This window comes from Centroberyx affinis, unplaced genomic scaffold (genome assembly GCF_046629955.1).
Source record: "Centroberyx affinis isolate AG114_WGS23_722 - 3 ecotype Tasmania unplaced genomic scaffold, CSIRO-AGI_Caff_v1 ptg001373l_1, whole genome shotgun sequence".
Classification (NCBI taxonomy): Eukaryota; Metazoa; Chordata; class Actinopteri; order Beryciformes; family Berycidae; genus Centroberyx; species Centroberyx affinis.
In genome coordinates this window covers 45694-189872 of record NW_027279859.1, presented here as the reverse complement: position 1 = coordinate 189872, position 144179 = coordinate 45694, and the positions used below count along the sequence as shown (strand labels likewise).

The following is a 144179-nucleotide window of genomic DNA, read 5'->3' as shown; positions in this document are numbered from 1 at the left end:
CTCCTAGCTATCTTGCAGCTGTTTATGATAACAAAACCATTGTGTACCACATTGTTCTTTACTCATTATATGTGATTCAAGTGATGAAATGTTCCAGTAATGAAACTGGAGTGCATGTGTTGGATATTTGCCTATCTGCAGATGGGAGGGGGGTTCATCAGAAGAGACAGGGAGAGAGACTGTATGTCCTTTAAGGTGATGGTAATGATGATTCGATTGTGGTGTCTCTGATCTGCAGAGGACAGCAGTCCTCCCATCTGTCCTGACTCCAAAGGCGTCTCTGTAGACGGACCAGCTACTCAAAATTCCTTGTGGGCATCCTCCTGGAAAATGGCACAAAGGTTTACTAAACATCATTGTGGCTGTGGCACCAATTATTGTTAATATACATCAAATAGCCTCAGCCGAGTCCAAGAAACAGACTGATCACTCCAATGATGGCAACTGTCAGTCTACTCCCCGATGAAGAGAGCTGTTGAAATAATTAGTCCATGCCCTGTGAATAAAACAATAATACAACAGCCGAGACGACATCCAAAATATGCACATCGCCTCAGATGACCTGAAAACCTGCCACGGACGGACCGCGGAACAAGGCCACATCTTCAAACGCAGCCGGAGTCACCAGCCACAGATGAATACAGGCTTTGTTTCAGCGTAGTATGCATATGTTGGGATAACATCAGGGCAGAGGACCAGCGACCCAAAATACAACAATTGTTGGGACATCTTTTGTTTGACCTCGTGTCCATACGGGAGAGGAGTTTTGATCTATACACTGCTATGAAGCTGTTGTGCTTCCATGTCCCTCTCTATTAATCATGATAATGCCACTATACGTTTAAACGTCCTTGTTAGAGACTTACAAAGTACCTTGAACACCGTGTTCAAATCAGTGAGAGCAGTAAGTAGAAATCCACGTCACTATCACAACAAATGTCCTTGAAAAGAGTTTGAAAGAAATACTAAATCAGGTTTAAATAATATAACGTATCTATCAACATAAATTATTTTTTATGTGTTTGTGCTTTTATTATTTTCAAAGCCTGGAAGACAAAGTCAGATAAAAGTCCATATAATAATGATCACTATCACAGGTGAGCTTCTATTCAGCATATAAAATAGTGTCTTTGAGAGAAGATTTGAGTTGTCAGCAGTCTGCCCAGTGGTTAATAGTGTTTCAACTATAGTGTACATAGGTCAAAGCTTAGAGCTGGAAGGATCATATTAATGGAGAGCTTGGTGATGGTGGTGATCAGTTGAAATTCCTGTCTTTTCAGGTTTTTGAAAAAATGAAAGCTTCAAACAATTTTTGCAGAAATAGTACAGGCTTTTACTATATCTGCACCCAAAGGGCAGCAGGGTGGCGCGGTGAGTAGGGAGACCTCCTATCAACCGGGTTCATGTCTCGTGTCGGTAAGCATCCACGCTGCTGAAGCGTCCTTGACCAAGTCACTAAATCCCTAGCAGCTCCAGGGGTGCTGTGCTATAGCTGACCTTGACCTCTGACCTCTGGGTAGAGAGGAGGAAGCAAAAAGGTAATTTCCCCATGGGGATCAATAAAGTATCACATTATTATTAATAAAAAGACAATCCACAGACAATAATGAAGCCCAAGGCAATGGCTGTATGCTAAGCCTGTAATATGTGAGTATATGTAGAGAGTGTGCTCAATTTCAGTTGGATATAAAACAAATTTCAAACAAATCGCTCATTAATTTAGTTTTTTTTAATAGAGACCATTTACATAGGATTGATCCCATTGGATGGTCGACTGAATGGTCATCCAGGAGAAAAGGTGATTATTTTTCAGAACTGGGACAATTATGTGTGATTATCACCATCAACATTTGCTACTGTTCATCACAATTTCAGCCCTTAACTCATTCTTGGCAAAATGCACAATCACATATGCATGGTGTATGTATTTCTTTGTTTACTTTGAGTAAGTTAAATGAACCGGACCCTAAAAAATAAGCACAATTTTCCATGAGATGTTGATTTCCATGTCCAGTAAGTATTTCATTCTGCTGAAACGTATGGTAGAAAGTGTGACACCATAGATCAGACATGAACATGTTGAGTACCTAGAATAGTCAGAGAAGACCACAAACAAAGCCAGCAGCTACCTAGAAGTTTTTGCTGTACTCATACAATAATAATATGTAATAAAAGAACATAAATGTTAATTTTGGCGAATGATCTCTTTCTGTGTGAAAATACTCAAACTACTGTTGAGAAAATGAATCAACTGAGTAAAACTAGCCAGCAAACAACTCAGTTAAGTCAAGGAATTAGGGAAACCTGAGTTTACTGACTCAAATTTGTCTGGACATGAGTGGATGCAGACCCCAATTTCTATCAACTTCATTGTATTGGGTGCAGCTGATTTCTTAGAAAGCAAGAGCAAAATGAAATTGTAGGAAAAGAAAAACCTTTTCCCCTCTAAATCGATACCTTCAAAACTTTGGGCATTGGTCATTTCTGTGGGGCCAGTGGGCTTTATTTGTGAAAACAACATTAAAAGAAGCTGTGGATCTCTAAATACTTTTGAATTAAAACAATGCACAAAAAAATGTCAACTCAAAACCAACTTCATGCCACTCTCAATTTCACTACATATGAGTGCCGCATAAAACATTAAACTGAGAATGGTGTATTTAATAAATAAATAAACATTAACAGCTGTACTTCAACTGTTGTCTGCTGTATCAAGTGCCCAGGCAATCAACTAGAAAAAGATCCTATGTTTTGTTACCAGCAGTGGAGTCATCCTTTATATGTTTTAGGTTCAGGTTTGGGCCTTTAAATCTCCAAAGATGTTTTGTATTTTGCTTCATTGTGCCTCTGCCTGCCTCATGATACTGAAATGAAACCCTCAGCGTCTGCATGCCTGTTCTACTGCATATAGGAACCCACTTGTGAGTTGTGTGTGAGTGGTGTGCCTATTAAACTGGTCACTGCGTGTTCCATGAGACATTCCCGAGTGTGGAACAGCAGAGAGGAAAGCTGGGATTCACAGCATGCCCATGGGTGTGAAGTCATGAGCAGTTCAAAAGGACACTGGGCGCAAAGAACCAGTATGTGTTTCACAACCAGCTAAAGCAGTGTCAACACGGTGACATGTTAGATTAAGAGAGAATCACAGTGAAATCAAAAGGTTTCACGACATTCTTTAAGATGCCCATAGACACCTGTAACAATACAGTGATGCTTTCTCACATACAGTACCTTGCCTGAATCACACTTCTATCTCTATCTTATTGCTCTTATAGTGTGTGTGTGTGTGTGTGTGTGTGTGTGTGTGTGTGTGTGTGTTTGTGTTTGTGTGTGTGGGTGTGTGTGTGTTTATGTGTGTGTGTGTGTGTGTGCCAGAGAGAGAGAGCCGGAGTGATGATCTTTTTCTCAACCTCTTTATCACACATCCACAAGGCCTATACATTAGAGCAATATTAATACAGCAATGTGTTTCTGTAAAGCAAAGGGCTTCCTTTTAAAACTGTCACCCTAAAAAAAACAAATAGCTCATCAGTGATAAAGGTGACAAGCGTGAGGCTAAGTGTGAACGGAGAGTCTTCACGCGAGCGTAGTGGACCAAGGGGACGGGGCCTGAGCTGGGCAGGCGGCGGCTGATCCATGGGGGGAAATGGTGATGATGAGAACAGACACGAGCCACATGAGGCACCCTGACAAAGCAGGAGTCCCCTGCGGTATGTCCAGGAGTCTGCTAATGTGTATGTGCCCATCTACACACACATTCACACACACACACACACACACACACACACACACACTCACAAGTAATAAATTACCGTAGACGCACATGCATTTGTGTACACATACTCACACACACAATTTCAACTTTATTACACTGACCTTGTAAAAATGGTAGATTAAAACCTAAAACCTTAAAACCTAAGACATTTTGTCCTTCTCCACGAATGGCACCAAATCACACAAAGATTTTTCTATTTGATACGTTATGATAGCGCCCCCTCTAGTGGTGTTATGTTGTATAGTAGTTGTTTAAGATCTGAAGGCCTTCATTACAACTGTAAATTGCCAAATAGACTAGAATGTTTAGAAAAAGACAATTGCTAAATGGTCATAATCCATCAAATCACAATAACATTGTATTCTATTTATGCATTTTGTCAGCAATATGGCAGCTGTATGGCTAGACAATAGTACAGTGAAGTTGATTTGATAAGCCAGACCCAAAATTAAACTGTGAGGGAAGTTTTTTACAAAATTCATTTTGGCAGCAAAAAACATCCCAAATTTGGTTAGGCACCTTTTGTGGAACCATGCTGGTTATTCCACGCATGCAGTGGACACCAGAAGTCATTCCCAGTTTGCCTCACAAACACACCACTGGTCCCCCTCCACCACGAGGGTGCCTTTAAAACGATATGCCCTCTGGGGTGTTCTTTTATGCGCTGTAGTTGCACCATTGACTATTGTATAATTCCCTTCAAATCAGTTTGATCCCCGCCCCCCTTCACCCCACCCCTCCCCCCCTGACTTAACAACCAGAAAAAGGTCACATTTCTGAGAAGTGACTTCCATGCATGTTCCATGCTGGGTCGTCACTTTCAATTTCCTAAGACCTTTCATGTCACACACCCATCAACCCACAAAACTGCATTGCCATGTGCACCGTTTTAACTTTCCATGGTGTTGATATGATTCATAGAATATAATATTGTACTATAATATAATATATTGTAAGCATTTTTTTTTTACTTTGACAGTTATACAATTTCATTACATTTAGATATTTGATAGTACAGAAAATACCACCCAATTTTGCAATGTGTTATCTTTGAGTTGAATTGAGTTGAATGCTGAAAGTCAGTGAAGTGACTCATTCACGAATCTTAACATTCACAGTGAAAATGCACCTTTCTTTTTCCAGTGAAGATGTGGAGAACATGCAGCAGCAGCAGTGATCGGCCCCTCCGTTCCATTTCATCCTGTTTTCATGCAGTACTTAACATTGAGAGACCCTCAGGACACCCAGTGAGAGTTCAACAAACAACTGTCGTTTTCTTTTTCAGCACACTGCTCAGATGGTACGAGATGTTTAACTCTGTGCACCAAATTAATGGAGCATGAAATGCAGGCCTGAACTGCAGCGGGCTACTAACCTGCAGCTGACGCAGTCTCCATGAGGCTCATATCGTGACCTAAGTGAGCTGTATCATAACCACATTTGACTGGTGACGATTAGTGACCTTTTGCTTGTCCAGCGGCCATCCATTTGAATTATGCCAACCCAGAAAGCTTTGGTGGGAGAGCGAGTTGAGATCTTCTACTGTAGACAGTGTGCCTCTACTGTACTTCTACTGTTGGCCTGACCACTTAACTGTACTGCTAGTCTTATACTACTTTGACATGATAAAGCAGAGCTCTAGAACATACACTGTATCAAACTTGTATATTGTATCTTGTATATTGATAATCCATGAGATTCTTGTTTGTCTTGATTTTGGCATTGGTGACATTCACTCTCTACTTTTGGCTCAGACAGGGTCACTCATCATTGTCCCCTTCCTTCTGTTTTCAATCTTTGGAAGGCGATGTCGATGTTCATCGCACTTTTAATAATAATAATAACCTTTATTTGTATAGCACCTTTCATACACAACATGCAGCTCAAAGTGCTATACATCAATAGAAGGCAGATAAAAGACAGATAAAAAGATAAAATTAATATAATAGAACAAGCAAAATGCATTGCATTAAAAGAATCAAATTAAGTAAAATAGACAGATATTTGTACCCCCTTAAAGGAAACACAGAATCAAGCGCCATTACTTCTTGGTATCGAGTAGTCACTCTCACACTGGTGACACTCAACCAGTATACGATTAAGTGTGCCTTACCTCTTCAAAGATAATCACAACTTAAAAGACTTTATGCCGGCCTGGTGACACTGTTAACCAGTATACAATTAAGTGTGCCTTACCTCTTCAAAGATAATCACAACTTAAAAGACCTTTTGTCAGCCTCACCAGACAAAAATATGTACAGCGCTATAGCTTTTCGGAGAGTGAACTCCCTCAATTCTTCCTTTCAAAAAGAAATCAATTTAGATGAGATCATGAAGGATTCTTAGAGGGAGCATAGATTCTTTCTGGTGGTCTTACCCCGCCGCATAGGCAGGCCCCAAAGCCCTTATAGGACTTGTCAAATGTTCCTTTAGAACAATACACAGATCAGCTTAGCAATTACAATTATAAACTTCAAGCAATCCTTCAATTCTCAATATAGGTTTGTGGATCCCATCAGAGCGGAGAAACTACTCACCAGAGTTCCTCTCAACACCTGTTGGGATCCTGTTTGTGACACCAATTGATGAATAATTTTGTAATAAAGACAAGTTTGCCGTCCGTAAACAGTTAAAATGAAGGCTATTTAAAAGCTAAGCTGAAAAGATAAGTTTTTAACAGTCGTTTGAAAATGCTTACAGAGCTGTTCTGGTCACCTTGTTTATGGGAATTAAAACTTATATCAGAATCTAAGATAACACCCAGGCTTGTTACTTCTGATTTAATCGAGGAATTCAGGTTTCCAAGTCTTGTGGAGAGTTCTCTTTTGGCTTTGGGGCCAACCAAAAGTATTTCTGTCTTATCTTCATTCAGTTTTAAGAAATTTGTGTTCATCCAATCATTGATAGCCAATAGACAACTAGTGAGGGAGCTTAAGGCATCTGCATGATTTGGCTCTACAGAACTGTATAGTTGTGTATCATCAGCATAGCTATGGAAATTGACATTATGTTCTCTGATAAAATCACCTAATAGAAGCATGTATAGTGAGAAAAGCAGGGGACCAAGACAGCTTCCTTGTTCAACACCAGAAGTTAGATCATGTTTCTCTGATACATGATCTCCAAGACAGATGAAAAATTTCCTCCCTGTAATGTAAACCAGTTTAGGATACATTCAGAGAGACCAACCCAGTTCTTGAGACGATCTATGAGAATATTGTGGTCGATGGTGTCGAATGCTGACACCAGCAGTTTCTGTGCTGTGGTTGGCTCTGAAACCTGACTGAAACTTCTCCAGAATGTTGTTTTCATTTAAAAAGTTGTTAATTTGGTTAGAAACCACCTTTTCACAGAGATGCTAACAGAGACAATTGTGTAGATAATCCAGCTAGGAATTGCTTTTACCACCAGGTGTAGACATTTCCAATCTTTTGATTGTATTGATCCATTCAGTTGACATGTTTACAGTATTAACAGACTCTAAATGTAAAGGGATTCATAGAAAATATGATAAATCCCCCAAAATAATTTGAGAATGTTGGAAATTGAGTCACCAGTGTTCACTAAAGTGAAGCTGCCCCACCTCTCTGTGCTGAAGCAGAATACATAGTTCTTCGTTTTTAACACCAATGCTAATTCTCAGAAAGTAACAGCAGTGTTTCTTTCTTTCGTTTTTTTTTGTGCATCTTAACTTTTTGCATGTTTTTAATCTTTGGTGGTTGGTGGTTGAAATATATACATGTGTCTGTGTTCATGCTGTTACTGATTCATCCACACATCACAGGGCTGTGACATTTTTTTCCAGCACCAGCAACACTTCAGCAACACTTCCTCTTAATCTTACATCAGCTCCACCTCAGGCCTGCCTACCTTCACCTCGGATGTGCACTGCCTTGTGAAACCAGAGGCAGACAAATATACAACCTCAGACTGTATCACTTGTTCATCTAACCTTTCTTTTCTGCTACCAGTCCAACTGCACCCACTGCAAGCCTGTTTCATTAAACTGTAGCTACCCCAGTTTCTATGTGTGTGTGTGTGTGCGTGTGTGCGTGCATGTGCGGGCGTGCAGCAGTTGTAAGCAGTTGTGCAGCAGTTGTAATAATCACCAAGAAAGATGAAATATGAAAAGTTGTCAAATATGGTTCAGAATTAGTCAGAAAGAGCGATTGTTTTAGTTCTATATCTATTTAGTTAAGATAGGCTACTATAAACTAAAAGCAATGCAGTGTATCATTCTCAAATCTTGATAGCATATAGAAAAATGAGATGATCAGCATGTAACTTGGTTGATTCTATGTGTTGCTTTCTACGTGTTTATTATATTTGTTCCAGGTACATTTAACCACAAAGATAGGGCCTCAACCAAAAAAGAGAGGATTCACTCTGAGTTGCTCTACTTGTTCGTACACGAACAAATACACAGACTAGTCCAGATGCTGTCCAGTCTCACAGCTCCTAGCTAGGTGTGCAGCACCAACTGTTGAAGTTACTACAGTCCTGGAATAATCAGGATAACCACATCATTCACCAATGTATTTTCAAGGAGAAGAGATCCATTCTACTATATTGCTATGCTCCAGTAGGTTAGCTGTCAGCATCACAGTAGACTGTTAGCCAAAACATTTGTTAGCATTGCCCAGACTTCAGAAATACCAACACTAGACGAGCGATGTTATGAGGTGAGAGAGCGCTGTTTCATTAGCATTAGCATTAGCATTGGGCAAACGTAATACATTCCATACCTGTTACCCGTTAGCTCAATCTAGTTGTAACTAAAATATTAGCCAGCAAAAAATATTTTTTCGTACACATAAATTAGCCCCTGCAGTTGCAAAGCTATCTACCTAACACTGGGCGAGCGAGTATGAGGTGAGAAAGCAGCGTTTGACTACTGATAGGTTCCTGATGATAACATCTTGTGTGCAGGCAAACCTTTAGTGAAAAGCTAGAGATACTTAAAAAAGGACGTCCAACACCCGAAAACCTGGATCTTATCCAAACTTCAAAGGGGTTTGTTCGGCATTTTAGCAACTGGGAACGTTAAGGAAAAGGAACTCCTTTTGGATTTGAACGCAAAGAACCAACTTTATGACGGAAGATGGATTTTGTCTTAAAGTGAATGGTGCTGGTGAGTTAAATATATTTTTTACTGCTGGTTTTATGACATTGTTGCATCAAACATTTAACTGAATGCTTATGGACAGACGTGCTCAAATTGGTTGAATATTGTTTGGCTTTGTAATGGTGTTCATGTTTGGTAGTTGTACTTTGGATTGTGGCCAAATGGTATACAATGGTAAAGGCAAAGGTGTGATAGTGTGGCAGATTTTACATGCAACTGTGGCAGAGGCGGCCTTAAGCATCTGGGGGCCCGTTTCAAGAGCTAATGTGCGAAAAAAAAAAAAAAAAACATAAAAGAGAAAAGAGAAAAAAAAGCGAGGATTCAAGTTGGTTTGCATCAATAATGGTATATTTTCGGACTTCAACTTAAATGCGTTATGTGCACTTTCAGCATCATGGACAGCTCAACATAGCAACGCAGTTGTCATTTTCACGCCCAGCGCCCACGTTGTTTAAATAGCAAATGTACTTGCGCCCATCAAATGAGGTGTGGTCAGGCGCATTGTTGGCGCATTGCTATCTTGAGGCAGCGGAAAGCGATTGTGCCATTGACCAACAAAAACCTGGTCTAAAGTCTGGCGCAATATTTTCCTGCTATTTAAAGGGCGCATTATTCAGATAGTAAGATGCGTCTCTCTCTCTCTCTCTCTCACTCACACACACACACACACACACACACACAACGTTACCATGCAAAATAGTAAAGGCCTTTTCAGAATTCTAAAAAACGAGTATTGTACCAAAATACATTTTTTTCAATTTTCTCCCTGCAACATACCCGCAAATTACACCAGTATGACGATGACGGGCTACAGGGCGCTGGTAGACAGATGTGAAGTCTCTCCCTCTCCTTCTCCTCCTTTCTTCCACTGACCAACTCAGCGCAATCAAAACTCCATGTAAAGAAATTTCACACATATGATTGCATACTGTACCTTTAGAACAACAGTGTGATGAGACAGAGCTTCTGGACATGAAACATGAGATATTCTGTCTGTGGATAAACTGAAAGATTAATTGCGCAATATTGTGCTTATGTATTTCCATGGGACATCCGTGCGTAAAGCACGTCCCCAAAAGGATTTAATGGACAGAGCTCATTATATATCTACAAATATTTCACATTTAGCAAATGTTATCCATACTGGATTATTATTTCCTATGATTTAACACTATATAACACTGTAAGTTAGGCTGTAGGAAACGTGAGCTAAGCACTGCGTAATGGCGCAGTCCAAGGATTCCACGCAGTAAATTCACGATGATTGAAAGAGCCTGCCATGTTTTTTTTTAAATATCTTATAGTTCGTTATTGTTTTATCATTTAATTGCTCAGTTCTTTGTTCCGTTTTGGCAATGTGCCTGTAATATTTAATATACTTAAGTAATCGCGACGCCTCCGTTTCCCCATATATATTGTATTTTAGAAATTCTGAATTTCTAAAATCTATTATATATCTAGTATATTTTGTATTTTAGAAATTCTGAATTTCTAAAATACAATATATAGGGGGAAACGGGGGCGTAGCCATTACTTCAATATATTAAATATATTGGGCTTCGCGCTCTTTCAGCACCGTGGACAGCTCACGTCAGGCCTGGAGAGCTTGTTATTCATGCACTGTTGGCCTGGTAGGATTATTTAACCCTAAATAATTGCTTATAGAGATTCTCTTAATTATGTGTATTTGCTTTAGTTTGAGAATTTACTAGTTCGTATTAGTTGACACCGTTAGTAATGTTCATAGTGAAAGAAATGACCCGCCTACCGTTTTGCTGTGAATATTGAACTGCTAACTGGTTCTAGCTGCAATTAAAACTGTTAGCTTTGAAACGGTGTCCAGTGCGTTATCTTTGACTGAAGTAACCACAGCTCGCCACAATATATATACATATATATAAAAAGTGGGTGAATTATTTAATGCTTGCATGTCAGTTGGGGGCCCTTTGGGAGGGTGGGGCCCGTTTCAGTTGAAACGGGTGAAACATAGCTAAGGCCGCCACTGGGTAGAGGTCTGCTACCCGACCCGGGTAGAGCTTGGTTTTTAAAGAAATAATTCGGGCTCAGGTCAGGCTCTGTTGTGTTTTTTCATGTGTGGAAAAAAAGCAAAAAATGTTATGTTCCTCACTTTCTCCTGAATTCGGGTCGGCCTAGATTCGGGTTGGGCCTGAACGTCATGGGCTCTGGCTTTATTTCCAGGCCCTCTAAACTGTGCAGACCTCTAAACTGTGTTGATAGCCTATGTGGTTGTACCCATCGTCTATGGTAGGTTTTTTGTTCGTGATTTTGAAGAGATTATTTTGTGGGAGGTACCGAGTGAAGGTCCAGGTCCAGAAAGTACGGTTCGCCACTGCGTGGGAAAAATAACTCACCTCCTGTCACAAGTTTATTCCAGTTCCATTATTCAGTTTGTGTTGTGGCAGTTTCACATCACCTCTTCTGTCTTCTTTCTGCAGAGGGGGTACAGCTGGTGAGTCTCTTTGTTACGATGTGAAACACTACCACTAGGGACTCAAGGGGTCGCCAAAGTCATCAAGTTTCTTAACTTGATTCTAGCAACTTTTAATAAAACAAGTACAGATTCTGTACAGACCCATGGCGCATGTGTTCAATTCAATTCAATGCACTGAAGCATTACGACTCGGTTATCGGTTAAATAATTCCACTAACATCACTTAAATACCACAGGTAATAACGTTACCTAACATTAAAGTTTATAGGGCAACGGAAGACATGGATGTATGTAAATTAATGGCAGAGAGTGGGGCTCAGTGTGGGAGCAACGCTCGGCTATCGCGACACATTTATCGGTTAAATTATCTATTCCACCAACATCACATACCACAGGTAACAACGTTACCTAGCGTTAAGGTTTGCAGGACAGCAGAAGATGTGGATGTCTGTAAATTGACGGCGAAGAGTGTGGCTCTGTATGGAATTCAATATGGCATTATCAGTGTATTGGACTCAATGTGGCATTTAGCCCATAGACTAGAGGCCATCTCACGAAGCGACATCTCACAAAATGATATCTCACTAAGCGTTACCTGACTGACTGACTGACTGCCTGACTGCCTGACATGAATTCGCCTCATGATGCCATCGGGTGCGCTGTGGGAAAAATAAAGTAATAAAATAATAATATTAAATAACCTTTGTTACAAAATTCTGGAGGAAATGCTGTAAAACAGTGCATCAAAGTCTTCATCATTACAGTTATGGTAGTGTGACAGACATCTGATGTCAATAGTGGGGGTGGGATTTGACACACTTCAAACTTTGCAGAGGTGTTTCAAGTACTCCAGCTTAATTTACAATCAACAGTCAACCAGACATAACAGACACAGAGCATACACAGTGAAACATCTTGGTTTCACTCTATCTCATGTGAGTACTACCAATATATTATGATCTTTATTTCTAGTATGCCTCAGTGATGTCTTATTCAGTTGCTTATATACACCTGTTTCCTGCCTCTAATGACTCATTTACAGCATGATCATTTTCTTAAATGACAGGTGGGATGGCTGTTGATAACATCACTCTGGACCCAGCTGATTTCCATAGCTCTGCCAACCAGAGCAGCTGCGATGTGTTTGTCTACCAAAGTGCTGCGGTGGTCCTCTTCCCTATTTTCTACTCTCTGGTTTTCCTTATCAGCGTATGCGGCAACAGCTTGGTTCTCTATGTGATCTGCAAGAGGAAGCAAAAGTTCAACTCCACCTCCATCTACCTGGTCAACCTGGCACTGTCCGATACCCTGTTCACTCTGGCGCTGCCAGCCAGGATTACCTACTATATCCGCCGGTTTGATTGGCCTTTTGGTGACCTGCTCTGCAGACTGACCACGTTTCTCTTCTTTGCAAACACCTATGCAGGTAATGTCATGATGTCTGCTGTGGAAAGCCATCATGCCTCAGGGTGTATTTGGCTGTGTATGTCTCTACCTTTGGCTGTTTGCTGGTCTCTCCGGCTAGACAGTGTTTTTGTTTGAAACTGTTTCTTTGTCTTTCTGCATGCTTGCCGTTCTATATGTGCTACCCTGGCTAAGCATGTATTACACTGCATGTCCATTCATGCATACATCACATGCCATCTCTATTATCAGGTATAGCCTTCATGACCTGCATCAGTTTGGACCGTTACCTGGCCATGGTGCATCCACACCGGCTGCAGTGTTTGCGGAGTGTGAGGGTGGTGCGGAGGGTCTGCTACCTGGTCTGGGCCCTGGTGTCCCTGCAGATAGCCCCTCTCCTGTCCCGCAGCATGCTTCACGAGCACCAGGAAAGACGAACCTGCATGGAGTACTTCAACTTCGAGGGCTCCCACTCCACGCCTTATCTCCTGCTTCTGGCCTGTGCCACCTCCTTCTGCTGTCCCCTCATGGTCATCCTAGGCTGCTATGCTAAGATCAACCTGAAGCTGCGAGCTGCAGCCAAGAAGAATTCTCTGACCGGCCGATCAAGGAGGAGTCACAGGGTCAACACCATCATCCTCCTCATCCTCCTCACCTTTATCGTTTGTTTCAGCCCCTACCATCTCAATGTCATACAGTTCATGGCCAAGAAGATACACCACCAGCCAAGCTGTCAGGAATTGAGGGCTTTTAAGGTGTCATTACAGGTAGGAGCTGTGGTTGTAATTAAAAAAAAATATTCCAATGCAATTCCCTGTTCATAATCCCTCATAATCCAGAGTCTTCTTCCTGCAGGTTACAGTCTCACTGATGAATTTCAACTGCTGCTTGGATCCAGTCATCTACTTCTTTGCCATTAAGACCTACAAGCAGAGAGTGCTGAGTCTGTTTAGGGACTATCTGTATGCCTCTGGTGCCTCCTCCAAAATGACCACTGAGAACAGCAGCAGCAACACCTGAGTGACACCACAGCCGAAGTTTTACTCTTGAAAACTCAACTCAAAACTCAAATATGGCTTTTGTTGTATTCTAGTGTAGATGCTTGCTTTGGAGATTAATTTTAAAGCCCTCACTTAATATGTGGTGAGCATTTAGCATGTAAATATAGACGCCCCTGTAAATGTAGGAAAGGTCAGATTTGCTCATGTGCAGCCCACAGATATGCAGTACATAAAACAATGGATTTTGATTTGTGTGTGAGAAATTCTCATCTTCAAATGTTACAGTTATGTTTCATCATATATAGTTTGATATTGTTCCATTTCTCCTATATCATGTTTTTGACATTTTATTAGACATACTGTGTCTCTGATATGATTTTATGTCTGTTGTGTGTCCTGCATTAATGGGTTGATACAAAATCATCAATATAAAGTTTGGCTAATCAATGTCTATGTAATTATGGAAAGCTGTTGGTAGTCTTGTGTGTTTGTGTGTATGCGTAGATAAGTAACCGTATTCTGGCAGGGAATGTTTTTTTCCAACTCTGTATTTGTGAAACTTTTGTGGTCATTAAATGAGGTACAATAATGAGTTGGTTCACTTTCATTCTGTGGAGAAATAAATATGTGGACCAAGTCAAGTGGAAACAATTAGAAACTAGCAAAGCGTGTAATTGAATGTCATTAGTTTCTTCTTGGGCACTCTGTAAATTCCTCTCTCATCTCCCCCTTTACACCTCTGATGAGCCACAGACACAAAGTGCTTAAAAGTCAAACATAATGTTTTGAGATCAAGAATGGCTCCACAAATCTCAACATACAGAATGCGACAATTGTGTGCATCCCAGATTATTAAGAACTCATCATGTCATTCGCTGATGCAGCTGGCGGACACATGTCAATCAAACTTCAGTGTTAGTACTGGAATGGATGCCAAAACCACTGTAATCTGTGCTTTCTCACAATCAAAAAACATTTCACATATTCAAGAAAATGTGAGAAGGCAGATGAACTTCAGCTATGATAAAAAAAAAAATCAAACAAACCTGAATACGTTGTGCATCTCTTTTCTTTCATACACACATCTCAATCGAGTGTGGGAGTAGATGAACACCATCACCACTTCCTCACCCACCTTTCCCGCTCCCCCTCACAGGCCCCATTCCTGCTCAGTCCCACATCGTGTGGTGGGGCTGCTGTGTGTCTTACAAGTTGAAGCAGGTGCAGGGTGTTTATAGTGCACTCTGTGTATTTCACAGCCCCATCTCTAAATTTAACCTTGAACATTTCCTGAGTTTGTGGAAACAGTACCCTATGTAATGTGTATAACTGTGTTGCAGCGACATGTGAAATTGGTTTTAAGGAAATATATCTTTTCCGTGTTTGTCATTATTATGTGACATGAGAGAGTGGTGGCCGGATTAATACAATATCTAATTCACATCCATATCATCTCTTCAAACTTGCCTCTTGACGGAACAGACAGACAGCGATGGTACAATGTCTTTTTGCAAGTCAGTAAGCAAAGGTTCCAGTGAAAACAAAACAGGAACTCAAATCAGTAAATAAATAAATAAGCTGTGGCTTTCATAAGGGAGTGGCGCTGCAAACTTCTGAAGGACAAGATGGTAGAGGAAGGTCCATTTAAAGGGTCCATGTCAGCAAGTCACCTGACCAGAACAATGCAATGTTTTACACAACAATGAAAAAATGATACAGAATACACAAACAAGTAAACACAATACACCATGGTGGCAGAACACCATAAAAACAAGGAGGTCCCCAGTAAGTCAGTCAGTGACTCAACAGATAATATGCATTAGGTGGCAAAAATGTCACTACCAGTTTAAAAAGAATTATAGAAAAGGAGAAAAGTCCAACTCCTTGTTTAATCCTGGATAGCTAGCTGCTGTAAATTTGGATCCAATGACTTTCACACCGATCCTAAAGATAGGTGGAATGTGATCATTGCCCACGGCTCGAAGGATTGAGGGATTGCTATAATGCATCAATTTGAAATGTCTAGCCATTGGATAATCTTCATTTCCCATCCTACTTTTGCTCTGCCAACCTGTGTTGAAGGCTCCGCTTGGTGTGACCGATGTTCAAAACTATACACAGGACACAGAAAACACGAGTGGTTTTAAAAGTTAATTTGATGTTTGATGGGGAATTCGTTTTTGGAGGTGGTAAACAGTAAACGGCCGCCCCCTTAAACTGCTTTGCACAGTGGTTACACGCACTGACCACAACTGAAAGAGGCCTTAGGTTTAGTTTAATTTAGTGTTTTGTGATGCAGGGAGATAGAGCTGTGAAGTAATTGTCACTGAGAGTGGAGCACGTTAGTTCTCATGAGCCTCTCAGCTTTATTTTATAACACAATATAGATTATCTGAGGTTTCTTGCGGTGTTATTGTTTTAAAAAGAGCCTTCCATTCAAGTTGTTGGGACATCAATTTTGTAAAACTTCCCTTTTGCCCCCATTAGATGATTTTATTTTTAAAAAAATCATCTTTACTTGCTTTTAAAGCATAGTCCTATTCTCATTTACATGGATAAAGTCCAGCATAAGATGGAGTGTAGCAGCCTGGCACATCCTTTGACTTGTTTAAAGATTTTGTCTTGAAAAATAAACACACTATTGTTTAAGTCCAGCTGTCCAATTAGAGAAACAATGAACTCACAAGGTGGCAAGTCTGTTGCTGGCTGAGAGTCTAGATAATGGCGCATGACAGCCAACCCTTGTTTATGTTCAGTAGTAGAATAGAGAGATTCTGCATTCACAGTGGCCATGAGAGATGCTATGTCAATACTTTTTACCCTCTGAATCTTAAAACATCTGTATTGTCTTGGATGTAAGCGAGCAGTGAAGGCAAAAATGGCCTTATATTAGATAATCAATATACTGAAAGAGGTTCAGTGAGACTGTCATTGCCACTTACAGGTCTGCTGGGAGGATTTTGAGAGAAATCATAGTCTGTGCTCAGCCCATTATCTCTTGTTGTAAGGATTTCTTTTCATTCTGTGTTAAGAGATCCTGTAGGTTGAAAATTTGTTCAAATTTATTGTTATCCAATTGTCTTATATATTGTATATTTTCTATCTGCTGCTTTTGGATTTACTGGATACTGTATGTAAAGCACTTTGTAAACATTGTTTTTAGAAAAGTGCTATACAAATAAAGTTATTATTATTGTTACTATTATTATTATTATTATTATTATTATTATTATTTATCTGCTTTTTTTTTATTAATTCCAAGCCACTAGGGCTCCGAGGGTATCCTTCTCTTTTCTGGAAACGTTGTGTCCATTTCTCCCTCACCTGTCAAGTAAATTGCCATTATCAATATCAATATACTATATGCAGGCATGTAGACGTGTGAAGAACCCTATGTACAGAAAAAGATGTGCAAGACACAGGTAAATGGAACACTTTACTGATGTAATATCTACAGATATTATCTACATGGCAATGGAATTACGACAAGGAGTATGGAATGTGTTTGCGGCAAGGTGTGTAAGAACCCACGTGGCCTGAAGATCCACCAGGCCAAGATGAAATGCATGCAAACGGTGCAAGTGTCACAGCGCTCAGGAACTACCCCTGGTGAGACGCAGGAGGAGCCAGGCCCGCAGTCACCCCACAGTGCCCGGAACCTCCAGGTGACGCAAGCCCCAGACCCACGCAGAGCAACAGAACATTGTCGGGTCAAGTGGCCCCAACCTAACAAGAAGAAGGAGTGACACCAATTCCATCTTGGAAGCAACGGCCAAGGGTGAAGCTGATCAACGCCTCCAGACAATGACCACCATCATCATCAGCCTAGCAGCTGAGAGGTTCGGGCTGGAGGAGAAGAGAACAGCGAAACTCCCCTACACCATGAACAACAGAGCGAGTAAGATCTACCAGCTCAGGCAGGAGCTGAAGAGCTTGAGGTGGCGGTTCAAGGAGGCGAGGGAGGAGGAGAGGGGACCTCTCACAGAGCTGCGCAGAGGGACAAGATGGGAGCAAGCGGTGGAGCGCAAAGTCTCATGGGCCGAGCTTTGGAAAGCCGAGCCCCATCGAATAAAATAACGAATCCAGGTGGTCTATGACATTCTACCAAGCCCATCCAACTTGATTTGCTAGGGGAAGGTGGAGTCACCAGCTTGCCTTCTGTGCCTGAAGAGAGGGAAGGTTTCTTGCTCTGTCAGAAATCCACTAGCAGCTCTTTTGTGTTACTGATGTTGAGCTGCAGATGGTTCTCCTTGCACCACCTGACAAAGCCTTCCACTAGACTCCTGTAGTCCTCCTCCTTGCCCCCGATGATGCATCCCCTAATAGAGGAATCATCAGAGAACCTCTGGAGATGGCATGACTCAGAGTTGAATCTGATCATAGCTTCTGGTCAGCTGTCACTGTTGTAAACTCATCGGATTTGCACACTAGCTAACATATCAAGTTGAAGCTAGCTTTAGCAGTGGCTAGTAGTTGTATCTTAACATCAACATTGGTTGCTTTGTTAATTAGCCTGTTTGCCAGTTTGCTTAGGTTAACTGAGCTGGTATTGCTCTTTTTCTTGCCCAGTTGTAGTCACTATTTGCACACAGCTAGATTTGTGCACTGCAAAGCCTGTGTTGTATTGTTTTCTGCTCATTTGTTGCCCTACAGTTGAAATTAACCTTCCTCTATACGCCATCTTGTTCTCCATACAATTTGCTGTTTTTCTCCCTGATGGATGGCCGAGTGGCATGATGGATGATGCTGTGGTTGTTGTTAATATTTTTTGCGTGAAAAATAACTCCTTTTCACTGAAAGCAACAACCCCAATCCAAAGAGCACTTACAACAAATGCTTCCACACACAGGAAACCAAGAGAAGCACTCTCTATCCTCTTTTCTTTGAACTACAGTATGCAAAGGTTCTCATCAACACAAAATGATGAAATAATTGTTCATGGGACCGCTTGAAAACTGTCTGGGTGACAGTCTGAAAACACAGTTCCTGGAGAATTGGGGGACGGTGTGAGGTCGAAGACTCCCATCTCAACCACATTTTGTAGTTTCATTTGGTTATGACTATCTCTGTGACTCATATATCTAAAAAAAGAAAATGGCCAATAATTTTCAGGATTTTTAGATTAAATGTGTAGACTTCCTAAACCTGTAATTGCAGCCAATTCATGTACATTTCATTGCTTTAGATCAGTAGTATAGAGACAGTTAATGAGATGGGTAAGGCGATACTTCTCAAACCATTGGCATGCACTGCAGTTCACAGTGCATCTGTGTCAGTTGGGCTGATATTATAGCTGGGTATACACGCTATGCACAGTAAATGAGGTGAGTGTGTTCTTTATTCCTACACTATACTCTTGTCTGCACCTTTGTTTTGAATGTATTTGGAGGGGAATTGCCCCTGACAGAACAGTAAAGACGCTACTGCCATCCTGTGTCTTGCTGAAGTCACAGCATAAGTGCCAGTGTAGGTTACTGTGTAAAATTATCAAGAACAAGTTCAAACCCTTTAACTCTATTGCTCCACTATCCTTTCCCTCGATGAACTGAATGAACTGAACCCCAAAAGCTGCAGTACTCTTCTCTAACCAGTAGAGAGAACTGTTAATCTGATAAGAGGTGCCTGGCTTTATGTACATTAGTGAATTGATATGTTACTGTACATGTTATGTAAAGAGAAAAGTAATATGATAATTACCAATGTGGTATTTTAAATAAGCCTAGCATTCCACCCTTTAATGTTATTGGATAAGATTCATAGTCCCAGTTAGCAAAGATATATAGTTTGATACCCAGCCAAATATTTGTTTTTTCAAACATTGTTTTTTCACAAATTGTCATCGTACTACTAGGCTAATAAATAATGAGTGCAGCACTGCCACTGCTATAGCTACAGCCAGGTGCCATGGATCCACAGCATAGGCTTGTTGCAGTTGCATCAGCTCTGAGAGAGCTACATTACACAAGCTAGATTTGGTCAGAATTTTGAAGAAATGTGTTGCTGTATTAGTTTTCATACAAAGTAAAAAGCAAAGTATGAACAGTAAATATTGGAAAACAGGCTATATGGTATGACTTTTCTTAGAAGCACTCAAGTGGTAGGATCCGTTATTAAAGGTGGGGAAAGATGTCTGTAGCCTAAATGTTTGTTTTTGTGTTGAGCAACATCAGCTTCATGTGCTTTGTTTCCATAAATAATATGCCATTGTAATTCTCAGAATCCATAGTTCAATAATCTTCTAAAACAGCCTTTATACAGAGATCTTAGAATGACCTTTACATTCAAATCTATAAAATCATCTGATAAAAAATGTCACCAGTCGACAGTTTGCGTGAATGCTGTTACTCAACCTAATTTGTTTTTGAAGAAGTAAGCAGGAAAAGCGACAGAGGGAAGTTTCCTGTGTAACTGTTGCAATCTTATCTTAACCACGTGTGGCACAACCAAGGCTCTCATCATTACACCAGTGACACTTTATCCATGAACATGCATTATATGCATTATATATACAGTATATTTTGGGAAGTGTAAGCACTACCTACATGGTGCATACTGTAGCAATTAAACAGCATGCCTATAGCATTGTATTAATGTACAGGTTAATACTTCTTTAGAAATCATGTGAGAGGTAGATGATTATAATGCTGTCGTATAAAAAGCAGTGCCATTTAAATCATTTTCATGGCTTTAAGAACTACATGTTGATATTAGTCACAAAGGTCTGGCAGCAGGGTGGCATACTGATTAGGCCAGTAAGTATAGTTGTTGTAAAATCACAGACATGTGAATGAACCTAGAAGTGGATTATGGTCTAATACTAGACTACTACCATATGGACACTTTTGAACTGGTCACTGTTATGTTCTGCCACCTCCTGTGTAAACTCCTTACAATGTATAAATTCAAGTATCCAAAGCACAATAGCCTTACACCTTCTTCACTATACACTTATTAAACTGTATTTCAACAGATACTGCTCAAGAGGATTTCCTTTTTGAAGTTTCTCCCTCACAACTTCCTATATTGTGTGCAGGATGTGCAGATCACTGATTAGTGCCAAATGCTCTGAGAGATCAGCCTATAGCAGCACTCAGTACCCCCCATGACACATCTTATGGTCATGACCCTAACACGTGGTTTAATACGGTTATTTTATACTAGGTCAATATGTTTTCATCGAATGCTTGTTTTGTTATGACCCTGATTGTTACTTTGGAGAACGTTACGCACTCAGACAACTTTTGATGAGCAGGATATGCTTTCTTACCTGCACTTATTTACATCTTTATTTTGAAATTAGACTACAATATCCGCAAGTACAGAATTTTAAGATATTGTACATGACTATTGTTCAGTATTTAACCCTACTGTGTCCTATGAATAGCCTTGGCAAAAATGCCTGTTGTCAGTCAGCACTGGGTGTGATCTGGTGTCTGAGGCCCAGTGAGTCAGACCCACAAGGCCAGGGCATGAGGAAGTTAAACTGCTTCCCCTGCCTCAAAACTGTGTTTGTTTTGAAAGAAGCAGCCCCCTTGGCCGCTCGTTTCCCACCCTAACCACAGGAGACGAACATTAGGGAAGATTTTATTGCGTGCCATGAACGGAAAACAACAGTCATGAAGGCTGAAATTCATTTTTACTGTCCTTCACTGAGACAATGACATCTCTGAAGGTTTGAGGCATGTTTGCATGCATTACTTAACTGCATATAAGAGTTTACATAAGCCTCTTTTGAGTTAATACAAGACAAACCAACATTATGAAATTATGCTTCAGGTTGCGGTCTGTGAAAAAATACAGTGTGACTTTGATTTAGAGATAATTCTATTCTATTCAGCTCCATTGAACTATCAGCACATAGCTTAACACTCTTCATATCATTTTCTTTGTAATCAATAGGTTGATGGCTGGAACAAGATGTGAGGTGAATGTTTACACGTGCAGTAGAATCGTGATGATTTAATGAAAATGCACCTACAGCATGGCATGACAGGAACTACTGATGGGTGTTCCTTACATATCCTGTAGCAGAAATGTTTTAGTATTTTGCATGTTGAAGTGGGCGGGAGTGATTCCAAGGTGTGAAAACCACATGACTACAGAGAGTTATGGCTCTTTCAGTACAACACAAAGAAGTATATGACAGGATAAATTTGACATTTTCATTAAGCAATCACAATTTCAACAACATGTTGTTTTTTTTTAACTTATTGGAACAAAATATTTTCTGGCTAAGTCTGAGTGTGATCAATGAGAATGAACGTTCTCTAACATAACACCAGATAGTGGGATTAGTCACATTGTGAACAGTGTCAACATTTTTTTTTAGTTTTTTTTTAATTTAAGGCAACACTCAAGCAGGCTTGACTTCATTAATGTTATATTTCTGTATTTTAAAACTGCTTCTGCTCTTTCACACCTTTGCATTTCAGTCTCTATTTCCTCCCCAGTGTGTTGTTGCTCCTTCACCTTAAACTAGGCTATGCATCTGTTTACTGGGCCAATTTGTAGCTATTTGACATTTATACATGCTTTCACCTCAGAGTGTGGTTGATGATTTGGGGAGGATGCATTTGATGATACTTGTTATTACTACTGATGAATACTGTCATGGTACTACTAGGCTAATAAATAATCTGTGCAGCACTCCCACTGCTGTAGTTGCTGCCAATTATCTTTGATCCACAGTATAGGCTCGTTGCAGCCACATCAGCTCTGAGAGAGCTACATTACACAAGCTAGATTTTGTAAGAATCTTGAAGAAATGTGTTGCTTACTGTATTAGTTTTCATACAAAGTAAAAACCAAAGTATGAACAGCAAATATTGGAAAACAGGTTATATAATATGACTTGTTGGTTCTCCAAACTTTTCTCAGAAGCACTCCAGTGGTAGGACCTGTTATTAAAGATGGGGAGAAGAAGAAGAACATAATCAGATCAGATAGCCTTCTAAAGAAATAAGAGCAAGTGCCTGAAGTAAAATGGTAGCTTTACGTGGGGCTTTCCTGTCTGAGAGTCATTCTCAGTTCAAAACATCAAAACAAGTAGTAGGTACTTCTATAGCAATGGGGAACTTCCTCATTTATAGTCTCTCATTTGTACATTGTGCAGGTAAACATTTGGATAATACTGAAGTAAAGACTTGACACTGAAGTTGACTAAGAGATTGAAAGAGAGCATTGTTGTGCAAGTATTATACTCACCATGAAAAAAATAACAATTTTGAGACTCTGGATTGTGCCTTCTACACAGCTGAAGCCACATCCTCCCCTGGGTACATGCACATGGCACAACACGTTGTTCTGAAATTTTGATTTTTTTTACTTTCATGTACCGCAATACCGCATACTAATCACAAGGGAGGATTATGGGCAAAATTAAATATTACATACATGTTATCTCCACACTATAACAGTAAAGTAAATAAATAAGTACATTTTGTATCACATTTTTTGAGTGCAGTCACTATGACATGTGGGTAATCATACAATCATGCAATTTGATGTAACCTTTGAGGGGAATATTTCAAAATCCTGTATTGAGAGATAGAACCTGTGAGAGAGAGAGAGAGAGAGAGAGAGAGAGAGAGAGAGAGAGAGAAAGAGAGAGATAGAGCCTGAGAGAGAGAGAGAGAGAGATATCACTACAACAGGATATTTTGTCACTATGGTTACTGGCAGCCACAGAACTAGACTTCTGTGTGTCACACTACTCTCAGTTAGGCCAGCATGGTCTTAGTGCCGCCAGGACAGATTCAGTATTAGAGACAAACCCCACAGAAGAAGTGGCATGCTGCCAGGATCGATGCAACTTCAGTCAGTCTGACGATTAAACTACCTCTTCTGTTTGGTAAGTTCCCGCTCCTAACCATGATTTTAATTCATCTTTTAATTGTTCCTGATGACATAGATGAGAAGAGGCCTGGAAAATGAATGGATGAAAGGTAAAATACACTGTCTCTAATAGGAGGTGCTCCTATTAGAGACAGTGTATTTTACCTTTCACCCATTCATTTTCCAAGCTAGACTGGTGCAGTCTAGCTGAATTTGAACTCTCATGATATTATATATATTATATGTGGTACATATGTGCGTCTTGACTCATAACAACAACAGCAGTATCACGAGTTTGGAGATAAGATAGAAGCTAAGATAAAATAATGGATTTTATCTGCAGTGTGTCGAAACAATAATTTTTTCCAAAATGATATATGCTCCGTTTGAAAAAAAAAAACCTGAAAAAAAAACTTACTCTTACAAAAAGATAGATAGAACAAAAATGAAATAAGCCAATAGAATGACACTTTTTAAAAGTGCTTGATTGACAAATGATCACACTTTTGCAGAGTGGATCCTTTATATTTTAGAGGTAATGAATGATGGATTTTAGGTAATTGTTTAGTTTTTTTTCTTCCAAAATGTAAATCAAGTGTTTTGGAAAAGAAGGTGGCATTTTACTATGGATCCGACCAATCAGAGGCGCAACACTCTGTCACAGTTAGATGCAAATATATTTCACAACTTCTTGGAAAGGGGTTTTTCCCCTGCGAAATTTTACCATATGTAAAGTATTCTTGACATTAAATACAGATTAATCTCAGATTAATCTAATTCTATATATATGGAAAAGTTGTTTTTATGAGACAGGCGTAAGAAAGATGGTGTTACTGAATTCCCCATCAAGAGTCCTTCACTTGTGTTAATGGGCCAGGAAATATATTTCTTCACTGCCCCATGTGCTCTAGCAGATAGCTGCAGTTAGAGTGGGTCATGATTTTGGCTCAGACAATATGACTTTCCCACTGGCGGCCATTCTATGGCAGAGCACCCTGGGGAAGCTGACTTCCTCGTATACAACGGTGTCTCTCAACACCATGTTTTCTGTGGTGTGAGAGTGAGCGCCACAGCTGTATTCACAATCACAGTAAAGCCCTGGAATTGTTCACAGACTTCCGTCATGTCACTTTTAGCTACAAACAAGGGCATGGACGAACAGCTATGTCCTGTGAGTCAAAAAGGTTATTGGCTGTAAATGGAGCAGGAGTTTGTAAATGGAGCACAGATACCTCTCCTGACTGGATCAGTGCTCAGCTTACCTTTCTTCTCTTTTCTTTCACGCTCACATGCAAATAGTTGTCAAATATCACTCACAGTAATTTACATTTTGGTATCTTCACATAATAAACTGTATCATATATCAAAACTGCAGACTGAAAAGAGCTATGAGAAATGTGAGTATTTGACCTGTGTTGATCACAGAAATGATTAGTGAATCACTCCATCGGTCAGATCTCAAAGAGTCTCAGGTCTGACTTGTGTGTATCAGGTACACACACTCCTTTCTCGTCTTGAATTTACCAAGAAATGTGAAAATATGGTTGTGCAAAGACTTTGCTAGTGATTGTGGCAAGGGTGAATGTGGAGTTTGCTCTCTGCTCATTGGGGACATTTAGCCACAAGATGGCACTACACACCACACACCAACTTCTGTTATCACACTCTGTAGAGAGCTATTCCTGTGCTGTAGGACAAGTGTCATCTCTGTCTAATTATGAAACTAATGAAAAAAGGCAGTTGAGATTTCACCCTAGTTGCTCCCTGTTTATCCTTTGAAACAGACAAACTATTTTGAGTTAAAAGGGGAAAGTGAAACCAAATTGTGGTCACATGTCCCAACATGTCTCATTGGCAAGAGCCATTTCATCATTTCATTAGCATGGTGAAAGCAGCAAAAAAATATGTTAATTACTACCCACATATACAGTACCATTGCTGTCATTACAAACAGATGTTCGTGTATTATTTCTTAGAATGAAACTAAAATTTGAATTTGACCTTTTTAAAACGTCCTCAACAGTGTATACTACGTATATACTGGTATACCAGTGTATACCAGTGTATGACCATGGTAAAAATAAGTAACATATTAATAGCGCAACAGAATTTGTCAGAGTATCATGCTGCTTGTTAGGAAGCACCCCCTCAACATTACATTACGTGCTGTCTGGAGAGGAGTAATGAAAAACAACTGGTTTTACTTCCTTTTTTAAAGAAATGTCTTGTATTAGATAGCCAACAGATGTGTTTTGCTATGCAGAAAACCTGTACAGCAAACCAGTTTCATTTCAACACAGAAATAGGCAATGTATCATTATTGCTTTAGTAGTAGAAACAGAGATAGTGGAAATGTTGTCTTACCGTTTCCAGTAATACCAAAAACCTGATTCAAATTTTCTCTATTAGCCTTCCTCCACCTAAGAAAAGAAAAGAAAAGAAAAGAAAAGAAAAGAAAACCCCCAAGCTCAACCAAAACATTAACAAAACTGATTTCAGTCAGGAACACTTTAGTCACAGATGAAACCATTAATTGCAACTAATGGTAATACAGTTATATTTGGCGGATATGGCCCTGCTCGAGCAGCTCCCTGCTTACCCGGCAAGCATGCTGAAGGTATAGCAGGGGCGCCATGCAAATCCCCCCATGGGAGTGGACAGAGCAGAGCCAGAGCAGCAATACTCAGTAGTGTTGACATTTAAGAGCCACCGTGGCTCGATTGCATAGACTATAACAGGTGGAGGCTGGGGAGGTGGAGGTAAAGCTTTACCAAGCAGCAGAGTGTGCAGCAGTTGTGAAGCAGGAATCAGTGTAGGAGGAGGCCATTTAAATAGACCGCCTTGTTATGAGAATGGAGTATGATTGGTGTGTGTGGTGATCAGCTGGTAGATGACTAGCAACGCGTGACGTCCGTGCCCTGCCTGAACTAACGCGATGCTTCATTTGTCTGTTTTGCAGTTACTGGCTCCCTAAACATCAAGATGGGCTCCACCACTGTGTCTGCAGACATTACCCACATAGCCAGCACCAATGAGTCGGCCATGGTCACCTGTGACACCCTATATGCCCACCGGAAGTATGCCAGGGTCCTCATGCCTCTTTTCTATTCCGTGGTATTCGTTGTGGGGCTGCTGGGTAACGCCCTGGCCCTCCACGTCATCCGTCCCAACCTGAAGAAGATAAACTCCACCACCTTGTACTCTCTCAACCTGGTCGTCTCGGACATCCTCTTCACTCTCTCCCTGCCTCTGAGGGTGGTGTACTACGCCCTGGGTTTCCACTGGCCCCTGGGCGAGGCCCTGTGTAAGGTCTCGGGCTTCGTCTTCTACATCAACACCTACGCAGGGGTCAATTTCATGACCTGCCTCAGCATAGACCGCTTCATCGCCGTGGTCCTGCCCCTGCGCTTCGCCCGCTTCCGGAAGGTCAGCAACGTCCGCTACATCTGTGTCGGCGTGTGGCTGCTGGTCCTCGCCCAGACCCTCCCCCTCCTTGGCATGCCTATGACCCACCTGGAGCCAGACAGCTACACCACCTGCATGGAATACCCCAACTTTGAGAAGGTGGACAACATTGCCTTCATACTGATTGGCGCCGTCATCCTGGGTTATGGAATCCCTGTGGTCACCATCCTGGTGTGCTACTCCGTCCTGTGCTCCAAACTCCGCCTCACCGCCAAGACCAACCATCTGACAGAGAAGTCCGGCCGGAGCCGCAAGGCCATCGGGGTGATCTGCTGCGTGTCCCTGGTGTTCGTCATCTGTTACAGCCCCTATCACATCGACCTCCTGCAGTACATGATCCGCAAGCTGGTGTCCGACCCCGACTGCGCCGACCTCACCGCCTTCCAGGTGTCGTTGCACTTCACCGTGTGTCTGATGAACCTCAACTCCTGCTTGGATCCCTTCATCTACTTCTTTGCCTGTAAGGGCTACAAGAGGAAAGTTCTGAAGCTGCTGAAGAGGCAGGTGAGCGTGTCGTTCTCCAGCGCAGTGAGGACGTCGCCCGAGGGCTCCTCCAGGGACGTCATCGACAGCAACAAGATCCAGCTCAACAGTTCCAGGTACAACCAGTGAGAGACTGTCATGGAGGAGATCACACAGAGTTGGATACACTTTGCAGGAAGAGGAGGCACCGAGGGTTACACAGGACGAGAGAGACTGTGGGCCTACTGCAATCAGGACCAATGAAACTGTGGATCAAACTGATTAGTTGAGACATTGAAATGGAGATACTCAGGTCATCCTGGATCAGCTACTCAACATCTGTGGGAATAGGAATGCAGCTGTAATAGACCAGATCAGCTGGTAAAAGAAAAGACATCAGAGGAATGGCTGAGAATTTCATAGAGAAGGAAAACCCAGCACCTCCTGTTTCCACATTCTCTCATTGGTAATAGTGACAGAATTACTCAGGAATGAAGGTAATATTGCAGCAAAGCAAAAAAGCAAAGAATACTGTTTGATAAAGCATGCTGGCAATATCTGTAAATAGTAGCGTAACATAAGAACATGTTAATTCAAATGGAGAGAACATTGTGTCTCTTAAAATATTGTTGTTTCTTGTTAAAAAATGAATTTCCACTTTTGTCAATGAGGTTAATTGACTTTCCTTTATTTGTAAATGAAAAAGTATATGTATGATGTATGTTTGAGTACCTATAGAAAACAATTAAAACTTCCTCATTTGCTGATGTGATTTTTTGGGTGTGGTTGAGCTCTCACATCAGGCACACTTTACCGCCTAAACCTCTTAAAAAAAAAAAAAAAGTATGCTGTAGTGATTATTTTCAGCCTCCAGAGGACAGTGTAACACTGCAAGAGTAAAAATGTGGTAAAGGAAGTCAAACGGGCATTTCACAGGCAATCACATAATCCTCTAAATATTCATGGAAGTAACTAAATAAAAATAAAAAAAAACAGTTTGATCCATTAACCTTAAATCGCACAGAGTACTTCTCTCTTTCAGATACACTGTGGAAATTGCAGAGTTTACATAAACTGGAGAAAGGGAAATGCAGTGAGAGGCAATCTGCGGAGACACACCTAAGTGTTATGATGATGCATTAGAAACTATATATAAAAATTCCCTTATATTGGGTATTTTACAGGAGTTGATTAATATAGACCAGAGATTCATTATGGGAGGGAAGCCTCACAGAAGCAACCGCATGATGGGTATCAAAGAGAAGAAAACATCACACAGACTGTTGTCATAACAACATATTGCCATGAACACAAAGTGCCATCTGGTAAGAGATTTTTTAAGACACATCGAGAGGACGAGCAGATAGATAATTATTTCTCAGGAATAAGAATTAGACTGAATAAGCAGCTCTTCCATGCAAACGCTGTGCCAATAACACACAGAGAGCCGGAGAGCGAGAGGGATGACGGCAATTTAGTGACCCTGGAAAGAAGCTCCTCAACCATAGTGCCATAAACAAAAGTGCACCTGAGCTAACCAAGTGAGAAACCTGGCTCATCAAAAACAAAATAATGTGACAAATAGTTGTAACCTTTGTGGAGATCAAATGGGCTGTGGAGAGCAGTCACATGGCACAGGGAGGGGAAATGTCGTAAGGCGTGGGAAAGTGTGACAGAGTTTCTATCTCAGAAGATCTATGATAGTAATGGAAAATATTAGTTAGGAGAGCAGGGGAAGAAGTTTTGATTCATAAAAGATGGTCTTTGTGCCAAATGGCGGTAATGCACACCCACACCCACCTACCCACACACACACACAACCACACCCACACACCCAGACACCCACATACACACACACACACACACGCATATACATGCATTAATCTGTATTCAATCCGGGTCCGGCTTGACCTTGAGCGTTTCACCTGAGGTATGCGCTTTGCATCCATTAAGTCGACGTGGTGTAAAACCATCGCACAGCATCAGCGTGAAGTGTCTATTACCACCGTCTTATTTCCTGTTTATATGGCAACTGCCTCAACATCCTGTTTTTAATTACTTCTCTCCGGCAGCAGATGCTTCTCACAGCAACCTGCTGTGGATTACTCCCCTGAGAACTAATGTGCTGTGACAGACCCCACTTTTCCAATCAATAACTCGCCCTAAATCTGCCATCTCTCTGCCTGCCAAACACACTCCCACTTCTAATGGCACATCATTTTCTTTAAGGGGGTGTAATTGCAGAACGCGGAAAGCTGTAGCCCTTTGTGTTCCGACTGTAGATACTGTATTGGTACTGTACCAGAAACTACAGCGTGTGTGTGTGTGTGACACAGGAAGTGATGGGGGCTTTACTCTCCGCTCTGTGTCACCACCGTTTCCATCAGTATCACCCTCCGAAATAGACAAAGTATTCACTTCCCTCTTTTGGCTGTTAGAGTACTCGCAGAAATGGCCGTGCTGCTTCACAAGCCTGTTGGTGAGGGCTTGTTGTCAAGATGCTGATGCCTAGGAAATGCTGAAAAAATACCTGTGGTAAGTGCAGTCATTAATTGTACAGACGATGCTATCTGATCCGTTTGACTTTTGAGATGAAAAACAAGAGTGGAGGTTTGGGACTTACTGTACATGCTGCTTCACATCACTTCATTTGCTTCATGCTGTAGCTTGGCAATAATTGTGTTCAGTAATTGGTTTGTTCCTTTACATGGCCAAAATTCACAATATACAGTACAGTAATTGGTGGTTTATATCATTTATCAAAGGAAAAAGTAAATAGTTTAAAGCACTTCAAATGCATCGTAGTCACATGATTTCTTATCAAGACACTCAAAAGTTTCTCATTGATAATAATTTCACTTCCATTTTTCTACCCTAGACACAGATTTTACTTGCTTCTCCAAAATGTTCTTCAGATGCCAGATTTATATAAATGTATGTATATATATATATATATATATATATATATATATATATACAGTTTGTATATAGTTTGTATGTGTGCTTGTTTGTTTATGTAACATAAGGTTATAGAATAACACATTTAGACAGATATGCTGTCTTTGACTTCCCCTGGCTCTCACACTGCAGCTGCACAGCTGTTTTAAAAATAAGTATTCAAATGATCTAGCAGCAGGTTCTGCAAACTGTGAAATACAGATACACATTTAGAAACAGCCTCTGGCCATTTTAACCTCAGTACTTCTTCTGGGAACCTGTTTGTTTCATACAAATTTTCTCTTTTTCTCAAACAAAGAAACTTTCATTTGGCTGGCACTGCGCCTTGGCTGAGAGGAAAATACCGGCATTAGGGAGTTTTATTATCTCTATAATTACTGTGATATTTCCAACTCATGTGGCCCATTGAGCCATGTATCTGCACATAATGAGAGGTATGTAATAAAGTTGCATTACCTTCTTCTGCTCATAAGATTGTTTGAAACTCAATCAAATCTGCCACACAGATACTTCAAGGCAACACAAATCAATGTGCAAATCTTTTAGTACTGAGAATTAGCTTCCTTGTTTCGTTTTTTGCGATATGTTTGGTATCTGGCAGTAAGTTCCCAGAAAACCAGCATTTACACAATCTAGTTTGTCTTAGATAGGTGGACTCTATTTATTTCACACAGATTGTTTATTAAAAGGACGCCACAGATGGCACAAACACCTCCTGCGTTTTTTCCTGTTATAACCTACTGAGCAGCACGTGACCTTTCAAGATATGTGAATTAAAATTGACTAAATTAACCTCATCTCAAATTATAACAAATGGCCTACAGATAGTGAAAAGGTATGATTAAGGAAAAGAAAAAACAAGAACAATGTTTTCCCCTGATTTATGGCAATTTTAAACATTTTGCTCTCTTTGCTGAATTAAAGCTGCAGTATGGAGCTGGATCTGAATACTTCCAACATGTCGGTAGTCCAATCCAGTGCAGTGCAGCTGGAGCAGGTTCCGGTGGAGTACCGCATGGTGGGCCTGATCTTCTACTGCTTCATCTTCATCATAGGAGTCACAGTCAATCTCACCGCCTTATGGGTGTTTGCCCTCACCACCAAGAAGAGGAACTCCGTCACGGTCTACATGATCAACGTGGCGGTGGTGGACCTTATCTTCATCCTGCTGCTCCCCTTCAGGATGGTCTACAACCAGCAGGACTACTGGCCCTTCGGTGACCTGTTCTGTCGGATCAGCGCGGCCCTCACCATCTTCTACCCCTGCATGGCTCTGTGGCTGTTCGCTCTGATCAGCGCCGACCGCTACGTGGCCATCGTCCAGCCGAAGCACGGCAAGGAGCTGAAGAACATCCCCAAGGCCGTGGTGGCAAGCTTGGGGGTGTGGGTCATGACCCTGGGCAGCACTGTGCCCCTGCTCTTCAACCAGGACGACCCCGACCGCGCCTCCAACTTCACCACCTGCGTCAAGACGCGCGACATCATCCACTTGCGCCACGACAACCCCGTCCACTTTGTGCGGCTTGTCTTCTTCTTCCTGGTGCCCATATTCATCATGATCGGCTGCTACGTCGTCATCGTAGACAATCTGATCCACGGCCGCACCTCTAAACTCAAGCCTAAAGTGAAGCAGAAGTCCATCCGGATTATCATCACGCTCATCATCCAGGTGTTGGTGTGTTTTGTGCCCTTCCATGTGTGTTTGGCGGTCCTTTTGCTGAAGGGGGGTGAAGAAGGGGACTACAACACATGGGGAGCCTTCACCACATTCCTGATGAACATGAGCACAGTGTTAGATATTATTCTGTACTACATCGTCTCCAAGCAGTTCCAGGACAGGGTGATCAGTGTGATTCTGTATAGGAACTATCTGCGAAGTGTAAGGAGAAAGAGCCGACACACACACACAGGCAGCATACGATCAATGAGCAACTTGACCAGCGCAATGATATGAACTATTCCATGTCAAAAAGGACACTGATGTCCCACATGCTGTATGTATGTACAATGTACTTGTGCACATTTTGGCATAGTGCAACACTGAATACATTGCATTGTCTAAGCGTTCATTATCAAATGGATCAAAAACTGTAATTAATTTCCAAGATGTGAATTCACACTCACAGTATGGGAGTATTGTTGTTGTGGCATAAACATCTGCGTTCTGAGCTGATTGACTCACCCATGAGACTTGAGATGATTTCAACGCATCTTTGCTCTGGCAGACAAAGCACCAGCATCTCTGGCTCAGGTGTAACATGTGAAGGCTAAAATAAGCCTCCTAGAAGAATCTTAGTGGTTGTTTTGATACTATGCATACATCTAGAAACTTTGCTCAACCTCTTGTCTCTTGTCTAGCATGACCTATAAAAACCCTGACAGCATCCGGAACAAGAAACCAACCGGAAATTATTGTGGGGTCTTTAAGGTCACACTGTGTTTTTTTGGTTTTTGCACTATATGTTGCCTCTAACTTCAGACCACAGTATCACAATTAAGTAAATCTAACCACCATTGCTGTATTATGTCATGTTTATGAATACAAAGTTAACTATTGTATTTGTCGATCTATCTTGGTGATCTTATCTCGCTGTCAAGTCCGTCCACCGTAGTGACAAGTTTAAACCCGACCAGAAGGAGGTGCATTGATACAGGAAATGAGAACCACAATCTTTGTGAAAGCTGTTGTTTATTTCATGGCCAGGTGATGGCAGCATGTCACAGAAAACACAGCCGGATTCCATCTACCTGGCAGAGCAAGAGAAAGATTTTTCTGAGGTGTCTTCTCCAGATTTAGAGTGGATACTGTCTCTGTTTTTACTGTGTGCTGTAGAGTAGTTTTTTTTACTTTTTTGTACCTTTCATTCACTTTCTTTATGTCTTACAAGCTGTGCAACTTTACAATGACTCGTGAAAAATTCTAGCTGTTATCCAATGAAATAAACATGATCCCACCTTCTCGCACAGAGGTTGTAACTACAGTGATGGCAGCGTCATCAGACAGGAATAAGAATATAATGTGTTTATGGCGCAAATGCAAATAGTATTGATTAGATGTTAAATGATTCAGTCACTTGGAGTGCTTTTACAGTAACATCCTCAAGAGATGTCAGAGTGGCTATTCACCTAGATTTAAAGCAACCTTAAGAGAAAACCTTTTCTGCACTGCACTGCAATGCTTTCATATCAGGTCTTTCGTTGCACCAACATTTTCAAAGCTGGAGCGCCGGAGCAAAATTACCACGAGGCTGCAAAACCCTGCAGTTTCTCCTCAGTTTATTCCTGAGATGGAAGAAGACAAGTGACAAGTTGTGAGTTAATGTGACTATATATAAAATACGTGTTTGAATATGATGGTCCAGATAGGTGTCCTGCCCAAAACACCACCCAAGCGAAAGGTCGCTTTGTGGTTGCCGACTGCTAAAATGAAGGGGGTTGTGTGAGCGAGTGAGTGTGTCCTAACTGGCTTAGACAGTGAGTCAGTGTTTGCTGAGTGACTGTGTAGTGTCTCATACAATTAGACGGTCAAGGCGTTGTGTAGTGTGACCATACGTATCATGACCATTCCCTGAACTGGTCTGGTATGGCCCATGACTCCACACACACAATTAAATATACTGTAAAGCATAAAAGAGATACATTCTGAATACCCTCTTAAAATCACATCTGTTTTTCTGTCTCTTGATGAGCATGAATCCAGCTGAAAATAAGCAGTGGTACAATAGTAAAAGGATAAACATGAGTGCATTTGGTGGTTGGTTGGTGTGTATGCACAGGTAAAGACTGTAGGATGTAGGGCGGATAATAAGAGGAGGCAGCAGACACTCGTCTCGTGGAATTCTGGGTACTGCAGTTCATCACATGATGATAGGTTTATTGGCCGCTGGACTACAAGAGGATTTATAACCGCGAGGTCAAAGGTCAAATGAAACATCAGAGGTTCGTCTATCTGTCCCACCTGTTAGACATCAAAGAACAACCGAGCACGCTGCACACAGCAACTGGCATTTAAAACAATTAAGTTTCCTGTCAAGTCCCTGTGATGAATTATCCGGAAGCTTTACCCGCTGTAATTCTAAATCTTCACAACAAGTGCCTTTGTTGTAGAGAAATTAATGAAAACAAGATTGTCTTTCATAGGAGCTGATCTAACAGCGCGACAGCCAGCTGCTCTTCTTTGGGAATAAAAACAGTCAGCATTAAACAAAGCTCAGAGAAAATACTTTTTTTTTTTTTTTCTACCGCTCGTGTGGAAAACAAATCAGGCGGCAAGCGCAGTGGCCATCTGTTTTGTTATTTGATATGTGTGAATACATGTTGTAATGACTTTGTTTGTGAATCACTCTGCGCGGCAGAACACACGAGAGCTCTCGAAGTGCTGGAGTGTTCAAAGCTAATCATATAATTGGACACAATAGTCGATGACAAATGGAGACGCTCGGAGCCAGCCAGCTGGGGAAGTGAATATGTAATCATTGTAAAATCATATCATTTTTGCATATTTGAAGACAGCTTAATAGAGTTTGCGTGTCAGCACACTATCAAATGATGATCAGACACAGTGTTGCTGTATTTGTTTTCCAAATCGTGCTTTGTTGAGCCATTTGTCTTCCAAGATTCAAAGTGTTCCTTGAGAGTTTAAGTCTTACCTGTTTGTATACGTGCCATACTGTCATGAAGGTTAAAGAGGACTTGGGACAAATGCCTCCTCTAGATATTAAAAAGGAATATGGTACAGTAGGTGGTGTTGCAGTAAACAGCCTACAAAACCATACAGTATCATCTGAAACCACAAGGCTATGGAGGATAATCACATAGCTTAAGCCACAGTTATGTTGTTATCTGAGCAAATTGGGCACATACAATGGATATATTGTACAATAACCTTAAAAACATACAACCAAAGCAGTTTTTTGCCACCCAGGCATGTTGTTCTGTTGTGAGCAACAGTGGAAACACAACATTGCAGTTTGGTTTAAAGGACGGTTCCCTACACTTTTACTATACCATTAGTCTTCATATTGTTCCCATTAGAGCACATAAGGACATGAAAGAGATCCTATAGTAATTTTATATATATATGCTGTGTGTAGTCCAGCCTCGCCTGGGCCTCCCTATCTACAGTGCAGCATTAGCAGCAAGCAGCTGCCTGCATTTACATCATTTAGTGTTTCTCTCAGGGCGCTTTAATACACAGAACCTCTCCCCTGGTAAACTTTACAATAGGATGTTGAAGGATACTTCTGGACCGCCATAGGAAATGAGAGGCACATGTGTGTGTATCTAGTGGTGCAACAGTGGGTCCCCCCTGTGATGCTCAGTTTAAGGGCCGTGCAACCAGACTAATAGATTCCTTTTGTGGACTGAACTCAGTTAAGTACATGAGCTATTGTTCTTATCTGTGGTGGTTGTACTGTACATTGTGCCGGCCGCACCCCTTACAATAATGTCTTATGTCCAGTAGAAACTGTGTGAGGTATTCCACAGCGCGCTTCTAACATGTTTACCCAGGGTAGCTTTGTAGTAGAGAGGTAATCTTTTTTTCCTTTGGCAATAGAAATGCACTGCTTTGTCTTTTGTCTCCATTAAAAGGAGATAATCTACTGCAAGAGTTCCAAACGCTACCAAACTGACTCCAATTGACCCTGCAGTTAGCAGAGAACAGGAGAGGGAGAGGAAATGTATGGCCTTGATTACAGCTGTGTGTCTATTTTAGCAGATTGTTCTGTTGCTGATTCACACACACAGCCAGTCACAGCACCATTAGCACGTATAAATAATGTAAGGCCCTCTTTTTTTTTTTCCAACTCTCTACTCAGCTAAGTGCCTGGAAACCTTGGTCTCCTCTTGTCAGGTTCTCCATAGATTAGTATAAGATTTATTTTAAGTCGGTAAAGCGGCGTGTTCTTGACAGCGTTCTCAAGTGTTGGGCTCGGCGCATTTGGGAATGTTTTTAATTGTATCATGTGAAGTGGAATGGGGGCTCCGGTGGGGACTGTGTCAGGTTGTGTTAATATTTAATCCGCTCTCACTTCAGTTTCCTCATGATCCATGGTATCGTAACAGCAGAACGAGAGGGCTGCATTACAGGACGGCTAAAGAGACACGGGCAGAGACACCGTAGATCCCCAACTCCGCCTCGCTCAGGACGTCGTGTTGTGAAAGACACCGTTAAAGGAATCATATTGTTTCCACTCATGTCTCCGCTGAGGCTCGGGCCATAGGACAGTACCATGAGGGATATTATTGCGGCGGATACTAATGCACTCGTTTCACCTGATGTGCATCTAAAGAGAGCTGATTGACGAGTTGAACATAAGAGCCAGGTAGAGAGAGAGGAGGAGGAGGAGGAGGAGTGGAGGAGCTGTGTGTGCCTGGGAAAAGGGAGGGAAGAGGGAGAGAGAGAGGGAAGGAAAGAAAGAGAGAGAGAGAGAGAGAAGGGGAGTGGAGGGAGAGAGAGAGAGAGGCCTTTCACTTCCTCTGTGTGCACATCACGTCTCCTCTCCCTGAGCTCAATTACAGGATTGATACTCAGAGAGGAAACTTCATCATGTCGTACAGATGTCTTCACTGGGAGAAAGAGAGAGACGACGCATGTTGTCATTTAACTTGACATGGGCTGCATTCATTCAAAACAAACAAAATGAGAACCAGTCGGACTATAGATTTCATTATATGCTAATAATAAATATGCAGCACTGGTAAGGAATTGGAATTGTTGCGAGGAAGGCGTCCGCCGACACATACTTACTGATGGAAGAATTACCTGGAGGGGGTCCTGCCTATTGGATGTCGATAGAGAATTTAGCAATTCTGATGAGTGAATTAATATGAAATAACAATAGAACCTGTAAACAATGATTCTCTCTCAGTCAGCCACTCAGCTCCATCATTGTAAACATCTTTTTACAACCTAAATAGCCCTATAAAGTGCTTTAGGCATCATTGGGCACAGCCGTCATTAGTCAATGCCTGTGTGTAAATCTGAATAAAACCACTCTGTTCATGATGCTGTGCAGACACAGGCCCATATCTTTTTTACACTGTTTCATTTCAAACGTGACACAACCAGAGAACACACTCCACAACAATAGCCATGTTTTGCTTTAATTTGATTAGGTTTTGTCTCAACAAATGCCAAGTCCTGTTTGCCTCAAGAACATATCTCTTAATCACGTTCCATCCAGGCTGTGTCTTTCATCTAAATCTCACAGCCGTGGCTCACGCCCAACTTTATTTCGCTGAAAGGTAGAAGAAAAAAAAGCACAGACACACACACACACACACACAATTACACACATACACACACGCATACACGCACAAGGGGGAATACAATGACAAAAGCCCAGCTCTCATCTCTGTCACATAAAGTGATGTTTTGTGTTTAGCTGTGTGCGATAGAGGTGTGCGCGTGTGTGCGCGTGTGTGTGCGCGTGTGTGTGTCTGTGCGTGTGTGTGTCTGCAGGGCTCAGATCCATGTTGTTTGGTTTGCTTCTCCATTAAGAGAGCTGTAAAGGAGAGGGAACAGATGGCTGCTGGCCCGCTCTGTCCTGCATCCTCTCACAACTGCCACACTTCCTGTGCGTCCATTAATCTTCTCCCACTATTCCTGCAGCACAACTTTATTAAAACAACTCAGGAGAGAGCGAACAACAAGCCCGCGCAGCTGTCAGCAGCGAAAGACAGAACCATTCGTCCACAGAAGAACGGCCTCGGATTTCTCGACGCATCTGTAAAACAGCTCGAGTAGGATTCGGTCGGCTTTGAAGCGGGCTCTATAAAGCGCGAGCCGTAGTCGGGACACAATAAGTGCTCATTAGAAAGCAGCTGGAACTGATGTTGCTGCGGTGTTCATAGGCCCGGTTTGTCAAACTTACACATGTGAGGCTCGAGCTCCCTGCCCGGGACCGACTACTGTTCCCCCCCCTGCTCTGAGGGCATGGGAAATGTTCTGTTATGGTAATGTTTGGACAGAGTGGCGGCCCTGATTACTGCACAGAGGCCCCCATAAACTGAAAATCTACAAGTGCGCTTTCTCCCCGACAAACCACTGAGAACGCGCCTCTGAACTTCCCTCCGCTGACCTTAATAGCTAATGCATAGCTAATTAGACACGTGGGATTATACGTGTTTGATCAGATCAAAAATTATTAAAATGCTGCTCTTTGCCATTGGAATAATTAGCGGAGACCTGCCAGATAAGAGGGAAATTAGAAAGAGGCAACTGATCTTTTTTTTTTTTGGGCGCAGAATACCGTGTGTGTGGAGTTAAAGAATCTGCCCTCCTGACTGACACTATAATCACACCAGGCCGAAATTTGTTGTCCTGGTTGATTGTTCTAGAAGGAGGAAACGCATTACTGTGTAGGAGGCCACCGCAAATTTACGTGTAGCGCGCTGCCATGACAAATATTCCCGGAACGCAGCTCTATTTGGCCGTGCGCTGTGTGTCCGTAGCAGTCAGCGGCTAAATTGAAAAATCAATTCCAATTTAAATTATTGGAATAAAGAACTCCAGGAGCCGGAGATAAAAAGACCTTCTTCTCCTAGATCCCCTTTAATTGGAAAGTCATTTCTTCAGGGTATTCTAATGGTTCTGAGGGAAGATTGCAAAATAAAGTTGATGAGCTGAGGGGGGGAGGTTAATAGTGTGTGTGTGTTTTCTCTGTGTGAGTGTGTGTGTGTTTGACTGACCCTGTGTGTTTTCTTTGCTCTGCCACGCAGTATTCAGTCCTCCCTCCCTCATGACAGAGGCACCAAATGAAGACTAATCCTGTGGGCTCACACACAGTCACACACACACACACACACACTCCCTCATGCCTGTGGTCACTGGTCTCATCCATCTGCTATCTGGGGGAGCGTCGGGGCTCTTGGGTCAAACTAAATTAACTATCCCTCACTCACACTTGTAAAAATGTAATTGTAAATGTAATATAACTAACGCTGGTGATCTGGATACTCCGGCTGTGAGCAATTTTATAAAGAGAGCACTTATGATGAATTCTCTCCAAAATCACTAACACTGTATGATACATCGTGGCCAAAATTGAATGTGTTCAAAATGAAGAAAACTGGCTAAAAACGACAGAACAACAGATGTAATTGTAAGCATAATGTAAGCTGGTGATATAAAGCTGTATAAATAATTTTATTCAGGTGAAATCATTATACATCAATCTATAAATGATCGCTCACCCATGTTATCCATGGACTGTGTATGTGCAAACCCCCTTTTCACCTCTATCACTCCTACTGTGTAACCATTATCACCTCAGTATAGCACATGCAGTATAGGCCTTTAAATGGCATGTCACCCGCATCAGAGAACACCACTTCCAGCATCTGCCAACCTAACAAAAAAAAAAACACACCACCAAACAGCTGATCCTGTGTTCTACAGTATCTACAAGGCATTATGCTTCATACAATCTTGTGTAAATCAATCTAACTTGTTTTTGCCCCCTTCCATTCCAATACTTTCGCGGAGACCTTTCCGAGTTCCCCTGCTGACATTAAAGAAGCATTGTGCGGAGACATTTCCATCCAAGAAACTTGTTGACATAGTTATCAGACATCAAAGAGCCTTGTGTCATTTTGAAAAGGCCTTATGAGAGTAATGGAGATGTTAAAGGGCGTGTTGGCCCCAAATATCACAAAAGGATAAGAGGATATGAACACGCTTTGACTGAAAGACTGAAAGGAGGGAGAGCATGATAAAAAAAAAAAAAAACCCAACTCTGAAACGCATTCTCTAGAGAGAGAGAGGAGCGCTCGGCTCCATTTCCGCCTAAGAAGCGCAGAGTTAAAAGGTGGCCCCTGTACAAATGAAACTCAATTTCACGCCACATTATCCCTCCCTGTTCTCTTTCCTGGCTTTCATTTTCATTAAGACCAGAGACAATCATAAATTAATAATTACTGCCGAATGTCTAAGCGCAGGCCGCACTCCTATAGCCCTCCCCTCGCCTCTGTGGTCCTCCATGTTCACGCTTGCAAAATGTTAATTTAGGTAATGTGGCCTGGCCCTTGTCAGATAAAACTGTTTTGTAGTTTCACTAATACATAATGGTCTATCTGATTAGGTGACATTAGTCCTATCTTTCAGCCGATCAGTCTGCACCTTCCTAATGCCTCTCCACAGACTCGGGGCAGCACCAAGTTATCAAGAGACATGCAATATTACTGCTTTCACTAAATGCCCATCTCCTGATCATGATCAAGGAATTAGCTCAGCTGAGGTTAACAATGCAGTTGACACTACAATGTGGTATAAATAGAAGTCCATTTCTATCTTGTGAAACTTTTCTTTTTTTTTACTTTTCAAGTTTCAAGGGTAAAGAAAATCCGCCTGACCACTTATCTTCAAATAGCCAAGCAAGCACAAAACAACAACATATTGGGCGATGTGAACTTAGGCAAAAGAACAGCAAGATAGAGACAGGATCATGTGGAATAATCCCTGGGTGATGCATGTCTCCATCTCAAGCCAAGCAAATACACCACACAACCTCACATATATAGACACAGCCGCTGCTTTGAATATGCAATCAACGTTGTGCTTCCCCACACTACAGTTCAGTACAGTGCAGCACAACACCGCTAATGCACATTTGGTATTTAAAGTCTTTGTGCCTCATGGTCATATTTGTACTGAATTGAATTTATTACAAAATGTGCAGTGATATGAAACATGTAGCTCCGGGGCCTCTTCTCTCAGCTGCCAGTGCAGAAAAAGGCATCAGATAGAGAAATAAACAGAATATCTGAGTAATAGCTGTGAACAACCCACATCTCACAAACTCGTTGAAAGTGAGTGGAGTGAATCTTTCGCTGCAGCAAAGGGGAGCGATTGAGTCATTAAACGGATAAAGTGGACGTGATGTCAGAGTTTCTCTCACTCCGGATTTAGCTCAAGAGAAGTGGAGTCCGAGTCTGAACTCAATGAGAAGTATCGTTGCATGATTGACTGCCCATTGTGTGTCATATTGTTCTTTCAAGGTTGATTGAAACTTTAACCTCATTTTTAATAAAAAAGAAGAAAAGCTTGAAATATTTCAGGCCTTGAATTTTTACAATGCGGCAATGAATTATGCAGCAATCAGTCAATTATTCATCTGTGGCTGTGTTACGGCCATGCTTTAAAAAGCATGCAAAATGGGAATGGGCCGAGCAATGCTGTGTCAACACATTTCACTCAGAATTGCTTACTAGAGAAATTTGTCTCTCAATGTCGATTCCATATTTTTTCTTCTACGTTTTAAGGGCCTGTACCTGTTACCAATGGGCCTGATGTGATCCCTGTGGATCACTAGTGCAGCTTTAGAGCAAAACAAATATAGTCACTCAGCAGCAGTCAGTGCCAATAATCATTACAAACACACAAGAGGAAAGGAAGAAATCTGTATGAAAAATCACCAGTATTCAAGACAGGGAAGTGCCACAACAATGGAGAATGTTACATTTACAAAGCAGAACAGATAATTTGAAGAATGTAACATTAACAGAACATATTCATATGAACAAAACCCTCAAAGCCGGCGTGTTAAAGGGAATATTAAGATGCACGATTCTATGTACAATTGGTTAAAGGAGTTCAAAAAGAATACAGAGTTCATTTCATGGCGGAGTATTTTGAATTAGTGTCGTACACTTGCACTTGAAATTACACATGAAATAATTTATTTACAGTGAGCTTGGTCGGACCCTCATTTACACAAATTTTATGTAGGATTAGCCTGTGCATAAAAAACACTCACACATGCAAGCATGGGTACATACACACTCGCACCCTCACTCACCGAAAAGAAAGGAATTACTTACACAAGATATTCTCATCATTTGATTACTCTTACATTTTCTTTACTGCTATACAAAGTGAAGAACAATATGCTCATTAATCTTTCTACAGTACAGAATACCTGCATGTTTTTATGCCATACATAATACATAGAAATGGGTAAAAGACTTCACCTCACTGGGCTGAGTGTAAAGGTCTTCGCTCAGAAAGAAACAGGTCAGTTTCTAATATGGCAGAAACACAACAATGACTCGTAAAAGAAATAGCTGCCCCAAATCTTGTCTGCATTTGTTTCAGGTCATCTTGAACTCTTACGTTTCTCTCTCTCAGTGGTGATGACACAGGCCTAAAATCACACCCGCTTACATGTTAGTGGCCTTTCCAATCTCCATCCGCATCTGGAATGTTAAATCAATCTAATGTGTGACTTCTAACACTCTCTATCAGAAAAAAATTCAATGTTGTTAACAGAAGTGCTGCACAGCAGTTTGTCCAAGACCTCTGGCAACATAGTTAACTCACATTGTTTATCATCAACATGTTAACTTTATTTGAATTTTGAAGTACAATGAAGAGATGATTTGAGAAGCTATATAAGTTATCAGTGACAAGTCGACAACAGACCCAGACACGCCATTGAGAACAAAAAGAACAAACACATGGTGAACATGGGACACTCTTCCTCTCCTGATGACACGTTAAGTCTAAACCGCCTTGCTGTTCAGAGACTGTGACATCAGCTCACGTCTAGAGAATATACTTATACACTGCGCTTTAGCACCTAAATTGGAAAAGTATTGTCTGCAGGGAAAGTAACAAGCAAATGATTACTTATGATGAGATTTTTTTTTTTTTCATCAGGATAGCATGAAACACACATTCTAAAATAAAAAAAAAATCTCTCTGTATGTTGAACAGGGATTTGAGCAATGTAATTAAATGGCATTTAGTTTTGAAAAGTTGTGTCATGACTGATTGTTTCTGTTCCTCAAGCCGACACGCCATCATTAATAGACTGGATTAAAAAAAAGCCTTGAGAGGCGTCGATTTGGAGCGTGTCTCAGGACAAACAAAATGTACAGTAAAATCAAAGGAATACTACCTCTGTTACAAAGATTACAGTACTATTGACAGCAAAAATCTTCATTTGAAAGTGAAATGTTTGATAATTATGTTTTCAAAATCATTTGGGCTTGAGTGAGTCAACCCTAGTATTTGTTCAGCACAATATAGGATTTATTAAATATCATAATTCCAGGACAAACATTTACATGCCTGCATGCTTTCTCACCAAAATGGCAGCTATTTGAAAGAATGATGGCTCAGAAATAGAACAAAACAAAACTGTAAGTTTATATAAATGGTGGTATTGTTTGCCTAATAGCTCTACTGCATACACAATACCTCTTAACTTTATATACACATACCTTATCAATCCACTCGGCTTTTGATAGTGAGTTCTCCTATCATTATCATCAGATCTTGTATATACAACAATGGTAAAAAGGAAACTTGATTGTATTGTCATCTAATTTAGAAAACATTAAAATCAAACATCAGTCTTCTCTTTCGATCAACACATGGATAGATTCACATTTTTTCCACAAGGTTCGTCTCCAGGTGTCATTTTTATCTTCTCAAAATTCAATTTGAAATACAAAACAAAACTTCAGAGTCGAATTGTTTTCGAAGCTTTCTCGCTGGTTGAGATACAGTATAAAAATCTTCAGTGCTGTGAATTTATGAGTTATTACCAACAGTGTACCATTGGTACATTTTACTGTGCTCAATATATTTTTTTTATCCTTCAGTTTAGCCAACCCATTATGTCAAAACTTGCTTTATCAAACTATTTTTTGTTGGCCTCAATGAGAAAAAGACTTCTTATTCTACAATCAGACACAACCTGACTCCAGCATTTGGCTGAACACAGCACTTCCATTGAATTCCTACAAGCAGCTTGACTTCTTTCGACTACTAAATCACCCTGGTTAAGGGCTCTTGAGAATCTTCATGGGTTTTTCGTTTTTTTAATTTTTCTTATTTTTATTTCCTCCAGCTCTCCTTGTGGCCTTATCAGTACATCACTGTGGTTTTCAGGAACAGTCTTCCATCTGCAACAGAGGACACACAGGAGCCAAGGATTAGCCAACAGCCAACATCCTGCTGACGCAGATGCATTACTCCGGATGTGATTGTTGATGAAATGTAGCTTTCAAGAGCCTCAAAATATTGCCCTCTAGTCTTTTATTTTTTTAGCAGCATTACTATGGAATTATAAACCAATATAAGGATATCATAAGATAAAGAAATAACGTGAGCAATAATGACAGCAAGCACGATAAAGTCTGATGTGCTGTGATTTGGGGTAATAATCTCAGTTTATTACTTGCAACAATGCTAGATGTTATCTTGTGTAAACTATGTAATTTAGTGGGGACATGCTGTGGTGTCCAGTGGAGAGAAAATAAGGATGTCTTTGTATTTAAGATCACATATAGCAGTTAGTTCATACAAATATGATTACAACGCTGCATGCATATTTCACTAGCAACAAAACACAAATTGTAAAAGGAACTGTGATAGCCGCACTCCAGGCATCAGGATTGCATGTCACATGTGTTTAAGACGTCTCTCCTGATACGCTTGTTTGAACATAATATTGCACTCATGATGTAAAGCGCTCTATAAGTGACATTTCCTGCATGGAAATAGTGTTTATTGAAAACGGCAGACATTCCTCCGCGATGCTATCTCCAGACACCTTCAACCTAACGAGCTTTGTCCATTTTCAAAGAACACTCTTGTCTGAGTGTTCGCCTGAGCGAGCAGCGCTGCTCCGACGCTGAGCTGGTAAAAGCATCTGTTAGGCACAGCTCAGGAGCATGTTTGACGTTTATTACCCTCACATTTCCTCCGCCAGAGAATGCTACATTGCTGCCTTTAAGAAGCATACCTCTCTATGGCAGCGGGCCTAAATAATTCACTGTTAAAGGGAAATGCACACTCAAAAGACAAAGCAGCGGCACATTTAGGGGGGCAAGGTGTTGATGGCGGCCGGACATGACACGACGTCACCGCAGAGGAGCGGCAGAGGAGAGGAGACACCACTCCTTAGAATTCTATAGAGACGTGTGCGATACACCTAGTTACACCTACTACCTATGTCTTACAGTACGTTCACACTTTAACAATCAGCATCTAGGTCTGAGAAGGGACTGCATGTTTATTTTCTATATTTAAAAAGACATTGTTTGCTTTGTTTTTTTCTTTTTTACCCCTCAACATTTGAACTAATTTTCAAATCTCTGATTCCCAATGTGCTCATTACTTTATCAGTGTTTTATCAATTAGTCCAGTGATTCATCCTGAACTCCTTTCTAGCCTGTGGTTTACGTATTGTCGTGCAGGGAGAGTGGAGACAACAAAGGCGTTGTTGTGCGTGTGTGTGTGTGTGTGTGTGTGTGTTGGGGATGAGGGTGAGGGGGTGGGTGTGTGTGTGTGTGTGTGTGTGTGTGTGTGTGGGTGGGGGGGGTACAAACACACAGGCTAATTACCCAGCACTGCCGTAGGTCTCAAAGGCATTGCACTCTGGCCGCCTCTATTCAAGCAACACCACCGAGTTATGTGTAAAAGTCATTACAGCATGAATGCGGCGCTAAGAATAAAATAAAAACCCGAGGAGGGGGCTGGAGAGCGCAAAGAGTGTGGGGTGGGATGCACAACTTGATACACACATCCCGGCCTGTCATAACGAGAACAGATGAAACATCACAAGCTCACCTCACTGTCTGCCTGTTTGTTTGTTTGGCTGCCTGACCGGCCTCACAGTCGGAGCTGTTTATGGGGATGTTAATGAAAACGAAGGCGATTCGATTGTTTGACAGATGATGACATTTAATAAGTTGTGAAGAGGATGTTAGATATCGCCGCATTGTACTTGGAGGAGATAAAATTATCACGAATGACAGGGAATCAGCAGCGGAGAGGCTCGATAAGCAAATCTCACTAATTCAAATCCGCTACCCGGAGAATCCGCGTGCAATATTACCGCAAATGTTGTAACATCTGCTTTACATACTCGAATAAGAAAAATCGGTGACGTCTTGACACGTTGTTTTATGAAAGAATGTCTCATTAAAATATGTTAAAACTTCAGTATTTTTATATTCAAATCAAGATGAAAAGTTCATTAAAGAGAATAAATATTTCATTAGATGCTAAATAAAACAAAGGGAATTTTTGGCTTCTCTCAGCATAAAATTCCTTTGAAAGATTAATTAATACATGTAAATTATGCAAATTATGCCCATGCAAATATTTTATGAAGACAATTAAGGGATCCATTAATTACAGTCTTTTTTGCTTCAGTGACATTCATTCATTTAATTTTAATTTCACTTTAACTGTTTTGATGTTTAATCTTGCAACAAAGAACTTTATCTCTGTGCACAGGGTCGTGTAAACTTGCCGAACACATCGAGTGGGAAGCGGGCGGGAACCAGAGAAGATACTGGGGAAGATATTCATATGTGCACCGTTGCCAGGCAGTACTGGCGAGGTACAGTCCCAGTAGCTTGCCTGCCTGTGAAAACAGCCACGCTCCCTCTTGGACCCGATTCAAAACACTGTAAAAGCAATTAATAAACACAGACTGTGTTAATATCGCAGAATTAGAGAAGTGTGACAAAAGACAAATAGAAATAATTAGTTCTCTAAAATTATGCCCTCATTAATTTTTTTTCCTTCTCTCCATTCCCCTCCCTGAGTTTGGAGTTGCGAATATAACACACATTTCTCTCGGCTTTCATGCGAGTGATAGGCTTGTTTTTTCCCCCTTTGCTTGTGTAATTTATCAACATCATTTTTTGCCATTTGAGGTTAATTATACAGCGAGGCTTGCAGAGTAGAGCAGAGGAGACATGGGTGGCAGACAAATGCTTCTCTAATTGAACAAAAACACAGAGTGTAGCCTGTTATTCAGTTTCCCCCTTCATGCCACTCTTCAGGGCAACGATCAGTGTTATTGAGAGACCGCAGAAATGATATGCTCCATGGCCACATCATACGTTCCCTACCAGAGATTAGTTAACAAAAGCCTCCGTTTGGTTTCTCATGTAAGCAAATCAAAGGAAGTTCAATTCTCTTCTGTCCTCGCCCGCATATACATGCACACGAAGCAATATATCCAGTCACAGCGAGGAAAAAAAAGTTTAAGACATTCAATTTGATACAATTATTACTACAAAGAGCCGAGTCTCTCCATATTACTGTAAAATGTTAGAAATTAGAGTGGCTAAATATACTAATTTGGTATGAAATAGGGGGCTATAATTGCACTCTATCTGCAAGTTATCTTTGTATTTAAATGATGACATATGGATTTCCTTTTTTTGGACATCAAACCCTTTCAGACCCTCCAGTGACTGAATGACATTTAATTAAGGAGGAGTCATCATTTCTTTTAGTACAATTTGCCCAATTCTTTCTTTTTGCCCTTTAACAAAATATCAGTTCAAGTAGACTAATCAAACATTAAAGAGTTAAAGGGACCTAACTTATTACTGCATACAAAGATGAATATTTTCCACTTTTCATAGCAAATTACATGGAGTATTTTCCAGGATAAATTGGGACCTCTCTCGCTGATAAGGACGCTTCTGAGTAGACGCAGCAGAGGCATATTAAAGGAAGACGTTCTAGCAATAATGAGGATATTCAACCTCTGCAAGGTGTCTTGTATCTGGGTAAACACAGATAGCAGGCAGTCTACAGAGGTTATCACTCCGACGCCCCTCCCCAAACACATACTGCACCCCCAAGGCTAACAAACAAACAAACCATTAAAAATGTACAAGGCTTATTCATAAAATGGATTGATTTGCTCCTTTTATTACTATCAAAGGGGGGATTCCACAGCTTTTTGTGGTTTTATGACTCATTAATGCTTCTTGAGCTGTAAACAAACTATTTCCCTCAGTCTTTCTCTGCGACCTTCGAGCTTAGCCGTTTCACTCTTTCACCTACAGTATACTAAAGCATATAGAGGTATTTCCGAAAAGATAAATTTGAATCCAAAAAGCAACACTGCCATTAAAACTCGACTAAAAGAACAATATTATGTCTGCAGAAAACCAATGATCTTGACCTAGTGCTGTGGCCCAGATGGTGAGCTGTATGCCTGAACAGCAGGCACAGAAACACTAATGTTCATAAACTGTAGCAGTGTGTGTGTGTGTGTGTGTGTGTGTGTGTGTGTGTGTGTGTGTGCGTGTGTGAGAGAGAGAGAGAGAGAGAGAGAGAGAGAGAGAGAGAGAGAGAGAGAGGGAGAGAGAAGGAGAGCCAGAGTGAGAGTGAGAGCCAGAGAAAGAGAGAGAGATTTATTGTCTCATCTGAGCCCCTGTACCTTGTATTGTCCTTTCAGCATCTGTTCTTCCACTGCTGCGGTCACTCTCCATCTCAGGGGTCAGAGAGTCTGGGAGAAGAGAGGGATCACCGCCGTTAAACATCCCTGACATCCACCTATCACAATGCCAGCTTCACAGCATCGTTCATTCAAAACAAGAGACAACGCCTTGGCGCTGCGTCTCGGTCACACCTAACCGAACGTGCGTGCTGGACAAATCCTGCTGCTTTAGGCTTATGATGGAAAAGTCTTGTACTCCACTATACTGTGGACGTAATATTTTCATGTCCTGCTGTGTGTGTGCTATGTACAGAGTGAGTGACCTGATTGGACACAATGTGAATGGGAAGCCAATTTGCATTTTAACAGTTGCAGTCCAAATAAAATATCCACAATTTGAACAAAACGACACCTAGCAAATGATGGCTGGCATGAAAGTAAAGCACATTACGCGATACTGATAAAGTCACAATGAAAACACATTTTGAGAGCATCAATGTGATGTATTTCCTGTTGAAACAGGATATTGAGGCAGGACATAATGTGGGAAGGGATCATTCAAAAGTGTAAACCAATGGGATATCAGTTAGGGAGAGAAAGGTTTTATTTGATGGGAGGGGCAGAGGGGCGGTGTTCAAAAATCTGTGATGGTTTTATTGGTCGGAAATTTTATGTCGCCTCCTAGTACATGATGAAGTCACCACTGAAGATTTTTCTGTTTTCCAATAAGTAAAAGTAATGGAATTTTGATATAAAAATACAAGAACATTTTTGTTTGTTATTTTTTGGCATAAATTGGCATGTGTATGGTATGGTAGTCTGAATGAGCTAAAAAGGCAAAAATGTCATTTTTCATTTCAGTGCGACTTTAAAGTAGGGAGTCATCTCAAAATCATTGCTTACAAAATTACTGTGTTTTGGAAAATAGAGTCATCTGTGTCTTAAAAATATTGCCTCCAGGTAACATTTTTTTTTTTTTCATCCAAAACGGATATCTAGCATTTTGGAATGAAACCCTTCAATTCTATTTGTCGAGATATTTTCCATTCTGCTCTTTTCTCATTCGTCTCACGGGACACCACGCTTAATGTCATAAAGAGCTGCTAGCTAAATGTAACAGTGGCCGGGCTCTGCGCCACGGTGTGTGAAGGGGTTTTTACTGTCGAGTGGCTGACCGTTGAGCGAGCGCATGCTGTCGGAGGGCGAGGGCTGCTTGAGAGTCTGCTCAGCCTGCTCTCTCCTCTTGGACTCGTACTCCAGAGCTTCCTGGAGTTTCCTCTTGGCCTTCTTCTCTTTCTTCAGACGCTTCTGGATGATTGCTGAGCAGAGAGGAGATGGGAAAAGACCACAGTGAGGGTACAGTGACAGCAAATGAGCTCATGGGTAATCCATTGGCAGCCTTATTCTGGACTGGGTTTTGGCGTTTGCTGTGGCAGCCATCAAAATCTGACAGCAAAAGGCAATAATAATCAAAGAAGCAGGATTTATTTCTAGCATACTGGCATAGAAAACGGGACTTCAGTGAAACTTAAATATTGGTTAACAAAGAACTTTATTTAAAAAACTGAGCAAATACTGACTGCGATTTAGCAAACTGCTAGAGGGAGTTAAAGCAAATTGAAAAATTTAGTAGGATATTTTTCATTCATTTCTCTCATTAAACATAAACGACGCATTAAACATATGCAGCTGATGCATAGAACATGAGACTGCTAAGATGATTTCATCTCACATTTGTTTGCAGTGACTCCAAGTCATATATTTTGAGATCCGAATGTGTATTTGTAATTATCTTATCTGACTCAAGAGCAGGGAAACAGGCGTATGTCAGTGTTTCAATAAGAGCTGCAAAATGTGACTTGATGTTTGAGATCTTTTTTTGCACTTACATTCACATACTATCATGTCAGGCCTGTAACGTCTAAGCCCACATGCATGTACGCAACATTCATGCACGCTCACATGCACACACACGGCCACACACGGCCACACACACACATACACACACACAGAGGATCCAGAGGCAGGCAGTCGTCAGGCAGTACCTCTGTTCTTCTGCTCCACGGCGAGCTGCTTCTCCAGAGTCTCCCTGAGCTCTCTCTCTCTGAACAGCTCCATCTTCAGCTCTGTCTTCTCCAGCTGCACCTGCTTCTCCTGAGCCCGCGCGTTGTCAATCGCCACTTTCAGCAGGCCCTGCACACACACACACATACACACACACACACACAGCAAAAGGGAAGGAGGGGAGGAAGGGAAAGAGAGAGATGTGAGCTATTTAAGAGCTTCAAGATGAAGTGACAGCAAGCCACACTGAAAGTATGTCACAGCAGTTCTTTGTGCTGCCCACAGGACTGAAGCATAACACTGGGCCAAAACCTGACTAGTGCTACAGTACATGATTCCTTTCAGGCATACTGTATTACCGGCTTGCTGCTGCTCCTTTTTATCTGTCTGTTGCCAATTGTAAAGATGTCTATAACTTTAAGTGAGAAACCCGGTTGCAAAGATCCCACAAGATTCAGTAATACATATACCTGTCAGACTGGTAAAACCTGTGTTAATAATCAATTTAATAATGAATAATGATAGCTGGTGTGTGAGTGCTGAGTTTTGTCTGACCCCTTTTGGTCACAGCTGTGAAATACAAGCGCAGATAGCAAGTCAACGCTACAGTATCAGAGCTTCTCAGCCTGCGAGAGCTGCATGAGAAAATGTAAGAGAGCAGAAGAAAACACTTTGAACTTTCACACTGTGGGTTAAGTTGAAGTTCACCATCGTGGACCAAAGCTCCAGTTCACTGAGTAGAGGGTGAAAGGTTTCTATGGATAATGTCAGCGTCTTTACTTTACACACTGAGCCCTCTCTTTTCATTTTTATACTTCTTTTATACTTCTTCACCCTCTTACACATGCTTTCCTGTAACTCGGGGGATGACAATTGCTACTGGATTGGTATAAATACATCAGACTTTGGATTTGTATATGTGGCGCATTTGCAAGCTCCTCACATGGCGCAGCTTGAATGAATAATATGAATGACAAGTATCTCATCATGTATCAATCACATTACTGACATTCCAAATATACTCCTGACAGTCGTGAATTGAAAAATAGTGCCTTCTCAAATAGAGGCTGTACAGTACCCCGACCATTTTCATAACAATTATTCCCCATCCACACGCAATTATATCAAATGCAGTGGGCTATATCTTACTAATTGTTGATTCTCGTGACCCCAATTTATACTAAGTTGCTTTATCTTAATTTTCTGCTTGGTTTCATTTTGTTGATTTGTATATAAATATTCAGCGCGGAGATCATTATCAAAGATGACTTAGTGGAGTGTTGGGAGCTCGAGACGGGTTTACTTGTGGCTTTCTAATTACCGCACAGAGCCAAAGGAGAAGCAGGACTCTGATGCCAATGGTACAAGTGCAATGAGAAGGGCAGCGCTGTATACACATCATTACACTCAGACAGAAGGCAAATACATTCATCTTTCTGACTGAGGGTGTTTGCACTGAAGCCTAAATGGCACTCTGAGGAGAGGAGTATTGTTAAGGTCTGCAGATTTAGAGAGCGAGTACGTCTGCGGTCCTAATGTGCATTTTAAGTGTATTGGGAGGAGAACATGGATGAGGTCAAATTTCTTCTTTTTTTTTTGGTGTGGGGGGACTGTGTTCTTATGGTTTGTGCAAAGTCTCCATGATGATGACGATTAACTTTACCTATATATGTTAGCATGGAGAGCCTCTAACTATGGAGAAAACTGGTGAAACCTACACCTTTATGGCAGTATAGAGATCCTCTATTGGTGGAACCCACTTGTGTGTTAGTAAGGAAAAAGGGTTTCTATTGGTAGAGCCTGCCTGTGTGTTTTGAAGGAGAGTCAAAATTCTCGTCAGTGGAATCTACCTGTATGTTGGTGAGGAGAGTCTCTATTGACGACAGGCCGTCTGGGAACAGGAAGGGCGAGGGGAAGCCAGGGGGCAGACCCTGTCCAGCCAATGACAACCTTTCATAACTGTCTCTCGCCGTCGGGGTGCACATTGGATTATCCTCTGGAAAAAACAAATAAAATGGGAATTGATTAATCATTCATACACACCTCAGAGGAAAACAAAAGCACAGACACAGTGTACCACTGGTAAACAAGTTCACATATTTCTACTGTTCATTGATAGGAATAGTCGAAAGACTAGTTTTTGGCAATGCTGACAAGCCCTGACCCTGACTCTAATTGACCAGTAGCCATGACTGGATCAGTATTGATTTCTAGCAGCCAATCCCTGCTCTCCGCTGCTCTCAGAAATATACTGGTCTGGCCCCTTGGAGATTCCTTTGTATTGTTGCTCTCAAGGCCTGAGCGAGGGGTTAAACAATATCAAGCAGGACATAAATCCAGCTTTTCCCATTTAAGAGATGTCATGTGGACTCCAAAATCAGAAGCAGGCCCGCGGTTCGACCCCAGAGGCTCGAGCTTCCTTTGTGTATGCACGCACGGGTGCCTGTCAAACCTAAGATGACATCATCCTCCATTCATCACCAGCGGAGGGGCAGGGCCCTGCCATCTGCTGTCCAGCCTCTCCACCAGGCCTCAGAGGAGGGAAGAGGAGCAGAGGAGGGAGGGAGAGAAAGTAGGAGACACAGGCAAACAGACAGATAGACAGACACAGATTCAGTCTGGTCAAACGATTACAGAGAGTCAGACAGTGTCGCTTGCCCCCTTAGATCTGAGACAAGCTTTCATCCAATGAGCTCTCAGCCAGGCACCAATTTGTAAAAGCTACCATCTTGCACAGAGACAGTTTATTAATCACATCCAGTAGAAACGGTCTCCACAGGATGTTTGCACCATCAGCTGTTTAATTGTTAATTTAATTTAAAAAAATAAAGTTTTATTTGTAGTGTGGAGCCCTGGCTGTGTTGTGCACAGCCCCCTCTCTGCTCTCATCCAGTATTCATATGTGTTTATGTGGCAGGCTGAAGCTTGTACAAACAGCGAGTGGAGCTGAACAGCCCTGCCTCTCCCTCCCATCAATATTCACCAACGCCAGCCAAGTGGTGGGAACAGCTGGTCTTACATTAATTAGTTTAAAGTATTTATTTCACCCATCCTCAGAGCAGATTGAGCAAAAACATTGGAGATTATTTCAAGCATCTGCAATGCCCTGGAAACATCTACTCGCCAAAAGTCGAGTGCTAGGATTCACAGTTTAGGTTTGTAATTTGGAGTGTGTGTGTGTGTGTGTGTGTGTGTTTTTCTTTCCGAGAAGGAAAGATGGTGAAATATGCACCGCTGGTCCGTGGAGAGAGTAAACAACCTTTCTCCTTTTTCAGATGGAGTTCACTCCTGTTGATTAATTAGAATGGATGGTTGCCTAATGGATTAAAATTTGTTTATAATTTGACTTCATAAAAATAATGAATTGCCTACTTTTAAGAAGCCACTCCTGTGGTAATTTGTTTTGTTTGGTGCATTCCCGTCTGCATTTTGAGGTGGGCGTCTGGGTGAGGAAATAAAAAGTGCTCTCGTCGTGCAGCGGTACAGTATGAGACTCCCATTTTATCTCAATAAAATAACTAATCAAAGATCAAAAGCATTACAGTTGGCTCCAACTCATGCTGATATAGATGTATTGCATGTATTATATGCATGCATTACCCACCTCCAATAAAATCACCATAACAACTACAGACGTTAGTAGACCTCGGGGAAAGGTCTGCTGTTGTAGCTTTGTAATTGATTTGTACTGTAGGCACTTTGTCCCTTATTTAGCGTTGGCATTAATCATAAATCATTGCTTTAACAAACTCCGGCTTCCCACTCAGCAGGCCTCCCCTACAACACAATGTTGGATCACACAGAATATTTGATGGCTTTGTTGCAGGGGAAACAACCTGTCATGCTCTGGGAAAAGCAAACAGCGTGTTTTGTTCGACAGACTCCAACTACCGTACAGCACCCCTTGTCAGATAACATTTCCACCAGGAGCTATGCATAAATACCGGCACTTTCAAAAAAGAAATGGGGGTCTAATAACTGGCTAATTCAATCAATATAATCAAAACTGGCTTAATGAAACTCAAATGTTAATTCCTGAGAACACGATCTAGATCTGTGGTTTCCATGCTTCTAATGTTGCTCCCCCCCCACCAGCCCCGCCTCTCTTTCCCCGCGCCTGGCTGCAAATGCTGGCATGTGTTTGCATGTTTATTTCTCACCATCGCTCCAGAATCATTGACTTCAACTTAATTACAGCGACAGGCGTTGGAGTGATGGGGGCCGGTGGAATGGAGTACTCTGTTTCCAGGTGATATTTCTCCACTAGCAAAGCTGCCAACAGCAGCTGTGACAGCCTCTTGTGCTTACCGTACGGTAAAGGCACAGTTAAGGCCCCAACTATGAAATACTGTGTGGAAAAACACTCGCAGGTCACCCCTGTCACAAATAACATTTCATGCACAACTGTTTCGGCGGATAATAGGAGCCACAAATAAAAATGGGACGCTGTAAATACAATGCATTCTGAATGAAATGCCATAATTTAAAACAACGCCCCCCTCCTTTCTCCGTCCTCCTCCTCCACCCTGCTCTCAATAGCTGCAGAGGGAGTCCTTGACAGTGTGCTAGCAATGATGAATCACCTATCCAGTTAATTTTCTCACTCCTCATGTGTTGTGCTGCTAAAACAGGGGCCCAGGAATTGACTTGACAAACTATGAATGTAAAAAATATCACTTGGAGGGATCTGGGCTTATCTCCAATTTACATGTTATTAGATTTGTGTTGCAAGCGGCACTTGGACCTAGCAATGCTGAGGCAAAAAAGATGGGGCACATGATAACCGGAGATAAAACATGTCTAAAACCCACTTGAAAGCCTTTGAAATATTTGATGGAGAGTCACAGGGAGCGGAGAGAAGCAGAGGAAACTGGCCTGATTTAAAATGTGACAGACATGCATTGCAATCTGTGGTAAATCTAGAGGAAACCTTGGGAAATTTAGCTGCAATCTCTGGATAAATAGCTGTAATTGACCTTGGGAGTTGAAAATGTGCCATATGTTTCTGGTTCCTGTGTTTGAAACTGGGTCCCCCAGGACATTTCAGCTGAGTCCTCACATGAAGGCTGTGTGAGAGGGAGGAGAAGAAGATACAGAAAGGCAGAGAGGGAGAGAGGGGGAGAGAGAGGGAGAGAGGGGGGGAGAGAGAGAGTGAGCGAGAGAGAGAGAGAGAGAGAGGGAGAGAGAGAGAGAGAGAGAGAGAGAGAGAGAGAGAGAGAGACGGAGAGAGGGGGAGAGAGAGAGAGAGAGAGAGAGAGAGAGAGGATGCCAGAAATGAGAGATAGATGGTTGAAGACAGAAGATGGATGGATAGATAGGTAAGAGAGAGTCTGAGGAAGAAGAGGCAGGAATAGAATGGGTTCGCAAGAAAAGAGTGACAGAGAGGAAGAGAGAGAGCGAGAGACAGAGACAGAGAGAGAGAAAGCAGAGCTACATTTGGCTGGCCAGTCAGTGTGATATATTGACAGGTGAAGCCTTTGTCCTTGCAAACCTGTGTTCCTCCCAGCAGGAGAACTGAATGCTAAACCTGGAGGTTGTCAGCACAGCCGACACAAAGCAAGGTACCGCTTTTCACTGCACAATTACATTTGATTTGACCTGCCAGTGCTGCGGAAAAAGCAGCCTCCTTCAAATGGAGTAGTTATGACCTCTCGGACAGCCATTAGCAGCCAACACAGCATTATTCCACCTGCACTTAAAGCATTGGATTTGGAAAATCTTGTCAAGGGAAATATCTGTCTTCTGCTACAAATGCACTGATGCAGAGCTGGGCAAAAAAAGTAGTTGAATGCAATTTGAGCACTTAAAAAAACATGAGCATAGCTTATCTTGCAAATGATGTCTGCACTTTGAAGACTCTTTAAGCTTACGGCAAAATAAATCCAGCACACCTTACATTTATAATATTTATAGCGTATATTATGGGCTTTTTTCCAATAAATGTATTCAAAGTACCTGGATAGAATACACTCATTTTTTGTTATACAGTAGAATACACAATCCAGCCATTGGAAGGTTAGATTGTATTGCGAGCACAGAATGATGTCACTTTCCATAAAGTAGGTTTGGGGATACAGAACATACTGTGAAAATGTGTGTGATGATCCATACAAGAGAGATTCCTTTAGAATGACTATCACTTGCATATGCTGTGCATATGGGCAGGTTGGTGTGTCTGTAATGTATACACTATGACAAAAAGGAAAAAACACAAACACACACACACAGAGACACACACACGCACGCAGGCCTACAAAAACACACAAACACACACACTCATTACACACACGCACAGTACACACACTAATGTGCCCTCATCACATTTAAGCTAATTTCCTTTTCATCACGGAGAGAGGAAAATGAGTGTTTGCCCCATCCCTGCTGGGGGACAAAGTCAAGAGCCCCGGTCGGTTTGGGCTAGATTAACAGGTAACATTTGGCTCCCACTCTCTTATCACAGCATGAAAATCAAACCGCGTGTTTTCCTCTATCGCTCTCTCTTTCTCCCCTCCCTAATGTTCCCTTCACTTAGAGATGAAATCGCTTGCTGCACAAACCCATTTGGAGAGAGGAGAGAAGGTGAGCGGGATAATCAGGCTGGCCACTGGGCCGTGTTTCCTAAATGCTCTCCAAAACATTACTGTGCACAGGCATAAAATTAGCGCCGGGACCTTAAAACGTTGACATTTAGCATGACTTTTTGGAAAGTGACACCCTCATATTTTCTTGTAGGATATCATTAAATTTCAACTGCCCTATGGCTGTGCATTTCCATTAATAACCAATTCAGTGTGTCACTTCTCTCCCTCTCGCTCACTCTCTCTCTTGCCACCTTTCTGAAGTAATGAGTCCGTTGCTTTGCCTTAATAAATTGAATCGTATTCTCAAGGCCATATGAAGATAGAGCCACAGATGGACAGGCTGCATGGAGGAAATAACCATAAATCCTTTACTGTCAGAGAGGCGGTCTGAGGTGACAAAAGAAGACAATCGCGATACTCAATTGAGATCACACTGAGATTACAAAAGATACAGTGTAAGGTTGATGCTCCCTGTTAAAGCTGTCTTTTCATGGCACAGCCTATATATACACTCCCTGATAAAGAGTCATTTTTTACTGCTCCCGTTGCTGAGAAAATACCCGCAAATGATAAAATTTTAGAATCTAATCATGCATGAAGATTAGAATACTGACAGATGATCGTCCACAGCATTCTGCAATATATATTCTGCAGCAGAGGAAATAATGAGCTACAATTTGTGGTTTTGCAGTATGAATTACAATAATATAGTGCAAACAATTCTAAATGGATTTTATCATTTGTTTAACTGTTGACTGAAAGAGGAGAGAGAGAGAGAGAGAGAGAGAGAGAGAAACAGAAACAGTGAGAGCAGGAGGCAAGGGAGCAGAATCCGTGTTGACTTCCATTCAGGAGGAAGATATCTTGTCTTTTTATGCGGCCCATGTCATATTTATTGCATAAAGGTCAGGGTGTTCATTTGTTCAAAGTCAGCGTTTTCCCTCTCTCCTCTCCTCCATGTAATAAATGCAGGGGCTATGTCATTATCGGACCTCTGAGGATTACAGGCTTGGCTGACTGTGATGACTGCATAAAAGCATACAGGACTTTTGTTTCTGCCAGCGCACACCTTCAAATGAGCTCTTAAAGTGAACACTAGTGGAGACAAAATGGCGTTTTTGTAGAGAGACGATCACTTACGGCGGTCGAACGGGAACGGGGGCAAGGTGATTGAAAGGTTAGAGATCACAACACTAAATCCATGGCCTTAGTTTTTAGACCAACCAGAAGGGTAAGGTTCATTTTGAAGGGAAGAAAGCGAAAATTGTGGCTCAGGAAAGATAATGATTGTCAGTCATGGCTCGAAGAGACCTCCGTAGTTCACCAATTGACTATGAGACCAAACTGTCAAGAAGATAATACTTGGAGAAGGACATTATAGTGAGGCACTTTGAGGGTGTTTAGATTGTCTTTGCATATTGACCTCCATTGACCAGGTCCATATATTGACCTGACAGAAGAATCCCAGAGATTAAATTGGCCTCAAATATTGATTGGGTATTTTGCCTGAATCATTCAACTTTCAGAAGGGGATCATTTGTACTGTATATCCCTGACCCACTAATCATCAAGCCATTTATTTCTCACTCATTGTTTAGTTCTCCTTTGTTTGGCAGTTATTAATTCATTAGAACAACTTCTCATGCAGCTTAACTCAGATAGTGACTGGGGAGTCCTGTTTCCACCCGATAGCAATGTGCATTCCAGTAAAATGTGCCACCGAATGTGCACCCTACATCACATACACATGCCAATTACATATTGATAATTAAGCATTCAAACAAACAAACAGAGAGGAAATCCCCCGTAATCACCAGGTTTTAATGGAACAAGTATTAGCTTGGTGTGGTTGGCCCGATAGCCTGCTGCTAGATCAGAGCTGCGCTGGGTTTGGGAGGGGGACAGCGAGACACATTGGTGTCATTGCCTGGCATTGCAATCCTACGGGGAGAAGCTCTGCCGTTCTGTTGCTGCTGAACGACCGTCGACGTTGGCTGGCGCTAATCCAGGCTGGATATACTGAGCTGCTTTTAAATGAAGATGAAAGAACAAAAGAGGAAATGGGAAATGTAAACTTTAAAAGGCCTGGCTTAGGAGCACTTGCTCCGTGGCTGCCTGCTGTACAAGCTCAAAAATGGATGCAAATCCATTAGCAGTCCCAGTTTCACAGTTATAAAAATACTTAAGGGGTTTTAATAGGAGCGACGTGTTAAACGTGTGGAAATCTGTTTTGATAACATTATTCATAACATTGGCTTTGCGCTGTGTGAATTAATAACACTTCATTTACAGACGGAAGAAAGCTGGCATGGTATTTCCAGTTAAAGAGATTAATTTTTAAACACCTAATTGACAGGCTGGGGTTAGGCAGGATAAGCAACAGACTATAAGGCTGCTGCTGCAAAGTCAAGGTGACTGGAATACTCAGAGAAAGGCTTTCAAAAAGCAGAATAGAGAGCAGAGAGGGAGGGAGTGAAGAGAATTAGTCCTCAAGCACTTTTCCCTCCGCCCCCTATTCTTCCTCTCTTTATTAGGAATGATTTACTTTCTCAGTGAAAGGATATAAAAGCTCAAGTATAGGAGCGTAATTATCGTAGAGTGAAAATTTAAAGGTTTGACTCACAATGTCCTCAAGTCAGCTAGCAGACTGCCAGATGATAAGAGGGACTGTGTTCAACACTCGGCCTCCAATTGGTTGTGTTTTATGGGCTTTGCCAAGGAAGAGCACACAAATAGCACTCGGCACTGCAAGTCTGTAAACATGATGGACTGTGGCAAACTGCTAGGGCTGGTGTTTACCTTGGCAGAGCCTGGCCCTGGCATGTTGGTAGCATCACTTAATTACTGTTTACATGTAAATATTAAATTATACAAACAACCCCACAGAATGTCTCTAAAAATACAGAAATACATATTCAGGGTCAACCTTATCTGACTGCAACAGTTGCCACCGCTAAGATATGTATTGTTTTGAATCACAAATTTTCTGCATTGTACATAATCTTCATAATTGTTTAATGCTGTTGTCCAAGGGCATTCGGGTAAATATGTTCCCATAATCTGCATAATAGCAGATGCTCAGATATGTAAAATGCACCCTGTGTTGTCAGAAAGGAAGAAGAAAAAAAAAAAAAGGTTATTATTCAAAACGGTTTTATTGAGAATAAGCACTGTGATCATCAATGTATCCAGTCAAGACCAATAGATGATAGCTTTGATTATACATGTTTTCCTGGCAGTCCAGAATAGCATACATAGTAGAGCACTGGTGCCTACTGTGCATCTCTGGTATGGCTGAGTAAAGCACTTGTTCGTTTGCAGTGAAGGGTAACATGAAACAGGCCTCAGCCTTCTGATGGACAGGGAGATTTCACCTTCGCCAGTGAATGATAATGCATTATTAAATTTGCCTCTCTGCTCACTAGATACACTTAGCTGACCACAGCATATTTATCTCCCCATCCGAGGCTCACGTCTTGGCAGGAGAAAGCATTCTGTCACTTTTGAGGCATTTCAAAGATTAAAAAGAACCTCTCTCTTTTCAACGTCCCTAAAAGCATCCCCCCTTTTCAGTGAAATGTGATTAGCGGGAGATGGTGTCACGCAATGGAACATTCATGAGGGGGAGAACAAATATCCAAATGAACTCCCATGTCCTGGAGGAATAGCCCCTCTCTGCACCATCAGCAATCTCTCTCACATGGGCTGGGGAAATTTGATTGATCCTCTATTGAATTATTTTTTTGCACTCTTTCATTTCAACAGGACGCACTGACAAGTTGTTTGATCATAAAGCATTATTGTCTGCCAAGTCACATTTCAGGGTTGTGATGGCTAATGATCTTGCCTCCTGACTTAGGGAAAGTCAGGTAGTCAGCATGTGTTTGAAGCTTGCAACGCCAAGGACATCGGGAGGACTGCACAAAACTCTATGCATTAAAGTCAGAAAGATGAAGAGAAGGAGCTTACACTGAACATATCTAACTTTTAATGATACTGTACAGGGATACCCATCAATGTCAAATGTGAAATATTTACACCACCAAAGTAGCACGAAACTGAGGCTGAAACTTCTGTCCGACCAAAAGTCGCCTAACCTCCTTTTATCATTACAAATGCATATGCAAAGACACAAGAGAAAGACTACAAAGGCTGGAAATTCCTTTTTTTTTTGCCTTTTTATCTTTTTCAAAATATATCTCTCCTCTCTACATGAGGCTGTCAGCCACCACAGGTCCGTGCCCTCAGCAGCTGTATGATAATCGACTGTGATACCGTTACCTGCTACACTTCATCATTCAGAAACTGTAAACTAGGACTGCAGTCAGTGCACAGTACACCGGCCCTGAGGACATCGACTGGACATCTAGGGCAGCATCCTGACTGAGCATCCCACAAAGAGAAGGCGTGGCGAATCAGCTTTCTCCACAGCGGGCACATAAGAGTACTCAACGCATCAACGATTGCTCACTCGACAGCAGGTACGGAAGGATGCACCTCTAGGTGACATAATACACCAGAAGCACCCATTTGTGCTAGGAAGGACATTATGAGTGCATCTCCTGTTGTGTCAACAAGGATATATAACGTTTACCAGGGAAGTGCCAATATCGCATTACCAGTGAATCACCCACCCCCTTTTAAAATATGGTTTACAGAATCAGTTTACATACTGTATTGGCCTCTGTCAGGCTTTTTACCCCCAGTGTAAAAGAGATGTGGCATGTATAACTGCAGCGGGATGACTGAGATAAAGTGGTGAAATGTGCTGTTGGCAAAATGTTTGTCTGAGTATTTAATCTGCCACATGGTATTTACAGAAACTCTTACACTTCGATGTACATACATATGGCTTGTGTTTAAAACACCTTTTCCCCGAGGAAATAAAATGATGTCAAGTGTTTGATGTCCAAAGTGAGTTTACAGCCAAAGGCTTCCGTACCTTTCAAATTTCCCCTTGTTTGTCAGCTATCTGCTGTTTCATGAGACAGAGGCTTGTCGAAAGCGATCGCCACAGACTATCTGTTTGAAGCAATTCAATTAGTCACATGTGAGATAACAGTTAGCTTTCTACTAGCCTTTTTTCTCAAACATCATCTAATCTCCTGTTTTTTTTAATTTTTTTATTTTTCTGGCAAAATTTGGACAAAAAATAATCAAGTTCAAACAACAGCCCAAAAACTACCATCTGGTTGCTCTGCACTGGGTGACACAACTTTGGAAACCGTCTTTTTTAAACGACAACAAACAGTCTTTGTCCTTCATCAACAGAGATGACATGAAAAAGATGAGAAGTGTTCATAGGATATGAGTGATGTGACATTATAGTGGCTGTCTCTGAGGTGTTCGGCTATTTAAATAGCCTCGATATGAGCCGGGGCACTGCATCCTTCCTCTGTGCCCACTGTGCTCCCCTCTCAAAGTGCATTGCATGAGATTAATTTAATGCTCTGCCAGGATCATAAAGATCAAACAAGTGGAGAGATATCATTAAACCATTGGAATGTTATCTCATTTGTCTAAACAAACTGATGCGATGAACAAGCCTAATTAAAAAGCTCGCCATAAACAAAGCTTCGGATCGTGGGGCCTCTCCCCTCTTTAACAATGGAACACATTTATTTTATTAATCTAATGCATCATGTATCATATCATTACAGTTCAATATATCTATCATTAATTTTATTCCCTTCACTTAAGGCTTTTATTGGAATTACTTTGGTTATTAGTTGGTTCTAATGTATTGGTTACCTCTGGATCTGGCTGCTACAATCTCTCTTATCTCGCTGCATAAACCTGTGCGTGTTATTCAAATTGCCTCATTTATTATGATAGCTTCCTCATGTAAATTGTGCTGACTGCTCGCCCTTGCACAGTCCTCATTAGACTAATGAAAACCTTCAAACGAAAAAACTAAACAACCTGCCAAATAAAGGTCTGGGGTTATTATGAAAATTACAACTGTGGGAGCCGGGAGAAGCTCTCTTCATTAATTCATGCTCAGCAAATTGGTAACTAATTTAGTTGCACTCCTCTGCATTAATGGGTTATTTTATAAAAATGTTTTCCACAGCCCGAGACCTCTGGTGCACACACTGGAGAGCCCAGAATCCTAATCAAGTCCAGTGACATATCAGGAATTGACAATCTCAACAATAACACAGTGTGTGTTGCGTGTGGATGTGTGCAGGTCAAATAGCCAGAATTGGTGTGAATTGCCGGGTCATTTATCCTCCAGTATTCTACAGAAATTACAGTCTATTTGTGTTCCTAATCCTAATATGGAGGGAGGACTGCAGTTTAGAATTTATGTGGACCAGATATTAGCTACTAAGGAAACATTCAGTTGGCTTAGTATGTAGTAATGCCTTCTTTCCCTGATTGTGTTGCTCTGTGTTTGCTTCTCTCTCTCTTTTTCACACACACACACACACACAACACACACACACACACACACACACACACACACACACACACACACACACACACACACACACACACACACACACGCACACGCACACACACACGCACACTTTGTGACCCATAAATTCAGCTCATGATCCTGCTAATTATTACTATTCACTGCTTCACACCCTGTGAGTGAAGGTCTAACACTGATCTTCACGTCGGGCTAGTCAATAGGGAACACACAGCCCAATGATTTCCATAGTGGTTTTAATATCATTATCAACCTCACCCCACCCTAGATCACCCAGCACAGCCCAGCCCAGCCCACCCCCCTCTCTGCTCAAAACCAACAGAGAATACTAAAATCTATTATTTGCTTAATTTTGTATTTAATCCACAGCGCTTAGTAGACAGATTTCCATCTGTCTCTTTCTTTTTTTCCTTTTTTTTTACATGCACAGCAAAAGGATAATAAAATAATACCAATAAATAATAAGGGATTACAAAAAACATTTGCTGTAGGTGGTCTTTTTGAGGCTGAGCATCTTCAATTTATTTCTCTATACGTTCTTTGTTAATGAGGATGATGTTTAACAAATGACACATGACAGCATCATGTAAAATATTGGCTTTGATTAAAATTGTGTGCTATGGTGACATGTAATCATAGCATGTATACTGTAAGATGCTGTAACGCAGTACAACCTTGCTTGTGTGAAGTTCTGAAGAATGGCGGTAGCTGGGACTGGTGAAATGTTAGAGTAACTGAAACACATACAAGAGCAGAATAATTGGCAGTTAACATGTCTGTAATAGGACGTGCAGAGAAGGAAATTGAAACGACTGCCGACAATTAACAAAATTAACATTACATCGCTGCATATTTTGCTCATTATGTGTTTTTGGAATAGCGGCCAGTTCGGAGGTCTTAAGTTTTGGGTAGGTTACTGTTGTGCTCTAAACTATATCATACGTTCTCTAAAATGAAAGCTGACTGACCTTTGTCAGCGTGCATCCTCTTTACTTCGTGGCTCATGTCGTGGGCCAGGTCTCCCTCTTTGGGCCCAGGCAGGATGCTGGGGGACAGGCCTAGCAGGGCCTGGTTCATGGACAGGCCGTTGTGGTGTGCCGCTAGAGAGGGGAGAGCAAACAGGTGTGACAGGAGGGTTAGTAAGAACCTATTTTTACCCTGGAGTTGGAAACAACAACAGTCTGTCTGTAAAGCACATTTGGCACATTAGCTGCGTTGCTTTGTTTCCTTGCAGAATCAAGTGCACAGTTAACCGGTCTGACTCATGGCGTGGTGAGGTAATGTGGAGACGTACGTATCCTGTCTGAGGAGCTTTCTGTGCGGGCCGGGGAGCTGGACACACTGCTGCTGCGGTGGGATGATGGGTGGCTGCCTGGCCTCCTGTGGTCCTCTAAGGAGGGAGCAGGGGAGGGACTGTCCGGGATACGTTCCTGCAACCCCAACAGCGACAAAAACACACACTCAAAGTAAGTATCCAATATGCATATGAGACATTGCACAAATCAAACACAAATCTGAATATATGAGTCATTCTAGAAACTAGGAATACACAAGCCAAATTTAAAATTGACCTTGATTTATTTAGAATTGATTTTTAGTGTTTGGGAGTATTAGTGCTCCTGTCTATATTGGAGTTTACCTTTATAACAGAGGTGACCATTCTGGAGGGCAGACTCTGGCCCTGTGCTGCGGCGGCCATGTTTGCAATGGTGCTGAGATGGTTCATCTGGCTCATCGCCATGGTGACAGAGGCAGGGGGCAGGCTGACTGGGATCAGGGGGTGGGGCATCATCATGAAGGGGAGTTCCAGGCCTAAGACACAGGAAGAGGTCGTTGGTTACTCAATGATGCATATTATGAGTTAGACATTCACAGGGGAAACTTCTGCAGCTCTGGGTAGAAGATGAAAACCTGCTGCTGTTAATCCACCAATCAGTAATTCCCACCTCTGAGATGCCCTTTAAAATTGGTGTCCAATAACACTAAGGCATTACAGTGCCATCCATTAGAAAAAATTGGAATAATTTTAAGTAATTGCTTCTCAGGGTCTCTCCCCATGTTAACATAATATACATAAATGTTTTACAACATACGTTAATAATAGATACAACTGCAATAATAATAAAGAAAATGGGGATGATAACTGTATACACAGTCATTCAAAGACCAAAGTTTACACAGCAATAAAGATGCATTAATTATTCTATGAGGAATAAAAAGGGCACATTATGGAAATTGTCTCAATATTTACATATAAAAAATATCTCTGTAAAAATAAAGGCAATCTTAAAAGCCATTACCCAAATGACTAGTTAAATGTGCTAATGACAAACAAGTACCGTCAGACTACAGTATGGCAATGACTTTAGGCTAATTATAGCAGCCTATATTCTAGACCAGAGAGAGAGAGAGAGAGACAGGGAGAGAGAGAGAGAGAGAGAGAGAGAGAGAGAGAGAGAGAGAGAGAGAGAGAGAGAGAGAGAGAGAGATAGAGAGAGAGAGAGAGAGACAGAAAGAGAGACGGAGAGAGTAAAAACAGTAAAGTGACTTTCAGCTCTTACAATAATGGGACTTTTTTTTTTCCTCTCTTTTATATGCACACAAATTATTCCATTACAACATCAGAGATATCTTACAAATGTTTTAAATTATTCAATTGCTGCCTGGCAATAGACGTCTAATTGGGAAAATTGAAGGCATTAGTGGTCCAAAAATGTAAAGAATGTCTAATAAAGATACCATAGGGGGTTACTAGTTAGGCAAACTGTAGCACTGCACTGTGCCTCTGAATGGCTTAATGAAAACAAGCCAACTTTCAAAGGACATGAGCGCACACAGAAGGTCAAAGCTAGGTGTCTGTACCCCCCCAACCACGGCACCCCCCCTCCCTCCCCCCCTGCTCTATGGGGACTTTGAACTGGCAGGATCAAAAGTGACTGGGAACAGTTTGGTCTCATTCCTTCGCCACTCAGATGCTTTTCCTCAACTGCTTTAAAGAAAACCTCATAGACACTATTGGATCTGATTGAGCCTCTCTGTTGATTTTTCATTCCTTTTTTCTCCTTTTCTTGGCAGCCTGGTTCAAGGTAAAAAGCTGCGTGAAAGAAAGAGGGAAAAAAAAATACAGCACTACAGAAAGCTGATCCACAAAACAACTCCACTCTTCTTTTCTAACAAAACATCAGTAGCCAAAGGGCAAGGAGATCTGCATGGCGAAGCCTCTAAAGAGAAGGACACTGGTTGAAAATGAAAGGACATGAGAAGTACTCCTCTCTGTCATTCCTCCCCTTCCAAAAGAAGCATTGATTTCCATAAGAAAGATGGCATGCAGTTTCTCAGTGGCGAGTATTCCCAAACAATATAAAGCAGGGGAGATTAAAGAAAGGCGGAAGCCAGGCAGCACCTTGTATCAGCGCCTCTCCTGGAGCTCAGACTGAATCAATTACCACTCAGCAGGCTAAGCTCAATTAAAAAATGCCACAGAGGGCCCGATTGTGGGGGCACTTACTGTAGGACAACATGGAGAGGTCTAGGCTACCTACGTATCTACCTTTCAAAGTAACTCAAGGGCCAGAGTGAACAGACTTATCCTGCCTTTGAGGTAGATACATCCAGTCACGCAAACAAAGCTACACACATACGAACGCACGGACGCACACCTAAATTTTCAGGAAATCGATAAACTGAGATAACTTTGCTTTTGTCAATCAAATTCCTCTACTTATGAATCCTGGTGGTGAATGTGTGTGTTGTGGCTCTATGATACATGTGGCACCGCAGCTCGATACATCTCCACCTGATAGACTGACTGGCTGGTGGGGAAACACTGGACCTCTGTTCACTCTATGGGGTATTAGTCTCGCTCTCAGTGTCTGTCCGGCCCCTTTCATGTCCCCCTATCCTAAAGCGCTGTTTCTCCCATAAAGGCCCATTCAGGCCACTGTAGGGGAATGTGCCATAGGCCAACGAGGGTCCACCAAATCCCTTTATTTGAAGCTGAAAGGCACCAGGTGGAGGGAGATCGTTTTTATTCAAGGCGTCTGGCGTTTTTGCAAGATGTTGTTAAGTGTTCTTCATTTCATTCGTATGCGGTTTCTTCCCATTCGCGAGCTTTATTCTTGTAAAATAAATGGCTCACAAGCAACTGCGGATAAACAAAAAATGTCCAGAACAATTTTCAACTTGGTGATCTTTATCAGATAATTAGATCATCTCCTCCTCGGCAATTTGTGTTTGTCAATATGCAATGTCTTTCATGTCTATCTATTACAAAAACAGAATCAAAACACATTAGTCAAACTTACTCATTAATCATTTAGATATTGTGTAGATATTCCAGTGGGCACACCTCTAGAAACATATTTGTCAGTTTCTGTTTATCTCCGATACAGAAGTTCAGACCTGATGAGAGTTGAATTCCCATGAGCCCCCTCTCTCCTGAAGGGCATAAACAATGCATTTGGAGTAATTTACCTGGAGTAAGCCTGAGGGACCCGCAAAGGTGAACTCCTATTTACCATCATTAAAACTACAAATCACTTAATACCAATATAAACAGCTCAGCTATTATGTTGTGTGGTGCTTGGGAGTTCATGCATGGATAAGCAAAGATCTGAATCATGGAGGATGAATTGAATGAATTAAAACAGCCCTTGGTAACAACATGATTAAAAAGCTGTTACATCAGACACTACTGGAAAACCACACGGCTGCCGGTGGACTTAAAAGAATCACACCGAAAAAAAGATTGAATGATGACTGCTTTAAAATGATTAAAAACGGAGCAGTAATTCATTTTGATGACAAAAATGATAACCTGCAGTGATCTGTGCTGCTGTTAATCTTCATCTAAACAGCACCCCAGCCTTTCTGGCCATCTAACCCTACAGAGGAAAATAGGAAAAAAGAAACTAAGCCATTGTCATTGAGAATGGTGCGGAGGTAGCAGCCAGCCCCTTCCCCTTAACTCTGTTGTGGACAGATTTCCCCTGACAAAAATTAAACTAGCTCCTACTTGGCACTTTATTATCTCTTCAACTGAATGATTTATTGTTTGTGGAGCGAAAGAACCAAAGAGAGGGGGAAGATTACATTTCCAGCCAAAGCTCAGGCCTGATCTCGTTTTTTACTCCCTCTGTCCAGGAAAAAAGCTCCCGACAAACAATAATGTCAGCTGTAATTGATCGGAGGTCGCCGGCTGGGCCTGCAGTAAAAGCGCACTATTTAAGCGACAATCGGCCCTGCGCTCTTCAGACGCTGGCTAATGAAGCTGTCTGTCTGGGCTATTTACCTTCTCTTAAATGGAAGGGGAGAGATGTACTGTAAGAGACAGGGCTGGAGAGGATCTGCCTCTCGCTCCCGTGAAATAGGACCTGCACATGCCTCAGGAATGTATAATTGGTTGGCGCAGCCAAAGCTGGGGATCCGGTGCTAATTAAATGACTTGTTTAAAGCCTATCTGTCTTTGTTTGGGAGGCTCTGGGCTTTAGAACAATGCATGGTAAATGCTGTTGTCAAACAAACATTCCTGGTTATCCTTTGATTTGAATTGAACAAGACAAAGGGCTGATTTGCCCAGCGCTAAGCCTTTGGTTTTCATGGCGTGGAGATATTTTTTTTCTCTTCTGATCTGTCAAATTGAACAGGACCATTCCAGTCGAGCAGCTAAATGGACTGACTCACTGTACAATGCATGTGCTGTCCGTTGCTGCAAAACAATCTCGGTTTTCCTCCTAATTGCGCTTGTAAAATGCCCCCATGTCGTGTATGTATTTCTCCAACAAAGGTGAGACGGCGGTGCACACACATGGCAAGTCTTTGTTGTGGTCGTATCAAGGATTTGCACACCAATCCCAAAAGGAAATGAACGGCTCATGAAAAAGTGTCTGTCATGCGGCGAGACATTTAGAGGTCTCTCCGTGGCATTAATCAACCATTCATCTTTACTATAACTGCTAATCTCCTCAGAAATCAACAAGCCTACCATGTGAGATGGAAGGAGCATTATAGTCATTAGATCAAACATAAGACTCAGCCTCCATAAACATGTTGTCTGGCATAGTGGTGCCACTTTACACAACACACACACACGCGTAGTATGCACGGACACGCACCCACTCCCGCATCTGCACACGCACACGCACACACACAGACACAGACAGACACACACACACACACACACACACACACAGATGGCGGGTTCAGTCAAGGCTGGTGAGTCCTGTTTCTCATTAAAAGGGGGGAGAGAGGAAGGTAGTGGGCTTTGATGTAGCCACCCACAACCCCTCAGTGTCATTGAGTGAAACTTTGAAGCCTTTTGTGTTTACACAGTTAATGTTGATAATAAAGCAAACATCTTGCCTTTGTTAAATACCTGCCGCACACTCACGTATGCACATACACACAAGCAAACACGCAAAAGGACACATGAAGCACATAAAAAAAGAATACATCTCACACTAAAAAGGCGAGGTAAAAATTAAAACATGTGGATACACACTGAGACGACGACGCAGTATAGATAATTGTGTATAGGTACAAGCGCACATGGAGCCAACGAGACACAGAAACACATGCAAACAATATGCTTAACATTCCCAAAGCCACAGCGATCGGATACATTAGGAGCTAATTCACATCAACAAACAAAATGTGTGTGTTTAGCATGCCGCGATGCAGAGATACACATACACACACTTTCCAATGATTCAGGTGTGCAAAGATTACTTGCCAAGATGCCTAATGTAATGTAATGTAAGAGAAATCATGATAAGAAAACATTTCTGGTTTGATGAGGTAACATAATTGCTTTCCTACCCAAACCACTGGAGTGTAACATGTGGTAGAAATTATCAAGGAGACAGACAGAGGTGTTTGTCCTTTAAGTATATAAAATCTAAGGCAGGCAACTTTATAGGATAATTTAAATCCGCAGCTCTAATGGCACGCATTCCTTATGAAAATTGAAAGATCAATCATCTCTGTGACAGATACATTGTGAAAAAAGTTCATCCTATCTTTGAGGAGAAAATGCTAAACACCCCCTCCCCCCCAACCCCCCAACCCCCCACCCTCCATTTCCCGTTTTAGCTGTCTATTTGTCTCTTTGCTGAAAATGTTAACGAACAGGGCAATAATCAAGCCATATGCTTGCATGTGGCAAATCTCATTACAGTAAATGACCTTTACCAACCAATGCCAACATCCTTGTGCTTGATAACACAGAGCGTATAGAGCGGGGATACAATGGTGGGTTTAGCTAACGCAATCATCCACATGGCTGGGGGTGGCCAGGACAGCCAGGCCTTCAGGACACATTAGCAAACAGCGTTCGCGTCTCTAATCTGGGTCGGAACCGGGCTCACTTTACATTTGTCGCACATCACTCTCGATAAATACACAACGTGCACACGCACGCACGCACACATCAGATCACTAACAATAAACTGCGGCACAGAAAGTGCTGTGGGCAGAAGAGGAGAGCAGAAGGAGAGGAGAGACATTACTAGCAGCTGTTACTACTGCGGGTGCAATATATTCAAGCCCAATCAATAAAGCTCCTACAGGCAGTGACACCCAAGCAGACAGAGGAATCATTTTCATCTGATACTTAGCAAAGGCTCCCCTTTTAAAAAGATTGCTTTCAGTCAATGACAACCAGTTGTCATTTGACTAAGGCTCCTGAAATGAAATATATTGACGAGCGTTATCAATCACGGCCCACTCTGCCGTCATATCACTTTGGCGGGGGGATCGGCTTGCATGTGGTCATCAGATCATCCGTTTTAATTACAAAATTAGCATCACTACCTCCTGTGCTCCCTCTTCCTCCATTACAATCACATCATGAGAGAAAATCAGTAATGCAGTGTATAGTTTACAGTCGCAATGCTAATGATTTCAATGTGAAGTGTGTGATGTATTTGACTGTAACTTGTGTTTTTTACATCGCTGCAGTCTAGAAAGTCTACTGTATGTATTTTGCAGTATGTTATGTTTGTGTACCGAGAGGAAATAGTCTAAAAAATGTGTTATATATCAGTTATTTTGTTGGCATGAGTAATTTCTTTATGGAATTCTAAACACACTAAAAAGAAATACCTTCCTCTGTTTGTTCACACTCTGAAGGACATGCTGAGATTGTGAAATTCTTTAACATTGTTTGAACTTGCTCTCTCTTTATCTTGGTCCCAGAGGAGAGGCTGTGCGATGGTGAAGATGTCTGGGCTCAGTATGGCTTGATAGCTCTATTTGGATGAGGGTTCCCATATCATAATTGAGTAGAAACACCTTTTGGACCGGGCAACAAACAGAGTGCTTTTGTGGAACAGAACCAACTATTTCTACCACACAAATGCTTTCAATTCTCCACCTGATTGCTACATAGAATGGGACATTTTTACAGCGTAATCACAGTAAAAGAGATTGTCATTTTGTTGTCATCATTGTATTGTCATTACGTTATTATGTACACAGTAATATTATTACTCCATGCTAATGTGTCCTCTTAGACATAATCATAGTGAAACGAGAGCACACGATAACGCCACTACTAATGCGGCACCATCTTAGCCGTGCATGTGAAAACTGCTTCACATTCAATGCAATTACAGGACGTACATATTTCACATTACTCGAACCTGCGAAAGCTCATCATCACTGAAAGGTTGAATGTCATTTATTACACCTATCACATTTACACCAAGTGACATTGTCTTTTCAAATTGTGTTGATCTCTTCACTTTCAAAGGTCAGCCCCTTCCCTGGCTAAATTCAACCTGACAGAGAATAGTGAGGAGGGGACAGCCGAACGCATGCATCACCCCCACATCAAAGCGCTCCAAATTAATCTATCCAATTAATGAAGAATGAGGCCTAATGTTGATGAGGGATGACAACTCGACTGGTCAGTTGTTTTTTATAGCTCTGCTCCTGCTATTGTGAACTAACCACAAGAGACAGTCAAACAAATATTTGCATGACACGAGGTTTGTCTAGCGTGCCGCCTCTCTCTCCCTCTCTCTCCCTCTCTCTCCCTCTCTCTCTCTCTCTCTCTAACGCCACAACTCTGCTGCCACTCAAAGATGATAGAACTTGATATGGATCATTACGGAAATAATGTTTAATCAATTCCCCTTGTTATTGTAATCTATTTCTGCAGTTGTCTGCATTTGTGTATTTTGTAGCTACACCAGCGCGCCTCACATTTTCCCAATCATGCATATTCAAATATTACGCTGATGCTTAACAGCCGACGCAACCGGAATTAGAACGAGGACATTAGACTTCATTAAAAAGAGAAATGATTATCAAGTTTATCTTTTGAAATGTCTATTAAAATGTGTGTGTCGTTCTTCACTTATCTGTCACCTGGCTCCCATGAGCCTGGCAGACTAATAGAGAGATGGTGAGGGCCAAAGCCCAGGAGAGAGACAGAGACCCATCAAGCTCTTCGCTCAGGCTGGAAGGCTGTCTGTCTGCCTCTGTCTGCTCTGCCACTCTCCGTCTAGCTCAGTGTGTCTGGCTCACTTACCGCCATTACTCCCCCTCTTCCCACCGCAAATAGCTTACCGAGACCTTCCTCTACCCAAAACAGCCACGGTATCAGGATAGAGAAAAGCAAAACAAACTACATTGTAATCGCATAAATCGGATCAGATAAGAATCTGTCGCATCGAAAGAGCTGCTATGATATGCTGGTAGAATGAATATTATTCAGCCTATGGCTACAATCTCGTTTCTCTCTGGAGCCTCCGCTGACAAAGGCTCCCACAAGAGAGCAAGAGAAGAAGATGGATGAAGTTGCCCCTAGACACTCATATCAGGTCAGTATGTGCTTTATCCCCTAATGGTTAAGGTTAGGATTGAGGAGGGGGTGATACTAGATCTGAGCCTGAGGGCCATTGTTCTGACTAGAGTCGCAGGAAGTAGCCACCATCCTCCATCATGGCCCACATTTAGCCACGCTAGGCCACCAGCACTAGTGCAGCTAGCAGGTTGGAGCGTGCAGCTAGCTAGTTGGATGTGTCCTTCCACCCAGAGAGCTTTATTATTAGAAAGGACATAAACAGACTAATTAAATCGCAGCAGTGGAGCTGGGCTGACAGCTGGCGCAGAGAGTGTGACCAAACAGATCCCTATCAAAGAGCAGGAGCACTGTCTCTATATGTGTTTGTGTGTGCTTGTGTGCATGCCTGTGTGTGTGTGTGTGTGTGTGTGCCTGTGTGTGTGTCTGCGAGACGTGCATGGCTGTATTTCCAGTATACATGCGTGACTGGCTGTTACGTTCATTCATTTACGATTGTTTTGTTTGTCATGTAATTGATGACTACTTCATCACTTTATTTCTCTGTAATTTCATTCATACACCCTGTAATCTTAATGTCTTAGTTATCGGTCTAGTGCAGAGCACATTGACTCACTGATATGATCCAAAATGGTACAAATGCTATCCAGCAGAGCTGTAAACACTCCAGTAATTAGTGCATGGTCTCCAGGCTGACTCCACTCAGCTCTACAGCATGGCCAAGCGTGGACCCCATATAGAGAGGAGCCTAGTTATGCATTGATCTCAGAAAATTAAGGCTAACTGCCCCAGATTGCAGTGTCTTGATGTACCTTCTGGATGGGCAATGTACTCTGCTTGTATTGTTTGTAGAGTAAACAGGACGATTTGGACTTGCTGTGCTTTAAAATGAATACATCTTGCATAATTAATGAAGCCTTTAAAGCATTGTTATCTGTGTGACCGCAAACGTAAAACCACTGATGATGAGAAAATATGGTTTTAACAAGTCAATAATGGTGAGTGCAACACGAACAGCTTAATCAATGAGGCTGCAACGTTTGCAAACAAGGACTTGAATTATAACGCCGATAATTGATCTCTTCCATTTTTTTTCTCTCTCTCCTTCATGTGATGTCATTGTTTATTGATTGCTTCCTGCCAGTGAGGGATGATGGGAAGTTTCCAGAGTTTGTTTTTGCTATGACTTTTGTCCCCCCCCTTCCATTCCCCTCCACCTTTCCCTCCTTTCTTTCTCCTCCTCCTTTCTCCTTCCATTTGAAATTTGCAAGCTGTAGCACCAGCTTAACCAAAAAGGATTAAGTCCCATACCCAACTGAGAACACAGATAATGCTCAGTAATTGGTAAAAAATGAAGATGAATGGGACAGCTAGATAAGGACCAATTAGCTGCTGGGAGTGTACAGCTGTGGTCTCCTCACAGAGCGCTCTCAGGGGCCAAGGCCCCCTCTTTCTCTCTCGCTCTCTCACGCAAGCATGCACACACGCACGCACACACACACACACACACACACACACACACAAGCGAGCAAACATACACACATGGAGGGGGGCCCGCAGAAATTAGCCCGATGACCCCGGGAAGAGAGAATGATGCTTCCTCATCATCTCACCCAGAACCTTCTTCTCTCAACTCTCAGTCAGGCAACACTCCAGGTAGCTGTCAGCACCCGTCCAGCTACAGTCTAGCATGTGTCTCTGTGCTCCCCATAGGGTGCAGGCAGCCTGGACCGGAGCCACGGATGTGAGACAGAGGGCTTGTGGGGTTTCAACTAGTTTGCTGGTTCTGAGGGTTTGGGATATATTCAAAACGAACAGCCCAAAGTTAGCGGGTGCTAATGTGTCTTCTCTTTTTGCTATCGTGAAGTGTTGTCCGTCGGCAAGTTGTTTGGTCGGTATATCGTGGCATCATCTGGCTGATGACAGTGGAATTCCCATATCTAATTACAGACAGGATTTCAGCTCCATTAGAGTTGTGCGGTGAGGAGTCAGATGAGTGGCAGGGCAGCACCCAGTGGCCAAAGAGAGACAGAGGGTGAAAGGGAGAGAAAAGGAGAGGCAAAGAGAAAGAGAGATGAGAAGAAAGACAAGGGTGAAGACTTTATTCTTTCTCTTTCCCACCTCCTTGCTGAAAGTCTACAACACTTACTTTTTCCCCCTCTTTCCACCACTGAAAAAAGCAATTCCTTCTCTTGAAATTGGCAGGTGTTTGTTAGTGGGCAGCTGACAATATTTTCTCTCCCAGTAATGAAGGTTGTGGCTGGGGTCACTGCATTGGGAGGGAATGGCGGGCTGTTTATCCCCCTCAAGGCCCAGCGCCACACGTGTTTTGCTTGGTCTGTGATCTGTAATTGTGGCATTTCCTGAGAGGCACAGGAACAATCCACATTGTGCACTGAGTGGGCTCCCTCTGCCCAACTAAAGAGTGTGAGGGAAAATCAAAGAAAGAGAAGCCACGGGAGACAGAAGGGGTTCTGTCTCCCTTTACATTTTTATCTGTCGCTCTATCTCCATTTCTCTCTCGATTTCTCTCGCGCTATCTCTGTGTCTTTCTCTGTCTCTCTCTTTCTCTATCTCTCACACACTCCCACACACATATCTATCTTCATTTCCCTCCCTCTCTCACTCAGGATGTTTGGTTATTTTGGCTGAGAGTTGAACTGGCTGTTTTTCCTTATAATTAATAACATTGATGCAAACAGGAAGGTCTAATTGTGATGAATATTTAATGCGAGGGAGAAACATTAGCCTGTTCAATTTACATCAACACAAAGACAGCGACGGGCAATCCAGCTCTACAAACAGAACAGAGTGTCCTTCACTGGCTGGCTCTGCTGTGCTCTGCTTTAAGCTGTTCACAATACAAGATCTGCTTCAGACCAACACTGAAATGAAGCACCTGTATTAGAGAATCTTTTCAATGGTTTCACATAGTAGCTATTTCTGATTCTATTTGCATGCTCTTAGCATTATTGTGAGAAGCATGCTCATTATCATATCAATTCTTATCTTGGTTGCTAACATTATCTGTGCAAGTAAACATGTTTCCATTAGTGTGTGTCTTATTTTAAGCCGGATATGATTATAAAACTCCAGTGCATGTGTCCATTTCCTCAGAGCAGCTGTGTTCTGGGTCTCTTAAAAACAGCATGAAGTCATTCCCCAGTCAGCCCTCCACAGCATTGTGAACAACAGTGGGTCCAGTCCCAACAAGGCTGCAGCCAAATGCAGTCCTCCTCCTGCCCACTCTTTGCTATATCAGTCAAGTGATTTACAAGTTTGGATTCCTGAGGGATAACAGACTGGAGAGCTGGACATATTAGGCATTCAAACACCAAAATAGTGGGTGAAAGCAGGCCAGGGTAAGCCACTTTTGTAATGTGAAATAATTCTGCAATCACGTTTTGGTTTAAGTCACTTCATATTTTTGCGAAATTACAAAATGCTTTTATTAAAAATAAATATGTGAGTGGAAGCCCGGGGCTAGATGAAGGAGACAGCACGTTGCTAGCTGTGTTTCATGGCCCTGCGGTGCAGAGCGGGCCATATTTCTCCAGCGTATTATCAGGATGACTCCTGCTGGCCACCCTGTCACAGGAGAGTGCTTGATATAAACAAGAGATTGCTGCGACACCCAGTAATCAATATTAGGATGGCTTCAGTACCAAACATCATTTGTCTCTGCGACCATTCCTTTGACCAAACGAAGCATTAATTCAAATCATAAATCTGAGCTGATTTAAATCCGGGGAGAGTGAGGGAGAGAGAGAGGCCCCTGTCTGCCTGCCTGCCCCTAATGATTTATTTTCTACATTTCTGCGAGCGAGAGATTTGTCCATACTCACTGACAGGTCACCTTCAAACGCCAGTGGCAGACTGTTCATCACCATGCAGACGAGCATCTCATCGCTGCGAGTAAATATTAAAGGAAAAGAATCCAATTGATTGTGGATGGGGCCGAGAGGCGTCACCGCCATATATTTCACTCAGAGAGCTAATGCTGTGGCCCATGCACCCACACCTAGAGCTGCTCCCACTTGCCAGAATTATGAATCTACCGGGAGCCTGTGTGGCTGGCTGTGGGCTCAAGGTTACAATTTAAATTGTAAAAAGATAAAACAGTTTCTTATTAGCTCCATTGCCATAGCCTTGCTGTTGGTATTCACATTTATCTTTATTTCCGTGACCTTGTAGACTCGTATTCTCTTCTTTTTTTTTACACCCCATTCTCTTGGAGTGATGACCTCACACTTTATGCATTTTGCATTGTTAAATCTGCTTAGAAACGCATCCTGTTTTCATCTCGTACACTGTAAGCTCCGCGGTGTCAAGTATAACTGTTGAAATGTATTCAGAAGTCAAGCCATTTAGTACAGTAAGTGAATCAAAAACACCATTTAGCAACCAAAGCTACAGGGATTACATTTGCTTTATAATTTGGAATGGGCTCATGAATCCACACTACATTATCATTCTCCACAACACGCTAAGTGGCTCTGTGTGATATTATGAAAATCCTTCTGCATTTTAGGGCTAATAATTAATTGAAATGGCACATAGTGAAAAACCAATGCTCTCACAGCAATTCAATTAATCCCTGTTAAAAGCAGATAGCTTTGGGAAACTGTGTTCGCAGTTTCACTTAGCTATTAAGAACGCGTTTTTTTGTTCTTTTAACACAAAAGGGTAACACTTCTGGAAAGAGAACAAGACTTACCTTAACATGTTTTTACAGTGTAGTTACACATAAAGGGAGAACAATATTTTACCACTGTATGAACAGTAGAGGGATAGTAGAATAGCAGAGATAGTGTCTAACTAAAAAGCAATAAAACAAATTAGAGCTGCAACGATTAATCGATTAATCGATTAGTTGTCAACTATTAAATTAATCGCCAACTATTTTGATAATCGATTAATCGATTTGAGTAATTTTTTAAGAAAAATAAGTCAAAATTCTCTGATTCCAGCTTCTTAAATGTGAATATTTTCTGGTTTCTTTACTCCTCTATGACAGTAAACTGAATATCTTTGAGTTGTGGACAAAACAAGACATTTGAGGACGTCATCTTGGGCTTTGGGAATCACTGATCGACATTTTTCACCATTTTCTGACATTTTATAGACCAAACAACTAATCGATTAATCGAGAAAATAATCGACAGATTAATCGACAATGAAAATAATCGTTAGTTGCAACCCTAAAACAACTAAAAAACATAAAATGATGCTGGATGCTGGGCAATCACGACACGCAAATGGTGACATGATTGCCCAGCACAGCATCCTCTGCATACAGCTTGTCTTTGGTTTAAAACAAGCTGTATGCAGAGGATGTATGCGTGTGTGCACACGCTTAAGCAGGCGCGTAAAATCGTTTGTGGCATGCGTGCGTGTTCATGTGATTGCGAGTGTGCGTGTTCGTCTGTGGGTGTGTGTGTGTGTGTGTGTGAAGGGCATCCTCACCGACGCTGGAGCTGAGGTCTCCATTCTCTCCGTCGACCCCATGCTGGTTGGCGTTGCCGTGGTAGCTGCTCATCACCTCCAGCTTGATCTTCTTGACCTTCATGGCCTCGGCGATGGCGGCGTTGGCAGCTGCTGCCGCCGCTGCTGTCAGGCCTGGAGAGAGGAGGCAGAGGAGACAGAGCGCTTACACACCTCTACATGTCTGCCGGGGCTCAGCCACCGCGCCCGCAAAACCTTTAAGAAACCTGCACCGGCAGAAAAAAAAACACACTTTTGAAATAATAAAACAATGAATAATTCTATACACTATGGGGAATAAGCGGCGGTGAGATCACGTCTTGGTTTTTCATCTTCTGACGGGGGATATCTTCGCAGCAGGTTATCATGCTGATGGGATGGATCCCTGTGCGTGTGGCAGTGTATGATTTTTATGAATGTCTCACTGATTCCAGCGCTTCTCACCACTGTAGTGATGTATTTGTGCCTTGATGGGAACAGATGGAGTCAAGATAATAGTGCATGATGCAAGCATTTTGCGTCTAAAACTCAACGTATGTGTGTGTGTGTGTGTGTGTGTGTATGAGAGGTAAAGTGATAGTGTGTGTGTGTGTGTGGGGAGGGATGGTGGAAAGAGAGCGAGTGGGCGAGAAATTCAGAAAGAAAACAAGAGACAGGTACAAAGTGCGCACAAATAAAGTCTGAGAATTGGGTCTTAAGAATCTTCTTACTGAGGCGATTTCAATGATACCTTTTAATGTATTCATCAGATCTAACCCCTCTGTCACACATACTGAATAATGACTAACATTGGTATTCAAATTCTTTATAGCTACACAGCGCCTCATAATAACTGGGCTCTTCTAAGTGTCATTGCCTTGCAAGGCCAGTCAGCAGGCTGAATAGAAAACCATAAACAATGCACCAAGGATTCAATGTTTATTATTCTATTTTTTATTTAATACTTCTAAATCTCTGAATGCTTTCAATACTTAGAGGGTCGTGTGTGAAAATTAACTAAACAAAATGTTCCATAAAAAATAAAAATAAAGCAGTGTCCTCCATTCAATATCATCTCTAATACATTCTCTAAGAGATACTTAAAACACAGTGTACTGAGGCCCTTGGGGTAGGAAGTTAATGGGGCAAGGTGCAAAAATGGTTCCTGAAAGTTCATAAAATGGCAATGAAGTTGGGCATATGGGTGCAAAAAAAAAAAAAATCCCCTGGAAAAACAAGGATAGATTTTCACATTAAAGTGAGTTTGTCTGCTTTTGAGACACGGACTGTTTTTGAGATATAGTAGAAACAAGTGTTTTCAAGAAACTGCCCATAAAACCTGAAAAATAGCCCTCAAAATCAATTCACAGGAAAAAAAAATAACTATATAAAAAGTTAATTTTCTACCCTGACAGTCTTGCCTCTGTACTCTTGCAGAATAGCTGTTGAGGAATGAGAGTCTGCCGACATTTACATACTGCTTTATAATATGTTCAAAACTACAGTATTTAGAGGAGATTTCTTTAGTATGCATATCACTTGACAATTTCTGTGACAAGATGCCAAATATGTTTGAGAATTTAACGTGAATTCTTTTTAGATCCGAGGCTGCTGCAGCCCTCCTGTTGCAGTTGCAGTTGAAGAGTCCTTTTAAAATGCTCTGTTAAATGTCCATTTAAAAAGTTATGGTCACATTACACACTGATTGTGAGTTACAAAAGAGGGAGGGGGTCATGAGCAGTAAAAACGGCTATTGAAATCACATTTTAAATAATCATTCATATTTCCACAGCCATCTCTGACCATATGATAGTATATTTGACATGGTAGATCAAAATGGACTTGATATAGGGAGTCTGAGATTACAGACATACATATGCTGAGCACACTGCAGAGATCATAAACCATGGGTTTGTCATTGTGCTGGTTCCAGGGTTCGTGGTGTATTGAACGTGACTGAAATCTTTATTCATGAGGCTGGTCTCAAACAGCGGGGACAGATACTACTAAAGCTCCTCTAGGCCGCCGCGTCTCAGGAGAGTCCCGAGTCTCTTCGCACCAACCCCGGCAACACCATCAAAGATGCGCGGCGAGAAAAACAGAGATGTACCCATTAGTGGAATCACTCATATCCACAATACAGTATATCACCTGCCCTTTTACTGGGACTGCTTACACTTGATATGCAGGTTTGCCTTACGTTTGACGTAGAACAAGGCAATGCCTGCGTTTATCATCACTTAGCTGTCACATCTCCGTGATGGGACTCAAGAGCAGCTATTAGCCATGCATCTGGGAGGAGACACGAGTACAAGGAGAGGTAGAAATCGAACATGTGGCTCTAATAGATACATACGAGCATGCGCACACACAGACACACACACACACACGCACACAAGAACATACCGGCCTGGGCACCCTCTCCTCTCGTCCCCAGCTGATAGGCAGATGGCGAGAGTCACTCTGAGCCGCTGACATGGAGGTGCATATAATTTAAAGCCTTGTTTGCATCTTAAAATACATCAGTACCATATTGACGTACAGTATACATCATGTCAGAGTGGGCCCTCTCGTTTGCAATGGGCCCTGGCTGCTGTTCCATATGCATAGGCAGTGCAGGAAAAAAAAAAAGCCATTGCCTCATAAGAAGGTGATACTTCTCCACATAATGAATGTGGCCTCTGCCCAGTCTGAAGGTCAGCCTTCATTTGTGTATAATGGGCAAGAGTCAACTGTTTTCCAAATGAGACGTATGCAGAACAGACTGCCGAGTAAATATTGAAATCACCTCTGGGTTGTTTGTGTGATAAATTCCCCCCACAAATCAGGTGCCGCTCAAAGGAGTACCGCAGCGCTGCTTTCTGAGGCTCTCCAAGTTTGGCTGTGAGCGCACAATAGGTTATTGCACTGCAGGCTGTGTATCCTCTCCGTTTCTTTTCTATAGTAAACTGGCAAAAATTGTAATATTCTTTTTAAAAAAATGGAAATTAATCTATGCAGAAGAAGCTGACAGGTTTTGATCGGATGTGTATTCCATGAGTAAATAAAGGCTAAGAAATTGATTTGTTCTATTGTGAAACAGCTGGAATGATCACTTCTCCATTTTTCATCTATCATTCTGCTCCAGCCTCCACCCTGCCTTTGACTAAGTGACACACTCCATAAATCGAAGTCTTTGTTCTGATAATTGTTTCATTTCAGCGGATCAATTGTCACATCCACATAACACACACCTCGATACAGTGGATGTAATAAGGAAGCCAGGGAGATGTCGCCGCCAAGCAACAAGTCTATTAAGCCACTAGAAGTCTAAACGTCAACAAGACCAATCCCACTCAATGCTAATCTGCATTCATTACTATGCAAACAAAACAATCCTCCCTCATATATTCTTTCAAAGTCACCTTTAGATTCAGACACTTCTCTCATATAGACGCACAGCCAAGTCTGAATCCTCTCGGCCACAAAACAAACAGCGCATTGAGGCTGCATGTAGAGCGAGTCACACCAGTCAAAGAACAGAAAAGGGAACATTTCAACAAATAGAGAATAGCATGGCACTGTCACATGGGGAGCACAAAACAGCAAATAACAGAGACAAGGTCTGATGGTAGCCCTTGGAGCAGCTGTCATATTAAATAATAATGAAGGATCTATTAATATGCAAAGGAAGCAGCAGCCGACTGGCTTAACGCTGTCATGCCTCTGCATATTGTCAGGATCTTCATCATTAATTAACATGCTAGCTGCCCCATACCTGCGCCAATGTCAGAACATTCTTACAACAAACACCCCAATGCCTGTGCCCTCCGCAACTAACTGGTATAATTAAATTAAAATCAGATTAACTTCACATCAGTACACAAAAGACTGACTTTTACGGCTTTCTCTAGCAGTGATAAAAAAATTACCAGTGCTTATCTGTTGTGTTTCTTTTCTGCCTCTGTTAGGGACTGCACCATGGGCAACAATGAAAACACACTTTATTTATCGGCCACGCAGGATAAGTAGGGGAGAGACACTCCATGTCAATGAGCATGGCCGCCTAATTTTATGCATGGACTGGTGGCAGCACAGCAATGACAAACTGGGGTTGGGAACAACGCGACTCTTAGGTACACTGAACCACTTGAACTGTGCTATTCACATCATGACAAATTTAGTATCAATTACAGAGCACACTAACCTTATGACAAGCAGTGGACTGGAAGAGGAGGGGTAGAGGCGCAGGGAAATGACACTAAATTACCTAGTGTATACTGGATCTATTCTGAAGCAGGTTGAAGTGGCACAGGATTAGATGATCCACTCTTGACGCTGACGTGCTAATTGTACATCAAACGAACGGTAAATATTACATGGCTTGCATGCCATCTATTTGTAGGAAGAACCAGCACTCTAAAGCATTGGTATCTACACACATAGTGCTAAGTCAGAGTCAGACAGCATTGGAAAATATTGTCTTTATCAGTAAAGTACAGGATGCACCCTGGTAAGACGTAGGTGACATTCATTTCTCTAATGGTAAATGCAGTAGTCTTGCGTTATTCAAAAGGTTGAAGCCATATCCAGGACATAAATGAATTATATTGAAGCTGCTGCTTAAGTAGTGGCCAGAGTGTGAGTGGAGGCCCTCTCCACTTTAAAGGAGATGTCATCTCAGTGTGGTGTCAGTCCACAGCAAATAATCCGATTTGGGGGCCAATCTGCCTGTAATGCATCAGCAACTGGAAAGGCTCCAGAGCAACCCCCCCCCGGGGCCATGAGCGCAAGCAGACACACACACACATATGCACACACATGCACGCACGTGCACACAGTCATGCACGTACGCACTCAGACACACACACGCATGCTTTCACACACACATATAAAGGGTATTTCCTTAAATGGAAACCTAAGCATATTAAGATGTCCTTTCCTAAATGGAACTGGTGTCAAGGGCAAAGATACATATGTTAACAATGTGTTTCACATAGGCCTCTCTGGTCCTGTTAAGAGTGTGAAGAACACATATTTCCAGTGTGTTGAATACGGACATTGATTTCAATATGAGCATAATATCTAAAAATCTAATTGGCTGAAAAAAGTTTGCCCAAGGGAATCACAACAAACAAAATTCCTAAAACAGAATAAAAATTTCATAGAGTATAAGTATGCATGCATTGGTTCTGTCGGCTCATACTGCCTGATAGGAAGGCTAAGAGATTGCGTTATTGAACGATTTTCTGGTATTTTGTGCATGAAATCATGAGGTGAGAATTTTTGCCAAATTTCGGTTGAATAGAATCAGCTGCTCTGGGGTGATGGGGGGTCTGCCTAATCGGGGGGAGCACCAGCAGGTAGTTCATTTGCAAATCAAGCACCAGGAGAGAAATGACATGCTGCTGTGAACAAAACATTTCATGGAGTGTTTCGCTCTTTCTCTGCAGCCCAAATTAAATGGTGCAGTGGCTTTTTTCGAGGGTACTGAGTCTTGGAATATTGGTAAAGCCCCAGGAAGAGCCATCAGCCCTTATTCTGTCTCTCTGTGCATGAGCTAACTCGTGTTCTAATAAATGTTAAAATGTTCTAATATGACATGACATGATAGTGTAACTATTTAAGCCAGTTTCTAGATGTCAGTTTTTATCATCAATCAATAAATTTGGACACGAGTGGGAAGATCAATTAGTCGCCTACTTAGATACTAACTAATGTGTGGTCAATTATACATCATTATTAATCTGTCAGAATCTGTAGCTTCCACGACATTTAATGTCTCGCACTGTAATCAAAACAATGAATGGTTTAATCATAATACAGAAATTGGTGGAAAAGTTCTGTCTCACCACAGTTAGGAAGCTTGAGGCAGTTACGAGAGGACCGAAAACCTCAATTACTTTATCTCTGTCCCCTGAATACCCTGACTAAATGTCAAGATCATAGAGTCCCTCTGGGCTTAAAAGGGGATGATATCAAAAGGCTTTTCTGTTGCTTTATGTTCCACTAAATAACACTGGTCTTTCTCATCATTGTCCTTCTCTGTGTTCACTGCGGCCTTTAAGTTCTCCTTCCACACTAAGGCACAGATAGTCGGTGACCTCACCCCATTCCCAGAGTTCAAAGCACTGGCCTGTGAGCCTCCATTGTTCTGAGTCGTAAGGATGGCCCAATCTGTGTGTAATACTGAATTTCAAACACCTCACAGATGCCGCTTTGCTGCTTCTTAGAGGAAAAAAAAAAAAAAAAAAAAAAAACTCCTCCCAAACTGTTTTCACAGAGATGGAAAAAAAATGTGTGTGAAGTAGAATGTTTTTCAAGTCTGTTAAAATTGTTTCCGGCAAACTTGAACATTGAAGAACGCCATGGAAATCAGCTGTGGTGTGTTATCTCTTCGCAGAATATTACAGTTAATGGTTGGTTAAAGACAATATGTACTGTACATGAAATGAGCACTCAAAGAGACCCTTTCAACAGTACAATATCATTAAAGACATATGAAGAAGGAGAGCAAAATATGCAAATCAGTGCACTTACAGCCACCGACATCAAAGCAGTCACAATGAAACCAGCCACAAATAGAACAAAAGCATTAGCTGCAATAAGACTTGGCCCTGGGGTAAGTTAGGGCACAAACGGTTGTTGTTGATTCTTGTGGCGATAAGCTTGCTTTAGCATCACCACTGCCTATGTACATACACCAGTGGAGTGGATTTAATCGCGCTAATTAGAATGCACTCAAGGCAAAATGCAACATCTACTGGAATAATCTGAGAGAAAAGATCTCCACTCCAATTTATTCTCCCCCTCTTCGTTTTCCGGGGGTTGAGCAGAGGATCTGTTTTTGGTAAACGAGTGAGCGGCTGATGTCTGGTGGTTGGGTGCATGTGTCACTTTGGTCTGGTTGCCATTTCGAGGACAAGCTGCAGGGAGGCCACTGGTAGGGAGGCTATGCATGTGTGAGTGTGTGTGTATGTGTGTCTGAGAGAGAGAGAGAGAAAGTGAGAGCGAGAGAGGGAGAAGGGCTGAGAGACGTGGACAGAGAGTAAGACAGAGCCATAGCAACAGGGATAGGGAACTGGAGGGATAGGGAACTGGAGACCAATCCATACCTGTGGGTGGGATCATGCCAGGAGACATGAGACCGGGGACTGAGTGGGGCATGATGTGGGGGTTCTCCGGTGATGTCACACTCTGGGTCCTCTTCGGAGGCCGGCCCGGTCTGGAGCTGAAACACCCAGAGGAGAAGGAGGAGAACGAGGGTGAGAGGCAGGGAGAGAAAGCAATACTGGAGACTGGCAGTGGAGGAGGAGGTGGGGTGTGTGTGTGTCTGTGTGTGTGTGTGTGTGTGTGGGTGGGGGTGCTAACATTTGGACCACTCCAGAATGCAATTCCATTCCAAAGAGCTAACATGTACTGTAAATAAATTTCTTTTCAAGGACAGTTGCTTTCTGCAGCTCAACATAATAGACTTCCATAACTAATTAGATTACACGGTGAATTCATTTCCTTTATTGAAGATCAACCACTTTTTGATGCATAATTCATAACCCGTACCTCGTTACCTGTTCCTCCGTATTAATATCCCCACACTATTTGAATTGCCTCGTTTGCATATGCTAAAATCCAGTGCGCGGCCCTCGGCCTGGAAATTACATGTTAACTTGTTATAATTATTGCAGTCAGGCCACTATTGATTTATGAGACTTTTAAAAACCAAATATGTGTAGTTCTGGTAATGAATGATATTTTAAGGTTCTTCAGGAAATTAAAAGGCAATGGCTGCCTTAGGAAATGTTCTGCTTGCTTGATTTAATGCGTGCCTTAGCTGGAAGGTGGTGTGACAGAGTGATTCAGACCTGTTGGACGGTTCTGATGGGGGAGTTTTATTACACCAAACGAGGGGCACAGATCCAGCCGTGATAAATGACTGTGCCACCTTACTGTGGAGAAGAAAAGGCCTTCAAAGCTGATACACCACTGAATTTCCACACATCTTACTCATTCACTTATTAATACAGCTTCGAGTTGCAATCAATACCTACTTCGCTGGCTTATAGTTACAAGGAAAAGCCTATGGGCTGAAAAGAGATGCAATGAGCGTATAATCAAGGGCCCCAGATTCTATAGCGGTATATTCTTTATGAACAAGGAGCTGGGTGTCTTTGCTGAAGATGAATTACAGTGACTTGACACTGGTGACATATTGGCTTCATGCATTATTTCAGATACAATAGTCCATTTTAAGCTTTACCGGGCAGCTCACTTCTTTCTAATATGAACTGAGTTTTAATCCATCTTTAAAACACAAGAAATATAACATAATTTTGCCTGCACAGTTATAAAAATATATTTGTTTTAACCACAAGTATCATAATTGTGTTAAATTAGATCCTGTTATTCATTCATTCTCTTTACCCGCTCATTCACATTCAGGGTCGCGGGGGACTGGAGCCTATCCCAGCATGCACTGGGTGAAAGACAGGGAAACACACTGGACACACAAACACAATCACACTCTCATTCACACCTATGCCCAATTTGGAGTCTCCAGTCCACCTGACTTGCATGTCTTCGGACGGTGGGAGGAAACCCACACGGACACGAGAACTCCACACAGAAAGGATCGGAGCCAGGAATCAAACCCGGAACGCTCTTGCTGTGAGGCGGCAGTGCGAACCACTGAGCCACCATGTTCAGGTTAATTATGATTCCCTTAATATGGCAGATAGTGGTGTGCCAATAAGATTATCATGCCACCGTCACTTAGCGGGATTTATATATACAAGATGCACTTTAATATCTCAGTCAAATTCTCTCAATAAATATGAAATGACTAAATAGGCGCTAAGTACTTTTGTTGGCTTGATACATTGCTGTGGTCACTACAACCATAAAAGGGCATTTTATGACATCAATTATTTTCACTATTTCAACTTGGTCACTGATTTGTGGGGTTCAATGAAAACTTGATGAGCTGTTCTTATAACCAACAAAGCTTTTACATTAAATTGTTTTAATTCTATTTGGTATGGTTTTGGATTTCTTTTTACAAGTATGGCTAATAGGAATTTATCAGCTAATTCTTCATGTTCAATTAAACTGGTACAGTACATTGCACAGGTATTGTACAGTAAATGACACTGTTTGTGTTGCATTCCACTTGTTTTGTCTCTAGAGCAACGCAATGTTTTAGTTCAGATATCATACAGTGTTAGTAGTTGAATTTATTCAGCCATGTCTTTATGTGAGGTTTATTTACCTCAGTGTTGCTAATAGAGTGCACTCGCTGTATCTGCCTGAATGTGCTGACACTCTCATATACTGACTCTGGAGGTTTTAGGACTAAAAGCAGACCTTCATCCAACTGTGTCCCTTTGGAGGGGAAATACACACGATAGAAAGAAGGAGTGAGAGAAAGAGAAAGTGAGAGGGGCCAAACAGAGAGAGAAACAGAGAGAGAGGGAGAGAGAGAGAGAGAGAGAGAGAGAGAGAGAGAGAGAGAGAGAAACGAGTGCCCGCTCAACCTAGGAACGTCTGGAAATGTAATTCCTATTTCTATAGAAGCACCTCTTTGATCTTATGAGAGGGAGAGATCGCAGACAGTTTTGCTGTCATCACTTTCACTTGTACTCTGGCTGAATTATTTATGAAAGACCTCAATAGAGGGCATGTGATGGGTAAAAGGCTTTTTACCAACAATACTAAAAGCAAAAAAAGCCCTCAAATGGACAAAAAAATGTCATATCAACTTTAGATCGCGTCAAAGGATCTGAACCCAGGTACAAAGACCCAGTTAAGTAGAGGTAATGTTTAGATAGGCTGCTGGAGAATCTGTCTATGTGTTTAAAGGGATAGCATTTCAGCCACACTCTGTGGACAACACAACACTAGCCAACCATGAAAGCAATACACCAACTGAATAGGAGCTTTGAACTGAGGAACCTCCAAGCAACAGGGATGCCTTTCAAAAATGAATGTTATTGTCTCATTTCCTTACGACCAAGGATGTTTCTAAATTTGTAGCAGTGAAATACACTGCGATTTTCCTATTTTATTCTATACAATTTAAGTCCTCTAATTCATGCAGTTTGACATAATCTTCCACAACAATATGTAATTCACTTCAAAGGCCACAGCTGAGGTATGCATACTAACAGCGATGCAGATCTGCGATGGTCAGAGGCATCCAGGCTAATAAGCTGGGTCCAGAGAGGAACTCAACCTGGCCTCAAACAAAAGAGCCAGGCTATTTATCAAGCAGCAGATGCTGATTCCCTAAATAGCCTGGCACAGAAACTGCTCCAAACTAGGCCATTATTGCAGAAAAAGATAGCACAACTGGATTTATGATTGGAATTTTGGTTGGTACTTCTCATCTCTTATCCTCTGCTGTCTTTTCTCATCTTGCCTTGCCTTCTCTTCTTTTAATTTTTCCTTCTCTTCTTTCCTCTCATCTCTGTTTGACATGTTTCAGAAAAAAAGCACCCCTGAGTTTTATATTGGGTTTATTTGGATAGTGATATTTCTATATTGGAGGTCAATCATCAAACAATTATATTCCCTCCTTTATTTATGTTTATACTAAAGATATTCGGAGGCCTCATATCTCTGGCTTCAATTAAGGAAACAAAATAGGCCCCACCAGCCCTGGGCTGGGGGCCACAAATATGTTACACATCTATTCTCTCTTTTTTGTTTTGCTGCCATGGTGAAAAGAAAATAGTGGTGAACTTTCCCTGAACCAGACTTCCTTTAATGGCCCAGCCGTGTGTTGACCCAGCAGAGTCGGCTGGAACCTGATACTATCCAACACACTACGCTGCACAGGCAATCAGATTACACAGGGCCCAACAATACACTCCACACGGGTCCAATTTCAACGCTACAATGCAATAAAAGCACAATAATTAAATTCATGTTCTCACCCCGTTTACAGGAAGCCAACACGAGGTGATAGGTATAATAAGAGGTATAATATCACATCAGATATCTATGGGGTTTTTGATCTCATGGCAAAATTCTGACATCTCACTATCAGAGTCTTTTCTGTCGACGGAAGCAGTGACCGAGATCTTATTACCCAGAATGCCGTTAATGCAGTGATTATGATCTGTTATAAATCAATTGAAACCACAAATGTAATGTTTAGCCCAAGCGAGCACACTCTCCCTAACTGGATTTAGTTACACACGAAAATCATCTGCTCCTCCCATCTTCAGATATCTTTAGGAATTCAACCTGGTTATGTCGATAGTGACTCTAGTTTGCAGAGAAAGAGCATAATATTATTTCCTGTTGGCTATGATTGAGCCATTAACCTTTTATCTCAGTCTTTTGTTTGACGTTTCTAAAAGGTAAGGATGAAGATATTTATTCCATTTCCGCCCAGTCGGCCAAAACAAGCGAGTGAATCATTCCGTCTGGGGCTTGTGTAAACAAAAGGCCTCTCCAGGTCTCTGCCAATCAGGCCTTATAAAATATTAACCCAATGTCATTGCCCTTTTAAAATCTCTCACCTAGAATTCCCTAATTGTTCCTTTTCTTTATCTCTCCAGTGCAGAGAGTAAATAAATTAACAAAATAGCTTTTATCGCCCTGAGTAACCTTTTAACTGAAGGATTATCTGGGGTTTATTTTTCATTTCTCTCACAGCGATAGCAGAGCATGCCCCATTGATTGGTTTGCTGAGGTGGTGACCAGCCATGAAAACAAGGTCCTATTGATAAAACAAAGCAGCTCCTTACCTTTTTAAGTGCCAGGTCAGGCAGAAATTCAGAGGCCTCAGACCATCAGGGGCCTGAATATGCTGAGTTTATATTTTTCTGATTTGGTTCAATCAAATGGTTTAACAATATGCATGCAACTCTCCTGAGAGGTTATCTATGTTTGTTGAAAGGCAGGGATAACATGGCTGCAGCATATTACTACCAATTTAAAATCCCCACAGATAAGACAGTGGTGCTTGTCAAGGGGAAAACATGAAATGTTTAACTTTAATTCTAAAAAATGAATTATTTTAGACACAACAAGCGCAGCTGTTTGTTTTCTTTGTTTGAATGAAAAAGATTCTAATGTCACTGAGGTGATAAAAGACATGAAAGTGTTTCTGTCAAACCTAAATACAAACTGCTCTATACAAACCAATGGAGTGAGCATGTGCAGCTTCTCTAGAGTCCCACAGTGCATTCATGGTGATGACATACAGAACTAATTAATTATCAGTTTATTTGAATGTGATCTCAGCTCTGTCTCCCTCGTTGATCAGCTGCCTTAAGCTCTGCTATGGAGAATACAGTTCTGTTAGCAAACATAGAAGCACTGCTTATACAACAATGTGATTTATTATAAAATGCCAGTGTGTTTAGATATATATATATATACGTATATATCACCAAACATCACTGTATGGCAGCAGTCCATGCAAACTAACAGATGAGGAACCCAGAAGTACGTTCTCCCATCATGTGACATTATCTAACTGCATTTGCATACAAAGAGGATTATGGAAGTTTAAAATTTATAGATGAAGTTAAATAATGTAATACAAGTTTTACTTCCTGTCATTAATTAGAAACTGCTGATTAAAGAACAGACTTGATTTGTATTAATGATTTTTAGGGGAATGACATATCTACCTTTTAGCTGCCTGACATGACTTTGGCTATTGAAGACCATGGCTACCATGCTGCAGTAAAAAAAAAATTGAAAAAAATTGAAAAAACAAAACCAACTTGAAAGTGATTGTCTTCAACAACAAAAAAGAAGAAAGATGTATAGATGTATATTTCCTGCTGACCTTGGCAGTCTACTGGTTGTGATGATCATAATCTCACAGAGACTCACAGTGTGATACATGGGAATGTATTCACTCATCCATCTTTTTCATGCATCCATCTATCCTCACCCTCATCTTGTGTCTGTATTTGCATTGAGCCTATTCTTGGATTATCTCAATCAGCTTCCCCTTGCACCTGTCAAACACTGCCTCGCACAGGTAGCCACATCGCCCTTATCTGATCTAGATAGCCGGATTACAGCGAGTTTGTGAGTGCGAGAGCGCTAAATAGAAAAAAAACACACACACACACACACACACACACTTTTTATTTATTAGCAGTAGGAACAGCTGCATCCGCCTGCAAACTGTGAACCTTTGTTACGGAACAATATATCACAGATCAAATGGTGTGAAATCAAAGGCGGGAGAGAGTTAGCATCAATCCCACTAAAACCCCTTTTAAAGTGCTGTCTGTGCTCTGATCCCTGTGTGGACCAATGTGCGGGGTAGAGATCAGTAGTAGTTGGGAGAGTGGGTGCCTTCCTGGTGCCTTTGTCTGGGCTCAGGCCTGATTAGAACCACGCTGGGCGAGACCAGCAGATCGTCTGATGGTACAGAGGAACTTGGAGCCAGTCACGCTCCTTCCCTCTGTCTTCGAGCCTCTGTCATGAAACCACAGCCAGACTCGCAGAGAAAGCCACTGTACAGTAGCTACAAAGAGCTTACTCCAGTAATCACACTCTATTAGAGCCGTTTGAAGCCTCTCAGCTGTGAAATAGAATCTAAAAAAGATCTAAAACACGATAAATTGCTGATTATTCCCATGCATCATTAATGTTAAAAGCTGATTTCATAATTGTATGTCCCGTAACTATGGAGTATAAGATTGTTTAGTATCACATCGACAGACTCTGATAATGAGTAAGCAGACTTCCTACATCACGGGAATTGATGAGGAGAGCCTAATTGGTTGACTTTTCCATGCCTAATGGATGATTCTCTTAATTAAAAAGATACTGTACCAAATGTTAGAAATCAGATAGTGCTTAAAGTAAATGCAGTTAATCAAATGTATGAGAATGAACAGTTCCAGGAAAGCCTAAATGAGATTGGTAGATATGATTTTGCTCCAATATTTATTAATTGCAAGTGCCTTTGGTTAGCAAAACAGAACAGGTCTTATCTTCAAACTGCGAGGAAATTTCATCTAACCACTCTCACTGATCTCTCTTTTTCATGAACTGCGATGCATATGAAACAAGTCTTCAAAACAAGGCTTTAAAAACTTACCCAGTCAGGGTGCCTTTGAGGATATTTAATTAAAATCTAATCCTGCATTCATTAAGGCTCACATAAATTAAGCTGTCATTCATAAGATTTATGGATTCTCATTTGCATATTGCATACAATTCATCAATTACTCAAGTATGAAAGGAGCGCATTTCCCTTGGAGCTGCCTGCTAGCCTGCCAACATTTGAAATGAGAGAAAGAGCACGACTGTCAGGCATTCACTGCAAACTTTTCCCCACAATGTCTGTGCACTGATTAATCTCATTTTCTAGGCATCCCTTACAAGATTGTACACAGTCCAGCTGCACTTTTCAATTATTTCTCCTGTCCTCTCAACTAACTTTGAAAGCAGGATGGGCTAAATGTGGACTGGGGGCTACTTTAGTCTTTATGTATATAACATGTCTTTTTGCCAGGGTAATCATAAATTAGAGAGAAGGGTTTTAGAGATCCTAATGGAAGGGAAATGTAGTAATTTTATTGCAAATCCCATCAGGCAAATATTCTGCATGCTATAATAGCATATTTCCTGTCACATTTAGAGAGGGATACATCCAGCAGGCATTCTGACAGAGGGAGAAAGAGCGAGGAAAAGATAGGGGGAGGGTGGATGGAGGAGAGAGAGAGAGAGAGAGTGGCAGAGAGAAAACAAGAGAGAGGGGGAGAAGCTTACTGCTAAACACATAAAAACTCCCTTTTTGGACGTGAGGCTATGGGAAACGCAGTATGGAGTAAGTGCTTAAACCAAGCGGAGCGTGAACGCATCTAAGATAAAAGGTCAGGAAAAAACAAACAGACCACTCGCGAGGACGAATGGAATTAATTGACTCATTAATATGCATGGCTAATAAAGCTCAAAATCCTAAAACAAAAATCATTGTCAACCATTCCCTTTTAATGGCTCTTATTTTCAGCTTGAGGAGAGCCAGTCTACAGGGTGTATCAATCTTAGGAGGGGTGGAGTTCCTCCACCAAACAGGCTTGGGGTAACCTCGGTGTTGTATGCTCATGTCCTCCCCAGCAGACAAAGGCAGAGTTGTTCTGGTGGAGGGATTAATTGAGAATTAATCCCAGTTTCTGGCAGTGGAACAGACCGACAGTTAGAAGTGAAAGTCATCCTGAAGGGTAGTTAATTGGTTCCCCATAGCAAAAGCTTTGGAGAACAGAAATCAAGCTGCATTTTCATTAATCCGCCCCATTGTTTTGTGAAATTGTTGTGGAGAGTGACTTCAGATGGAGTCAATAGTTAAGGCTTTTAATTTGCTTTTAATTCTGCCAGTGGGGTGACAATTAACAAACCCCAAAGAACAATAGCTGTGAAAATTATGCGTTCGATTGACTCTAAAATGACTCTGAAATCAAAAACCGATAAGCAATTAATATACTGTACTCTACAAATGATAAGTACCTCCACCATACTTGATGCTCTCGCTCTCTCTCGCTCTCTCTCTCTCTCTCCCTCGATCTCTCTCTCTATATCTCTCTCACCACTCAAGCTTTTGAACTTTAGGAATAGCACAACCAGATTGTCGGATGTGATTAATTTCAGGTCTAAATGGACACAACAGACAGAAAGGGTGATGTAATCATAACATGAGGAGACAGAGTGACTAACAGCAGAGATGGGAGAGAGAGAGAGGGAGAGAAAGAGAGAGAGAGGGAGGGAGGGAGAGAGAGAAGGTGAAAGAGCAGAGACAGAGAGAGAGAGACGTAGACAGAAAGACAGAAACCACTCACAGACAAACACACTCCAAGTTCAAGCTAAACAGGAAGACCGTGGTGATTAGCATTAATTGCACTGAGGATTGCAATCCTGTGTGAAACATTAAACAAAAATTATCTACTGTTTATTCACTATTTCCTGATTTTCTTTTTTCAATAATTAATGAAAAGTAAATACTTGCAGGAGTCCAAAAATGATCTGGGGAGGAAAAGAGATGTTTACATAATCAGAAAAAATGTCTTCTCTCTCTTTCTCTCTGTCTCTCCCTCTCCCTCTCTAACTCTGTATACATGGAAAGGTTAGGGCTCGGGCCTGTTTCTCACTGTTTCCCCATCAGAAGTAACAGTGTCTGTTCCCCTGAGTGTCGGCTGCTGTGAGAGTGTTTGCATATTTAGATACAAGCAGCCCTGTTTATGCAGCCCCACTCTCGGCTGCTCAAGTTCACTCCAACGCAAGCCCTGATCAATTTGGCCAGCTGTGCTTTAAACGCTGTTTACAACAATAACATCACAGCTAACAGAGCACAGCGTAGCATGCGAGCACGCACGCACGCACACACATGTACACACACACACACACACACACACACACACACACACACACAAACACAAACACCCACACCTTCCCAGAGAGAGAGAGAGAGAGAGAGAAACAGCTTCACAAGGAACCCCCAGCCTGCACATTCCCAGACGAGCATTTGTACCGAGTTAAAGAGGAATCAAAGCCCGACTCCTCTGCAAGACGCGGAAGAATTGGATTCCGTCTGTGTACATCTCTGTGATCCTTCCGGAAGAATCTCTGACTGCGCTCGCGGGGAATGCAAGCGCAGAGAGAAAATAACAGGAACTCAAACCGGAGTCCCACCCTGGAGTGGGCCAAATTGAAGGTGGCACGTACCAGTTAAGGCTTTATTCCCGATGAGTGATTGGCATCAAGTGCAAAATGAAACGGCAGACTGGTTAAAATCCCCAAACACATGACAATTACTTTAGACAAGCTTTAGCGGGTTTCACAAATAAGCAAGGCTCTTTTTTTTTTTTTTTCTATTCTGGGTGCGCTGCTACTTTATTCCTTAAAACTCCAGATTTCTCTTGAAAGCTTCATAAGACGGAGAAAAAAAAACTCCATTTAAGCCTGGCAGGAGAGCAAATAGGCCTACTCAGCAGATAGCAGTGAAACTCCTGGTGTCCTCTCGCTTGATGATATAATTCTTAATGTACGGCCTGACTAGACATAAATCTTAGCCCAAGCATCACCTCACCTGAATCTCTCCTCTCTCTCTCTCCCTCTCTCTCTCCTTCATGATGAATTGTTTGCTACATCTCGGAGACTAAAACCCTTCAACCTCTTCAAACCCGGGTTTCTAATAACGCGTAGGTGCTGGGTAGAGGTGACAGCATGATGAATATCACAACAGACAGCTCCAATATGGGACAATTTTACCAGATCGATATCTCACTGCAATATCAGAGAAAAGGAGCTGATATTAGTCTACACAGTGTATTACAGATGGGGTACATTTCTTCTCTCTGCACTCCCAGTGAACCTAGGCTATATTTCATCCGTGTCGGCAATGGTTTACACACTCACAAACGCTCTGGAAACTAATCATAGCATGGTAGCCACGCCAGACGCATCTGCTTAAAATTATCCTTATGGGTGACGCGCCCATAACCCCTTGTTCAACACGGGGATGGACTTGCAAATAAACTGTGAATCGCATTAGAGGATGTTACAGACCATTATTTCTGAGTGAGACCAAACGTTTTGTCACATTCTAATAGAGAGATCATGGGCCTCATGTGGGAGGTTCTGCTTTTAAGAGGAGTGTTCGGGCATAATAGGGTTTCTCAGATTAAACATTTTAAAAAATGGACAAACTATAATCTCAGGCCGCAAGACAGTGAAAGATTATGCTCGCTGCACTAAGGGACAAAACAAACAAGAACAAGATTTCCTGCAGATCTCATAAACTACAGTCCGCGTTCCAGCGAAAACTTCAAAATCAGGGTAAAATGAGAATAAGGCTGGAAAAAATCACACAGGATTTTCACGAATTGGGCTAATTGGGTCAAAATCTTGATTTGCCTATAGGCCATTCAACACAAATTTTGAAGGCTGGGGTGAAAAATTCCTGTCATAGTTGTTCTCATGACCTCAAATCATGCTCTCAAATTTTTCTTCTGGGATCTTGGCTGGGATGGCAACTTTGGTGCTTAATGACTTCAGGAAATAATAAATCTTGTGGTGTCTTTAACAAATTGCACATGCATGTTGGTGTGCCTCGATGTGTGCGTGATCTTTACCAACAGTGGTACAGAGGTTTTATTACGGGGTCTGAGATTAATTTACAGTAAATTATAGTTCAGGAGATGCATCGCAGTACAAATATTTGTTGAGCCCTAGATTAATAAATCATAACACATTCACTGACAAATTATCTGGCACAATTCTTTTTGTCAAGCTCCCTGCTAAACACTGTGGTCAAGTAACGTGTGACTGAATAAATAGAATAAGACACCTCTTACTTCCGAGAGAGATAGATGCACGTAGGGAGAGAGAGATTGAGAGTGGAGGAGAGACTGTAGGAGAGAGTGCAGACGTTGCTAACGCCTAATATCTTCCCTCTCCAGGGGGCCAGGGCTGAGGGCCCCTCTGCTGTCAGCTGCAATAGGACCAGCCTTTTGTGAGAGCCCAAGGTTCGTTAAGGGCTATTAATGGAACACAGTATCCCTTGTGCAGGGAACTTGTCAGTATTTCATTAGAGACTGATAAACATATAATACATAAGTGTCAAACACAGTATGTGTGCGGTGTGACGCGACGGCGGGAGGGGAAGAGGATTTTGGGATTGCAGTGCCGCAGTCATTCCCATGCTCTAGACTGACAACATTAATGATTTCATAAAGAGGGAGGAGAGCGGGGGAGGAGGGAGACATCGAGAGCTAGTGCGGGTACTGTCGGAAGTGTAGAGGGGAAGTCGGCAACTGGGATGCAGTTTGGCAAATATTGTACTGTATTATTCTCTTGAATGCTGATCTAAGTAAAGAAAAGTATTCCGGGCTCAGTTTCCAGCTCAGATAAGACAGCCCGGCGTATCGCTGTTCTTCACTTGTACTAGCAGCATGGGCCTAAAAGTAAAAGAAAAAGAAATACATCATATTCAATTAAAGTTCTTTTCTCAGCACCACTGAACAAACTAGCCCACAATTGGGACTCTGGGTCTAGTTCACAAAGTCCTTTTGATCATTTTGTGGCAGTAAGAGAGTTTTGAGTCCCATGGAGTATGGGACCAAGCTGATCTTATTATGATAATTGGGATGCATCAACTTCAGATAGCACTAATGGAGGGAGATTTCAGTGATCAAGAGCACATATTCAACTGCAGAAGCAAGTTCACTTTTTTAGAAGGAGACATTATGCAATGCTCTGTTGTGTTCCCAGGAGACGACTACTGAGACCGCCAGCAAAACCAAGAGTGTGCTTTTAGCTTTGGTGTTGGAAGCGGCGCCGCACTCTGCGGCGTTTGCTGCTGAAGAGAACTGTTACTGTGCTGAAGTTACATCTATTTCCCCATGAGTGAGTAATTGGTTACCATGACCATTAATCAGTTAATCTTCTCTTTTTACCCCCTCTCTTCAACAGAGAAATATCAGAGGTTCAATAATTAAAAACGTGTCAGGTGAAAGTCCAACGCGCTTCCTCACACTGTATGTTCTCACATTCCCTGCTTTGTTCATCTTATTAACCTCCTCTCCGCTCGCCGCGCCTTTAAATGAAATCTTTAGCCCCTTACATGTGAAATTAAAACTGCCCTCCCTTGAGCGCTTTTAATTATTCTTCTTCAGGAGAAACTTCCACTTCCACTTTTGTCAGGGCGGCCTTCTTTCTTCCCAGCCGCCCTTTCCTCACTCCCACTCACTGGCCAGGTCTGTCATGCTTCACTCCTCCCTCCAATCCTTTGCTCCCTTTTTTTTCTTCTTTTTCTCTTCTTCTGCGGGTCTGTTTAATTCTCACCTTGCTCTGCCCTTGTCATCAAGCCGTTGAAGCACAAAGCCAGGAGCAAGGGAGTGTTTACTCATTTCCCCACTACATTACCCCTCCTATTAATCACTGCACGGAAACTTCTGGACACGGGAACATCTCTGCGGCCGCTGCCCCGGCTGCCCCCCATGCTAACAGGGCCAACTTTAAATAGCTGGCATTCTGAAAATTATCTCTTATACTTTCAAAGAGATAGTAACACAGTCAGAGTCCCCTCTAACACAGCCATGGTCTAAGTCCTGTGACACCTTGTTTATCCAAGTAAACTCCCTGGAGCCAAGACTGTCATTATGTTGAGGGGTTCAGTATGGCAAATAATTGAAAATAATAATAAAAAAAAAATGCCTCAAACTATTCCTTTGTGGGGAAAAAAAAATGTAATGATGGCTCTAGATAAAAACAAAGTTGAAGTAAACATGAGTAGATTGACATTGAAATGCATGATACATTATGTGCACACAGGACGGGCAGAGGTTAGTGTCTCTAATTAATCAAATTTAATTGCATGTAAATTGTATTTTAAATGCAGATGGGAAAAAAATAAAAAGCTGTTTTTGGAGGTGGAGAACGCACCCTCTTGTTACTCTTCACTTGCTCTATTTGCTGAGATCAGAGAGTGGAAAAATTAGCAGTTTGTAAAAGTAAAGTCTGGTTCTCTCTAGCTGCTGTTTAATATCAAAGGTTCTATACAGAGATATTTACTTTGATTATTTTTCCATTAGGTCCTTGAAAAAAAAAAGTTAAAAGAAAATAATTGCCAAAAAATAATGACAGAAAATTTGATTTAGGGCCCAATGTGTCCAAATCGCCCTGTTCACAAGGCAAATCTGCTGTGAAGGATTCTTATGAAATTCAATTAACACATCAACAGCATTCCTTTTCTCTCCTGCCCTAATTCCCACATTCCCACTGAAATGACTGCCTTCCCGGCGATTATGCTAACGGCTCAGAGTGCACCGTAAATTCACAGGTCTGGGAAAGGCTGTTACGACAGCTCCTTAAATATGGGAAGGAGACGTTTGAGAAGATGGATCGCCGTGGGCTAGCAGCCGGCCGGCAGTGGGCAGGGGGAACTTGTTTGTGAAACACATGCTACTAGCTGCTATACTGCTTCTAATGAGGCTATGGGCAACAGCAACATTATCATTAATGATTGAACCCCTCCTTCCCTCCTCTCTCTTCATTTCCCCCTCTCTTTTTTTGCCACAGCCCCCTGTCCTTTTGCAATTAGCGTTTTACTGGATAGCCCACGGCAGCGGGCTGTGTGTGTGTGTAGGCTATCTATGGAAGAGAGAGAGAGAGGGAGAGGGAGCGAAAACATTTGAAATTCAAATAAATGAGCAATGTAAATAGTTTTGAGAGAGTTTACCCAGTGAACAATGGACCCTTATGAGACACAAGTGAGACAGAGGGAGAGAGAAAAGGACTGGTGGTGTGGGGAGGGGAGTGGTGGGGGTTGGAGGGATGATCCAACACAATGTGGCCCTTCTCCTAAAGCAACTTGTTATCAGGCGCTACGCAGAGCCCCCCATTCAATCTGCATTTAAATACATTTCAGTCCACTCACTCATTTGCATTCATTTCTCCCATTATATTTGAAAATGGCCAAATGTCTAGCCAGCACAATGTGGGAGCCTATCACCGGCCAGGGAAGCCCACACCTGATGCCAATTTAGCCTGCTTGGATCTATTCATTGCCATGGCCTGATCTGACAACTCCAGCTCTTCCCCATCCAGGAGACTTTTCAATTGGATCTGCTTGTGGTGACAAAATTGTTTTGCTCGTAGAGGGTTTTTTTTTTTTTCCCTCTTTCCCCCCCTTTCCCTCTCGCTCTCTCTCTCTCGCTCTCACTCCCTCTGTCTGCGAGTCTGGGCGTCTATTTGGGAGCCATGGGAAAAGGAGAGGCGAATGATTCTCAGTGGCTTCTGATTTCCACTATTTGTTCAGCATTAGGCCCACTTATCTCTGAAAGAAAAAGCAACATGTGGAGAGAAAGTGACAGGCAGAAACTCAGCCTCACTAACAGGCCTATTGTGTGCTGAGGATCTGCATTCAAACATGAGGGGCCCTCCAACTCTCTCGCTCTCTCTCTCTCTCTCTTTCCAAAACGCACACACACACACACACTTGCGCATAGACCTCTGTCGCAGTCAATTACCACTGCTAATCTGTACTGCAATGGAGAGTAAATATTTCATTACTTTTTCAAATAAACAGTTGGTCTGAGCCTGTGGAGTGTCATCTATCCTGTGAAAGGAGCGGTGACGCTCACATTCATTTACACCATAAAACCGCCGGGCTTCTGAAGTGGAGCTTTTTTGTGCCAAGAGCACACTACTAAAATCATTAGACTTGGTAGCAACATCTCGAGATGAAAAGCAGAGTGAAGGGCCCACCATTTACACTACAGCACCTTTCCTTTGGCCTAAAACATTCTGAGAGCGCCTGCCCTCCCTCCCTCTCTCCTTCCTTCCCTCCCCCAAACCCCATAATGCTCTCCCTCTCTTCACTCGCTTTCATGCCTTGGAACCCTAACAGAAAAGTTAATCAGAACTGGGGTCCATGCGGCTCGGTGGAGACACACAACACATTGTTTTCTCCGCGACATACTAACTAAGTAGTGTTGTGCGAGATTAGCAGATGAAATAATGCAAGGAGCGGGGTTGGGTAGGTGGGGAGGGGGGGGGGGCTGGTGGTGTTGGGGTGGTGGTGGGGGGGGGGGGGGGGGGGGGGGGGGCTGGGGGGGTGACAGAGAGATCCCAGAGTCTACTGCTCATTAATCACTGCAGCGTCTTTGACCTTTCATTTGCCAAGGGCGCAAAGAGAGGAGGAGGAAGGGTGGCCGCTGCTGCTAACGCCGCCCAGGAAAGAGGAAAGAAGGAAGGCGAGAGCGTGCACAAGAGAGAGAGAGAGAGAGAAGGCTGGGGGAAAAAAAAGGGAAAAAGATGACCGAGAGACTGTGTGGCGGATAGATATGCTAAAGTCCAGAGAAGATGCCACAACACATTCTTAATGAAGAGTGAAATTAATCAGCTTCACGGGCTGTTAGATGAATCAGGCATTTCCCAGCCCCTAGGTGGTATCAGCTGCTCTGCTCTGCTCGCCAGGCCTGATAAAGACCGATAGGCCCCTTGCCCATTTACACATGTTATTAAAAGAATTACAAAGATGTCTGCTCGGCTCCCTCCCTTCACACCGGCCTGGGCTTTGGGAGCCGGGTGCTGGAAATGGCAGGGGGGTGTGACATTAGCGTCAGGCGTATTTTTAGCGTCTGGATGCTCAGCTCTTAGTTACCAGGTGGGGTGGGATCGCTGCAGGCAGCCAGGCAGCAGCGGCAGTGAGAAAAGCTTGACACGCTACAGCTATTAAAGAAGGAGAGAGTGTGTGTGTATGTGTGAGAGAGAGAGAGAGAAAAAGAGGGAAAGAGAGAGAGAGAGAGAGGGAGAAAGAGAGAGAAGTTGTACAGCTGTAAAAGCAGCAATGTGACCCTGCTGTAGAGGCTTGTGTTGATTTATATGTAGAACCATGCCTGCTATACATCATTACATCTCTATTGTCTATTGTAACTTGGAAACACACTCTTGTAATAATTAGATAATCATATTGAATATTCACTATGAGAGCACAATAAAGAAATGCTTTGGCCTAAATAATTGAGCTACAAAAAGCATAAGAGAAAATAAATGATAATGCAGACTAATCAAGCGAAAATAATGACACTGGAGGAACCAATACTGGGGAAACTAGCGTTGTAAGTATAGTTTGGCATCAAATATAGTGGGTAGTTATAAATATACATTTAAGATTATTTTTAACCCTAATTGATGTTCAAGGTTAATCTAATCAGACCAATTCTACCTCTGAAGAGCCTGCTCCAATTTAATTGGCTATTTTTATTGCCTCAGCGAGATTTTAATTGAAACCAATGGGGATCTAACAACAACTGTGACATGTTGATGTCTGGGGGATAGTTATAAATATGTGACAAAATATGTGCATTATTAATGTGATTTCTTAATGCATTATTGTAATGTGTCCCCAGAAACATAGAGATATTACTTTACGCAACGAGGGGGGAGAAAAATCATTTCATCCTGAATATGTCAACAAAATAAGACAGAGACATTTTCCTCTGACTCCAGGCAAGTCTGCAGATTTAAATCATTAACATTCCAAAGAAAAATTTGAATTCATCAAATGAAAAGCCAGTGATTATGCACAGTGGCTTCTACACTGTGGGTCCACACCACATTACACGTTACAGTACAACTATATGTACACACTAAGACCTTTACGAAAAGCGGCCTTTTCCTTTTCTGAATGGTTGATTGAAGTGTTAAATCAGGTGTTATGGCATGAATTGCTATAAATCATCCCCATTATATTTGAGGAAATATCATTTTTGAGATCCACATGTTCTATATGTTCCAGCAGGATTCAAGCCTAGAGTTACGGTCTGAATCTGAAAAGCGATGAGACCATAAAAAAGTGTCATTGATTCAAAAGGAGAGATTACATTGTGTCTGACACAGGCGTGAACATTAGCATGAAGCTCCTGGATCAAATTCTGCACAGCAGCAGTAGCCATTGATGATATCGATCAGAATCGTGGCTACTACGACTGTAGATGGGCCATGAGATGGCACTTTGAAAAAAGAGCTTTCTCTCTCCGTAGAGATTTGCAACAGTTCTCTCCATTTATGCATATGTCTGTATTTCTGGACAACTTATTATTTTTTTCTGTTCCAGTTTGGCAGAACTGTGATATTGGAGGTACTAGACTAATGTTAATTGCATGCCTGAGTCCTGGCTGACAGATCCACAATGGATTTAGAAGTACACATGTTTTAGTGTTGGTTGAGTGTTGTTATTCGTCGTCTGAGGGATGACAGTTACTCTTTACCAGTGCTTTAAATATCAGACCTATTTCCAGGCCTGAAGTGACAGAGGTTCAGATAGGGAAAGATACAGGGAGAGAGAGGGGGAGACAGAGGGAGAGAGGGAGAGAGAGAGAGAGAGAGAGAGAGAGAGAGAGAGAGAGAGAGAGGAGAGAGGGAGAGAGAGAGAGAGAGAGAGAGGGAGAGAGAGAGAAAGTCAGACATAAAAGTTTGTGTTGCTCTCTCCTGTGTCTACGACTGAATGGGGAAACAAGGGGGCCCACAGTCCCACAGTAAGAGTGGAAAACACCACCTACTCAAGCCTGACATCTGTATAAAAACAAAAATAATCTGCTGTCAGCAGAATGTTCAATGACTCCTATCACCCGGCTGCTGATAAAGACTCTGGCCGCTGTAAGGATTGGGCTGTTATGCGAGGGGCTCAGTGGATCGGAATGCATGCTAATTGCCATCAGAAATATGTGTTGAGCCTTACAATTTCTGGCATTGCTCCGTACCTTGGCGAAGGACATGCCAGAAGGGTTCCAGCAAAACAAAGATTAATGAACGGTGTTGAATCGCCGTAATGCCATGTCAACAGTACCATACATTTCATTACAGAGGTCACCAGTGCTTCTGTGTTAATGTCATGCTAAAAAATTTCACGGCACAAGTCTTAGTCTCTCCAGCAAGCTGAAAACAGGAGATAAATATTTTACTTGTTGGATGATATTCCACTGTTGATGTGATTACATGGAACCGTTTACAGTAGCCAAATTCTCTTTCACTCAGCCAAAGGTATAAAAGAGGCTGTTGAAAACGGAAAGTTCACACAGTAGCATTGCCACGGCGACAACATAAAAATATAGTGAACATGTCAGTACAATCCAGTGTGTCAGTAAAACCTGATGCTCTAAACAGGAGCAAACCTCCCCTTTTAAATAATTGATATTTTCTGATTAAATGTGGCAGTTCGGAGATAATGAATTCTTTATAGTGTGCCTTGAGCAACTCAACAGCCTTGCCCCGCATGACAGCTTTATGGGGCGTCTTTTTGCCCAAATTTTGAAAGTTTAACCTATGTAGATCAATGTGCTTCCTTAAAAGAGTTTAATAAATTAAAGTGCAGGGGGCTTTTTTTTCCTCAGCGAGCAGAAAAAGCTGATGAGACAGGTTTAGTTTAATCTCAGGCAATAGAAGTCATTAACCATTCTCCCAGGAATTAAAATATAGCTTGCCCTTTTCTTCTCTCACTTATCATTAGCATCACTTTAATCTCCCCGCGTTTCACACTGCTATTTTAATCATTACTTACTGCCTTTTGACAACTGAAGAACATGGCTTCTCCCCGCTCAGGCAATATCCTGATTTTAGCTGACAAAATGTAGGACATCATTTAAAAATATCTAAATTTCCTTTTCCTTTTTTATTCTTCTAACTTCCACATTTCTGCCCCCTGAATGTCTGTCTATTTATATCAAAGAAAGCACAAAGGGGAGAGGAGATGGAGTGGACAACACTTAAAATGTAATGTGAGTTAGCTGCAAGGGTAAAGAAATATAGAATAGAGATTTTTTTTCACATTTGTATCTATCATTTTGTTTTAATAGATCATGAATTTCACATATTGCTCTATGTGGGTCATGTAGGGTGTTGAGGCCATATACTGTATTTCTTTGTCCTTGAATCAATGAACATTTACAACAGAAACCGCATATCTCCAGAGCAGAATATAAATCAAGTATTATGCCCAGTCTCTCAATGACATTGACAGATATAGGGCACACAAGTTCTTCAACTTTTGTTGCTTTATTGTTACTGGTAACAGTAAAATTGAACAATAGTAGTGGATCTAGAGCATGATTAATTCAGAAATTATGAAAAAAAGAATACAATGGCCTACAACTGATAATGTGCTGCACTTCTAATTTTGGCAATGTGTGAATTTGCAGTATGGGGATTTGATGATCCAAATTCAGCAAACTTTCACTCCCAGCTAAATAATGGATCACTCTGGCTATTTTGTTTTAAATGCATTAAATTTTTCATATTATAGACAACCCACACAATTCACATTATGCAGTTTTAGCGGCTGATTTACAGAGAGAAAGTTCATGAAGCTACATGTTTATGCAGATGGATGGATCTATGTGTCATTACATTTCAATTCACTGATTCAACAGTAATCCACCTAAGCTAGTGTAGTTCTCCCCTAAAATACATGAAATTGAACTAATCTGCTTTTCCCTCAGTGACTCTGTACTTCACTGCCTTTTCTAAAACTGCGCCAAGATTAAAGGCATTACCAAAGAACAGAAACCTCAAGTCCTTTAGATTAGTGTTCAATTACTTAATCCTTTAATAGAATTTGAGTTTTGTCCAAAACAAGTACCTCAAATGCACATTATTACTGCTGTCAAAAGCAACAAGCAGATTAAGTATAACTGTTACAGGGTGTTTAACTCTTCAGAGTCCTTGCACGTGCAACAATTTTACAAGGGGCAAACTGATATTATGATCTTCTCGTTCATTCAGTGAAACATATGGATGGCATATCGTCCTAATGAGCCACACAAGCAACCATAGAGCTTGAGACGTTGGAGAAACATAAAGACTGTATCTCTAAGAACACTCCTCTATTGAGGAGCATAAAAGCTGTTGTTTTTCTTTTCTTGTCATGAGGTGCATGCGAACATGAAACCAGCACCCTCCCTCCTTCCCTCTCTTCAAACCCTGTGCCTCCCTCTCTTTCTCCCACCTCAATTGAAAATCAACACTGAACTTGTTCTCCAAACGGTTGGAAGCAGTTTATGAACATTTCAACAATAAAATCCCCTCCTCTTACATCAAAAAGAAGCTCAATTCATTTTTGATCTCTATCCAAGTTCAAAGGCTAACTTAAAGTGATACTTCAAAGAAGCATGTAATCAAAGACATGCAGCTGTTAAAACAATCTTTTGTTAGTTCATTGTCTTCAAACCAGACTCTTCACAAAATCCCCAAATGAAGGGAAGCAGAATCAAATAAGTTACATTCAATCATTCTGAGTGGGAGGCTTTGGTGTCACACTAAAATAAATGTACTGCTAAAGATTTACTACTATTTACAGCAGCTGAAGCAGTACAATAAGGCTGGTATCCTGCCGCAGGAAAAACTACCATGGTCCTCTTAAATATGCCAAGGGCTCGAGGCACAGTAAAATATGCCCTAGACCAAAGTGAGGCATTTTGACAAATTAAGCACCTAGTTATGAAGGCTACATTGTTATATTTGATGTTTGTATCCTTGCTTTTCTCTCGCAAGGCTCTGTGGCTCTGCGTAAGCAGTATAATGCCCTATCACTCTTTCCTCTGTGGCCCGCTGCACTGTGTCATTTGATTTCCTCCACAAGGGCAAGTTGTGGCTGTATTAACAAGTCCCTATCACTACTTGAATTGCATTGGAATTTTAATGCTAGACCGTCCAAAAGGAGGTACATGGAACGGAGGGAAAAAAAGGGAAAAAAAATGAGAAAAGAGGGAGCTTTGCCAGTCCACTGGCTTGGCTTAATTTTTTAATATGCGTTAGCACCTTGCTTTAATCCGACTCTAATGTACATTGTCAGGGGTTACTGTTGAGATAGAGAAAGGGGCTGTCAATCAAGGCTTGGTCAAATTATACCCAGACTCCATTAGGTTTAAAATGGAGCGATGAGGTCTAGCGTGAGTCAATCAAATCATTTAAGGATGGCTGTTACGGTTATTACGTTCTGCTTGTTATGGAACCTGCTCTTACCTTTATTACCATCACTGGCAAGTGAAAGTGAATGACCATTGAATTGCACCTGTTGTTTTCATGTATGTGTGTATTTCCCCGGAATTTAAATTTTCTCTCTTGAAAAGAAACTATGTTCACTTGCAGCACTTCTGTCTCTTTCAAATATTCAGAGAACATATTCAAGATAATTATATTCAGTGAAAAGGTTTTTTTTTCATTACAATAGTTAAATAGTCAATGACTGACATGAGGAAAAAATAAGTAATATGTTTTAATAACGAAGTAAAGGCATTGTGGAAAAACAAACCATTTTGAATCAATATATATAAAAAACAATTTTGAATCAATACACCACTGAAGGCTATTGATAAACTATGATTGTTATACAAAAAAAAAAAAAAATGTAGAAACACTATATAATGTATCAATGTTGTAGGTATAGATTTTGGTAGGATAAAGACAACTAACCTGTATGTTAGAAGATCCACAGAGGAAGAGCGCAGGACCCCACATGTAAAAAGAGAAAATCAAACAAGGCAAAAGGTCAGTATATTGATATAAGCAACACATTTTTCCAATTGTGTTACTTACTAATTGTGTTTAGTGAGTGAACTTTGCTGTGAGCAAACAAAAGCAAGTGTAATGCGTTTCAGCTCTAGAGTAAAAGAGTTTCACATTGTGTTACTTCATGCATAACTCCTTAGATGAGTGTTACTGCCAAATAAGACAAAGCAGACGCATCTGTTCTGTTGGGCTCACACACATTTTTGGAGGGGAAATCTGTAAGTAAATTACAGGCCAACTGACAATATGCGCAAAATGAGAATACTGTTGTGAAACATTTTCATTTGCACTGTTTGTAAACATGATATACGCTGTATGACTGCCAGGCACTTGTAACAGCCACATTTCCAACTCACAGAAAAGTGGGGGAAAGAAAAATTGCCAAAAATGACATTATCATTTCCGTATATGTCACAAGACAAGTAGATCTATGTCAACCATTGAAAAGAAAGTGCGTGAACCTGCCTGTGTGTGTGTGTGTGTGTGTGTATGTGTGTGTGCATGTGTGTATCCTTGTGTGTGTGTGTGTCTGACCTGCTCCATCTGGAGGATTTGAGCACTCGGGGGCTGTCACACAATAGGGAGACGAAAGCCCGCTGAAGGATAACAAATGACTTCATGGCAAAACAGCCATTGAAATTCTTTCAGTATGTGGCATTAAAAACAACTGAACAAATAGAGATAAGAAGGTGGGTAGGATTTGAAATGAGATTTTTTTCTCTCTCCCCTCTCCCTTCCTCTCTCCCTCAGCTTAAAAGCTAAACAAAACAAATGGAGCTTATTACTGCAGATTACCTTACACTGGACAGATTCACCGCATGAGGCCTAGTGTAAACAATGTCTTTCTCTCCGTGCACAAACTATGTGCCATTTATAACAGCGAGCAATCATATCCACAGTGCCCATAGATAAAAGCAAAATATATCCTGGCCAGGAGTTTAAAAATATAATTGTTTAAAGGGCTGTTTCCATGTGTGTTACCATAGCAAACACTGATAAACCAATTAGAGTCTGTTATATTACTGCTTATATTACCCCTGCATAAACAGTGGCTGCCATAGGAGACTGACTGGGTGTCTGTGAGCCAAGGGAAAACCTGAGCCCTCTATCTTTCTCACAATGTCACACAGGAGATGTCAGGCCACGTTGTTAGCAGCACAGCCAAGCACTTACAAGCATTTTGTATTTCCATTTTCATGCATTTTCCATTTTGGTCAAATAAAAAGTTAATCACACCGAATGCATTGTTCTTTCCAGTCTTTGTCACTAATTTTAACTATTTTCTTGATCCTAAGACCTAAGATTTTTTTTTTTATACAAGTACTACAAAGTTGCCTCTCTTGCAGATGGACAGAGTGATGACACAGGTGGAGATTGGAAGTGAAAAATGGATCCTATAAGGTCATTTCCTTTACCTCTCTGCTACAGTGAAGCCGTTATCTACACTGCAGTATGTGCAAATGGTCAGAGTGGGGTATAACAGCAGCATGATTTACATTTAGGTACAGGGAGCAACAAGCACGCAGCTATAGCACAAAACAACCAGCCCAGATTTATCATGCGACCTAGTCGGCCTAACAATCAGGCGTTAAAGAGAACAAAAGCCCATTCCAAATAAATTCCCACTGTATTTGTGCTGGGATTTGATTTACTGGCCTGTGGGGAGGCACCATTTGGTAGCACAAGAAGAGGCGGGGAGAGGTAGGTGGTGTCTGGGAGGGGAGTTTGTGTGTGTGTGTGTGTGTGTGTGCATGTGTGTGTGCGTGCGTGCGTGCATGTGTGCGTGCGTGTGTGTGTGTGTGTGCGCGTGTGTGTGTGAGGGGGCTGGGCACCAGGGGATGGTGGGTAGGGGGGTGCTCATGTGCCAGAAGTGTTTATTGTGTCATGGTGATTTATTGAGTGAGCTTCATTTCACTGAATGTTCTCAGATATTTATTTCCCTAAAGGCCCCACAAAGATATGAACAGGCCTGCATCCACATATGTCATCATTGCCCATTTTACAGCGTCAGGAGATTTCTCTCAAACTAAGAGGGGGAAGAAAAAGAGAGAGGGAGAGAAACAGCTAGTGGCGATCAGGGCACCTCTCCATCAAAGCCCTGTAAACAATGGTACCTCAGCAACACGGAAATGGCATTTTGGAATATGGCTGACTACTTTTCAGTGTTCATCCCTCCTCCTCTCTCCACTCTTTCCTGCCAAATACATACTTACAGAGCATACATAATTTAAATCAAGACTTTGAAGGCCCACTCAGCAAGATTGGTTCAGTGTCAAAGAACTCCTTTAAGCTTTAAGGTTTCATTGCGTTACAATTTCTCCCTCCTTAAGCAGAACATCAGGTTCCACTAGAGACTCTCTAGCAAACCTTGCACAGCGAAGACTGGCTTAACTTAGATACCAAAAAAACTGCTGAGATCCATGAGTATAGCTTTAACATTTGCAAAGAATCAAAGTCAAAACCTACTCGCACTAGTACTATTTACCATATGTAAAAATACAAAAAATAAGTAGGCCTATATCACCCTGGCAGATTCGAAGTCTATTTTCTCTAACCATGTTGATGAATCTTGGCAGGCATATTTTTTCACTTGAATGCAGTTTTACCTGACTTTTTTTTTTCTCCAAAAGGCCAAGGAGTGTTATGGCAAAGCATTATCTGGTTGATTCTTATTCTGTGGGGGTAGAGAGTGGGTGAGGCAGCCAGATGGTAGGAGTCTTTGATTCTCCAGATGGCTGTTCTGTGTGGTGCTCAGTGACACTGGGCAGGCTCATTGACATGCTGCCTCCCTCCCCTCCATCTCCTCGCCTCCTCTTCCTTCACCTCCTCCTCCAACATAGTCACTGTTACGAAGATGGATACCAGCCCCCTGGCCTCTAGCTGCAGATCTGAGAGGATGGGATGGGACTTTCCACTTAGCCCACCAAAGAAAATGTCAATGTTTGGGATCATATTGATGACACCCATTTGCCACTGTCAAATCTACCTGGATCGTCTATGGGAAGTGACTGCCATTGGAAATAAAATGATTTTAAGGATGAGCTCAGCCTCAAGCCCTGATCCTGGGTCAGTTACAGCAGGTCTACAGGGTAAGTTTTGTATTAGGGAATGAAATACAGCTCTCAGCTCTGGAAAACTTCAATCTCACATAGCATGTCAAAAAACATATGTTCAGCCCTTCTGTGTATTAAAAGTCTGTTACGGTGTTTGGTTGCTGCTTCCACTTTTGGCAATGCAATGTTGCACAATTAACATTTCTAGTTTTATTTGAAAATACAACACAGTCTATTACATTATTACATGGTCATTTTGTCAGCTGTGTATAAATTATTAAACCAGGCGTTGACTGCTGACATAGAGAAATTATCATCTTGACCCTCATCATTATTTTTATGGGAGGAAGAAAAAACACCCCAGCCATATTCACTCCTGGAAATGAATCTACATTCATGCACATCTAAATTAGCCAGTTAAGCAAATCCTGGCCTAATTTGAATTGGACCAGTTAAGACCCTGTTTCTGCAGATCAGCCAAGCCCTGGCATTAAACGCTCCCTGCTTTATTCCCTGACCCCTGGTGCACCTCTCCTTTTGGGGTCATATCATCATTACCATAGTGCAAGCTCAGAGACTGTGTTTCTGTGTGCCTTAATTAATGTGTGTTTATAGGGGGCCACAGGAGTGAGTGCACTTAATGAAACATCGCTACGGTGGCCTCCGGGGTCCAAAAGAGACAGCTCCTCTATTGTGCTGCTCATTCTTACAGGCTGTAAACACTTAATTGATCCGAGGAGCATATTTCGCTAGGCATTCTAGGGAAATCCATTTTGAATTGGGACTGTTCATTATTACTTTATTTCTTTCTCTTTTTAGGAGACGAAAAAAGAACGTCTGTCATGTCTCTCATGTAGAGAGAGAGATAGTGTGTGTCTTTCTATGTGTGTGAGTGAGTGAGTGCATGTATGCGTGTGTGCACGTGTGTGTGCGGTGATGATGATGCCACTGAAAATGATCCCTGATTGTTGTGATGTCACGTCTGGGTGTCTGGGGGAAAGTATTGGTGCTATAAAAAGGCCTGGAGGTCCCTCTCCTGTGGCAGATTGCTTTCCTCCAGCAAAAAGTGATCCCGTGCGTGTGTGTGTGTATGTGTGTGCGTGTGTGTCTGCGTATGTGTGTGTGCACTGGGGCCGATGACAGGGGCCATGGCCTCCACACCCAGGGGACCGCCAATGAGAAAGAAGCATTTCCTCTAACATTCCATGGGTCACAAAAACAATTTGCCCAGAGAAAAGTGGCTAAACAGCTACAATGCCACTCAGTGGAGCTCGGGGAAAAAAGCTAAAACTAACCGCTGGGTTTCGTGCACTTTTCAACTTTGATGGGAAGAAAGCATGCACGATACCTTACAATTAAGCAGACACAATATGACAGCGTTTAAAAATATTATTCTGCTAGCTCAACGACATTGTATGATTAATAAGTTTGCCGTGTGCGTTCTGAAACTGTTATGCATTGGAAGAAACAAATTCATTTTTCACGCTTCAACTGCTTTGTGATTACTGTTAATCGAGAACACAGAATGATTCCCTACTTCATTACCCTGTACACATACCATGTCTGCTGCAAAAATGTAACTACGTGACCAACTCCTCTGAAGTGTCCCTGTCCCAGCAATCACCATTCTAAATATATCCACTTCAATTGGCCATATTATCTAAATATAAACACAGACCGATCTGCAGCTTGCGCACCCGTAAACACATGCGCGCAACCACACACACACACACACACAAGATTATCTGCTGTCCTTTAATCAGCACAGAGTCTGGACCCCCGGAGAACATTTATGATGACATAACATCAGGTCAAGTGAAACCCGGAGTAGGAATGCCTGGCTAAGCCCACCACAAATAACCCATAGCTGCGAGAGACACACAACTTCAAAGCTGCCGGAGCACGCGGACCCCCTTTCTCTCCCCTTCTCACAACCCAACGGGCTGACTTCTGGGACAGGGACAGAGAACAGAGCGGACATTCCTCAAAATACTCCCAATCTAGGACAAGCGAAAAGCAGACAATGACAAGTGGCTGGTGCAGTATTACTAGGACGGTAATCTGAAGACAGAAAAAAAAAACACCTTTCTAAAATGACCCTGAGTTTTGCCCGTGATAAACTGCTGTGTTTTGAGGCACCGTACATTACACAGAAACAGGACAGCTCGGCTGATCCGTTTTGCTCGTCGAGATGAAAGTTGGAGAGAGTGCGAAGTGGAGTTCTCTCGCTGGCTGAGTATGAAAATGTGTTTAGCAGCAGCCTTAAGAGGAGTTGATTGGGGGTGGAGGATTCTCCCTGAACACAGTGCTTTCCCAGGGAGAGCGAGGCCAGGTAGTTAATAGGGGTCAGAGCCAGGGCTGAAGTGTAAATTGGCAGGGGTGCATCAATTAGAGGGTGGCAGAGGCTAGGATAAGGAGAGGAGAGGAGAGGAGAGGAGAGCAGAGCCGGATGGAGCAGGAGACAAGCATATAATCTTTATCACCACCGCAAGATATTACAGGAGGTCTGTGCAAAAAAAAAAAAAAAAAACTTTAAATGTGGCACAGGTTAATGATACAAAGCCTTGGCATCATATTCATGTCAGGAGTGAGACTTAAGTCATCACTGTATCACGTGGAGTGGCTTGTCAATCTCAGCACATCAGATTGGCTATATATCGTGCTTGGCTATATTATGTTGGCACATGCATAATTGTTTAAAAGGAAAGACAATGGCTGGAATTTTCTCTTTCTGCAGAACACAAATATGCTTTTTGCTATTGATTCACATTTCAAGTGCCTATTTCAATGAAAGGGATGGAAGCGAGCCACCTGAGCCCACCTGGATACAGGAGAAGCACTACAACAGATGTAGAATTACATAGGCACCCAGGAGAGAAGAACTCAAGTAGGCTTTCATTCTCTTGTACACAACGATTGAATGTGTCTGTTTGTGTGTGTGTGTGTGTGTGTGTGTGTGTGTGTCCGTGCGTATGTGCGTGTGTGTGAGCATCTATGTGACCACGTGTCTGTTAATATGCGTGTCCTTGTGTGCATGTGCAGGAGTTATTCAAAAGGAGAGATATTTGATTATATTGTGTTCACCTATCCAAGTGATCCAAATGATTTGAACATTGAGCATTGGAGCAGACAGGCACTACGGAGCTTACATTTGCAATCTTATACCGTTTAAGTGTATATTGGAAAAAAGACAATCTCGCCTATTGAACACATTCACCCTGGAGGGCAAACTGCTACGGTAATGAACACCACACTCTCAGAGAATTACAGTGTCCTTTATCCTGCTGTAGTGGAGGATGAAAAAGGATCTGGCCGACCCATACACACACACACACACACAGAAAGAGAGAGGTAGAGAGAGACAGAAAGAGGAGAAAAGAGAGGAAAAGTAGAAGAGAGGGAGAGAGAGAGAGAAAGAGAGAGAGAGAGCAGACGCACGTTTCAAGACCCCATAAACCTGTAAACAAAATCTGTGGAGCAGATAAATTATAAACGCCACAATGCAATTAAAGCCGAATTCAATTTGAGCACACACTGTCCATCTGTCACGGTGAAACAAAAGCCGAGAACCTCCATTATTACCGAATCCCTGCTCCCGTTAATTTGCTTGCTGGGAGATTTTTAGTTTCTAGGAGCTGGCCGTATTTAAATGCCGGGGCTGCTCACTCAGGGCTAAGTCCTCTGGAAACAGCCTCCAGATGCTCCCAATCAGCTCTCATCAAACTGCCACCTCCTTTTCTCCAATAAGAACATTTCTCTTTTTTTTCCCTTCTGATCTTAATGAGGCTTTTTGTAAAACAACAATACAGCAAAACAAGGGTACCTCTGGGGAGAGATGCCATAATCTACATTCTCCGGTGCTCACTTCTACTGCAATGGTGGAACAGAAAAAAGCAATAAAAAACACATCAAATCACCTAAATCAGAATATGTGTATTGGAGTGTGCTTCTTAAAAAATGCTCCTTTGATCGCATCAGCATGTCTTGCAGAGGATGTCTAAAAGCCCCTCTAACAGGTGAGAACATAACAGCTGATGCAGTCACAGTGTGCATCTAAGATCTTTAGTCAAGCTCTGGTGAATCATTGTGTACGCTTCCTTGGTCCTGGTGAAATAGAAGCGCTCCTCTTCCTAATCCTGTTTGGCCACTTTAGAATGGGAGATAGAGATCTGTGCCCCAGAATCTGAGCGTGGGGTTCAAGGGACTGAGCTTTCGCTGCTTTAAGCCAGGAAAAAAAAAAAAAAAAAAAAAAAGAAAAACGCTATCATCTTCAAAGGTGGAAGAGTGTGTCAATTTAAAATCAGAAATGTATCTGGCATCTTTATGCTCCTTAAACTACAATACATCTCGGCTGATTAAAGCACATCAAAGACTGCTCATTCATTCCTCAGAGCAACGAGGGGAGATTTTAATTGCAAAATGTTAAACCTCACAATTAAAGGCTTTGTGCTACTCAGAACTAACCCAAACACAACCGTTAAGGACAGCATACAAATTAGCCTCCGCACCGATGAGACTCAGGGACAAGGATGGTACTAAGAAGTGCGCCGCGCAAATGATAATCTTCCATCAGATCCATCTCAGGGCGCCGTCCACGCTATTAGAGACCCAGGATACAGCTGGAGATAGGCCTTTCATGATCTCTCCTTTCTCTGTGACACATCTCTCTCTCTCTCTCTCTCTCTCTCTCTCTCTCTCTCTCTCTCTCTCTCCTCTCTCTCTCTCTCTCTCTCTCTCTCTCTCTCTCCTAACAAGGGGAACAAACAAAATGAGTTATTGGGCCTCGTCACCCCAATCACCCTCTTTCACAAACACACTCACACAGTGGCACACGCAAGTAAATAGGCTGACATAAGCATGCGTGCACATATACACACTAACATAAATGTGCACACACGCACATTTAGGGATGCACACAGGTGTGAGCACAGACACATTCGCAGTTGCATGTATGCACGCATGCAAACACACACACACACGCAAACACACAGACCATTGAGGTGCCAGTGTGTCAGAAAAGGCTGTGCCTGCCATGATAAGAGGCTGACAATGATACTGTACAGCTATTAGGCTGGAAATAGCCTGCCAATGCAAACAGTTGTCCGGCCAGCCCATTGTCAGGGTCTGGATTTACAGTGAAGCCCAAAGAATTTAGTCAACTGCACTTTGTAGGTAGTTTCCTGGACCTATTCAGTACATTGTTTTCCTTCAAAATACTGGAGCATTAATAAAGAAAAATAAACACATTGGAAAGGTGTGACAGTAAGTGAATAGATAAAGCACACAGTTGCACACACATACAAACACACACACACACACACCGCAAACACAATGCACACACATGCCTCCTTGTAACAAGCACAGAGCCCCCTTTTACAACCCCTCAGAGTAACAACCGTGTCTAATTAAAATTCACATTTCAACCAAAAAGGGAAAACAAGCCATCTTTGAACAATCCCGTCCGTCCTCGCCCTGGTCATGAATTTCAGATAAACACGGCGATACGCCTAGAGTAGCGCCACATTAATTAAAAGCCTTGATAGACGCGGCTCCCATCTAACAGACCTATCAGGAATTAAATTTGTATCAGCGGCAGAAAGAGCAGTTGAGGGGTCCCTCAGGGGGATTAATGAAACAGACTTTCATAGAGGAGTCATCAGAGCCCTGGGCTGAGGGGAGGAGGCAGGGAAGAAAGGGCCAGCAGCAGGATGTCATGTGTGGGACCGTCGCGTCACTGACCTCTCATTTCATACTTTAATAAAGTCGCACCCAGGTGTCCTTGATGCCTTCCAGTCGCCTGGGGCTCCGGGGAAAAAAGCTAAACAGGAGGCAGCCATAACATAATTCTGAATGCCCACCCCTCCCTTTCTGTGTTCTCTCTGCCGTGTTGTGTTATACATCCACAGGCATGCACACACACGCACACACACACACACATACATCCATACAGTATATACACCCTGTGTGCTTTGTGTTCACTTGAATGTACTGATTCCTGGCATTTTATCAAGACGACACTGTACTTTGGTTTGGGTTGGGAAATGTGGGGCCATTGCCTCACTGAAGTGTTCAACATCACTTTTGCAATTCAAAATAAGCCATTACATCAATTCTACAGAAGAAAAAAGCCTCAGATTGTGTAGCGTTGGTACAGAGTATGCGCTGTCAGTTCAGCTTCATGATTTACCATGTGCAGTTGGTTACAGGAAATTGGAACAGCGGTGACTTGCTATTGAATTGTGGTTGAGACAGTTTTCTGTTGAAAACAGAAGCAGATTATCTCGATGAGAGGGCAGCGGATTTAGAGATGTACAGTATGCAATATGTTATCTCAACACAGTCAGCCTGGACAGCTGCTATCTGTCATAAACTCTGGCTATTGTTGGCCGCGCTACACAGCAACATGTGACCTAATCTAGATGAGCGGCCACTGAGCAAATACAGAGTGGAATGGTGTCATTTTTAATAAAGCCGTTTTATGGACTCCAGTCAACAGAACCAAAGGAACAGGCTGAAACTTCCTTGTGCAAATGATACAGCAGTAGGAGTTTCATAACTTCCTCTGCTCAGACAAGCCTGTGGCAAGTCTCCTAACAGAGCACAGCGGAGCAGTCGGAGAGAGAGAGAGAGAGAGAGAGAAAAAATAACCTCAGCCTTATCAAGATTTTACAGGGACATTTCTTTAATTAGTTTTAATATTTCTTGTTTAGATAATGTCAGCCAATTGACAATTCAGTCCCAAACGGAACAGGGGGGAACTCTGCACTTCTCTGATATAGAGAAATGGGCTGATTAAACAGATTGCTTCCTTCATTTGATTTAAATGCATATGCATATTTTGGACAGTAATCAAATACCTTTGCATGCAAACTTTCAGTGCCAGTCTTATCGCTGATGTCTGAATAGTATCAAGCTATTGTATTTACTGACTTTGCAGGTAAATAGTTGAAGAAAGCTATCTCTGAAACATTAATTGTGCAAACACACTCACACCAGGTTTATGCTTTCCTAGTCTTACATGCTCTATTTGCTTTCTGGAAGGGGACGCGGATGTGAAGACTTCTCACTGGTGACGGAGTGGTGATGGAAAAATAATTAGTGTTGCTGAGGAAAAGTTTCCTCTCTCAGAGATCTCAGACAAACACGTTGGGCCTCAACCCCAAAACAATGTTGATCAAAGCACGTAAACATCTGGAGCGACGAGACTCCTGCCTTTGGAACGAGGATTTTTTTTTGTTGTTTCCAAGATTACTATTAAAGATATCCAGACTGTGAACATGCGGGAGCACTTAGAATACCAAAGGTATTATACTATCTGCGATACTGTAGCCTACCTGCATATCCCTCCACCTGCCTCTCTTTTAATCTTTCTTTCTTTCACACAAACCTCACTCCCACATTCACGCTCTCTGAGGCTTTTGTACTCTAGTCACCTCTCCCTAACCACCTATCTTTTTCTCCCCTCTCCCTCCTTTTCCCTCCACACACCTTTTCTCTTCACCGGGCGGCAGGTGTTGAGTGGCTGTGTTTACTCTCCCCCCACCCCCACCCCTTCTTCCCCTTCCCTCTCTCTCTTTTTCTCTCTCTCTGTCTCTGTCTCTCTCTCTCTGGCAGCTGGTGGGAGGAGGGAGGAGACTCTAACAGCTGCACACGAGGGCGGGCGGAAAAAAGTGCACAAGGCAAACAGCTCCAATCCCCTCAGGGTTGTCAACTCCAATCCCCCCAACCTCTGGCGTTTTTTAACCAGGCAAACACAGGGAAAACTGTTGCAGTCGGAAGACATTACGGTCCCCGTTCCATCAGCCGCGCCTGGTGATCTCAGCCACAGCGAGTGGCGAGTTTACGTTCCCGGAGGGTCTCTGTGTGGAGCGGGCGAGTCGGCTGCGCGAGAAGTATCCACTTAAATCCACTTACTACCATTTAATAATTGTGACTTTGGAAAACATGTCACTTTCAAATGGAAATTGCGCTAGAGGTACTTACATCTGATGGGGGGAAAAACAAAAAAAACAACGGACATCATGAGGGTGTTTTTTTTTTTATTAGTTTTTTTTTCCCCTCTCACAGTCTGAGCTGTGTGTGTCGTTTTCACAAACAGCATCAAAATACATGAGATCAGCTCTCGGGCTTTGTTTGGCCCTGGCAAGGTTAGGCTAGCCTCATTCCAAATTTCCTGAGGGGGAACAGAGAGAAAAACGATTCCATGCAGATAAATCACTCGCATAGATCAAAAGACAAATCAGTGGCAAAGACAAAAGATGCTGACTTGCAGAGAACAATGGAGACAGGGAGACGTGGGTATCAGAGGAGCCGGCCCTAAGATCCCGGGCCCCGCTCAATCAAACCTGCTAACCAGGGTTTGCAGACTAGGTCAAACAAACTCCGCTTCTGCATGCAGAAAGCATGTTTAAACTGATATTGTTGAGCTTGTTGGGGTCTTTTTTTTGGTGAGCTGAGTTAGTGTTCAGTTCTGTAAGATTGGGTTTCTGGCTTCACAAACTCATCTCAGGTTTGATTTAATAGCTAACCTGAGAGTGGGAGATGCCCTGGTTTTGAAAGAAAAATGGGAGGGAAAGAAAGAGAGGGGGGTAAACTATTTGATATAGAGCATTGGTGAGCAGGGTTGTGTGTGTGTGTGTATAGGAGAGGGGGTGGGGGTGGGGGGGTTGCACGCGCACGTCAAGGTGTTTTGATGTATGCGTTCACCCAGCCTCTCTATAGTTCCGCATCTAAGACAAGAAGTCCTGTCCCATGCAGCCCTTCACGCATCACAGCCCACAGTCTTCTATTAACTTCTTCAATACGAGCAATAAATAAATATATGGAATCCACAACTCTTTATCATCCACTCATGACTTTAGAGAATTGAGGCGTCGCGGAGAAAAGAGCCCTTTGGGAAGTAGCGTGTAGGAGACAAGAACCAGCATTGCCCCTTACCGATATTACCTTTTGATCAAACTGCCTCACAGATAACAGGGGGGGAAGCAACACATCACTTTTACAGCTCTATTCTCCGTTTAAAAACCAATTCTCACAAAGGAAAGGGTCATATGAAAAGCACCTTGTGACTTAGCTTTACAGCATATTTTATAATGTTGAGTGCCGAATTATGTTCAAAAACACAGTTCGCCATGCACCACTGACAGTCATTATTTGATCCCCTCCTCTGAGATCCATGTATGATAACACATCAATTTAGATTAAGGTGATATGAAAGAGAAGTGTAAAATAGGTTTCAAGGGGGGGGGAGCCGATGCATTTGAGATGAATAAAATGATATTAAAATTAACATGTTGAGCTTCCAGTGGTAAGGCACAGTCACAGTTGACCTGTGAAGTGTACTTAACAAGAAAATATTTTATATTGAGCCACTATGTCCTGATAGACTATAATAGCTGCCCACAAAATCTGTTGAAGTTGTCAAAAAATGTTACACAAGCCTTGACATGAGGGTTTATTCAAACATCAGGGGGGGATAAGCAAGGCGATAAGGTCAAAGGATTTACCTAATAGATTTGGATAGAGGGCTAGAGCCACATTCAGTTGTCCTGAGGAACATTTGCATGGAAATATAACCGTTAACCTGGGCTGGGCTGAGCCTTCGTTGAAACCGACCCACGCTCCACGCTCCTTTGCTATCTCCAGTCTAAACAAGTGAGATTTGATACCGCTGTTCTGCTCTGAAACGGGGGGAAAAAACAAGCCCACTGCCACAACAAAGACAGGAAATCCAGCATAGATTCCTACTTCTCTCTTTTCTCCTGCCTCTCTATACCTAACAATGCTGGTAATGGAGAGAGAACAGTGCCCGGAGCTGGCAGAGACACCTGCGACATATTTTCTCTCCCCCCCCCCTCACCGCCCAGCCCCCCCTCCTCCAGCCCCCGCTCTCCCCACCCCCTCGACATTAAAGTCCTTCACAGAAATCAGAATTTAATAAATCACCCCAGAGCCTGACAGAGTTTATCTCCGGGGGTCGCCTCCACTGTGCAGAGACTCACAGACAGACAAAGCCCGGCCCGATAAGATGTGAAATTAAATACAGTTAGCAGTTTGAGACAAAGGAGGGAGAGTGTCACACCGAGCTTTGTACGCCGTAAACGGCTGGCTGCTAGTCGGGGCACATACACACCCGCGCGCACACACACAAACGCCACAGAGACAGCAGGGTGATTCATTTCAGGTTTCCTCTCACATTTAGCCTCATTTGCATCATCCACTGTCAACATATCGCCTCTCCCAGATATGTTCAAGCTTTCATTAGACGGCCAGGGGGATGACATCCTTTTTACCCAGACGCACCATTATTAATCACTAGCTCTACTCCTATGTGGACTCATCTCCATCACGGATCAAACGCTATCTGCCTGTGTTTCCTTTCATTCAGCAGACATCCCTGACACCAGCCATCACTATGGCTAAAGGAGACTTATGGGAGTGTGTTGGGGCTCAGACGACCTTATGAATGCAGTACATAAGCGTTTACCACTGAGAGGATATAAATGTGAGGATTTGTTTGACACTGGTAGGATCTGTCAGAGCGAACCCCCGGCAGCCTAATGCGAATACAGCGCATACACCGACTGGAGGGCTCTCTAAAACAATTAGCTATACTTTTTTAAAATGGTGTCTAAGTCACAACACGTATTGAAACCTCTGCCTGATGTGACATAATGTTTAGATATGATTGTACGGTAATCTTCTTTTCTGTTAGCTGTGATGTCAAATTCACATCAGGATACGGCTGACCTCAGCTGTTCAATGCTGATTTTTCCCCCCTCCTTGGTAGTTAAGAGAAAGTGCAGTCAGGTTTCCAGGAAGAAGCGGTGCGGGGTGTTTAATAGGCTTAGCCTGGTCTTTGGACCTGACCTTTCCCTCTAACAATACCGAGGCCGACGGGCTCGGGCCTACTCTGGGAACACAATGACCCGCGGGTGAGGCCTAATCTTCTCCAACTCCATTCTCTCTGCTGACCAGACGGCCTCCATCCACAGCCTCTCTGTTGCTCCAACTGATGTCTTCCTGCTGAGACAACAGTGCCAAGGAGCTGTCAACAGGCCTGGCTCGGCACGGCCCCCACTGGGCCTCTCACGCAGAGCCCTTCAGGGTCCGCAGGCACCGACACTCCACGCTCAAACTACGAGTGTTGCTCCGTAGAATGCGGAGAATGATAGGAATGCTGGGTGCCATCATGCATCCTGATAACATTCTGCATCTAAGGGCCTGATTAGCAGTCTTCCTATCCAGCCTATATATGGATGCGACTGAAAAAAAGGGGCTGCTGGGTATTGTAGGCCTGTCATTACAATGTGACACCTTGTCATTTCAAACAACCTGATCCTGAACCTCCCAAGTCACACATATAATCTACAGCTACAAATCGTGTCACAGAGCCCATATTGTTGCGGAACGATCATAGAAGAATATTATCTGCATGCATCGAGCAGCTGAGCAATTTGGAGCATTAGGACTGTGTTTCCTAAAGGCCTCAGAGCAACTACAGCTCCGACACTAAAGATTAACCAAGTGCTATTAATAGAAGTGTAATGTGGACTCGAGATCTTACAGCCACACAGCCATTGTATTGGGAAGCTTGGCCATGCCTCAGCTTGGTTTAGACTGTCTAATCATGCATTTTAAAAGGCCTTCTCGGGGACAGCATCAATTGAAATAATATTAGCCTATCTGGCATGCAACAACAAGAATAGCAAGTGGCACAGCTGCGTAAAAGGTTTCTTTGTCAAGGACTTATATAATGTAATGAGCAACACACATACAGTAAATGCATGCATGCACACACACACACACACACACTCAAGGGCCTGGTCACAGATGACTATGAATACCTTTATACAAAGCCCATTGCTGTGGCAAGAGGATATCAGATAGAGAGAGGAAGAAATAAAGAAATGCCTCAGAACCTAAATGTATCCATTGTTGCATTACTAACTTCACAACAGTTTGATCTGTACAGGCACTGAAAAGGCAGTTGTGAGAACACTTCATTCTTTTCCAAATGTTTTGTTTTGTCCTGTTTTTTTCCGTTGAAATGATAGACTGTGAAAGGTTGTTCTTTCTTCTCCGTGCGAGGGAGTAAACTATACAAAGAGATGTTTGATCTCTGAAATCCGATCTGTATTTCTAGCATTGTCTCCTGTTCCTACTGTGGCATCTTAAAGGTCAGGAGTGAAAGGCCATTTGATAACTACAGAAAGACCTTTTGGCTTTATTACACTGCCTTTCATCTCCTTTCCTGCGGAGGTTAAAACAAAGCATTGCATCTTTTGAAAAGGAAAGGATAAAATGGATCGCTTTGGAGCCTCAAGCCTTTTTTTTGTCACTGGGGGAAGTCTGGCATCCAACGTACAAGGAACAATCTAGTGGGATATGTTTCCCAGAAAGAAGAGTCTTCTCAGGCAGAATTAGCATATGTCCTCTCAACCTTCTACCATACCTCTCAATGAGACCCTGAAATCCTATTGAGATATTATTACCACTTAAACAGGGCATTACACAAAACATCCTAGGGATGCACGTACACACAGGCAAAAACACACACTCGCACACACAATCGCAGCTCAATGACACCCACTTCCCCTGAATATTCTTTTCTTTTTAATGGTAACCTTGGGAGACGGACTGCACCGGCGCGACACTTAACAGCCACTAGTCTGAGAAAAATGTTTTTGATATGCTTGTGTCATTTAATCATCCACATTCTGCCGAGGCTGTGCAGGACAATTTTGCAGGATATTAACTCCCAACTAAACCCTGGCTTGTATCATTTGTGGGGCCAGTCAAGCAGGAGTCCCAGGAGGAGCAGAGACTTCCTCCTCACAGTCGTAGTAATCTAGGCTTCACTGGGCACACACACACACACACACACACACACACACACACACACGCACACACACACACGCACACACACACAAACACACAGCTAATAGACAGGTAGAATGAACCATAAAAGAATAAAGGATTCAAGAGATGTTTGGCACTATTGAAGTCCCTTTCTGACAATCACAATAGTAAAGGGATGAGTGTATTTGTGCTTTGGGTGATCAAGTAACAACAATGATACAGGCAATAATGCAGTACAATAATGAGTGCTAGAAAATGGCTTTGCGCGTGCTGTAGATATATATACTTACAGACAGCAAAATTACTTCCTTTTCTTTTATATTCCGACACCAAAGTTAGAGATTGAAGAGCATTCGTAAAAATGTCACTTCAACGTGATCCATTTGGACAGCTCACATTGCTTAATGGGGTAGGAAATTCATTTTTTTCTGCTGTGGAACAGACATAGTGGATGATGTGATTCTATGCAAAATATATGAAGCCATTACCAGAAAAATGCATGAGTTTCAATAGTTGGAGGGGGAAAAAAGTATCTCATAGCACGGAGGCTATCCCTATTCTTTACCAGGGAGCTTCACACACACACAATGCAAAAGACAGCAATGGCAACTGATGAAAACCATTTTTGTTCCATCACAAAGAACTAGGTCACCCTCTCATAATTGTCAATCATGCAATAAATCTCTCTGTGGCACAAATGAATACTGCATTGGAAATGAGACAAAGCTTATTGGCATGCTATGTCAGCTTGACTCAATTCATCCTCCTTTTCACACAAGACCATTCATATGTGAAGTTGTGTGAGGGTGTCTCTCTCTCTTTCACACTCTCCCTCTTCCTCCCTCTCTCTCTCAGTCTCTCACACACACTTGAACAGACGCAAACACACACACACACACACACCCATCACGCTCCTAATGTGAAAGTCACACAGGGTTAATGTATGTGGACAGACCATTTCAGCCAAGGGGCGCTTTATTATCATAACCATGTTTATTTCCATAAAGAACATGTCTCACTGTATTTTCTGCACTACTGTGGAATTACTAGGAAAACATCTACTAACTGTTACAACACATTGCTTTCAAGGCATTAGCACATGCATGGACGGAGCTTGACAGCTTTAGATCACGGTTAAACTGATTCCTATCACACATAAACTTCATTTCTGTTCAGCCATTTCTTTGTTTACAACATTCAGTTACAGAGACAGTTTTTTTCCCCATAAGTGAGCAGCACCCATGTTTTTAACCCACAAAATTGAATTCCACCGTCTCCTGACTTTTCTGCTAACCTCATAGCATACCAGGTGTACAGTGGCCTGTTTCCTGCTATCTGATTGGCCAGGAGCGTTGGCTTGACACAGCACTACGGCTCCCTCCACAGAGGTTTGTGTCACGTCTCTGAGGACCCGACTGTCACTCTTTAAGAGGAGGGTAATAATAGCCGGGCGCCACAGCAAGTGGTGGCACAGGCGATTTTAAAGAAACATCAGGGAGACGGTGACATTTGAGTCTGCGAGGAGAGAAACCCAAGCGCTGCAACCAATAAAGACTCCCACCGATATTCTCACTAGGCTTAGAGAGAGAGAGAGGGGGACAGGGAGAGAGAGAGAGGGCGAAAGGGAGAGAGAGAGAGATGTCAGTGTTAGATGAAAATGTGTTGACCTGGTGATATTGATACCCTGCTCATAACCTCTACAGGTGTGCAATGCCGTCAGGAAGCAGCTCTGGGTGTGGCTATCTCTATGGAAAACAGCCAGAATTGCAGACCTTATCATTTTACAGTATATCGCACAGGCTGCCTTGTTTACTTTGAAATGCTGACAGCTGAAATGATTTGGTATTGAAAAATCGCAGCTAGTCCCCACATAATACATTTAATACTGTGCGTAGTGGTTGATCCCTTTTTGTTTACTTTTAACATTAACCTTCATGAACAACAAGTATGGCATCAGGTAGCTGAAGCCACTAGAAACGACTTTCACTGTCATAAAAAAATATACACTGTTTTTATTTGATGCTGGACACATTATTGTCTAAATAGTACATTTTTCTTACTATTCTAATTTGAGAAATGTTCATCTATAAATGCCCTACAGATCAATCACTGAATTTTAAATTAGCAGATTTAGCATGAATACGGTATTTATTTATTTATTTTTTCATAATTTTAAAGACAGAGCAGGTACAATCTCCCAATCTGTATCCAACACTGTTGCTATATGATCTATAATTTTATTAAGAGAACAATCTAACTCAGTAATTTACCAATTAAAGAAAATGTAGCACATTGTTGCAGTACACTAATGTTCCAAGATTCAGTGAAACTGAGATGTGGCTGAGAAAAAAAATGAATAAAAAGTGACTTTGACTGTAACTTTGACAGCAGCACTGACTGTCGGCACAGTCATTATACAACAATATTGGTTTAACTTTCAACAGCATTAAATTCAAACCATTTATTTAATTTATAATTTCTCTTTACAGTCTAATTGATGTCTGGATCTGGATCAAACATTGCAGTCTCTGAAACTCCAAAATCAAACAGAGCAGAGCAGATAGCCTGCTGCCTCAACAGGAAGGCGTCCCTATGACATTTAGGCACACTGTTAGCTATGACTCAATGTAACAAATTGACTTAATAAACTGTTTCTGGTGTCTGGGTGAATCCCGTCTTCACATAAAAAGCTTTGGGGGCCTTTTCTTGGTTTTTCGTCAGAAGGTATTGACTGAGCAGATGCTTTGAACAGCCATAGAATGTGCTGCTAGTCTCAAGTGTCATTAGCTTCAGGGCTTTTCCAGCTAGCGCCAGGTAAAGATTAGATAACAATCAGCCCTTTAATAGATACTGTTGGAGGCACTGGAGCCATTCCTGTGCTGCGCCGTTCCTCTGAAGCTAACAACAGAAGAAGAGAGAGGGGAAACCGATGTCATTTCCTCCCTGGTTTGTCATCTGTGATGTACCACTGAGCGCATTGAGAACCAGGCTTGTTGTTAAATTACATGTAACCATTGGCTTTAACTAGTGTCAGTAAATAATGTGTTGTAATGTTTTCCAAAGGCAGCCGCCTGTTGTTCTGATGGGTAAATCCTTACGCAGGCGAGTGTGTGTGTGTGTGTGTGTGTGTGTGTGTGCGTGTGTGTGTGTGTGTGTGTGTGTGCGTGTGTGTGTGCGTGCGTGTGTGTGTGTGTGTGTGCGTGTGTGGTTCAGCAATTCCAATTCCAATTCGAAAAGTCCAATTTGAAGTATGGATTTTATAAGCTATAAATACACTGGAGGACATTTGAGCAGTCAATCAGATACAAATTTGATTATTTTGTTAATAAAAGTGTTCAACAATAACATAACTGACAAGAGCCTTTCAATGCATCTATTTTTCCAGTAGCCATCTGTCATAAAAAGATGGCATAGCAAACATTTCATCTAATATATGTCTTTGAATTGCATGACATAGGCCAAATATTCTCTTTAGTACTTCATAAAGAGAAATAGCAGCAAAGAGATGGAATGTGTTTCCTTACTTTTTACTAAAATAAAGAAAATGTTCGAATAACGTGAAGTGCATTACTTCATTGAAATTCCAAAAGTACAAGGGGCTTTTTGTTGGATGACATTCCTTTCTTATTATACTCCAATTATTGAGGAGGAGTCCCTTGTATTGGGTAGAGAGCTCCAAAAACATTGATACTGGAGGAATAACATCTGCGTGTTTACTCAGGAGAAGATTCATCCCTGATAGCCTCCACGAAAATGAAGAGGGGGAGAAAAAACAAGTGGAGGAAATTTGTGGAATCCCATCTGAGATTGCTTCCCTGATGGATTCCTTTTCCTGTCAGCTCAGACGAGAAATGAAGCCGGGGAAAATTAACTCCTGATACAGCTACGCCGAATTAGACAGAGGAGGAAAAAAAACCTACACACTTTTTAAGGATTCCAGCCTTGTCATTTTCAATTTTCTGCTCTTTGGACATGCTTGTATTCAGATTCCCCAACATCTATTCGCCATATCAATCCTAATTAGACAATCTGGGCCCACGAAGGATGGGAGCGGAGTTATTTGCATAATTTAATCATAAATACTCAGTGATACATATTTCCAAATGCATTTGTACAATTATCTTTTCATCCTTGGGGCAAAAGTATTAATATGATTAGGCAATAATTCTTTAAAAAAGCGGGGAAAATAGGAAACCAGCAAGTGTGCACTCTTTTTAAACTCCAGCTTTGGGCTATATGAAAAATTAATTAATTTCTGAGGAAAATCAATTTCTCTATGTGACCATATTAGACAGAGCCAGGCAAGGGCCTGCATTCCTTCTCCAATCAGGAAATCTCATCTGCTCCCTCTAACTTCTGTCAGTAGCATTTAACATCCTGGTACGAGCACCAGTGACTTCCGCCATGCTCCCTAAATGTGCTGTAATGTGAAGGAGCCCGTGAGTAAAGACAAGCTACAGAGAACCGACTGGGGAAAGAAGAGCACAGAAATCAGAATGACCCAAAATCCATCGCTGGCATGTCAGGCAATCAGTCTCAGGTGCAAAATCATCAGGAAAAATCACTGTTAACAAATCTGGTTTAATATGCTAGATAATTCATATTGACAGATGGATTTTAAACTGCTTAAGTCTGTTGTCTATAAAAAATCACCCCAATATATCTTTCATTTGAATGTATTGATGAGTGGAAAGATAGTAGAAGTAGCCCAAAATTAATTGGTAATTCTATTGCTGATGGCCATCCAGTAAAGGCATGCAAATACGATGGGAGCTTGTACAACTAATGCATCCAACAGGCAAATTAACAATACAGGCCTCTTTGCCATGCAAATAGCCTCTAAGTCCACAAATGATATTAGACAATGTTAACCAAAGCCTCTTTAACAAGTGGAATCTGCTGTTTCAACAGCCTGGTTTCAGCTTTAATGTAAGCTATAAAAAAAATACTGCGTATTATCTTGAAAAAATGTAAGAAAATTAATGTTACTTTTGTGCAGTGAGTTAGTGTCAGGATTATTCTAAAAAAAAAAAAAAAGAATTGTTTTAATTTGCACTTGTTCCAACTGAATGAATGTCAAGTCAATAAAGCAATTGTGATTTCAAGGAGACTCTATTTGTTTGCAAAAAACACCTTGCCGCCATCTGCCAACTGCACAGTTGATTTGAGCACATGTACTGTACCTAATCAAATTTAGCAGAGCTCCTCTGACGGATTGAAAACGTAAAGAGAGAACTTCAAAATGTTTTTTTTTTCCTTTAATACAGAAACAACACACAATATAAGTGCCAATTTGACTTTCAAGAAAGTACTTGAATAAATTTGGGTTTTTAAACAGCTTTGTACACCATCATCTCTCTCTGTCTCTCTCTCTGTCTGTCTCTCTCTCCCTCTCTCTCTAATCAGGCATCTGTCACTCTGTTTTTGAAGTTATTATCGCCCAAGCTCCCTCTTGGATGTGGTTGCTGGGTGACGGGTATCTTAGCACCCACTCTGACTGGGAATGATTTGAATGGAATCCAGAAATCTCCCCTGAGTACCTGTAAACACATCCGTGCCTTGTAGAAAACAAATATATTATAAGAGAGCTCAGCAGAGGAGAGGAGGGAGAGAGACAAGCTGGCACCCTCAGTGGCAGCTCACACTGAGCGCTAAACAAAACAATTACCGTCATTTGCAAATATGTGTGTTTAGGCATAAACACTCTTGAAATAAGAACAAGAGAGGTGATGGCTCTCATAACACGCACTGTCATATCAGTATCAATTAGACATATTTGTTGAACCAAAAGCCGTTTCCCTGTGACCTGTCACTCGTAACATTTCAGAGTAAGTTCTGTCTGACTGAAACGAGGGGGGAAATCTATTTAAGAAGGGCATGTAAGTGAAAAGCCGTCTCATTCCCAGTGGTGGGACATTGTCTGGGGCGTGTGGTTAACCTTCAGGGGTAGACAATGATTGTCAATTAACTGCTGCATTTCTGCGCCCCAGCACCGGATAGCCTGCCTCCACAAAGCGCACCAATGAGAGATATGCGATATCTCCGCACCGCCCCCCATGTTATAATAACCTTTCACAGAGTTCAAGTGTCACACGGCAATAAGAACCTTCTCCATCCCACCGCAGGGAAAATGAAAAGGAAAACAAGTAGCTGGAACAGAGGGATCCTGGAGGGCTCCTGGAGGGCCAGAGTCATAATGTAGGGGAGATTACTGAACCTGGATCAGTCTGGGAGCGAGGGGAAACACTGCTAATCTGGCCTAAGAGTCCTTAAGAAAATGAAGGGGCCGAGAATGACTATATCCCCAGTATCTATGAAGATGAACAATAATTACTGTAATTACTGTGTCCCTTATTAGGCAAAGTACTCATACCTTGAACATGCTTCACTGTGAAACAATGTAAAGGAAGGCTTCAAAGGGAATTCTCATTTCTACATGCACCTCCAAAATACAAGAAAAAAAAAATCTCCAACATTCCTGAAAAAGCACTGTTTTCCATTTTATGTCTTCAAAAAGTGTTACCCTAAAGTAAGCATAGTGGGGAACAATTTGGCTAGCGCCTGTTTTTGTCCGCATCAAAACTAAAACAGCGGGATGCGGCGGTGCTCTGTGATGCTATTCACATTCACACTGTGTGTAAAATGAGAGTGGTGTTGTTTTAACACAATAGACCCTGAGAGGAAAAAAACGGCATGTGAAATAGTGAGACCCATTGTACAGGAGTATTATTCACCTCATTGTTATCGCTCCGCCACTGTATAAAAAGAGTAAAGCGACATTGTGGTATTAGGGCAAGATGAAAAGCTGAACTATCTCGGGCAGCAGGCTGCTGTTGTGTAACCTGAGTGGGTTAACTGGTGCACTGAGATACTTTTTATCTGACAATAAGTCGCTACAAAACGGAACATCGACTTAGGAGAGGGAACTCGTTTTAGCCTACAGGGCAACCTGTGTCCTGTTTACTGAGACTGATCATTTTGTCAACAGCAATTCAATGACAGACAGTGTAAAGCACACATCCTAGCAAATAAAATCAACTCTTTCTAAGTAACAGAAGCCTCTTATCCAGCGGATGCCTCACTGTTCCATGATGTAATTCTCCAAATGGGGCAGGCAGGCGGGCAGGCGGGCAGGCCGGGTCTGAGTGATTGATTTCAGCCCAACACCGGGAGAACCTGGCTGCTTTCAGAGACAATTACAGTCCTGTCCATGTGCCCGTAATAGCCCAGCACTTTAGCGTCATTAAAGCGACGCGAGGCACTGCATTATCCTTTAACCCCATCGCTGGCCATCCCCCCATTGACAACCCGGGGAGTTCAACCACACACTCCGTCACCTGGAGCCCCACACCAGGCTGCAGAGGAGGAACACTCCGCAGTACATTCAGCTCGCTACTCTCTCTATATGAAGAAAGTAAGGGGGGGACTTTGCTCCCTTCATGCTCAATGTAAATGATGCTTAAGCACCAAAGTGCACAGGTGAGTTGTTGAGACAATTGCTATTGGAATGGAAATATGAAGCTGCAGCATAGTTATGATGATGTATGTGTGTGTGTGTGTGTGTGTGTGTGTGTGTGTGTGTGTGTGTGTGTGTGTGTGTGTGTGTGTGTGTATGATGATGGTTGTTTCTAGGCAAGCATAAAGAAAATGGGATGTGTGTTTATTGACAGCAAATAGGCTAGTTCTGTACCAGTAGGAGAAATAAATGAACTACAAGAGCAGAAAGCATTACAAAATATGTTTCATCTTAATGATTCCTTCATCATTCTGTTAATCACTTTTAATCAGCACATTTGTAATAGTTTCATGGTTTGTTGCTGTCTTCCTCAAAATGTTTCAGGAGATATTTGATTTGGGCTTTTCTGAGCAGGCTTGATAGTGTACTTTGCAGATAAGGCAATTACTTCTATGAAAAAAATACTATCAAGTTAACTTCATCATATAAGTGTATTAAGTATAAGTATATAATGTATGTGTATATCTATGTGATACAGACAAACAATTCCCTGTTTGCAATTTGGGTAGCTGTGTGTGTGTGTGTGTGTGTGTGTGTGTGTGTGTGTGTGTGCACGCGCGTGCTTGTGGAATGCATGCATGGTGTATATACAGTATGTGGACTTGAGCATATGTGCACACACGTGCATGAAATACCACAGAACTAAGTTTAATTACACAGTACAATTTACCCGAAAGCTGCATGTTTTTACCTGAGACTACTATGTGACTATTAAAATGGTTATCACTATTCTCCACTGATGTGAGTCTTTCCATCATATTTGCATTTCCAGCTCATTTCTGGGTAGGGGATCAATATGGAATCAATCATAGTGACAGGTAAGATGGCAAATTTGACCAGGCCGAACCATCCTGTGAGGCTGAGCAATACATCAAAGCATATGAGCAACAGGACACTAAAATGGCTTTTAATCAAATATTGATCTCCACTTAAATCACTCCATATAAACTCAGATAAAGCTTAAAAAATTCAGTTCAATAATCTAAGGTAATGCATTAATTTTCACTTGTGTATTTGCTCACCCCCAACTGTATAATAATTTCATTAGATTATTGAAATCAAGTTTACATACATGAGGCTGTTTGATTGAGGTATGTTGCTATACCTCAATCAAACATGTCATGTCTGATAATTATTTCTGGCATTTATGTAAAATTGTCTCCTAACAGTAACTCTATTACTGTGTAGCTTGTAGAGTATAACCTAAAGAAATTGTCCTGGCTATCACTATCAAGGAAACAATTGCTACAAAAAAGCATAATGTGTGATCTAATGCTACTTAAATGTGCTAATTCTGATAATCTACGATTTCTTGTTTACTTTTTGAAAAGCAAAGTTCTCGTAATTGAAATGATGTTGCCCCGTGGCAAGGGCATATAACAAGGCATAACCTAGTTTTATTTCAAAGTCGTTTAAAAATAAAGTAGAGCTAATAGTTGCCTTAAATTAGAGTGGAATTATCGAAAAGCATGGTTCACGGAGAGGATGACAGTTTTCGCTCTGGGCCTCTTGTTTCTGAAATTGTCTTTGTAATGGCAGGTCCACCTGCAGTTTATTCAACAACACTGTGAAGCTCAGTAGAGGTGTAGCCTAGGTTATTGATTCATTTGTTCTGGGCAGGCAGGCTATCCATCATGGGACAGCTTTGCACTACACGTGTTAAAAACTTTCTCTAAACTTTTTCTCTGACGACGCGCGCTGGCCTCTTCCCATCCAACAGGCAACCACGAGCACATGAGCACATGCTTGGATGTTTGCGTGCACTTGACACGCGCGCACACACACATACACACACGTACACACACTGTAACGACAAGTTATGAAATTATGCTTCTATAGTGTAATCATATCCCTTGAACCACTTCTATGAAAAAGGAAAAATGTCTCCCCCTTTCTTGCTCCTGCGCCTTTACGCACGGCCGGGCGTAAAGACATTTAAACCAAAAGAGAGAGAGAGAGGGGATCTCCACTAACCTCGCATTGGTGCAATCGTTGTAGAGAGTCTCGAAGTCTTTTCTGGAGATGAGTTTACAGCGGTTCACCCCGGGCTGGATGGCGCCGAGCCCTCTGAGGATGCGGACCTGCTCCACATTGCACACCACCGGCGTGATCTCCAGCCGCTTCAGCTTGGTGTAGACCGTGTGCAGTCCGCCGACCAGGTGCTTCAGGAACAGGTCGAAAGCCTGAGGAAGGCAGATGAGCTCGCAGCCGTCCACGGTGAAAGACGCCACTTTGGCACCGCGCAACTCGACCATCTTGCACTCGTTGTTCTGCGGAGTGTTCTCAACAGGCGACGGGGTCGAGTACACGGGTTTGCTGGGGGGTAAAGCCCCCGTCGGGGTCGGGATGCCCGGGCTGCTGGTGCCGAGAAGCTCCGATCGGAACAGGTTCTGTCCGGGTCCGGGTGGGGGGGCCAGGGATGGAGATGGAGATGAAGTTGCCGACGGCGGGGACGTCGTCGCGGAGGGAGTCGAGATCGGAGGCGGTGGGACCAGAGGAGTTGGTGGGATCAGAGCAGCCGGTACGGCCATGGTCACCTACAGGAGGGGGAAGAGAGTAGCCGAAGTTCAAAGTATAAAACCCAGCCTGCCGAGAAACCCCTAAATGAAAGAATCCACGGGAGTTTAGCTCCTCAGATAAGTTGGGAAGTAAAAAGAGATGCTAAAAAAGGCGTGTTGAGTGAGGGTTTTGGGGGGGCTGTGAGCGGCGGGACAATGATCAAAGATAGGAGGAGGAATGACAGGAGGAAAATGAGCTGAAAAGTGCAGCTCCGCTCTGTGGATGAGTTGTTGTTGTCACACGGTACAGAGAGGGAGGAGCTAGGGGACAGTGGGAGCCTTTGAAGAACAGATAACTGGGCTATAGGCTACTACTGAAATGTTACAGGTCTGTTACAATGTTGTATTGTTCCATATAAGAAAAATGAGGTTATATTGAATCATAGTTAAGTAAAAGTATATTTGCTATCCTGTTGTCAAAATAAACACGGAGTCATCAGCTGTATCTAAAATTCTATTTATTGATGTGATGGCCTATTATCTAATTTACGGTACTAAACACACTTTTAATAGGACTAGTAAGTTGTAGCCTGCACCTGCTGTCCGACTGCATGCAAGTACAGCAAGTGCAGAGCTGTGATCGTAAGTTGAAAGTTTATCAGACAAAGCATCAAAATGTTTGGATTAACTTTTTCACTTTGTGTTTTATTCGCTTTTCATTTTTTTTCTCTTTTCTTTTTTATTTATTTAAAGGGGTTTCACACATTTTAACTGCATTGTCATCCAAGCATCAATCCTGTTAAGAGTCTACAATTTAATTTTTTTTTTTTTTTTTACAGACTTGAGTTGTGTAAAGTCATAATTTCTGACTGGGCATGCCTGCATGAGTCACTGCTCCTGGAACACCCTATCTGTGAGAAAGGAAACAGGTCTCATATAATTGTTCTTCTCTGATTATTGCATTTAAACAGCCTAAGTGTGTCATTTTTGTATGATGTAACAGGATTACAGAACTTGAAATAATGATTAATCATAATTATAGATGATAATTAAAACACTAGTCAGATTAAAGAATGCAAATTCCAACAAATAAACTTAATGTTTTATAGACAGTGGAAAAGTAATCTAAGTGTGACTGAAAGTAATTCTGTTCAGTGGACATTAGGCTAGTAATTACACTTTGACTCTGCAATCAGTAATCTTCCTAATCCTGTCTTTATAATGTCAGCAATACAGCTCTTGCTCAGCTCTTGTCCATTTCCAGCTCACCTCCTGTGATAACTATTATTTCATAATATAAGTATTAAATATACCGGTGAAGGTATCAACAACGGAGTGTCCTAACACTACAGGGTTAAAAAAAAAAGTGCTGTGAAATCCAAAATGCACTGTAGCTGAAGAGGCACCAACTGAGGGAAATCAAAACTCTAATATTGCTGGAGTTTACATATCAGGTAGGTTGTAAGTACTCTGTTGTAAGTGTTCTGAAAAAAAAAAATAGTCCATTTAGACTGTTGGCCTAAAACATTTTGAATTTTATGTAGTGTTTGAGAACATCGACTGTTTAAAACACCAAATTAAATGCCATGAAATAAACACTAGAACTAGGAAAAAAAAAACAGATTAAATGTTTCCTTTCAAACATCTTTTTAAACTGCATGGTGTTAACTTCAGCCACAGTACATATACTGCACACCCTCCAGACAGTGCACTAGCCTGCTGAAGAGCTACACTCCTACAACAATTTTATGATGTTGAGTGCCAAGCTACGACCCAGCTAGAAATTGAACTCACAAACTATCTCCGTCTCAGACAGCACTTTCAGATCTAGTGCAGCAAAGATGGATATGGAAGAGAGGAGAGAAATGTAACACCGTATCATGAGGTGGATTCAAGCCCATGCAAGTGCAGCTCATGAATGGAGTGTACATGTCCACTCAAACACTGAGGCACCTCATGAAGTAGCTTTCTAGCCTAATCATTGGTGCAAGAAAATTAATTATTCTAACAGCAGAATTCAACTGATTAAATTTTATGGAGGACCTCTAAACAAATCCCTCGCATTTAAATGTAGTCTTCAAGGTGTGTCAAAAAAAAAATGGACTTTTCTAACTTTGATTTGCAACAAGCTTGTTTGGTGTTGGAACTTCAATGGTGTTTGAAGTCTCTTTTAGCGTATCAACACACCTGCATTGGCTATACCTTCAATTCCCCTGCAAACAGCAGCTCGGTAGCACTGATTTCCTTAGATTCCAAAATAACTACTACTTTTGAGACACGCTCTTGTAACCCTGTATCTTACAGCACCCGAGCCTTTCACTGTTTTCCAGAGCTCTGATCACTATCGCCTGTTTGTCATGAGATATACTTGTATTAGTTGGATGTTGGACAGTTCATCAACAGTTATCATGTATTCTCATTAGGTTCAATGAGTGCAGTGCACATCAAGGAGAGTGTTGCTTATCACACAGTCTGCCTTTGCCTTAATATTCTGTGTATTCCTGTTGTGTGTCAGATCAGCTTTAAGATAAGCAGTGTGCCATTTCAAAATTATCATTCAGGGAAAGAGGTAGCTTGTAGTGTAAAATCAATAGCTGCTTAAAATTCATTGCCAGGCAATCCATTTGCCCTTTATGTTGCTAACCTTTCACTTAAATATGCACCATATTAAGATTTCATTATATACAATGAATGTCACAATAGTTTGCCCACTATTTCTCATGTTTGCATGGGTTAACTGCAAATCATTGAGCTTGTAATGTCTGAAAAATGAGTCTCATTAACATTATGCAGAAAAAAAGGACAATATATGAGCTTGGGTTGCCTAATAGGTATGAGAAAGCACCACAGGATATGTATGATGTTTTAGATACAAAGGCCTTTCAACAAACTGGGTGGGCTCTATGTGTCTGACCCCAGTTATCAAAACACAGCATAACACGAGAATAAGGGGTTTATACTGGTACAGTACTCTGCAATGTTTTCTGCCATTTGATGAGTTGGTGCATGTTTTTCCCCAAAGTGCCTCACATTATGGTGAGTGCACATTTTTCTTATGGGCAGCCCCAATAAAATTTGAGCCCCCTAATAATTTCAATAGAATTCAGTTGTCTTCATAGGATGTCACAGATTATAATGCTATACTCTACCTTCGATAACATGTTGATATCATTCAGTACAAATTTGAAAACAACATGTCTAAGAAAAGTCATACGCAGAAACTCAAATTGTAAGGAAGCACATTACCAGGAAAACCTGTCATAAATTAGCAATAAAAACTTGTCATATATTCTGTGGCAGGTACAGTGAAACTAAGTGCCAGCAGGTTTAAGAGATTAATATCATGACAGAAGTTTCCAATGTGATTGACTACTTGGTCAACTCAGTAACTTAAACCGTTAACTCAGAGTTTTCCTGAAAGTGCATAGAGGTACAGTATATGTGGATGAGATTGCAGCAAACAAATGACTACTGTCAAAATGTAATCACCCAATATGATGTATGGCATCAGGAAAGTATTTGAAAATGTATGGATATGGGACAAGACTTCTGTATGATCAATGACACAGTATATTGTTTGATGTAATAATTTATTCACCCCATAAAGCTTTGATAAAACAATGTTGAAAAGCAATTTAAATTGAATTCATTTAAATGTCAATTCTCATGGTTAGGATTTTTCTATAATTGGCTATTTAATTAAAATAATTTTCATAGTCATTAATACAGCCAGCAACTTGTAGCGCACTGACGTGTTTTAATTACATGGTATTAACAAAATTGATATGCTTTAGAAAGCATGGTGAATAAGAAATAATTAGACCAATCATACATCATCCCCTTATGGACATTAAGTGTATCACAATATAATTGATGAACTTAAAAAACGAGAGAGATAAATAACTTTAATTGTACAGAGTTGGTGTACAGAGCTTGGAACAAAGAATCATACTCACGATGTATTATATTTCAGAGGCAATTCATTATCAGCAACATCACTTAGCTCTCTGTGCCCAGCACTCTCCCCTAACCTATGATTACATGACATTTGAAAGCAGTGATATTGTGTAGTCTTTTAAAATGTCCTTTTACCCAGCCTCCATAAATCATCAAACCACTCTTCCACATGGGATAATGAGGGGAAGAGCAGGAGCTTCAAACATAAGAATCATTTAGATGCTCGGAATAAAGCACTTATTGATCATGAATATTTGTTTCTCCAAGGTTACACTGCCTTGACCCCATCTATCCTGAGACACCGTCCAACACAAACATGCCAGTCGGGGTGAAGGGGAGATGTTAGAGAGCACACTGATGGTTGAGGGTGTGTGATAATATTCTCCAGTGGCCACAGCAAATTCTTTTCAGTCATTGTGAGTCGGTTAGGAAAGACAGTAGGCTTCTCTCGCAATGTTAGCTTATTGATTGTTTCGCGAAGGTTTCTGTAATCTTTTTGATTGGGAATGCCACTAACTTTTCAGTCACAATCGTAAATCTAAGTAAGTGTAATAAAGTGTAAAAGTCTGAAATAAATTCATTTCCACTCTACATACTGTTGTTGTTTACACATCAATACAATTCTGACCACAGTTTCATAATATACATGTAATTAAAGAGAAGCACACAGCAGGGAAAAACAGGAAGTCATGGCAGGATTCCTAGTTCAACAAGCATTCTGGGAAGTGAAGTCCACCTCTACCTCTATGTTCTGAACTTCTGTATATTTCATAACAACGCAAGTTATACCTCCATTCGCTTCCATGTACAAGAACCATGTTATCGTGTAATTGCATAGGTAATCACATATGTGTAGGTGGAACAGGAATGAGAGTATGTCTACAAGACAGCGATGAGATTATTTTGTCTACCTGTTCTGTTTTAATCTCCGTCATACTGGGTTGCATACTGTAGTACAGTTTACCCAGACAGACATGTACTGTAAATGTGGATAATACACATTCACAACCTCCCACCTCTTAGGACAACTGTTACAGGCAGAGATTGGGCGACAATCCAGCCTTTTTCAGCTGAGCCAACAGAATGCTCCTCCACACACAGTATGTAAAATACCAGCCCCCTGGTAATGTAACTCCTCAAAAGAGGAGCGAATGGAGCTCATTTCATTTTCAAAGAGCCAGCCTCACCGATAGACCCACAATTAGAGTAGTCACGGCCCACATCCTACAGTACTTCATTTGATGCCACGCAGCTTCCAATATAACTGCGGTGCGAGAAACAGAGAGATTTGTGGATATCTAAATTGCTAAAGCAGAAACCTGTATAAACAGCGGTAATTACCGGGCCATTGACAGTCTCTCAGTGTTGTGCTCATTCTGCCACAGCCGCAGTGATTAAAATGAATCCCCATCGACTTCTCCATTAAAGCGCTGGCAGGAGCGATCCTGTGACCTTTCCCCATTGATTGAACATAACAATCACAATTCAATTGTAATGCAAAGAGAACATTTGTTATAATGTACACGAGATGCATGAGCCATTTCCTGGGCGCGGGGAAGGGTAATCAATGGAGTGACTCTTGGCGTGATGCAAGGAGAATGAGGCTGTGTTTGCAGGTCCTAATTCATACAGCCTGCAGTGTATGATGGAGGGAAATGATATGCATGTAAACGGTCTGATTTCTCTCTGCTCATCGTTCAATAGGATAACAACAAAGCCTGATTTCTATATCCATATACACTAACAGCCCAACACTGCTATGATTGGCAGTGATATGCATTTACACACCGTCTGATTTCTCTGTTCTCCTCCTCATACAATCCTGATTCAATCTGAGATGAAAGTTGGATTTATGTATCATGTCATGTCGTGATATCTCTTCCAAACTATCCTTCAGAGAACGGCAACTGCCATCTTGACTAGAGTGAGTTAACGTGACATATGACTTCAGAGACAACAGGCTGTTGCCATGACGCTTGTATAATCACTCAGCGAAAGACTGAGGAACCTGACAAACCTACATACTGGTGGAAGAATCTGAAATGAAGTCATGCCGTATGTTCTAGTGATAGTCAAGCAAGGACAAGCCGGTAAAAGTATAATTACTTATGATTAGCTAAACTCAAGCGAGTGAAACCACAACTTGGACAGTCCATGCGCCACAGCAAAAAAAGCATGATAGGCATAACATCCCATCGCTGTTCAGTCACTCTTTAAAAGCTGCACTTGATCATGTCTTTCAGAAACTGTCTTACAAAGAGTGTATGCGAATTATGTCCTTAAGGGATTTCTTTTTAGAATCAGGAGATTATAGTTTACACGGACATTAAACAGATTAAACCAGCCAGCTCTCTAAAGGCAGTTTATCTAATGGAGAAAATGTGGTATGCTAATTGAGAAATTCCGATGGTAAAATTATGCTTAAACCACTTCCTCCCTCTCTCTCTCTCTCTCTCTCTCACACACACACTGTATTTCTCTCTCTCTCTCTCTCTCTCTCTCTCTCTCTCTCTCTCTGCCTCTGCTGGAGGATTTTACTTCGGTTTGATGAAATCAACTGGCTAATCACAGCCATAAGCTGTGAGACGTTGGCTGAGTGAAACAGTGTTTGCCATGCTAAAAGGTAATTGTCTCAGAAAACTTCATCGATGACAGATTCAATTCCATTTAGTAAATGTTTAATAAATGCTGTACAAACATGGAAGCCTATCTCGCTGTGCTCAGAAAACAAAGGGAAACTTTAATTGCTTTAATCATCCCAGGCTTTGACGTTGTTATTGGCCTTAAAAATAGCAGTTAACAGAAACTGTCCTGCTGAGGAAATTGAACCACATTTGGAAAGCGATCCGTAATTAAGATAGGGGCATCCCGAGCAGCGAGGTCCAGGCAAACTGTTGTGACTAGGAAAAACATTCCAAGTCATACAAAGCTATTCAATTAACAGAAGGACCCAAGGAAAACAACCTCCCTATTATGTATCACTTACTTTAATCAGATTGAAAGCGATTGTATCCCTTTTTGAAGATCCCTTAACACAAACATGTTAATTAACAGATAGGAGGGTGGAAAGATGTATTTTTCATTAGTGGGTGAAATAATGTTCCCCTTTAACATCAAGGAAAATCAACTGCTTACTGCAGTTAAACCAGTCAGCGGTGTAAATTCCCTGCCAGCATTTTTATTTAAAACCTCATTAATGTGTTTCAACCCAGCATAGCTGTACCTTTAATCTGCACTAAAAGGAAATAATGCGTTTCCTGCTTTATTTACCAGCCTTACTTAACAAGTGTTCCTGTACAATTAGAATTGTTAATAGATCTGGAAACAAAAGGACTTTGAAGGTGGGAAAGTGCTGACATTATTTCACAAGGGAAAAGCACTCTTGAGAAAAAAGATCTGCTGTAAATGTAGTTTCCTGGAACAGGGGCGCACTGCAATGTTGGTTGCTCTCATTAGAAATGCCATGCACAGGACGTAAATCAAGGCCCGTAAAACATTTCACTGCCACACAACACTAAATTACACACTTGCTGGTTCGCCACACTGATTGTGTTTAAACATTGTAATTTTACTTTATTCCCATTAAATGTATGCAGAGTTTTACAATCCATAAACATAGTATCTGTAATAAAAGTTAATAAATGTCAGAATTTGCATTTGAAAAAAAACATCCTGCTGCATTTTTGCAAATATCAATCTATGAACCTTTCAACATTTCGTCAAACAAAATGCTAATTGTACCTTTAGGAATTTAGGAGACAAGTGACAAGAAATGAGATGCGATGTCCTTTGGAATCAGGAAATCAGCTCTGCTCGAATACATAAAGTGTGGGGGCAAAGCAGCGGGGAAATGGGGGGGCTGTTGTTTTTGGTGGTGTGTGTGTGTGTGTGTGTGTGTGTGTGTGTGTGCGGGGGGGGGGGGGGGGATTTCAAAGTACAGGATTCTGTCATTTGTTTGCGTTGCTGAGCAGAGATACAGATAAGTAATTCTAGAGTACATACAGTTTATATCCATAACAAAATTGGTAATTTGCTATACACTGCTTTAGTCAAGGACACTTATATATAATGTACAATATATAATGTACTCATCATCATTTTCGCCATTTGACCCTAGAATAGCATCTTTATTGGTTAGTCCATTCTGTTGACTGCTGATAGCTAGATTTTTAGGAACCAGGTCTCACACAGAATTCTTGATTGATATATTGACATTACTATAAGATACAACAAACCCCTTTGCATTAGTTTACCTGTGAGATTAAAGTGTGAGAGTTTATTTATTGGTAGGGCTACACATGTGAGATTAAAAAAAGTGTTTCTACATTGCGGTTCTATATTACAATTAACATTACTTATCACTAAATGATTGCATGTCACTATTATTGCATATCAGTGCACACATTCTTATGCTTTGAACGTTGGTACACCAGCATCAAATTCCTTTATTGCTGAGCAAACCAAGCCAAACTAAGTTAAAAGTTCATAATTGTTTTCGCCAGTCCAACAGCATCAACAGGCTATAATAATGGAGAGAATCAGCGATGTGAAACCATGATTAGTGTGCAACATTTCTAAATTGCACATCGTACAATGACACTGATATGATTTTGATATGATACTATAAAGTCATACTTCATGGGTGTTAGTATCCATCATGTAATCCATCAAGAAGTCTTGGCAGGCTGCACCATGCACCACAGTATCCCTTGGTTTACAGTAGGTCACTATGCTCTGCTGACTTAATAAACTACACATCCAACAACAATGATTATTCATGTCATTCTTCAAAGGTCCTTGAGAGGATTTTGATGCAGTAGTTATTCACCCTCCCATATTAATTCAAGCTTGGCTATGATTGTACCATCTGGGCCCTTGTACTTCATGATTAATGCCAAAGAGTTGATTCATATATGCTGTTAGAGTTCAATAAACAAGGATTTCAGAGTTAAATGGCACATACAAATGCTTGGGATGAACTCATTTAGGGTATCTAATTTGTGTACTTGGTAATAAAGCCCACTCATATTTGCCCACTACAATCATCTCCCAGATACACAAATATGGGGATTTTGTGATTAACATAATGTGCATCTTCCAGAGGGAAAATGATCTTACAATTCTAAGATGTCTTCGGACATATGTACATAAGATTCTTTATTTGCTCCAAATTAGCTTTCCACTGGTAGAGCATGATTAACATTTGCCAAAGAAAATAATTACTATTCATCATAGTACAGATTAAGCACCAACTAACTTTTCCCCTTGAAAATAATGTTGTTGTTTGTATTAGACATTACGGCTTTGCAAACAAAAATTAACTTTGTAATCCTTCTCTTGCTTATATTCTCTTAGTCTCTTATCCCTTCAATGTCACAGTATTTGCTATTGACAACACACAGGACATCAGCTTGAGGGGCTGCTGACAGTCTCCTGCTCTGACACAGAGGTACCACACAACAGTGACCTCTACAGGAACACAGATAACATCAACCTCCATACTTCATAATACCAGAACAATGCCTCTACACCAGGGGCTTTTCATGTCATGACACGTACCCCAAAATAGACACATTAGTCCATTTGATTAGATTCTGTCCCAAAGAAGGGACATATTGGAAGATTTTTGTTGTTGATATAATATTAAATTGTGTAACTGTCTACACTAAATGTGGAAATAATAGTGGTGACAGTGAAACCTGTGATTCCAGTCGTCATTCTTATACTGTACATGCTTTAATTGGTATAATTTCCCTAAAATAAAATTATTGTGAAATTGAACTATTCCTCATTTTGCTGGGGACCCCCTGGATCCGCCTCAAGGACTGCTCCGCGGACCCCACTTTGAGAACCACTGCTACACCACCTAGGAGAGCTCACAAATGTTCAACAAATCAGCTACACAATGAGCGCAATAGGCCAAGAAAAACTACTGTGCAAATACACTTGTCTAGAAAAAGTCTACAATGTGATCTTAACATAAGCATTTAACTTTGAAATATTGTTAATCTCACGGTTTTGCTGGGTAAACTGTAAGAATATGAAAATCTGGCCAGGTGTGAGACACAAACAGGTGAGATCGCTGGGGATCAACAAGCAGTGCCAGTTCTCTCTCTCTCTCTCTCTCTCTCTCTCTCTCTCTCTCTCTCTCTCCTTTTGGTAGAGGAAGACAAAGAACAGTGTAGAGCAGTGTCTTTCATGGAGTTGAAGAGGAATATGGGAGGGTGCCAAGCCACGCAGG

General features: G+C 41.8%; 4 protein-coding genes across 5 annotated transcripts; 3 read left to right on the top strand and 1 right to left on the bottom strand.

The window, feature by feature from the left end:
• The first annotated feature begins 12229 nt into the window (after positions 1–12229).
• Positions 12230–14321, top strand: LOC139649553 (G-protein coupled receptor 183). Its single transcript, XM_071525980.1, has 4 exons — positions 12230–12287; positions 12419–12778; positions 13009–13523; positions 13612–14321. Exons 2-4 carry the CDS (start codon positions 12424–12426, stop codon positions 13774–13776), a joined length of 1035 nt encoding a protein of 344 aa, XP_071382081.1. The 5' UTR covers positions 12230–12287; positions 12419–12423; the 3' UTR covers positions 13777–14321.
• Positions 14322–23439: 9118 nt separating this feature from the next.
• On the top strand, positions 23440–28399 carry gpr183a (G protein-coupled receptor 183a). Its single transcript, XM_071525972.1, has 2 exons — positions 23440–23607; positions 26551–28399. The coding sequence occupies exon 2, from the start codon at positions 26574–26576 to the stop codon at positions 27666–27668; it is 1095 nt and encodes a 364-aa protein (XP_071382073.1). The 5' UTR covers positions 23440–23607; positions 26551–26573; the 3' UTR covers positions 27669–28399.
• A 1550-nt stretch (positions 28400–29949) lies between these two features.
• Positions 29950–33434, top strand: gpr18 (G protein-coupled receptor 18). 2 transcript variants are annotated; one of them, XM_071525973.1, is made up of 2 exons: positions 29950–30053; positions 31401–33434. In XM_071525973.1, exons 1-2 carry the CDS (start codon positions 30034–30036, stop codon positions 32428–32430), a joined length of 1050 nt encoding a protein of 349 aa, XP_071382074.1. In that variant the 5' UTR covers positions 29950–30033; the 3' UTR covers positions 32431–33434. The 2 variants fall into 2 exon arrangements, with proteins under 2 accessions (XP_071382074.1, XP_071382075.1); XM_071525974.1 differs by lacking the exon at positions 29950–30053 and adding an exon at positions 30868–30910.
• An 8479-nt stretch (positions 33435–41913) lies between these two features.
• On the bottom strand, positions 41914–134189 carry dachd (dachshund d). Its single transcript, XM_071525971.1, has 11 exons — positions 133458–134189; positions 86129–86244; positions 79038–79190; positions 65406–65578; positions 65061–65196; positions 64735–64866; positions 52597–52742; positions 50728–50875; positions 49858–50001; positions 48683–48751; positions 41914–44390 (listed from the first exon to the last, which is right to left on the bottom strand). Exons 1-11 carry the CDS (start codon positions 134012–134014, stop codon positions 44353–44355), a joined length of 1812 nt encoding a protein of 603 aa, XP_071382072.1. The 5' UTR covers positions 134015–134189; the 3' UTR covers positions 41914–44352.
• Between the last annotated feature and the right edge of the window lie 9990 nt (positions 134190–144179).

Coding starts and splice junctions, on each gene's coding strand:
- LOC139649553 (XM_071525980.1), top strand. CDS start 12,424: ATGGCTGTTGATAACATCACTCTGGACCCAGCTGATTTCCATAGCTCT. Junction 12,779..13,008: donor CTTTGCAAACACCTATGCAG/GTAATGTCATGA, acceptor CTCTATTATCAG/GTATAGCCTTCATGACCTGC. Junction 13,524..13,611: donor CTTTTAAGGTGTCATTACAG/GTAGGAGCTGTG, acceptor TTCTTCCTGCAG/GTTACAGTCTCACTGATGAA.
- gpr183a (XM_071525972.1), top strand. CDS start 26,574: ATGGGCTCCACCACTGTGTCTGCAGACATTACCCACATAGCCAGCACC.
- gpr18 (XM_071525973.1), top strand. CDS start 30,034: ATGCTGAAAAAATACCTGTG. Junction 30,054..31,400: donor ATGCTGAAAAAATACCTGTG/GTAAGTGCAGTC, acceptor GCTGAATTAAAG/CTGCAGTATGGAGCTGGATC.
- dachd (XM_071525971.1), bottom strand. CDS start 134,014: ATGGCCGTACCGGCTGCTCTGATCCCACCAACTCCTCTGGTCCCACCG. Junction 65,197..65,405: donor TGGTCACCTCTGTTATAAAG/GTAAACTCCAAT, acceptor TTGGGGTTGCAG/GAACGTATCCCGGACAGTCC. Junction 50,002..50,727: donor CGTGGAGCAGAAGAACAGAG/GTACTGCCTGAC, acceptor CTCTCTGCTCAG/CAATCATCCAGAAGCGTCTG.